The 144179-nt window shown below is 39.1% G+C and overlaps 1 protein-coding gene across 1 annotated transcript; it reads left to right on the plus strand.

Moving 5' to 3' along the window:
- The first annotated feature begins 43831 nt into the window (after positions 1-43831).
- Positions 43832-116671, plus strand: LOC124594900 (signal recognition particle subunit SRP68). Its single transcript, XM_047133375.1, has 11 exons — positions 43832-43983; positions 51906-51972; positions 61138-61251; positions 73886-74042; positions 81514-81635; positions 87871-88054; positions 90487-90726; positions 91145-91294; positions 100234-100397; positions 110323-110587; positions 116317-116671. Exons 1-11 carry the CDS (start codon positions 43869-43871, stop codon positions 116569-116571), a joined length of 1833 nt encoding a protein of 610 aa, XP_046989331.1. The 5' UTR covers positions 43832-43868; the 3' UTR covers positions 116572-116671.
- Positions 116672-144179: the final 27508 nt, after the last annotated feature.

The following is a 144179-nucleotide window of genomic DNA, read 5'->3' on the forward strand; positions in this document are numbered from 1 at the left end:
GGGAGTAAGAACAGCAAACTCCGAGCATCGAAACATTGGTTGCAAAACCTAGCTGTGAAATTGTGTATATGGACAATAATAATTGTGACGAATTTGTTCAAACAGAAACAGGAGAGCTGGGATTAATCCGATTTTAGAAATAAATATTTTTTAACAATTCTTTAATATCCATTTTAATTTGCTTAAAAATGTCAATAAAACATTACTTAAATGAAATCAGTATTGAATGTTGCGTGCTTACCTGTGGGACTGAATGTAAAAAGCTTACCTATAAATCCCCATGCAAGAGAAAATATCACAAACTGCATTACCACACCATTCAGTCTCACTGTCTTTTCACGCTGTACTGGTTGAAGAATGCAGTTCAGACGTGGTAGTGCTTCATTGACAGGATTTCTGCTGCGCCTATTCAGATGACGTTCTCAGTTTTCAGCTACGCATGAAGACCACAACTGGGACCTCGAATAAATTCTCACTGCTCTAAAAGCTGAGGTCTGGTGCTCAATGAGAACAAATCTCAGTACAAAAACAGAAGGTATCTGCCTCAGGCTCATAGTTAATGCTGCAGAGAACAGACTGACCCCAGATCAGGCTGACACCATACATTAGCTTTCCCTCGCCCAGAATTATCATGAGCATCCTTAGGAATTTTGATCTTTTGCTGGCGTCACCTGCCACAAGTAGTGGCCTTACAAGAACCCGACATTGACGGACTGACAGGATCTAACAAGCAAGGGAGAAGTAAGACTGAGTGAACTGCAAAGATGAAGGACTCATTTGAACTTGCTAAGGATTGCTCTGCACATCCAATCACACTGACCCACCTCATTCTGGACACTCCGCTCACATCCACCGCTGGTAAAAATGAACTTCAACTGGTACTTATCACAACAGCTACTGACTGGGTAGGTGCAGCCTTGCAATTCTAAAGAGACATGATTCATATCCCGGATGAGAAAATCTCGACTGTGACACTATCTAATGGTATTTCCCGATGAGTAATTGCTCGCTAAACAACATCTCACAGGAGTAAACCAGCTGCACCTTTACCTCATGATGCTCGCACCTTAAGTGACTTGCAATATACAGCTCTGCTAAAAAACGAGTAACTCAGTGCAGTCATAGGGTTGAGCTGCAGCACAGATCTACCTTTGTGGCCAGCAGCTAACTCTCTGTAAATAATAATCTGTAGCGGTGATCGTGTGCATTGGCTAGTATTGCGAATTAACAAAATACACATAATTATAAAATGAAAGATAAATGGATAAATTAATAAAAAGGGTTGTATTTATCGTCTGTAACTCATGTAAATGACAGAGAGTTATGCTGCAAAATGTTTATTCAAGAAAGCACATCTATAATAAACGGAAAGTGATCCCACGACATCCAGTTAAAATATGGATAGAAACTAATCTTATGAAATACAGTAGAGTAGTGTTGAGTGCGTTTCGAAGATGGTAGCGGAATCCTCAAGCTAAATATTCATCCAAGGTTCACTAAAATTACGTTTATTTCGTGAACACAATGCACGAAATACTCACCACTTCAAAATAATTCAGAGTTCAACTGACAAATCACAAATTAACACACGTGAGATAATGGGCAGAAAACCATACCCTGTCTATTCTTAATTCGATAATGCAAGCGGAAGAAAGTAAAGAGCGTTTTAGCAGCCATTCACCACCCAGAATTAATCACCTACAATACTAAAAAAAACTCGTGTCACCACGGGCAAGTATGTCTTCTTCCAGAACAAACATAAAAATTTCAGAATCTTTTCCTTGAGCCCTTCATTCGAAAAACGTCTGTCTCCCCTTGACTTCAGTGATCTTCCGCCACTGCCTGCTTTTCCAGTGTCTGAAGACCGTCCCCACCAAAAACACGTCGTTCTGCAGTTCTGAAGACACAATTTGACTCAACTTGACCACTTCCAACACTAAGCTTATATATTAGGACAATAGTTGAATGGGAAATGTTATAAACATGCGGTCACACTCAGATCATGTACAATAAAAGTAAATTATAGTTTGTTCACAAATAAATAAGACAGCGTTCTTGCACCAACGCACTCACATTAAGTGACATCAGATTGTCACTAAATTTTGTTTAAATAATTATTTATATGTGCTTGAGAGAAGAGTCTTTTGGTTCTCTCTGCGACTAACCACTTCTTAAATTACCATGTCTATCCTGCTTCCAAGATTACCATGATAAATATCTGGCAAAAATAGTAACATCTTCATGAAACAAATACTCAAATATGACAAGAAGACTATATTTTACACTCGAAATTTTGGAGAACATTTTCACATTCGCATAAATAAAGAGAGTTGGAGAATATACTTCACCCGTGAATGTTCTGAACATGAATAAATGGGTGGGGAAAGTTGCTCAAAATAAATATCATTCTTCAATTTCGTAAAACTAGAGGACCTTCTCACAAGTAGAGAACATTCTTCATTTTTTTTAAAAAAAGTGGTCTCTGTAACAGATTTCGATCTGAGTAAATTCTGTTGAGGATAAAATTGATTAACTTTTTAGTACTCTTGGCAGAATTTATGTTGTTTGGAAGGTTAAAGAAAGATATGTAACCTGAAGTAATACTGAAGACAGAAACTGTAGAAATTTATATGGATTTAACAATAAAAATATTATTTATTAATTAAACCTTCTGGGGTGAATTGCCATGGTCCATATATAAAACTGCTTCTCCTTCCTGACGTTTCGTTGCCTACCGCGGGCAACATCTTCTGAGGTGAGTTGGCAACTGGCTGTTAGGCGCTGGAGGTCCCGCTTATATAGAACTCCTAGATGGCGCCACCACTCATCACGTGCTATCGACTTTAAAACTATCTCTGGCTATTGTTGTTGATAATTTTTCCGGGTTATATGGCCATCGTCCATGGAATTCTTCTATCCCTAGCGTTTCGTCCAATACTACGTTAGACATCCTCAGAGGTATGGCTGGTCCTGCTGAGTCCTGAGTACTTTTCACATTAATCTTTGGTATGAGACTCGAATAACTATCTATGTATTTAACAATAAGAAAAAATTATAAAGTTCCTCTACATCGCCCCCTTGGGCGAATTGTCCGAAGAAATGTCAAATTTCGGGCAATGAGCCCAACCACTTCACACACTGGTTGTCCTTGACACCTTAACACACATACTTCAATTGCACTGTTCATCTCTTTAAGGGATTTCTCTTCACCACTCTGCTTATATAGTTCCGGTGCCAGCCCTGGCACTTAGCAATGAAAACAAAACGTATACATTAGATCACACAAAATATACATTTACTTACATAACAAACACAAAACTTACTACATCGTCCTTTACATCAAATATTTGGATATTACATTAAATTTTATTCAAGTCCATAGTTCAGTTCTTTATGATGGTTTGCAGCGTCATTGTTTCTACGTACATATAACATTTTCAGTCGCACGTTGACAATAAAATTATATTTCACAAGTCTTTTCTATGATTCTACAATTACATTTTTGCTGAAAATAAGAAAGTTTCACAAGTACGTTGTATATTTTGATGTATCGATCTAGGCTGTAGGGTTAGCAAGGGTATCTGGAGTAGTAAGTGGGATAAATTCTTCCTTATAGTTGCTTGTGCTCTACACTGACTCCCTCTTTCATACCAGGATCTATTTGATAATGTCCTTTCTGGGTGTTATAGTTGTCTCATCATGGGTAAGATAAACATGTAACAAATGAAATTCACAGAGATTAGTACTTAGTCTGACTTAACACTGTTGTTGTTGTTGTGGTCTTCGGTCCTGAGACTGGTTTGATGCAGCTCTCCATGCTACCCTATCCTGTGCAAGCTTCTTCATCTCCCAGTACCTACTGCAACCTACATCCTTCTGAATCTGTTTAATGTATTCATCTCTTGGTCCCCCTCTACGATTGTTACCCTCCACACTGCCCTCCAATGCTAAATTGGTGATCCCTTGATGCCTCAGAACATGTCCTACCAACCGGTCCCTTCTTCTTGTCAAGTTGTGCCACAAACTCCTCCCCAATTCTATTCAATACCTCCTCATTAGTTATGTGATCTACCCATCTAATCTTCAGTGTTCTTCTGTAGCACCACATTTCGAAAGATTGTATTCTCTTCTTGTCCGAACTAGTTATCGTACATGTTTCACTTCCATACATGGCTATGCTCCATACAAATACTTTCAGAAACGACTTCCTGACACTTAAATCTATACTCGATGTTAACAAATTTCTCTTCTTCAGAAACGCTTTCCTTGCCATTGCCAGTCTACATTTTATATCCTCTCTACTTCGACCATCATCAGTTATTTTGCTCCCCAAATAGCAAAACTCCTTTACTACTTTAAGGGTCTCATTTCCTAATCTAATTCCCTCAGCATCACCCGACTTAATTCGACTACATTCCATTATTCTCGTTTTGCTTTTGTTGATGTTCATCTTATATCCTCCTTTCAAGACACTGTCCATTCCGTTCAACTGCTCTTCCAGGTCCTTTGCTGTTTCTGACAGAATTACAATGTCATCAGTGAACCTCAAAGTTTTTATTTCTTCTCCATGGATTTTAATACCTACTCCGAATTTTTCTTTTGCTTCCTTCACTGCTTGCTCAATATACAGATTGAATAACATCGGGGAGAGGCAACACTAACATATACATAAACATAGGTGCTGTTCTATGAACATGGGTGTCGTTTTTATTTTCTAACGTAGGACGTAGATCCTGAGCTGTAGTGGTAAGACTTTATTTAGTGGGTCAGGAAATCGTGTCTCTACACCTCTTTGCACTATGGTGAGTGTCCATTTGAACGTAGATTTCGCTTCCCATTCAAATTGTCAGTTACAAGTAACGGCACACGAAACAATTAGTCTGGTAGCATGCTACGCGCCATTTGGAGACCAGTTGCCGTGCACATACCGACGGATAGTGATCCCGCGCGCGCCGTTCAATACATCTCTATGAAGTGTTTTCTACAGCTTTCGCAGCGTTTACGAAACTACTGCACCTGCTTCAACTCGTCGTACACCTTGACCGTGAGAAGGGACCACAGGGCACCTCCTACGTTCACTGCACGAAGATAAGTACTCATCATCAGTTATCTGCTATACTAGCAGGTCCTTTGCCTCTCCATTTTCTGCGATCCATTGCTTCCTTCTTAAGGCTGCTGTATGTTGTACCGTCCATCATGTCATCCAGTATCTGGAATCTCTTCCTTCCTCGCTTCCTTTTCCCTTCTACATAACCTTCTAAAACTGTTTTTATCAGTCCGTCATTCTTTCTTAATATGTGCCCAATCCAATTTCTTTTTCTTCTCTTTATTACATCTAGTAACTGCCTTTTCTCTCCCACTCTTCTCAGTACCTCTTCATTTTTTACTCTGTCCATCCAACTTATTCTTTCCATCTTCCGTCATGTCCAGATCTCAAAAGCCTCCAGCCTTTCTCTGTCTTATTTCCTCATAGTCCATGTTTCAGCGCCATATAGAAGAACACTCCATACAAGACATTTTATGAGTCTCTTTCTGAGTTCTCTGTCCATACCGCTGCAGAAGATTCTCCTTTTCTTATAAAACGCCTCTTTTGCCATTGCTATCCTTGTTTTAATTTCTGTGGTGCACTTCCAGTCGGTGTCTATCCTGCTTCCAAGATGCTTAAAATTTTGCACCTGTTCTAGTGTTTCTCCATTCAGCACAATTTTTATTTCCTTATTTCCTCCTATTGCCAATACTTTTGTTTTATTTGTGTTAATTTTCATTCCATATTTTTTTCCGTTAGTTGCAATGGTGTCCACCAAATCCTGTAATTCTTTTTCCCCTGTGGCTAGAAGGAGCATGTCATCAGCAAATCTCAAGCACCCTACTCTTTTTCCTCCAATTTCTACTCCTTTGTCATCTAATGAGCATTGGTCAATCATATTTTCCAAGTACAGGTTGAAAAGAGTAGGTGATAAACAGCATCCTTGTCTTACTCCTTTCCCTAGTCTGATCCAGTTTGTACTTTCTCCTCTCACTTTAACTGAAACTTTTTGATTAAGGTACAATGAGTTTATAAGTCTTCTGGTTTTCCAGTCCACTCTGTTTTCCCTCATAATAGTCGCCAGCTTGTCCCAAACCACATTGTCAAATGCCTTTTCTAAATCGATAAAGCACATATATAGGTCTCTTCGTTTTTCAATAAACCTTTCTCCCAAGATTCGTAGGAGCCCTATTGCATCTCTGGTGCCCGTATTCCGTCTAAAGCCAAACTGCTCCTCGCCGAGATTCTACTCTATTACTTTTTCAAGTCTTTTATTAATTATTCTTAGCATCACTTTGGCTGCATGTGAAATGAGGCTGATTGTCCTGCGCTCGCTGCATTTCTTGGTTCCTTGTTTTTCGGTAATGGAATCATTACTGTTGTCAAAAAGTCCTCAGGCCATTCACCACTGTCATATATTTTATTACATAACCTCAATATTTCTCTTATTCCATTGTGGTTCAAGCATTTTAGTATTTCTCCCGGTATTGTATCTGTACCTACTGCTTTGCCATTTTTCATTGCAGCAATGGCAGACTTTACTTCTTCCATTATGATGGTCGGTCCTTTCTCTTCATCACTTACACTGTTGTGTGATTCAAGTTCCAGAGTTTCTGGTTTGCTATTTGTGTCATTTAGCTCTTTTATATATTCTTCCCATCTCTGGAGGACATCGTCACGATCTTTATACACTACCTCTTCGTCTTTACTCAAAATTTCCATAGTAGCACTTCCTGCTCTGTTTTGTTCCCATGTCATAGTCTTTACTCTGTTGTATAGTAAGTCGTATCTTCCTTTCCTGTCCAGTTCTTCAATTTCATCACATTCCTCTTTTAGCCATTTTTTCCTAGCCTGCTCTGTTTCTCTTCGCAGTTCGTTATTTAACCTTCGGTATATCTTTCTTGCATCTTCAGTGTTCTTGTTTTTCAATTTTCTTCTCTCCTTCATCTTGGAAATCATTTCTTGTGTGACCAATGGTTTTTTTGACCTTTTCCCTTTTACATATCCTATATTTTGCTGTCCTGCTTTAATGATTCCTTCTTTCAGCATATTCCAGTACTCATTGGCATTATCAGGTGCTTCTTTGTCTCATAATGTGTTTAGAAAGTCCCGAGACAGCATTTCTGTAATTTGTTCTTTGTTGGACCTTATCTTCTCTAGATCCCATTTCTTCACCATTGTCGCCTTTTTCAGTTTTTTCATTCTTATTTCTATTTCTGCCATAAGTAAGTTTTGGTCACTATTAATATCTGCACCTGGTAATGTGTGCACCTTCTTGATTCCATTCCTGTATCTTTCTTCTACCAGTATAAAATCGATTTGGTTTCTATATTTATCCCCTGGTGATTTGCAAGTGTAGAGCCTCCTCTTACGGTTCTGGAACCATGTGTTTGCCACTATCAGCTGCCTTTCCCTGCAGAAGTCAATTAACCATTCACCTCTGTCATTTCTCTTTCCAGGACCATGACTGCCTACTATGTTTCCCTCTTTCCCTTCTCCCACAATGGCGTTCCAGTCTCCCATTACTATTTTGCAGCATTTTTTATTTTCGTCCATTATTCTCGCTATTACATTGTACGTTTCCTCTACAATTTGGTCATCATATTCTGATGTTGGCATATACACCTGGACAATCAGTAAATCTTTTTGTGCTCCTTTCAGCCTTACACCAATAACCCGGTCATTTGCATAGTCTACATATTCCACACATTTAGCCAATTCCTTTGTCATAATCATTCCTACTCCATTAATTCCTTTTACTTCTCCTCCTGAGTAGTAGAATACATATTCATCTGACTGCAACTCTCCATGTCCATTCCATCTTACCTCAGCAACTCCTACGAGGTCCATATGATTCTTTTCCATCTCTCTTTTAAGGTTTTCTAGTTTAAACTGCACTTTATTATTTAGCATGCCAACGGCACACTGTCCTATAATTTGCACAGACACCTGTAACGTAGCAGGCTTTCTCGATTTACCAAGTCTCCTTTATTTCGAAGTAGACGGCTTGTGGTATAAAACGTATTCTCACTTGCCTCTATGCGTATAACTCACATGTCACTGACACTGAATAACTCGAATGACTCATTGTCGTTGGGTAACTATACACTGTCCCATTCATTTTCTACCCGTTCAAAAAAAAATACCTGTAGCTCATGAGACTATTGGATAGTTTTTAGTATTTTAGTAGTTTACGCCCACGTTCGTTATTTGCCCATGTATTCTCTGTCAAAACATATTGCTCAAAATGATTCATTACACAAGTTGGTAGGTGAATGTGTTCACAGAAAATAGTGCCTCTAGTATTACAGTTCGCGATCGCGATTCTATCTTACATCTCACAGGACATAAGAGAACACGTTTTCGAGAACAGCATCACTTCCCCTAATTTAGGATCGTGCTACAGATGCACTTATACATTGAAACGACAATACAAAAAAATGAATGCACTAAAAGTGCTTATAGAAATTGTCTCCAAATGAGGCAAAATCTGTTCATTAACTACCCGCGAGTTACTGGGGGGGGGGGGGGGGGGGAGAATTTCATCTTTAAGTCACCCAGACTTGTAACGACTCCTGGTACACACATCAAAAACAAGTAGAAAGAAATAAAAACACATGAATAAGTAAATCACTATACTTAAATTCACTTATAAATAGAAAATTAAAATGATAAGTAACACGAACAACCAATTGATAATGAAGTTTGGCTGCTGTAAGCTGTACTGCTTTCTAAGTGTGTTTCTGTGTTTGTTCATGGTTTCTTGTGTGCATCATTGTATCATTGGTATGTGCACATTTTTTTTTCTTTAATCGAACGTTACGTTAGTCATTCCTTACTCTACTTCTTCCACAAAACATCTTCAACTCAGATTTGATAAAATATTATAAACATAAGAGAAAATCAGTGTATGCTTTCCACTTGCCCGCGAAAGGCAAAGGTCCCGAGTTCGAGTCTCGGTCCGGCACACAGTTTTAATCTGCCAGGAAGTTTCATATCAGCGCACACTCCGCTGCAGAGTGAAAATCTCATTCTGGTCAGCATAGATTCTTGGTACTTTCAAACCGAAGAAAAGACAAATTATTAAAATTCTCTGTTATTACTGAGTGTCAAGTAGTGTACTTCTCAGTGATCTTGGTAATATTTTATAACGTAGATCGTAAATCGTAGTGTCATAAGAGTAACTTAGTTGCTTCTCTTCGCCGATTGGAGTCGCGTAGCATCTCGATGAACGCCGCCTGTAAAGAGTTATGTTTGTTTCGGTATTACATAATTTCTCTGCCGGTCAGTTTCCTGTGTCTTACCTCGTACGTATTTCTTTCTTTTTACTTTATTTTATAAGAGATGGTATTAAGTTTGCTTCAGATAACTTTAACGAATCGTACCTCAGCAGTGAACTTGCACTCAAACGTGTGTATAAAGTTGAAAAATTATTTGTATTTCAGTAAGATCACAGTAGTTTTTATTCATAAGTTCTAGCTTTAGATGAACTTTACTTACATTAGGTTGTCGTGCGTATGGTATATAACACGCTAAACTTTCATTAGCAGCCAGAAATCATATCATCATCGCAGCATACAAAAAATTAATACCGTTTTGCTCGATGTATTCATAGATAAAGCCTAGTGGTGTGGATACGTCAAAAAAAAAAAAAAATTCTCTCTGCAACATTACATGTACTTGGCGCGACCGTATACTTATGTACCTTAGGGAGTCCAATATTTTCTGTAACTTACCCTGTACCTTATAATCTTGATGCACAAGTGGCATAAAAAAAACTTTAGCTACTTTGTTCTGAGGTATGTGCTAATTGTTCGCTCCAGAATCCGTAGTACGTAAATTTAAAACTAAAATACCACTGTGATCATGAACTATTCAGTCAAGCCTTGCAAGTACATCCTGTGCTAACATTGCTTGTCATCAATTAACGTGTATGTCCTAGCTTGGTTGTGTGTTGTGTCCACAGATACTGACAAATGTAAACAGAAATAGTGAAATGCTCTGATGCACGTAGCTGTATAAGATATACTTACATTACCCTAATCGTATTTTCTCAAGTCTGTGTGCATAGAGTCCTTTGATTTTACCATTGTGGAGTACAATAATGTACAGACCAGTATACCTTATTTGCCAATTAGCGTTTTTCTTGGTTAACAGAGAAGATTTCACATGGGTCATAAGTAATACTTATTCTCTAACCACAAATCTGGTAACACCAGGTAGCTGTCTGTCAAAATGTTTCCTACGGCGTTGAGCTTGTTCTGTAATAGAGATCAATATCTGTCGTATCTTGGATCGCCCCCCCCCCCCCCCCCCCCGACTACCCATGGTCAACATTGGGGAGCATAATGAGGCCTCGTTTAGTTTAACGTCCCAGTATTACTGTTTATAGGTGTTTCGTTTGTCACTTATGTCATATTCACTCCCGACGTGTTGTTCCTCTGTTGCGCATTCCGATCATGATTCTGCCCTGAGTTTATAGGCGTAATGTTACTTTGAGCTTGGGACTGATAGGGTTGATTACTAATAAGGTACTGCAACTGCACATTTCGTGGGTCAGCCGTGTTGTTGTTGCTAAATTGAGGCTGAAAATCACTGTAAGCGTTACCCCACTGATTCCCGTTATCGTTTATATTCCAGTTTCGTTTCCAGTTACCGGGGTAGCCAGAGTAGTTTCTGTCACCATTTTTTCTTTTCCTTTTATACCCTGAGTTAGAATTTTGGTTATAGTTATTACTAAAATTGCCCCCCGAACTCGGGCGTGGCATACGCGCTGCTGCGGCGGAATCGACAAAAGCCGGTCGTGACTCCGCCGCGCACGCAACATTGTTGACGCCGTACTGTGGCTGGCTGTGCGTAGTAGGCTGGTTGCCACCACTGCTACGGAAATTATTTTTGTTCGTGTGGCTCTATCTCGCATTTTCATTAATTAAGTCAATAGACTCTAAGAGAGATAGAAAATACTCCAAATTGCTTTCGGGTACTTGTGCTAGGTTTTCCCGAATATTAAGCGGTAGTTTAGCTTTCAGAATGCGTAAGACGTCAGTGTGTGTCACTGGCTCATCTCAGAACCTCGTCTTATTTAAATATTTTTCAAAATACTTTCGCCATGATCCAAATTTTGGATTATATTGTTCAGGGTTGAATAGGGCTTTTCTTAATCTCTCTTGAACGCCATGTGACCAGTACCTTGAAAGAAGCGCGCTTTCAAACTGTTCTAATGTCTGACAAGTTTCTGACATTTCCATCGCCCTTAACGCTCCATCGCCTTGGACATAACCGTAACGTATATTAGCTGTTCCGACCACGTTTTAGGCAGTGCATTTTTGAATGACTTAATAAAAATTACTGGATGCACAGATTTTTTTTCAGGGATAAACCTGATGGCAAAGTGGGTTCAGCTATCTCATAATTTGGTGAATACACATGTACCGGGTGATCAAAAAGTCAGTATAAATTTGAAAACTGAATAAATCACGGAATAATGTAGATAGAGAGGTACAAATTGACACACATGCTTGGAATAACATAGGGTTTTATTAGAACCAAAAAATACAAACGTTCAAAAAATGTCCGACAGATGGCGCTTCATCTGATCAGAATAGCAATAATTACCATAACAAAGTAAAACAAAGCAAAGATGATGTTCTTTACAGGAAATGCTCAATGTGTCCACCATCATTCCATCATTCCTCCACAATAACCGTAGTCGAGGAATAATGTTGCGAACAGCACTGTAAAACATGTCCGGAGTTATGGTGAGGCATTGGCGTCGGATGTTGTCTTTCAGCATCCCTAGAGATGTCGGTCGATCACGATACACTTGCGACTTCAGGTAACCCCAAAGCCAATAATCGCACGGACTGAGGTCTGGGGACCTGGGAGGCCAAGCATGACGAAAGTGGCGGCTGAGCACACGATCATCACCAAACGACTCGCGCAAGAGATTCCGTCGTTTATTAAGTTTTCAAATTTATACTGACTTTTTGATCACCCGGTACATTCGCGGTAGGATAGTCACTAACTGCACTATCGCTCTGCCTGAGGGTATGTTATCAAGCTCTTCTGCGTGTTGGTCTCGTTCTTTAATTGTAGTAAGTTTCGTGTTTAGTTGCTCGACTATTTGATTCTGCCAGCCTGGTAAGTCCTGTGTCAAAGTTTTCTGTATCTGGTCTATGTCAGTTTGCAGTTCAACTACAGATGTACTTATTGCTTTTTGTAACTCTGTTTCTAGAGCACAGTTTATGTGTGTGTCTTTTTCTTTTAAAAAATCCTCAAATTCCTGTTTTGTCATGTCTTCAACTTTATTTACAGCTTCCTGCATTTTTGTATTGAGCTCTGTTTGCTGTACACTCATAGCATTGAAATTTTCAGTTAACTTACGTATCTGATGTGGCACATCCTTAACTGTGGTTTTCAAATGATCAATATCCTGATTCATGGAATTTTAATCTTCACGCACCACTTCTATTACCTGATCCGCTACCACTCTTTAGTCGTGTCGTCAGGTTATTGTGCATATCAGTAAGGTTTTTTACATCACTGTCTAGCTTGTTCATTTGAGCTGTTACGTTCCCAATCTGTGTTGTGACATTGTCTCCCTGCGTAGTGACATTGCTTATTTGTGCTGTAACATTTTCTGTCTGTGTGTTCATTTGGGCTGTTTCATTCCCTACCATTGTTGTGACGATTTCTGTCTGTGCATTCGTTTGGGCTGTTATCTGAGTTACAAATTGTGACATCAAATATATCTGCGTTACTCCAAACATTTGCATAATGACTGGCTCTAACGCACCTTGTACATTTGCGGAATCCGGAACAGTTTCCAAAGTTGACACATTACCGTCTGTCGCTTGCGACGGAGTACCACCAGTCGCTGCGACTGCGTTATCAGTATCTGCAATTTTTTCTGCCTCTGTGTTAGGTATAGGTTGAGCAATTGACTCCTCGTCGGATGAATTATCCATCGTTTTGGTTTGTGATCTTAATTTCACCATGGCTGTATATAACTCTAAACCAACAAGCAGCCGATCTTCACTACTATTGCGGCTCGTACTACACGTAAACAAACCACAGATGAGGTCGCGCTCGTTCGTGAAATTCAACGTAGTAAAACATGTCTCTGGTGAAACAGTAGACTAATAAGTGACTTATACGCGCGCAATCAATGAAAATAATCCGCCATCTTTTTATACATTCGCGTATGATATATTTACACAATCTACAAAACTACCAAAAAAAGAAATTTTGAAAAAATGTGTGCTTCGCAGTGGGTGTCGGAAAAATGCTATTCAGTCCCTCATTTACGATCAACCAAAAGCGTAGTAGTGCTGTTGCTCTTACCTTACGTATTTTCTTTTGCCGGTCGATTTTCTTGGTAGTCGGTTTAAAGTTTAACGTTCCAGAAGTGCCTTCTTTTCCAAATTTTTTTAAATAAATATTTGTAAATTGTATGGACTGATTTCGGTAATAATTTTTTAATCTGGTACGCAGCTGGCGTAACATGTAACAGAAACAATTAATTGTAGTCGCAATAATGGATGGAAAAAATGTTTAAATATTTCAACGTAAAATTTGTACTAATTTTTTCTGAAACAAAGGTCATGGAACTCGGTTGCCATTGTAACCGCCCTGTTAAATTGTTGGAAGTTTAGTCAGTCGGTGTCGTAATTTTGAAATAAGAGTTGTTATCGTGGTCGTGTAGTAAGTATTTCGCGTGAAGCGCCGTTGCGACACAGGCAAAGGTCAACTGTGGAAACTAAGCCACTGGATATTAGAAGTAACGTTATTATAGAATACGCCCGACTGACTCCACAAAGGCGGCTGGAGTGGCCAAGCGGTTCTAGGCGCTACAGTCTGGAACCGCGAGACCGCTACGACCGCAGGTTCGAATCCTGCCTCGGGCATGGTTGTGTGTGATGTCCTTAGGTTAGTTAGGTTTAAGTAGTTCTAAGTTCTATGGGACTGATGACCTCAAAAGTTAAGTCCCATAGTGCTCGGAGCCATTTGAACCATTTTTTTGACTCCACAAAATAAGAGAGCACGTACATTCGTGAGTGAGTGGGTCAAAATAAGAATTAATACCGTAAGGGAAATGGGCCATAAATATAGTTCCGCCGGTACACACTCAGTTGTATGCGAACGTACGATCGGGATAGAGGCACGTACGTTCTAAGTACTATCATTCCCCGTGGCCTAGATAAAAAGAATTGTCATTAAATTGCATTTATTCCTCTAAGAAGGATAATAATCGGACTTCCAAATTAAATGAAAAGAAAGACTGCATGTTCTGAATGTCATTTCATTTCATTTCCTTTCATTTTATTATCTTCCTGTATATCATTTACATGATGTAGGAATTGTCACAACAAAGTTATCATACTAGTACAAGTACTACAGACATAATAATGGAATATCACTTTCAAGGCATTTTTTAAAAGTACAAGTTTAGACATACAAATTAAAATTTTTGGCAATAAATTTACACACAATCAAAGTACTCATCTACGTCATAGAAAGTTTTGCTTAAAAGGTAATTTTTAAGTTCAGTCTTAAATTTTACTTCATCTATTGTTGCCTTCATATACACTGGCAGAGCATTGTAGAGTTTTATTCCAAAATAACTTACATGCTTTTGGGTTTGTGTTGTCCTTACCCTTTCTACATACAAATTCTTACGCGTTCTAGTATTATAATTATGGCAGTCCTCATTTGTACGTAGATTTTTCATATGTGCTCTTGTACACAGAATGCTTTTAAAAATATACAGTGATGGTATTGTGAGTATTTGCAGTTCTTTGAAAAGGGGCCTACAATGAGTTCTTGGAGAGTTATGTGTTATGATTCGTACAGCTCTTTTCTGAAATTTGAAGATATCTGTTAAGCTTGATTTAGTTTTACCCCAGAACACTATGCCATAAGACACGATGGACTGAAATTAATCAAAATACACTAGTCTAGTATAGTCTGTGCTGCATACTCTAGATAATATCCTCAATGCAAAACATGCCGTTTTGAGCCTGTGGGATAAGTACTTCAGATGGTCTTTCCAGCTTAAGTTTTGATCAATGTGCATGCCCAAAAACTTTGTGGATTGTACACTCTCTACCTTCTTATCCATTAGTTTTAACTGGAGGTCCATACCTTGAGTTGCTTTGCCATACTGTAAATAATTTGTTTTACTTAGATTAAGTGTTAACTCATTAGCATTAATCCAATGTTGAATATATTTCAGGACTATATCAGTCGTGGTGGTTAATGATTATTTATCGCCACTTATAATTATGCTAGTGTCGTCTGCAAACAACATTATTTTGGTAGAAATATTAGGATTTTTTATGTCATTTATATAAAGGAAGAATAATAAGGGACCAAGTACACTGCCCTGTGGGACACCTATTTCCAATTTCTTTGCATCTGAGACCCACTTGATTTTCTGATTTTTATGCTCTGCGATGATTTCTACCACCTGAGTTCTATCTTGAAGGTAAGATTCAAACCACTGCTTCACAACTCCCCTTACACCTATTGCCTCCATCTTGTTTAACAGAATTTTGTGATTTACTGTATCAAAAGCTTTAGATAAATCTAAGTTAATTCCCACTACACATTTTTTAGTGTCGAGACTCCTGACAATCTCTTTGGTATAGGCATGGATAGCTGATTCTGTGCTGTGGCCTGAGCAAAAGCCATGTTGATTGCAGTTTAGAAGTTTGTGAGCATCTAAGTAATTTATGAGTCTGATTTTCATTAATTTCTCTAAAATTTTTGAAAATGATTGGAGAAGGGATATTGGTCTATAATTTTCTACCTTGTATGGATCACCTTTTTTAAACAGAGGTCTAACCTTAGAGATTTTCAACCTCTCAGGAAACACACCTTCGCTGAAAGACAAATTGACAATATGTACCAGGGGCTTTATAATTTGTTGGGCAACTTTTTTTATTATTGACACAGGCACTTCATCCACACCTGCAGACATTTTTGATTTTAGACTCTTTATCACCTTTAATATTTCATTATCATTTGTGGGAGTTAACAACATACTACTGTCTACTTTTGGCGCTGTTAATTTCTCATGTTTAGTAAAGTTTTTGCTTAATGACACTGATACACTTAAAAAGTAATTATTAATGTAATTTGCCAGAGTTTCATCTTTTAATTCAATATTTTCACTATTTTTGAGTACTATTTCCTGATCCTTGAGGCCCTTACCTGTTTCCCTTTTCACAATTTCCCAAATAGTTTTTGATTTATTGCCTGATTTTCTTATTAATTTATCATTACTTAGTAATTTTGCTTTTGTAATTACTTTTCTATATATTTTTTTGTAATTTGTTACATATTCTTTAAACTTGGGGTCAGTCCAACTTTTCAGTCTATAGTTAAGCATTTTCATGGTCCTGGAGGAATTTCTAATACCTGTTGTGATCCAGGAGTTAGCATGTGTATGCCCATATGTGTTTGTTTTGACAGGTTTCTTAGGAAAACACATTTCAAAATTCAACATAAACAGGGAAGAAAAAACATTATATGCAGTGTTTGTGTTAGTTTGTAACAGTACTTCTGCCCATGATTGGTTAGTCAGTGTATTTATGAAGTGACTGCAACTATTTGTGGAGAAAGTTCTTTTGTACATTTGGTATGAACTATTTTTGGTCACAGGGGCTATGGGAAATTTAAGGATATGTGCATTGTGATCAGATATTCCTAGGTCAACATTTATTACATCTATATCTATGGCATCTATATTTGTGAAGATATTATCTATGAGACTTTTTGAAGAGTTTGTTATTCTCGTAGTGTTAGTTATATGTGGATACAAATTGAAGCTATGTAAAACATTCAGGAACTGATCTTTGGATGCACCTTCAGTCAATAAGTTGACATTAAAATCTCCACTTATAATTATTTTTGATTTTCTATGATGTAATATTTTGAGCAATGCCTCTAACTTATTTCTAAAAATTTCAGGATCACCACATGGTGATCTGTACACTGACATTATTATTAATTTACTCTTTTGCATATTCAACTGTATTGCTGCAACCTCAAAATGTTTTTCTTCATTCAAGGATTCAGTTATAGTCATATTTTTAACCTTTACTCCAGGTTTTACATAAATGCAAACACCGCCATGTCTTGTTTCCTTCCTGCAAAAATGGCTTACTAATTTGTATGTGGAAATGCAAATATTTTCTAGTTCATAACTCATACACCAATGTTCTTGAATGCAAATACAATCTATACTAGCTTCACTGGCTGCAATCTCAAGTTCTAATATTTTATTTTTAATGCATTGTATGTTAAGGCTCTTTATTTTTAAATTATTGAAATTAGATTGAGAGGAGTTTGTACTCATGTTTCCCAATGTTACCGGCTGTTCCTTGCTGAGGCTGGGTACCAAAAATCCTTAAGAATTACATGTTTCCTGCTCCTTGTATTTCTTACCCCTGGACGTGCCACCATACTTCATGTATCTGTAGTTGTAGCTGCTGTTTCAGTGGATGCTGGAGGTGTTTCTGAAGCTGATGATTCAGTGGATGTTGGAGATGCTGCCAGTTTTGATGCTGAGTCTGGTTTTGTAAGTGATGTTCCAATTGATACTGGAACTTTTGCTGAAACTGTATTTTCGTTTAAATCTTGAACTACAGTTGGCACTGACGTTACTGTGGACGTTGAAGCTGCGTATGAAGCTGATAAATGAAGCTCCAATGGTGTTGATTTTTCTTCTGTTGATGATATCTGAGTGGCATTTGTACCACTGTTCTTGCCTCTGTTCTTCTGATTGATGGACTAGTCACAGATTCTGGACTTGATTTTGAACCTGCTGGGGAGGGTGGTACATCTACTGCTGATGATAATGTTCAGCTGTTTTTGATGATTTCGACACTACTGACAATTTGGCTGATGTGGCTGCTGTACTGGACGACACTTCAGATTTTTTTACTTCTTCTAATGCCAAAGAATCTTCTGTTGCTACCAATGATTGTGGGACATCAGCTCTTCCTATTTCCGCTAATGTTGATACTTTAATAAGGCCGTTTTCAGACAGTGTAATAGTGTTTCATTCTACTTTATAGTCTTTAATAGCATTCGATATTTCAGCACTCATGGCTTCTTTCCCTTTCATGTTTCTGTGAAGTCCATGCTCTGTAAAATGCTCTCTGCAATCACTATTTATCCCAACATATGTAGCATTAAGATAACCTCGACATATCTTAGCGAAAAGTCTGTTGGCGGTAATAATCTCAGTATTCACGCAAGAGTTTTCCATGAGATCATACCTATGAGGGATACTGACAACAAAAAATTTCACTTCAGGCATTTTACAAATTACTTGCTTTAAAACTGTTGTAGCACGTCTAGTTTCATTGTGGTATACATCGTTGGCGCCTCCAATTATCACACATGTGCTGCCATTCGTCATAGATTGATTACAGCTATTTAAAACTTCACATAGTGGCGCTCCTGGTTTGATTACGCCAGTTACCTTGAATCCTGTTTTATTAGAACTCATAATTTCGGCTACAGCTCTTCCATGGCTGACTGCTAGAATAAGGATTTCATGTCTATTTTCCAACGTGTGTTTCTTGTTTTGTTTACAAATAGCAGGCCGATTTGTTTTGCTTTGTGAGCGCAATTTAGCGTTGATCACTGAACTGTCCGTGTGGATGATGGTACAATTTGATTGTTCTTTCTCCTCTATGCTATTTTCAAGCACACTAAACCTATTACTTAGTTTTAAAGTAAGTTCCGCTGTTTTTGTTTTTGGTCGTGTGCTGCTTATTTGACTGGTATTTGAGAACTCTTGTAGGCTAGATTTTGAGGAATTTCTCACACTTATTACCAAGTTTTCAAGCGTTTTTGCGTATTTTATAATATAATCGAGTTCTTTCCTAAGTTAGTTCTCTACATTCACTTGCAAACCTGCCCTGTGCATTTCACTGGCATTGTCCCGCCCGTTGCATTCTATACCGCAGTCGCACTTATTTAGAACTTCCGATCGTGAGAAACAATGGGAATGGCACCACTTATGATTGAACGCGCAAATTCTTAATCCATTTAACACAATTTTATGGCATATGGTACACTTCACTGACGAAATACGATCACAAATTACCGAGCGATCTGAAACTACGTGTATACTCGCCGCCATCTTGTTCACCAACCAATGTCGCGGCAAATATATCGAAACTGACATTGGCGGCCACGAAGGGAGAGAGATGAACACATTCTCGTACCTCTATTGTTGAACAACGCCGTCGTGAATATCGTAGCCTCCATCTAAATTCTCCATATAAAATTAAAATAATTATAATCATCTCCCAGAGTCACAGGTGCTGGGATCCGTGGTATCGTAAATCAGAAAATCATATTGACCATGAATTGCTTTCATTGTATAACACAATTTCACTTTAAAATTACACAACACGTCGTATCACCAGGACAGGAAAACAACCATAGAGTGAATATCTCTGGAGTGAGCACTCACATGCGCAGAACAGATTTTGTGTTGTCAACATACATTGCCGGCCTGGTCACGTGATCTCGGGACGTCGTGTGTTTGTTCGTATAGCGCCCTGTATATTTAGAATGTCACTACATCCCTAGTACAGACGGATTCGTTTCGTACGTGTAGTGGATTATTTATATATGTTGCGCAGACATTTTAACAGTATCCATTTGATACCGGGAATAAACCAGCTACGTAACTTTTAAGGGCAAGTGATATTATATTCAGCTTCTTTGCGATAGGTGTCATAGTTCAGATGCACTCGATTTTTGGTAGTTTTTGGTATGATACCGCACTTTATAGTATTACAGAGCCTGAAGTACATTTTTGCAGTGATAGTCCTGCAAAACGACTTGACAGTACGTTAGTACTTTCGCAAGTGTCCGAAAAACACCGAATTTACTACACATTAGCGATTATATCCCTGCTAATTCGTCCTTTTTTCTTGTATTTCTGCGTATTTATTTTCTCGCTTTTGCGACCTAAAGCACAGTTTTTCTTACTGGTGGCACTTTGAGGTATTTATTTAACACATTTTAAGTACTTGCTCCCAGTTCATTAAATAAATAGTAGACGGAGTAATCTATATACATAATTGACAAGTCACTGATAAATGCATGGAGGATAGTATTTACTGAAACAACTAACCTTTCTTTTTCCTGTTCCACTAGCAAATTTACGAAAGGAAGCGATTGTTTGTAAGCTTTTGTACGACCCGTAATATCTATTATATAGTCATAAAATCGTAGAAAAATAGGTCTACAGAACCAAGTCTTAATTATAATGCGTCTCGAAATTTTTAAACGTATACAGTGTCTCTTACTAAAATGAAAACTATAATTAGAGGTATATGGAATGTACCCATGAAAAGTTACTATCCCTCCTTTCACATATTTTTCTTTGCATCCGTAGCAACAACGTAATTCACCATCGCTATTACACTATCAACAAATGGTGAAACACAACAAAAACTCTTGGTATTATAAACTTCAAACGCTGCAGAAAGCACACAGGCACAGCGAAGTCCCGAGATCACGTGACAATCCTGGTCTAATGTTGACAACATGCGCAGAACGCAATGCTCACTCCAGAGATATTTACTCTATGAAAACAACGAAAGGTAACTAATACTAAAACTAATAAACGAAGAGCGTAAACCTGCTTTTGTCGATCATTAATCTTTGGTATGAGAGTCGAATAACTATCTATCTATTCATCAATAAGAACAAATTAGTAAGTTCCTTTACAAAGTGATGCAGGTTGTCGATTCTCATAACTCGGTGATATCAGAAGTCTGTCTGAGCTGGTGATGAGGTGACAGTTGTGAGGTACGTTTGGTAGTTCCACGCACTGTGTTTTGTGAAACGCCAATGTTCTCTAAATTGGTATTCGGCTAAAGTTGGATCCATCATCATCATCATCAGTGTTCTGCCTAAAGGCAGGTTTTCACATGGTAGTTCTCCAGGCTGTCCGGTCTTCTGCCATCCTCTTCAGGTCTGCATAATTTCCTCTTCCCTTTATATCGTCTATCACCTTGTATCTCCTTCTTCCTCTCAGTCTTCTCCCACAAACTAATCCTTCCAAAGCATGTACTATCAAGCACTCCCTTCTCAATGAATGTCCCAATCAGTTCTTTTTCCTTTCTCTTACATCCTTCAGCAGACATCTTCTCTCACCAACCCTTTCCAATACTCTTTCATTACTCACTCTTTCCATCCAGCTTATTCTCTCCACTCTCCTCCACATCCACATCTCAAATGCTTCTAACCTTTTTTCATCCGCTCGTCTCAGTGTCCATGTTTCTGCCCCATATAGTGCCACACTCCAGACAAAACATTTGCCAAGCCCTTTCCTTAGTCCTTTATCTAATTTGCCACATAAGAGTCTCCTCTTTCTGTTGAATATCTCCTTCGCTATGGCAATTCAGGTTTTCACCTCCTGGTGACAACTCAAGTCTTCAGTTATTGTGCTTCCGAGATATTTAAATTGACTTACTTGGCTGATGGTAGATTGTCCTATTTTAATATTGGACAGTCTGCGTCTTGTACTGATGACCATACTCTTTGTTTTTGCTGTGTTTATTTGCATCCCATATTCCACACAGGTTTCATTCAGATCTTTGAGCATGTTATTCACTGTCCACTCACTTTCTGCCACTAATACCATGTCATCTGCAAATCTTATACATTCTATTCTCTTTCCACCAATACATATTCCTCTTTTCCCATCTAAACTTTTCGCAATAATCTCTTCAAGGTATACATTAAACAGCAGTGGGAAAAGGCAACAACCTTGTCCAACACCTCGTCCAATGATGCTTCCTTCTGACATTTCATTTCCAATCCTTATCCTTACTTTCTGGTGTAAAAATAAATTCTGTGTCAGTCGTCTCTCTTTCCAACCTACTCCTTTCCTCTTCATCATATCCTTCAGCTTGTTCCACTGAACTCTGTCAAAAGCCTTTTCTAAATCTATAAAAACAGCAAAGATTTGGATCCAGTGTCCACCAAATATTGCTTTCTTGAATTAAGGTTGGAGATGTACAATTGGCAACACAGGTGTGTGGTCAAGGGAGTGTGTGCTTGAGTCACCTATAGTGACTGTTGGCCATTTGACAATATGACACTAGCTGGTGTGCCCATTGCAGCCCATGTGTGGAGTTTGGGAACTCCCACAGTATCTGACGGCTATGTATGGTCATGGCAAACTGACAATGGTACCAGCACAGCTGCTAACTTGAGCTATCCACTGTGCCTGTGGCCTTGTTCCCATTGTGGCCAGGTAACGCTGATGTGGTGTGTTGACTACTTGTTGCCCCAAAGGCGAAACAGCATTCTATCAGTCAGTTGTTTGTCGTAGATAGCTTGTTCAAAAATGGTTCAAATGGCTCTGAGCACTATGGGACTTAACTTCTGAGGTCATCAGTCGCCTAGAACTTAGAACTACTTAAACCTAACTAACCTAAGGACTGTAGCGCCTAGAACCACTCGTACACTGAGGCCAGCGGTGCCGTTAACGGTTCTTGCAATTCGGCTACATGTGGCAAGTGTCAGCGATAGAAATTAAGCACATCGACGAAACGACGCAGTTCTTCAAAGGTTCTTGATGGTGGGATTTGCGAGATGGCTTCAACTTTCTCACATTAAGGTAGTGGACCTGACGACGAGATCTGAAGGCCCAGGAAGTTAATCTGTGTCTGACCGAAAACACATTTCGCGATGTTTAAAATTATGCTGAAGTCGTGTAACCATTGAAACACTTACTTAGATGGTGCCTATGTTGTTCTCACATGGGCGAGAAAACCAGGCTATCCTCCAGATACGCAAGGCGAAACGGGAAACCCTGTAATACCGATTTTATAAAACTTTGCTATGTCTGCGCATCGTTTCAGGGGTCAAATATCATGAAATATCTCTCAAACAAACCAAATGGGGTGATTATGGGCATCATTGGTATGTCTGCCTTTGGTTCAGGAATCTGAGTGTGCAGCTCGGCACAGTCTAGGACACTGCACAAGGTTGCACCACTTAACACAGAATAATAGTATTGTAGTAAGGGTACAGGATATTGATCCGGCACAATCCTGGCATTAAGGACTCGATAATCCCTACATGGACGACATGCACCATATTACTTATGCATTAAGTGGAGGTGACCAACGACTGGCTGAATGATCACATAATGTCTTCCTGAAGCATGCTGTCAAACTCAGCTTTACTATGGCGAGACGGACTGTGGCCAAACGTGGGGGTTAACAGGATACTGGTGGGCCATAGGTAGTTTTAATATAATGCATAGTGTCGTGACATACCTCTCTCAGCTATCCAGCAGTAGCATCAGTGCTGTGAATTTCTGTTGTAAGGCCATGTACTCGCCGCTTGTGGCTGGTATGAGCTTGAGCTTGGTGTTGCGTGTTGCTGCATTTCATTGGAAACGCAAGGCTGTTAAGCAGGTAGTACTGTCAACTAGCCGAGTGTCCGCCATGTCTTGCAACAGTTGGTAAGAGCCTAGAAAATCCGCCCCTATTATGGGTTCCAACACGTCTGCAATTGTGAAGGCCAACGCCAGGTCAAGCTGCAATCCAAGGTCCAGCTTTATCCGCAGTGTACTATACATCAGTATGGTAGAATTATCAGCCTTAGTCAGGCAGAAGGTGGCTGGTTGTCGCTTGCTGTGTAATTGCGCCTCAGTGTACACTAGAAATTTTTGCCTGGACTAGTAATCGCTTATGAACAGGCCCAGGGATATAGGCCGGCAATCGACTTATGTGCCGACTGCCGGGGCATCTGAGGGACGCAAGGCATACTACATTTATGCACCTGTCTCCAAAACTTTTGTGGTACCAAGAGATGAAGGTTTGATTTGTGCCAGATGATGAGGAGATAATTGATGAGCAAATTCTCAGTCTCTTGCGATAACAAGTCTCCGTCCTTGTTGTGATCCTGTTGAGTCAACAGTTTACCAATCTGTTTGGTCAACAAATTAACCTTGGCCACTAGAAAGTCATAATCAATGCATCTAACCGTGAGTGTCGACAAGTTGTTGTGTGATACTGTCACTCCACTTATCAGTGTGGGTGTTATTGAATCAAATATTTTGTCAGCCAGTTCAGCCACTGCATCTGAGGCCATTTTCGTTTGAGAAGTTATTATAATCTTCGCTTGAGGTAACAGATAACTACTCCACAATGTACACAGAAGACTATCAGGCGCAGTACTGGCCTCAAACTTCCTCTTTGAGTGTCTCAAATATAGTGACCTTCTCCTGTTACCAATGTCTTCTGGTGTTAAAACTTGCCTTATTCATTCTTCTTGCGATGCAGCCCCCCTACAGATCTGTTCTGTCTACAGTTTCTCGTAAGCGTCCATCACAGCTGGAGCGGTGATCACATTTTCAATCTCCACGGCGTATTTATGGCCCAGCTGGTTTACCACGATTGCGAATATGGTGGAACCCACTGTAACGCCCGTATAGAGAAAACTTGTTTCCACATGCAGAAATCACAACACCGAGTCATGTGACCAGAAGGGTGATAAACTCATAGCGAGCCGAGACACCAATGGTAAGGTTCAGTCGATGATTCCGTCATGTTATAATCTTGACCTTCCAGTGCTTTTGCATGTTCAGTCTCGTCAGTGTCACCAGAGTCGCATTAGCTGCGAAGAAGACGTCATCCAAACGATTAATGTGCTTGATGTAATCAAGGCTCGTGACATATGGAATGTGACATTCTTGTAGAATAACAGTTCTTATACTTTATTCATACAGAAATGACGAGCTCGTCAATGGAGAATACAATTTCGATAAATGCCACTTTATAGTAGTATTATCCCTAGAGTAATTAGCTAGACTTCAGCCTGTAGCTCAGTACATATTTTTCACGAGGAAGGTACAGCATTCAGTCAAAGAATAGGCATAACGTCGTTGCAAAACACAACACCTCTGGCGGCTGGCGGGAAAATATTTGACAGTTCCATGCAAAGACGTACTCGCGACACCACACGACAGTGCACTACACTGAGAAGTGGCGATCTTGGCCGCTTCTAGATGACTGCGCATTTTTTCTGCCCCAGCACACTTTTATGGAGCATGCCTGAAGTTACTTCCACGTCTGTCAGTATCTTGCCATCCAAGATAACAGGCATCGTCCTGGTCTTCAATAGATCGTCAACGCAGTGACAAATTTAGTTTGATATTGTATATGATTAATTGATTATACGGTCGTTAATAAGTGTTGGTGTGGCGCTGAGACAAATGCTTTTCAGCAATAAAGAAATTCTGCAGTTACCTGACTGCATTGATCCATTTTTCGCAGAATGTCATGAGAGGAGTGGGCGACCTGGAGTTTGCAAGACTGGTATTCGTAAATATAAGGTTACTATGGGCCAATTCCCGTTTAAATGAGGTATTATACCTTGCAATAGAGATGAGCCAAACGGCTATTTTGGAGTATCAATTATTAAGCTTACAGCTGTCGTTTTACATCAATTATTTTAAATTGTTATAAATCAGTCAGTTATTCTTTACCACCGAATTATTCAGACGAAGTTACATTTAAATGAGTAGACGTAATCCATCAGTTTAGTTTGTCAGTAGAACTGCGAGTAGTGTGAAGTGGTAGGAATGTTGCATGAATTGTGCTATAGCCTTATCATATTAACTGTTCAGTACATTTCAGTTGGTGTTTGAACAGTTATTGGTGTTTCATATTATGTGTATATAGGTTACCCTGTCGCTTTTAGAAATATTATCATCGCAGCTGCAACAGAAAGTGCATGGAACTTAGCTACAGTACTGTTAAAATGAAATGTAAGCTGAATACTGTGGAATTCGAAGCTTAATTTCTGATACTGTTCACGTAGTGGAATAAGTTTTGGGCCCTTAATACAACACAAAAATATATGCAATTGATAAATATGTTTACTTCTGTACAAGATAATCCATTTGAGGGTTGTTTTATGAGAGATCTGGAAAACGGCTTGAGTCCTTCAGCTACTGCTCAATTTTTTGGTGGGAGAATGGCTAATTACATCTCTCCAAATATTCAATTTGTTACATATCTCTTACATTTGGCATTATTGTATGCAGAATTCCAGTGAATGGTTGATTGTGTGAATCTCATATGAGTAACATACACTCCTGGAAATGGAAAAAAGAACACATTGACACCGGTGTGTCAGACCCACCATACTTGCTCCGGACACTGCGAGAGGGCTGTACAAGCAATGATCACACGCACGGCACAGCGGACACACCAGGAACCGCGGTGTTGGCCGTCGAATGGCGCTAGCTGCGCAGCATTTGTGCACCGCCGCCGTCAGTGTCAGCCAGTTTGCCGTGGCATACGGAGCTCCATCGCAGTCTTTAACACTGGTAGCATGCCGCGACAGCGTGGACGTGAACCGTATGTGCAGTTGACGGACTTTGAGCGAGGGCGTATAGTGGGCATGCAGGAGGCCGGGTGGACGTACCGCCGAATTGCTCAACACGTGGGGCGTGAGGTCTCCACAGTACATCGATGTTGTCGCCAGTGGTCGGCGGAAGGTGCACGTGCCCGTCGACCTGGGACCGGATCGCAGCGACGCACGGATGCACGCCAAGACCGTAGGATCCTACGCAGTGCCGTAGGAGACCGCACCGCCACTTCCCAGCAAATTAGGGACACTGTTGCTCCTGGGGTATCGGCGAGGACCATTCGCAACCGTCTCCATGAAGCTGGACTACGGTCCCGCACACCATTAGGCCGTCTTCCGCTCACGCCCCAACATCGTGCAGCCCGCCTCCAGTGGTGTCGCGACAGGCGTGAATGGAGGGACGAATGGAGACGTGTCGTCTTCAGCGATGAGAGTCGCTTCTGCCTTGGTGCCAATGATGGTCGTATGCGTGTTTGGCGTCGTGCAGGTGAGCGCCACAATCAGGACTGCATACGACCGAGGCACACAGGGCCAATACCCGGCATCATGGTGTGGGGAGCGATCTCCTACACTGGCCGTACACCACTGGTGATCGTCGAGGGGACACTGAATAGTGCACGGTACATCCAAACCGTCATCGAACCCATCGTTCTACCATTCCTAGACCGGCAAGGGAACTTGCTGTTCCAACAGGACAATGCACGTCCGCATGTATCCCGTGCCACCCAACGTGCTCTAGAAGGTGTACGTCAACTACCCTGGCCAGCAAGATCTCCGGATCTGTCCCCCATTGAGCATGTTTGGAACTGGATGAAGCGTCGTCTCACGCGGTCTGCACGTCCAGCACGAACGCTAGTCCAACTGAGGCGCCAGGTGGAAATGGCATGGCAAGCCGTTCCACAGGACTACATCCAGCATCTCTACGATCGTCTCCATGGGAGAATAGCAGCCTGCATTGCTGCGAAAGGTGGATATACACTGTATTAGTGCCGACATTGTGCATGCTCTGTTGCCTGTGTCTACGTGCCTGTGGTTCTGTCAGTGTGATCATGTGATGTATCTGACCCCAGGAATGTGTCAATAAAGTTTCCCCTTCCTGGGACAATTAATTCACGGTGTTCTTATTTCAATTTCCAGGAGTGTATTTAAACGCCTCAAATGCCATTACTCTAACTTTTTACTCTTGTTGATCTAATTTTTCTTTGGGCACACAGATTGTGAGATTTTGAATTAATGGTATAGATGTATGGAATACGAATTTGCAGCATGTTTTCAGAAATTTCTCAATAACAAAATTTCCTGTCCTGAGAAATACTTCTTTTGTCGATTCCATGTTTTGCCTTTTTATACTTAAATATGATGATAGCATACACATTTTGTTAAATATATGAGGCAATAATATGCACCTTGCCAATATACTTCATCTGCCAGTGTCACATGCATGCTTTTTACTTTTTTCTTTCTTTTTACAATTTAATGTCATCACAGTTAAGACTGCTGCAGTCGCAGGTTCGAAACCTACCTCAGGCATGGATGTGTGTGATGTCCTTAGGTTAGTTAGGTTTAAGTAGTTCTAAGTTCTAGGGGACTGATGACCTTAGTCGTTAAGTCCCATAGTGCTCAGAGCCATTCGAACCATCACAGTTAACTGTCTAAATATATAGCAGGCTACTTCATGAATGAAACAGATGACCACTCAAAATGTATGTAACAAGACCTCAACGTGGTAATGAGTGCATCTGGCAGAAAGTTTTTCAGTGTTACTTAACATAATAGAAAATGAAATGACTTGAGCTCTTTGAAAACAAAAAAGTATGTGTTCTTGAAATATGTTCATGTAGTATGCACAAGTGCTAGTAGGCCCTAATGTAAGTAAATCTATACTTTTATTTAAATACCACTAGCATGTATTTGACCTGTATAATATTGTAAACACCTGTATTCATTCCAAATACAACTCTATGAAATACGTAATTTGCCATACATGTGTCTGCAGTGCAAATATGTCATTGCACAATTTTCCTGTATGAAACTCATTTACTTAATAGTTTGTAGAAAATTTTTCGAAGGCAATGGCCAAATACTAAATAAATAAAAAAGCCTTTGTGTAATAGATCTGTGTAAATTGAGAAAACTTGTTTACACTTAGTAAAGCCACAAAGTTAAGTATCGCCAAATTACACAAGTTTTTTGGATTCATAAGTTGAAAAGACACACTTTAATGAGATTAATCTGTGATACAATGCTGGCTCTTTTTCATCCTAATGATACCATCAAGCATTAGGGATATCGTACACTTTGAGAAGATAGTCAACTATTTTCCATTTCACACCACCTACAATATTAAAATGCCTCAGTAAACACAAAATCTATAAAAAAAATATTAGCATGTTGTATACTGTATATACTGCATAGTTTTCTGTACTATGTATGAGATAAAACTCAGTGAATGTTTTTCCTCACCGTAGTGCCAAATTTATTAAGTATATTGTTTGAGAAGGTTCGAGATGTGTTACATCTGCTGATATGAGTTTCCTATACTACCCAAAATTGCTATGCAGCTGTGTGAATTCTGGCCAGCATTACCAACTGCTATGTTACCTGTAGTGGTAGCTCATTAACTCCCACAGAACAAGAACTGTGTGCAAATACAATAACTGCCACAAGGAAATACCGACATCTGATGGTTATTTCCATAGTTGTGCGAATTCCGTATGGTACTCCATTTGCACCATCTGCCCAAACTAAGTTGAAACTTGGCGCATTAGTTCGTCTGGATAGTAGTGAGAATGTACGAAAACGTTGTGCATAATTTTAGAAACAGACGCCACGCAGCCTTACAGTTATTTCCATGAGCTATGGAACACATTCCAGAGGTCCATCCCTCTCCTTTGTGGCCAGATTTCAGATGACACAGAAGTACTGTACGACCTTCAATCAACAAATAGAGCGATGCACCGTTGGCAGTCACTAAAGAAACTGTGTGTGTGTGTGTGTGTGTGTGTGCAGAAACTGTGTCTGCACATGTATTGTTTGCACGCTATGTGTGCTTGTAAAAATATTGTATACATGTATCTGTGCGTGTGTGTGCATGTGTATGTGTATGTTTGTGTGTGTGTGTCAGGGGGGCTTTCCTTCACCTTCTGCTGATAGTCCTCGTTTCCTACACATATATTGTACATAGTGAATCAAATAATCAGAAAGAGGTGATCGATTAATTAGAATAATCAGAATGAAAAACTTAATTATCAAAATTTGACAAAACCAATCTGAGTAAAATGTAAGTATTGCAAAAAGATTTTATAGAAACATAATCGGAAATGTAGTAATAAGTAATTCTAGTTTCAGTATCTCAGATTATTAATCTTAAAGAAGAAATTCATAATACAAATACTGGAAATAGAAAAGGAATGATTAATACACTCCTGGAAATTGAAATAAGAAAACCGTGAATTCATTGTCCCAGGAAGGGGAAACTTTATTGACACATTCCTGGGGTCAGATACATCACATGATCACACTGACAGAACCACAGGCACATAGACACAGGCAACAGAGCATGCACAATGTCGGCACTAGTACAGTGTATATCCACCATTCGCAGCAATGCAGGCTGCTATTCTCCCATGGAGACGATCGTAGAGATGCTGGATGTAGTCCTGTGGAACGGCTTGCCATGCCATTTCCACCTGGCGCCTCAGTTGGACCAGCGTTCGTGCTGGACGTGCAGACCGCGTGAGACGACGCTTCATCCAGTCCCAAACATGCTCAATGGGGGACAGATCCGGAGATCTTGCTGGCCAGGGTAGTTGACTTACACCTTCTAGAGCACGTTGGGTGGCACGGGATACATGCGGACGTGCATTGTCCTGTTGGAACAGCAAGTTCCCTTGCCGGTCTAGGAATGGTAGAACGATGGGTTCGATGACGGTTTGGATGTACCGTGCACTATTCAGTGTCCCCTCGACGATCACCAGTGGTGTACGGCCAGTGTAGGAGATCGCTCCCCACACCATGATGCCGGGTATTGGCCCTGTGTGCCTCGGTCGTATGCAGTCCTGATTGTGGCGCTCACCTGCACGGCGCCAAACACGCATACGACCATCATTGGCACCAAGGCAGAAGCGACTCTCATCGCTGAAGACGACACGTCTCCATTCGTCCCTCCATTCACGCCTGTCGCGACACCACTGGAGGCGGGCTGCACGATGTTGGGGCGTGAGGGGAAGACGGCCTAACGGTGTGCGGGACTGTAGCCCAGCTTCATGGAGACGGTTGCGAATGGTCCTCGCCGATACCCCAGGAGCAACAGTGTCCCTAATTTGCTGGGAAGTGGCGGTGCGGTCCCCTATGGCACTACGTAGGATCCTACGGTCTTGGCGTGCATCCGTGCGTCGCTGCGGTCCGGTCCCAGGTCGACGGGCACGTGCACCTTCCGCCGACCACTGGCGACAACATCGATGTACTGTGGAGACCTCACGCCCCACGTGTTGAGCAATTCGGCGGTACGTCCACCCGGCCTCCCGCATGCCCACTATACGCCCTCGCTCAAAGTCCGTCAACTGCACATACGGTTCACGTCCACGCTGTCGCGGCATGCTACCAGTGTTAAAGACTGCGATGGAGCTCCGTATGCCACGGCAAACTGGCTGACACTGACGGCGGCGGTGCACAAATGCTGCGCAGCTAGCGCCATTCGACGGCCAACACCGCGGTTCCTGGTGTGTCCGCTGTGCCGTGCGTGTGATCATTGCTTGTACAGCCCTCTCGCAGTGTCCGGAGCAAGTATGGTGGGTCTGACACACCGGTGTCAATGTGTTCTTTTTTCCATTTCCAGGAGTGTATAAATAAAGTGAAAGAAATATAAATATTGAAGGAGATCATTGGAATGATTATATTTGAATCGTTGTATTTATAAGTTCATTTTGTTTTTGTAAATAGTACATGACATTATTAGTTTAAAAGAAAAACGTATGTAAGCAAATTACAAGAAAAAACCATTTACTTTAAAATAGCCGTGTAAATAAATCAGAAAATATTATTGTTAATAGGTGTTCAAAAGATTGTTAACTAAAAAATTATTGTCAATGAAACATAATTTATTTTTATATCATTGTTAATATTTACAACCCTTTCACTATAGATTACAATTGATTAGCCTCATGCAATAATTGAATCATACATAGAGAGAGAAAATTGCTGTCAATAATTTGCTATTGTTTATAACATACCTGCACCTCTCCCTTATGATGCTGAGACCTCAAATGAAGAGGTCCACACACAGTTGAGCTTGTTATGAAAGATGATGATGGTGAGGAGCAGGAGAGCTCAAATCGTATTGTTCCATTGTGTTTCCCACCATGTTTTTGTGTTCCCACTGGCTATGAGGGATTTCCCACCAATTTTACATCACATAATTCGTATTTAGTCCACCTGCATAATTTATGGGTAGGACCATGTGATCACTATCGAGCTATGTCACAACCTTGAATATAACTCAGACAATTGTTTACGAAATGTGGAGGAGTGGGTTCCCCTCAGTGACCTTCATCAGTTCCTGATGGCTCCGAGCCCAAGTCTGCGAATTGTATCTCGATGTGTAACATGACACTGGGCATGATAAGATCATTATCTGGGCCAAAAAGGACCCTGATATTCTACTACTTATCAGTTGCAGTGAAATCATATCACAAGTCCTTACTGATAACATGACTCTGGATACTGAAATTCGCAGACTTTCCTCAGTACCTGTCAATGTGTTTTGGAAAGCCTTCTCACTGGAATTGATGCACGGCTGAATGTTTACCTGCCCCAAAATGCCAACTGCTATCCTACCAGCGTCTTCCTCTCAACATAGACGAAGCTACTTGACAGAGAACACTTAGCGTATGGAAGTATACACTTGTTCTCCCCTCGCTAAAGTATTACTACTTGATGGCTAAGACCTTCAGTCAGACCACTGAGTATATATTCAGATTAAAATTTTTGCTGTTGAATCCGATGTATGCACAAAAGACGACAATGCAGGACTCACAACGCACATTAGATGAAAATTTAACACTATCCGGCAATGCTTTAATCTATATGTTGAAGTGAAATCGGCGGGAGTGCACTACACAAAGCTTAGCAGAAGCAATGTGAAAGTCTTTAGTTGGGAATAATACAATGTACGATATGTTAAACTTCAATCATCCCTCCCATAAACAGAATGCGATCTAGTATTCAGGTTAGCTTGTCTCACACAAATTATAAGTTTTTATGTTGTACATATTATATCCAACATCTCCAACGGATTGCTAATGGTACTTCTAAAGTTTAACATCAGGTGGACCTGTGAGCCAGAAGGTACAATATCATCATAAGGAGGGTGAACACAGGTACTTTACAGCAGACCTTGTCATATTAGATTTATGGCACTCTCTTGCTTAGGACAATGGAAGCTGTGAGGTGGAATGTGCTGTTTTTTTTTATTTCGGTCTCTCCATATTTCTAAGATCACAGTTTGTAGGTGAACAAAACCAGCAAGTACGTCTTGTATACATCAGCACTGCAAACAGCTCTTGCCGTTGTAAGAGAGATTTACATGGAATGAACACTTACAAATGTTAACTGTTTTTTTTTTTTCAATAGACTCAGATCAAAAGGAATTAGGATTAAAGTTCGCAATTTGATATGTATGAGGAACATTTTTGGGAATAAAACCAGAGCCACATAGATTATATGTTATTAAACTTTGTCCAGAATCTTCAAACAGAAGACAACTGAAGTCATATAGGAATGATAGGATTTTATAGAAAATTTCTTCCACAAGCAATACTGAATGTGCACACTTATTGAAATTATTGAAAGTAAACACATCTTAGAGTTGGGATGGACATTGTACAGAGGAGTTTAACGATATAAATTGTGTGGCAAATTCATCTATACTGTTTCACCGAGACTCCACATTACCATTCCACCAATCAGCAGATACATCCCACTATGGTCTGGGATGCTGCACATTTCAGGAACATGTTGTGCAGCAGACAGTAGAGCATAGGCCAATAGTTTTCCCCAATAGAATGGTTACAAACCATGAAAGGAATTATACCATCACAGGAAAAGAGACATTATCTGTAGTGTGGCCTTTCAGAAAGTTTAAATACTTATTGACAGGCAATGAAACTATAATACATAGTTAAATTTATAAATTCAATTTAAAATTTTCTTTAGCCACATAACAGGAAAAGACAACTTAGTATCAGCTGTCTTATGAAGATTACCTCTTTGGCTTACAATCAAACAGGATGTAAAGGACAGAGGAACACTTGCTATATATTTCTTGAAAATTAGTAAGTACAAACAAGGTATTCAAACGCTCAGTTATGTATTAACCACTCTACAACTGTAAGATAGTAGTTTAAATAGACGAATTCAAAGCATACAACAACAGAATTCATATCAGAATAAAAAATGGAAGATACAGGAAGTAATGTTGTTTCATAAGAACAATAAAACAGTTTAATGGTTGCTATGCATCCATGAAGACAGCACAGAATTACATAATTGGCATATACACTTAGGGTATTTTGGACCAAAGATATGTATCATGCATATGAAAAAGTACTAGTACTTTAAAAACATGAATCTTGGTTAAGAAAATATTACACTCCTATCAGATTTGCCAAAAGGTAAAAATAAATACTTTAGGAGTACATGCATTGCTGTATCCTATTATTCCATAAGAAATTTGGGAGTCAAGTGGAATTGGATTTCTTTCACTCAATGCCTAGAGATCGGGGAGGAATGGGATACGTCCTGGTCATTTTAGAATGTTGGTCACAGTTGGTAAAGTTGTGCCCTCTAAGAAAAGCTGCAACCAATAGTGTAGTAAATAAACAACGAGATCACTATTTTAAGCAAGTCAGTAAACCTGAGAACCTGTTAATGGACAATAGAAGCTAGTTTACATCAAAGAACTTCAAAGAGTTTTTGGTATGGCAGAAAGTAAACCACATTTTGATTGATAGCAATGTGATCCATCAGAAAAGGTTATGCATACACTGGGACAATTGTTATGGCCTTACTATGCGACTAAAATTGAACAGAATTAGTAAGTGAATTGGAATTAGAGTTGACTGAATTGCCACCCACAGACACCAAGGTGTCACCAGTAGAGGTAATAGGTCAAGGGGGAACCCTACATGAAATGGGTTAAGTGGCCAGAAGAAAACTCAGCCCTCCAGTCGATGTCAATAAGGAATATTAGAGAGAAGATGGCCACAGAAGCTGAAAAGCGTGAAAAAGCACCCCTATATCGTACAGAGTAGATGATACAGTCTTGGTTAAAAGTCACAAGGAAAGTGACAAGTGTGGAAAGACAATGGGCAAGTTTTACCCACTGTGTGAGGACCCATTCATGATAACCAGGATACCACATGCATTGACCGACCCAACAACCAGCAAAGAGAAGGGCATGTATAATACCCAGGATTTACGACCATTCATAAGAAATTAAAGAGCTATTTTTCCAAAATTGTATTGTATAACAAGCTTATTCGGCAGATTCTAACAAATTAAATATTTCAGAAATAGTATGTAGTTAGTGCTCAGCAGGGTTTATATAATAATGGTAACCCATCGTTTAGAACAATGGGGTAGGGGTAAGGCTAACACTATTATGGTATTAATAAAATTATGTATCTTGTTTTATATGCACTCACTGAGTGGCGTCAAGAGGAAGGTGATTACGTTATATGAATATGAAATGCGGTATTAAGTTGGGTAATGAACCCATCAAGAAAAACAAAATTAATTTTTTTGTTCTCTGTCAGGGTTTCCAAACCAATAAAGGTATCTGATGCTGCTGCATGTATAGAGTGAGTTAAGTATACCAAAGGTGTACATTATAATGAAATATATTTATAATGTCTATACTAGTATTGATACTGCTAGCATTATGACTGAGCAGAAATAAAACCTTTCTTCAGTTCCTCCACTTATAATCATGTTACAACTCACTAAATGTTATTTCTGACTTAGAGGAGTTTTATCAGGAATGGATTTTGATAAATTAACATTCACATGACACAAATTGTGTATGACATGTTATTCCCTTTTGTATACGACATTTTATTTGGTTTTTGGTGTCATTATAGTGGATTTTATAATGGAAACTAAGCTTCACAATGACACCCCCAAAAGTGTTGTATGAGTCTTTGCATGCAAATACAAACTCAGACACTTGGGTTCTAATATTTGTTTAATGGGTTTATTACAAATGCTGTACTATGTAACTGAAGTAGTTTAAGTGAGACATTGACTGATCATCTTAGACTGTAAAGGTACAAACGTGTCATACCACAACTACAGTGCTTTGTAACTCCTATAAGGTACAAAAAACTAAAATAAATAAATTTAAGGATGACATATCGCCTTAGAAGACCAAATGAAAACAGATAAATGAGTCGTCCATGGTGTTTGTGACTTCATTTATTGTTTCACAATATTGCAAAAGTATTTCTATTTTATGTGTGTATGTTTGTTTGTTTTTCTTTTTTACTTCTTTCCTGCTTGTTCATTTGTAAGGGGCGGCATATGTAGGGATATAAAGTGTTCCTTACATATGTTAATTTCATATCCAAATTGCATAGGTTCAGACAAATGAACAACTGGAACGAGTTGAGCATTAGAGTGTTTCTTTTTAAGGAGATTATCATCTTGTCATATTATTGTTGAGGTATTCCTTTCGAGATACGTAAGGCGCCGAGAGCAGTCCAGCTGCCTGTGATGTCATCCCAAGTAGCAGCAAAGAGACTTCAGGCCGTGTGCAGCTCCCACGGAATACTGAAGACTGTAGCGTAGGGCTGAGAAGAAGTCAAGGGGAAATTCAATTGTTTCTGGTATCAGTCCTGTTTGTCAGAATTCGTCCATGTTTGAGGAAAGTTGCCAGTCCTTTAGTAGAAGAGTGTGATACGAAACAAAGAAGGATTTGGTCGAGAATCAGTCAACGTTTGCTCCACTGAAGACGAAAAATAGTCGAAGACCCTTGCACCATGGAAGGATACCGCCTCTGATTGGTGAAAGTCACATCTTGTTTCATACTAAATGAATGGTAGGAAGTGTCACAGGTTTGCGAGTGAAGTTAGATGGTAGAGCTAAACATCCATTCGAAGTGTCACAGGTGTGCAATGAGTTAACTTTCCTACCTATATATCAAATGTTTCCACAGGAGTTTAAATCATCTCTGACGAATACATGTGTGACTCCTTCAACCACATACTTGGGTTTTTTGCTGCCCAAGGTTGTGAAGCATACCAGATGTGACAGAAAATTTTTGCTGCCCAAGGTTGTGAAGCATACCAGATGTGACAGAGAAGTTTTTATTTCGGTTTGATGCTTTTTTTACACAATCTATATATGTTTTCGGAACCCTACACCCAATAACACCCTGTTAATGTAACAGGTAGCAGGAGTGTCATGACCACATATATTTGACAGTGAACAGAGAATGTTACACATCTCAATGTTCATAATCGCCAGACATAGAAATCAAACATTTCCTTGGGATTTCTAAATCATTTCTGATGAATGCAGATATTATTCCCTCAACAACATGCCTGAGTTGGAAATCTTTCGCTGACCAAGGTTGAGAATGGCCATGATAGAGAGGTCTGCTGTTAAGATACAGACAAGATTCTAGATGCAGGCTTTTGGTTACCAGAAGATCGAGCATGCTGAAGACTCAGTTTTACAGCTATTTCCCCCTGAGGTATCTGGGATCATATATTTATGCACAACAACTGTAAATCACAGATGTAAACGTGACATACAGTAATTGTTCCAGGTGCAATCAGATCAGACGAATTTGATGGCTAAGACGTCAACATGAGTTCTTGGCAAACCACAGTAATTCGATTTAAGCCTTGTACCATAGGCAGTTATAAGGGCACTTGTTCCAACTAGGTATAGCAGTAGTAGATTCATAACTACAGATTCTCAGCTACCTGTATCGCAATGACCACACACTCTTCTGATGGATCACTATTATGCTTTAACTAACATTGGTTTTCCAGTTCAGTCCAAATTCAATTCAGTTTGTTTCAAATTCAGTTCATTCTCAACTATCTGTATCACACTGATCACACACTCTTTGATGGGTGGCAATATTATTCTTTAACTAACACTGATTTTCTTACCCCGAAACTGTAAACATGATGACTGGTCTTTGCCACAATAGGATGACATGTCTACAACATGTTTATTCCCACTTGCACTCCGTTTGTATGCTGTAGTGAATAACAAGATATCCTTCCTCGATTCACTATACTATACTGGTGACTCAATGACTGGTGCAGACATTGTACGAGGGGCGCCGGAAAAATCCACGCAAAAATAAAAACTGCTTACGTGTTTGGGGTAAACCTTTTTTTATTTTCTGACATAGTCTCCCTTTAGACTTATACATTTCGTCCAAACCTGTTCTAATTTGTTGATCCCTTCTGAATAATAGGAATTGTCCAAGTCTGCAAAATAGCTATTAGTTGCTGCAATCACCTCCGCGTTTGAATAAAATCTTTGTCCCACCTGACATTTCTTCAAATTAGGGGAACAAATAGTAGTCCGAGGGAGCCAACTGTGGAAAATAGGGGGATGTGAAACAAGTTGGAAACCTATTTCCAATAATTTTGTGACCACAACTGCTGAGGTGTGTGCTGGTGTATTGTTGTGATGGAAAAGGACTTTTTTGCGGTCCAATTGCTGGCGTTTTTCTTGCAGCTCGGTTTTCAAACGGTCCAATAACGATGAATAATATGCACCTGTAATAGTTTTAACCTTTTCCATATAGTCTATGAGGAATATCCCTTGCGAATCCCAAAGGACACTCGCCATAGCCTTTCTGGCCGAAGTAATGGTCTTCGCCTTTTTTGGTGCAGATTCTCCCTTGGTAACCCATTGTTTAAATTCTTGTTTGGTCTCAGGAGTATAGTAATGTATCCATGGTTCATCCATAGTGAGAAAACGACACTTGAAGTCGTGCGGATTCTTCCTGAACAGTGGCAAACCATCCTTGCAACACTTCACATGATTCCGGTTTTGGTCAAGCATGAGCAATCATGGAACCCATCTTGCGGATAGCTTTCTCATGTCCAAATGTTTCTGCAAAATATGATGTACCTGTTCATTCGAGATGCCCACAGCGCTAGCAATCTCACACATCTTAACTCTTCTGTCATCCATCACCATATCATGGATTTTATCAATGATTTCTAGAATCGTAACCTCCACAGGGCATCTAGAACGTTCAGCATCACTTGTGCCCATATGACCACTCCGAAAATTTTGAAACCACACATAAACTGTTCTAATCGAAGGTGCAGAGTCACCGTAATATTTATCAAGCTTCTCTTTAGTCTCCCGAGGCGTTTTGCCTTTCATAAAGTAATGTTTAATCACCACACGAAATTCTTTATCGTCATTTTCTGACAATTACTCGACTTCCTTGATTCACACGAATGCCAAACGCAAAGAAATAGACCAATGTGGCTGAAACTTGGTGTGCGTTCTTTCCAAAGATGCTACTAACTAAACATGACCTCAGGACGCGCTGGTGGTACCAACTCTCGGACTTTGCACGAACTTTTCAAACGCCCCTCATATAGAATGGAAACTCGAAGTTTGGAAACAGTACTTCATGCTGACTTGATTTCCACTTCAGCATGTTGGGAGCTTCAAGGGTTCATGTCCATGTGCCCACTTGATTTCTGCTGCTGCTGCTACTCAAATGTATCAGACACTGCATAATGTGTCTGTCAGCTGATGAAGTGAAGGAAAAATAAAAGAAAACCACATGCAGATAGATACATAATAAATTATAGTAATTATAATCATTGAGACAGAGAGAGGAATGAGTTAGTATTTACATCTAAGTATGTGTGTAAGTTTTTATTCTTTCTGGAGGTGGTAGATTTATGATGATGCTTCATGACTATGATTGACCTTTCACTATGGTGCACAGAGCACATGTGGCAATAGCTAATGAAGTTGGACACTAAGGATGAGTGGTGGGAGGTAGATGATTGCAACGCTATGGACACTGGAACAAATTTTTTGGACTGGAAACGCAGGAGTTGCACTCGTATCCCCATCCTGGATCGCCTTCTTGGATTCTGAAGTTATTTATAATGTCATGGATCACCATCTCCGATAGCCAACTTAAATTCTAAATTTAACAACGCTGCACACTGCACCAGAACCCTCAGGATCATTGTCTTTGATTGCGCACCATGCAGACTTCTCTAAGACCAGTCATCATAAGGCTGTCAGTGATCATAAGGCCGTGACAGCATCTATGATGACGTGCCCTTCAAGGAATGTTAAGAAAGGCATGAAGATATATTTGGTCAGCAAGGGTGACATATTCTGTTTAAAGAATTTGGTGGGAAATCGATTATAGTGTATGGAATATTATTTAAACAATTTAGACAACATTTGGCATATTGTTTATTTAAGCACTTTATGGGATATGAGACTGTATATTTATGTATGTAAAGAATTCGGCAGTTGGCAGGAAATCGACTGCAGTGTATGGAATATTGGTTGAACAATTTAGACACTGTGTGGAATAGTGTGTATTTAAACACTTCATGGGATAGAAGATGATATATGGAATACGCGGGTCAGAACTTAAATAGTGGCAACTATTTATACACAACCGATACAAAAGAGTTACAAGATACAAAAGAGTTACAAGTTTACAACTGTTACAGTCCTTGAAAGCAGTCACCAGCGTTGTGTAGAACTCGTTGCCAGCGATGTGGAAGCCGTAGTACACCTTTCGCAGAGCCTGTTCTGTTGATGGTGTGATGGAACAGTCTAAAGTTATGGTGATTCTCGTGTGCGACTGTGATGGTGTTATCCTAACGCATCACGTTCCTCCACAGCAGATCATCAATGCACAATATTACTGTTCGTTTTCAGAGCATCACCTGCGACCAGCTTTACGAAAGAAGTGGCGACACTTTCTGCACAACCCACTCATCATTCTGCACGACAATGTACAGGTGCATAAAGCACAAGCTGTGCCTGCTCTGTTCGGTCGATGGGACTGGGTAGTACTGTACCATCCACCATACTCGCTGGATTGAGGTCCTTGTGACTTTGATTTGATTCCGAAGATGAAGAAACCACTTCATGGCATTCGCTTCGGAACTGTTCCAGAGATTCGACAGGCAGTATACTGCTCCATTCGCACCATCAACAGAACAGGGTCTGCTAACAGTATACTATGCCTTCCACATCTCTGGCAACGGGTTCTACATAATGCTGGTGACTACTTTGAAGGACAGTAACAGGTGCAAACATAACTCTTTTGAATCGGTTGTGACTGAATAGTTGCCACTATTTAAGCTCCAACCCTCGTACTTAAACAAATGTGATGCTTTTTCTTTCCGATTGAGCAAGGAATACTTTCATGAAGCACCCATCAAACATAATTACGCTGTTAAAAATCGTTCGACTGTGAAGCAAGCACTGTCTGTCATTCCGCCCGTGCAGGTTGCCCCAGCTGCACACCCCAAGGGCTTGTATCACCTGCCGGGTCGCGCCACACCGGCGAGAGTCTGAGAAGCTAATCCCCAAAGAAAAGTACCTAAGAAATTCCTGTCGAAACACGTGCTCCTTCTCTATTTCTCCTTCTGTAATGTGCCACTGCCGGGCCTGCACCCGCCATCCATCGCAGTTGGACCGAACCGCAGACAGAGCAGAGTTAACCCTGTAAATCCCTGCAGAATACCGACACACACGAGAACTCCTTCCAGGGCAAATGTCTGAGTATGGATTCCGCCATGGGCACTAAGCTGTCGTTTGCGTTGGAGAGAAAGGATCATACAACAAGAAATTACCCTTATCTAACGTACCTGCTTCAGCTTGACTAATGATATCACTCAGATTTTCATTGGTTTTCCCTCTCTCCTTCTTAGCACATGCTGAGTCAACTTCTAATGTTGCTACCCTTACAGTAAGCTCGTCGACAGATAGAGGTACACCTTCATAGTCTTTATTTAGTTTGTTAACAACAGTGGTTACCTTTTTTACTGTCGAAATCAACTGGTTTTGTATGACTTTTGTATTTGTATATGCATCTGTGATTTTCTTTATCTGTTGCTCTACTGGATCACTGTGGTCGTTAAATGAATCTACCTTCTGTTTCAGCTCTGTAATATTACTGTTAACTTCAGAAAGTACTTCATGCTTTACTTGTTTTCTCATATCATTCAATTTTTCGTCCAGTTCAGTTCGAAAATTTTTGTCTAAGACATCGAACTTCTGCGAAACCGTGTCTTGTAAGTCCTTGAATAATTGTTTTTGTTCTTGTTTCCTTGTATTTAGTGTGACAGTGTTCTGATTGTGTGTCAAATTATCAATTTTGGTATTCGTATGTTGTTTTATATCACTGAAAACTGAAATGATCATATGGCATTTATTGGCCAGGATATCCCCTTCAGGGTTTGGCCGCAGTATTGCAAGTCTTTTTAGTTGACGCCACTTCGGCGATTTGCTTGTCAATGATGATGAAAAACACACAACACCCAGTCCCCTGACAGGAATCGAAACGAGGCCCCCTTGTGTGGTAGGTGATAACGCTACCACTGTGCTACAGAGGCGGACTATGTCACGGAAATTGGTGTTCATATTGTGTTTCATATAGTCAAATATCATGTTTATGTAGATAATAACTGCCATAGCAATGCTTCAGTTGTATACTGTGGTTGCTGTCAGCTGTACTTTCCAAGTTAATGTTTGTGCTGACACCAAGTGGTGTTTGTAACATGTTGTTTCGTATTGGAATCGCTCTCTAGTATTTCATTCATGAGCGGTATGTCGCTTTGGGAGATACGTGACATTGTCTTGTTAAATGTAAACATTATTTTGTTAAGGTTATTGTACTGTGGAATGTCGCTATCATTTGTCACGCCTGTGACACTCATATCTGACCCATTTAAACTTTCTGCAGTAGGCATGCATGGCGCCTGAACTCCAATTGTTCGACCGCGCAATTCTACGCCATCTTGGCCGATTGCGTTTTCGCCGTTGCTATCAATAATGGACATATATTTTTCTGCCATGTTGTATGAATATGCAAAAATAAAAATTTCACAAAATGTTAAAATTTCGTATGCTAATTATTACACTTGATAATTGTAGTTTACGTGTTGTCAAAGCCTGTGTAACATCTACTCCTGTCCTACCTTTGATACGCAAAGAAAGCAGCTTACTATATACAATTTTACGTGGCCTGGATCCAATTCTTATTCCTTTCCATTATTTTCTCCTCAATTTTTGCTTTTTTGCGTCACTTGCTCCCAGTTGCAAACAGAAAATCCCGACAATTAGTTTTTATGACTAATAACAATGTCATAGAAATTTCTTACTATAAAAATAGTTAGCAAACCCTACTCCCAACTAGTGCCCTGAAGTCCTGACACTCAGGTCGCCAATTGTATCATAATAAAAATATATATGAATGGAAAAAATTAATTTAAAGTATATTACAATTGCATTATTTGAAATGTGATGCTTGTGTGATCTTTGGCTAATCGGACTTCTTTTCTTACATTTCAATTGTAGATGCAGGCAGCAGACTTCAAGGACACCCGTGTGTGTCAAAAATAAGGAAGTCCTCCTTACTTGGTATCACTTCACTTCAATAAAAAAAACTTCATACTGATATCAAATCTTTTCTCTTATTTCGCAACATACACGACACAAAACATTCGTAACACGTCTTAATCCGAGCCGCACATCTTAACAGAAACTTCTACATGGAAGGGAATGAGAAACGAAATCATGTATAAAGAAAAATGAATAACTTTTTTTTTCATTTATCTGCGCCTTACTGCGCATTCATAATTACCGGCTTTGCCAACGCTTATGGACGATCGGTGTTTCCTTTTTTGTTTTTAATAAATTTTAACTTTACGATATCCTAGGGGTCTTTTGCCATGAAGACACAAGACCAATGACGAATTCCCGCTATTACGAGTTAATGTCCTGAATTTACACTGAAATATTCTTTTGGAGGCGAACCCACTTCTTGCTGAAATTTCTTATCTAGACCTACAGACTAGTAGTAGATTGAAACTGTGTCATTAGGACGCATGAGATATTCAGCAATGTATTCACAGTCATCTGCCCGTTAGTACTAATATTTATCCGATCCTAATAGACACTGGAACAACTACATTAGTTTAAGGTGGACCTCGTAAATATATATATATATATATATATATATATATATATATATATTGTAACTTTCTAGAGCATAGTGACGAAAATTAATGTCGCTGATTATTTCTACATGAGAATAGCGCCAAAGAGCTTCAGTAATGACTGGGAGCGAGAAGTAGTATTATGGTATGGGAAGAACTTTGACATGGTGACGACGATGGTGGCTCAAGAAGAGGAAGTATCTGAAAATAAAACAGATTTGCCAGATGAAATTGTTGAGAGTAATATTGATGGAGACGGCAAGTTATTTACCCTGGAAAGTATCCTTAAAAATGTCGTCATGTAGATGGTTTTCCTTTGTTTATGTTTACGTATGCCATATGGATCCATAACCTCTTCTGCCCCATGTAAACATGTAAGTGTCAACGTTAATAACTGCATGCATTGGAGAACAGAAAACAGATACGTTCATGTACTTGTGTTGTTACGTATTTCTATCGGGCATTGTCGATTTTTTTTAAAGTATATCCTGATATGAGTGCTTAACACTGAACATATATTTGGCTAGTGTAGTGGAATATGAAACGCCCTAAACAATCAAACGCTATTAACAGATATTAATACAAGTAACTGTTTCTGCCTCCCAGAGTGGAAAATCCACGTCTTGTATGTCTGGTGGTGTTTGTCATTCGGATTGTTATCAAGGATTCATGAGTTTTGACACTGTGAATGAGGTCGGAAATAGCAAACAAGGAAGAACGAAGGCAAGATTTATATTCTCATTTTATGTTCACGACCCCTTCATCCAGTGTGTACAGAATTTGTTCCTGGAGTTACAGAACATACGATCCAATCAGTCAGATAAGTTTCTCTCTGTCAGCTGGGCATTTGCGAAAAAGGAAACCACCAATAGACACTCAAAGACTAAAAGAAGTAAACTTGAAGATGCTGAACCTTCTGTCACAAAATTTGTGCTCTGACCTATTATATCGTCATGATGATGTACGAACCTGACTCATCAACATACAATGTTACCGAGTGAAGTCGCACAGTGGTTATCACACTGGACTCGCATTTGGGAGGACAGTGATTCAAACCCGCATCCGACCATCCTGATTTAGGTTTTCCCTGAGTTCCATAAATCACTTCAGGCAAATGCTGGGATGGTTCCCTTGAAAGGGCACAGGCCGCTTTGTTCCCCATCCTTCCCTAATCTGATGGGGCCAATGACCATGCTGTTTGCTCCCTTCCCTCCAACAAACCAATCAACCATACAATGTTTGCATATGGTACCATGTTAAAGTGTATGTATATCACATTCATTGATTTATCCAACTTCCAACCAGCCTATCATATGTCAGCTTACTCTATTCCTCAGGCTACAATGCAGATCAGCATGTCATCACAACTAAATTTCATATTAACATTTGTTGGCCTCACCACGCATAACTAATTTGTCACAAACTTACGTAAAAACGTGGGGGGGCGGGGGGGGGGGGGGAGAAGAGAGAGAGAGAGAGAGAGAAGTTTGGACGTGTATGATAACAACATTAGAATGTCATTGGTCAAAGCAGAGTACTAGTATTGGTACATTCAACACACTCAAAGTGTATTATGATTAGTCTCTCTCCATATTGTTACAGGAAAGTCTTTGTGTATGAGCAAATTATAAAAACAATGTTTCCAATAGTAGACACTAGTGGTAGATGTGGAGGCACAAATGTGTGATAGATATTTACATCAGACAAAGTACAAAAACCAGCTTTACATGGTGACTCTGGGAATATATTACCACCCTCTGCCTATCACATGAGTAAGAATTGTGAGGACAAGATTAGTTTAATTACAACACCCACAGAAGTATTAAAACAATCATTATTTGTGTATAAACGGAACAAGATAAAACTCTTATAACTGGCACAAAGGGATGTGCCCTCTGCCATGCACTTTACAGTGGTTTACCGATTATAGATGTAGATGCCCCCTATTAAGTCTACCATTGTCTCCTATTATAAAGTGGTAAAAATTTCATGTGAGTGTGTTTGTTGGTCTACAGCACCTTGCTGTTGAGGTGTACTTTCAGATGACAATGCCCCATGATGCCACTTTCAGATTAAGCTGATGTTTTGAGGAGGATGTGAGGTTGTTTATGTGGTTGTCCTAGCCATTTTATCCCAGTTAAGTAAGATGTGCATTGTTGCTTATTGTCTTCTGTCAGTGTAAAGTGCTTAGTTAGCAAGGTGGACAGGAACATGGCTATCATTGTACAAAAGCATGGGTACTATTTGGCCAGGATAAGTTTTCCCTTTTTACTGTTCTGCCAGTAGTGGAGAAAATCGGCACTAGATGGAAAATATTCACTGCCAACATTTCCTTTGCTTTAATACAAGCACAGAATATGGATAATTGTGCTAGCATTGCGGGAAGGAGTTGGCGCTGCCTTCCCATCACTGCTCCTCTCCCCTTGCAGTCCTAATGTGGGGGCAATGCGCTCTTCCTGCCTCTCCTGACAGCCACCATGCAGAGGGTCAACTTATCGTGGCCAAACAGGTGTGGACTAGGAATTTACTCTCCAGTGAGCATGCCAGTGTAATTGTTCTACATTTTCCCAGTAAATAAATAACTGTGTTGTATTCCACTGCGATTGGTGATTGATTCATATTTTATTTCTTTTCTGGTTGTGTGAGATTATATGAGCCAAAACTGCTTGGTCATAAAATGAGTGGATGGAGCAATTCACTCTATACATTATGTACAGATTGCTGGTAAAGGATAGACACCCCCCCCCCCCCCCCCCCCCCCCCATAAAAAGCAATTGGTGGTAGTTTGGTTGTAGTTTACACAAATATGCAACTCCATACAGTGAAAGGCTCTAAAGTACTCTGATAAATTCCTGTGCCGTATGGGAAGAGTATGTTACAAAAAAGCCTTTAAAATTGTATATGACACTCTATAGTTTCATTAAGAGCTTCTGTTGTGTTAGTGTCTTGGAAAAGGAACCTGTGCAATTTCTTCCTGTTCCATTTAGTTATGGTGCAAGGGGGGAATAATTGTTTGGATGCCTCTGTACGTGCAGTAATTATTCTAACCTTATCCTCACAATCCCTGTGTGAACAATATGTAGGGGGGGGGGGGGGGGTTGTGCAGTATATCCCAAGAGTAATCATTTAAAGCTGGTTCTTGAAACTTCATTAATAAGATTGTCTTAGGATAGTTTACATCTGTCTTCAAGAGTCTGCCATTTCAGTTCCTTCAATATCTTCTGCCACGGATTAAACAAACCTATGACGATTTGTGCTGCCCTTCTCTTTAGACTAGTGCTCACTTCGATAATTATGCAGTTCCCTATTGTGTGAGTGTACAATATTGTTAAACACAGATCTCATGAAAGAGTGTACACGGCAAGTATCTCCATTATTGAAAAATGTGCCAATGCCTTAACATAACCCCTCCTGTGATCTGCCTTCTGTGAAATGTTAGTGTATGATTCATTCTAACGGCAAAGACCTGAATTGTGGTCTTCACAAAGTTCCTGAGCCAGCTGAACATCATTCTAATCATCCTATCATGACCTAATAATATTTTGTAAGTGTGCAACAATGGCCATAATAGAGTGAAAATAAGCAAAGTAAACAAGCTTCTGTGATCTCATTGTTACTGGAGATTTTTCATCTATTGAAGACAGCAGAACTCAGTTTCTCCAAGTGTTAACAAAATGATACATACAGAAAAAGTTCTTTCATCTTCAGTACTGTTAATGTTATATGATCTTCTTCATTGTGTACCAGATGATCTTGAGAGAACAACATTTTGAGTTTCTTTTTGTACCATGTTTTGAAGCAGTCGTGATTCGATGTGCCATTCCACCGAAAGTGAAATCATACCAATGGAGAAATATTTTTTACTCCTTGATTGTTATATGCAAATTTTTTGCAGTAGAGTCAAAGTTGCCAACTGTGTATAAAATGCATAATGTCTTTGTAACTGTGGATGCAAACCTAGACATCTGCTAATAATAAACCAAGCTGTTTAACAGCAGTTTTAGAAGACAGGTTTTCAGTGGTGTCTGGCTTGATAGCCAAGTGGTCAGTCTGGCAGAATGTCATGCAAGGGGCCCGGGTTCAGTTCCTGGCTGGGTCAGAGATGTTAAGTCAGAGACAGGCTCTACCAAAAAGCTGCTAAACAAGTGACCTTTTGGCCAAAAGGCCTTCTCGTGAAGTAAACAGCATACACATGCAGTCTCACAAGTACATCTCACACACACATGACCACTGTCCGAGAAGTAAAGAAGTACAAAGACTGTGGGTGCATTGTGGAATAGAAGGCTGTGTAGCATTGAGCGGGAACAGGGAAAGGGGTAGGTGGGGGAAGGACAGTGACTAATGAAGGTTGAGGCCATGGGGGCTATGTGAAGTTAGGATGTATTGCAGGGAGAGTTACCTCCTGTGCAATTCAGAAAAGCTGGTGGTGGTAGGAAGGATCCAGATGATAGGCTGTGACTTGGGGTGGGTGGAATATGCTAGTGCTGCCTGTGGATGCATGCAAGGGCTTGGTGGGGACAGGATAGTCACCTGCCAGGTGCAGCATCAGTAGGCTGTGCCAATTGAGGGGGGGGGGGGGGGATCAAAGGTGAGAGCAGAGAATTAGAGATGGGGGAAGGACTACAGGTGTGGTGGTGAGATAGAAAGCATATTTGGGGTTGGAGTGGGAGCAGAGAAGGGGAAAGACAGGTCAAGAACAGAGGTTGGTGAAGTTTGAGGCCAGGGATGTTATGGGAATGAAACATACGTTGCAGGGAGAGTTCTCATCTCCACAAATCAAAAATCCAGTGTTGTTGGGAATAATATAGAAGGCACAGGGTGTGAAACTGTCACAAGCACATTTTCTTGCGTGACATGTGCAGTAGCTGGGTGGTCTAGCAGTCTCTTGGCCACAGTTATTCCATCCCGTATTTTCTATGGGTTAAAATGAAATAGTTTTGTACTAGGCCCATTCAGTCACAATGATTGTCCCAGTCCATCAATTGAAGAAATAACAGATGGAAATGAAGAAATTAGTTATACAGTTTGAACTACTGACTCTGCTTCTGACACACAGAACAATTTCAGAATCTAATTGGGTGTAATTTTAAAAGAATTTTTGTAATGCATTACGATTGCTGGATTGTGTACGTCCCATTCTGTCCCACATCTACTTTTATATGTTTACCCAATACCAAATAATATTTCTATTACTTCATTTTACTGAAATTTTATTTACGCTTAAACCATTTTATGGCCTCTGAAAGAGAGTTCCTCCTTCAATTAAAATTAAATTGAAGTGAAACCTTTTAAAATACTATGGAGGTGTCCCATTTGATCACATGCAATGACTGCAGTCTTATTTCTTGTAAGCCATGGGCTTGCCTATTATCCTTCATGCTAAATCATTTTTCTAACATTACACATCTTTCACAGTGACACTTAAATCATCTGGAAATAATTTTTTTAATGAGCATACAAAATAGAATATTTTTAGTGATAAAAGTTCTTAGCAAGTTTCACTGATTTGATATAATCAAATCAGACTTTCAGATGTTACCAGTTTGAGCAACACTTAAGAAAAGTGAGAGAAATTTTGTTGGATTATGTGTGTAGTTAAAACTACATTATTGGTGATGTAGTAGAAAAGACCCATTTCGTACAATTCTTGATATATATAAACAGGTTTTCAAATTTTCATTTGTTCTACTTAAATTATAATCCCTGTTCAAAATTTCCCCTCAGCTTCCTTTAGTGCATGCTCTATCTACAGATTAACATGGGGGGGGGGGAGGGGGGGTGGATGCTGCAGCTGTCCTACTCCCATCTTAATTACTGGTTCCTGTTCATGTTCTTCAACTCTTAGAATTACTGTCTGTTTTTTGTACAAGTTGTAAATAACCTATCACTCACTGTATTTTACCTTTGATAACTTCAGAGGTGCAAAGAATGTTTTTCATTCAACATTGCCAGAAGTTTTTTCTGAATCAGCAAATTCTAAATGTGTGTTTGACAATCACATAAGTGTGAACAGAGAAAGAAGGAACTAAGCCTTTCGATGCTGTGACAGTGACAACATTTCAACTTGTGGTATTGTAATCAGTCAATATCACACAGGAGGCAATCATTCGAGGCTCAGGAGTTGGTACTAGAGCTTCCCTGATTGTGTGAAAGTGGCAGTGGTAGCGACTGATTCCACCCAATCATTAGCGGCACAAGTTCCATGCAATCTGAGCAGAAACGTCACTGGTGCCATGGATCACAAGGATAAAGTGACCTACTGGTGATAGCTCAGCCAGTTCGACACCAGACGAATTCATGTGAATTCTTACCCAGTGCTTACGGAGTTCTAATTGAGTAGTTTAGCTACGGCATAGAGTAGTCTAGTATCGTCTTAGTGCAAACGTAAACTTTCTCCATGGAATTCGTACCTCGAAACTAACCTCAAGACTTATTTTTATTGTGAATGGTTAAAGTGTTTAATGAGGAGTCAGTGTACACAAGTTGGGTATAATAACAACAACAACAATAATACAAGATGTACAACTTTGCTTCTGCCATTTACTGATAGGTGGTGACAACGGTAAGTAGCGGTCGAAAGAAACAGATCGCTGACGTCAGGCAGTTAGCTTGGACCTCAGTCAGCATAACCTCATTTAAACATTAGTCGATTTGTGTCTGCATCATAAAGTTGTTCTTGATAGGAAATGTCAGTTTACAAGCATAATTCTCGTCATTTGCAGGAGGTGTTATTGTTTTGTTTCAATATGAAGAAAACAGCGGCTGATTCTCATCTAGTGCTCTCAAGTATGTATGGTAAGGATGCTGTTAGTGAAAGAAAGTGGTTTAGATGCTTCAAGAAGTAATGTCGTAGACTGGCTTAGTGGCGGAAGAGAGAATGTTTTCTAAGATTGGAGACATTGCTGAGTGAAGACTCAGAGAAGAATTGGCACGATTAGTGGGAGTGACACAGCAAGCCATTTCAAAACGTCTCAAGGCTATGGGCATGATTCAGAAATAGGAAGTTGGGTCCCGTGTGAGCTGAAACCAAGAGACATTGAACAGCGTTTGTGTGTTTGTGAACAGTTGATTCAGAGGCAAAAATGGAAGGGATTTCTGCATTGCATTGTGACTGGGGAGGAAAAATGGGTTTATTACGATAACCCTAAACGCAAAAAATCATGAGGATATCCCGGCCATGCTTCCACATCGACGACGAAACTGAATATTCACAGCTCCAAGATCGTGCTCTGCATTTGGTGGGACCAGCTCGGCGTCACATGCTATGAGGTGTTAAAACCAAGTGAAACAATCACAGGTGCTCATTATCAAATGCAATTAATGCGTTTGATCAGAGTATTAAAAGGCAAATGGCCGCAATACAGCGAGAGGCATGATAAAGTGATTTTGCAGCATGACAACGCTCGATCCCACATTGCAAAAGAGGTCAAAACGTATTTGGAAACGTTAAAATGGGAAGTCCTACAGCTCCCGCCGTATTCTCCAGACATTGCTCCCTCTGACTATCACCTGTTTGATCAATGGTGCATGGCCTGGCTGACCAACAGTTCCGATCTCATGAAGAAGTCACAAATTGGATCGATTTGTGGATTGTTTCAAAAGATGAACAATTTTTGTGACACATGATTCGTACACTGCCCGAAAGATGGGAGAAAGTAGTGGCCAGCGATGGAAAATACTTTGAATGATACATGTGTAACCAATATGTTTCATTAAAGCCTCAAATGTTGGGGAAAAATGGCGGAAGCAAAGTTGTACACCTTGTAATAATAATAATAATTATTATTATTTTTCTACTCTCACTTGTGTTCTCTCAGTTCTTTTGATTTGTGTCTCAGAACCCATGCACCGTGTGGGTGGGACATTGTACTTTTGGCAGTGAGACCTCACAATTGGTAACTGTTTACACAATCATTATAAAAACCAAGACGTTAGCAGATTCGTTACAAAATTCCAAATACCCAACAATACAAAGCTACACAAAGAAGAACTATTCTCTTTGCTGGTTAGAGTGTAGTCATTTGGCAGATAAGTATGCTACTTGCTCTTAATTGTACCTCACAGAGTTATGGTATCAGATGATTACATTATTTGAACTTTTTTTATCTTTTTAATGGGAATAGTTTTAAGGAAAAATATGTAGAATTGTTCAACTACAATTTTTATCTGAAATTGTTAGTAAAAATCTTAACTCAACACAGTACTGAAAATCATCAAAGATTCTCAGCAGCAACATGGTTTACGTCATGGTGATTATCAAAGATATAGGTAAGTGTTGTATCCATTTACCTTTCACTTCCTCATTCTCAATATTGTGTCAGTATAATGCGAAAGTGCAATGCCAAGATCAGCATTATATTATTGTGCAATATTTATGCCCTGACATGCAAATTAGAACATTGCCTTCTTGGGAACATGTCAGTGATCAGTCTTGTGCAACAGTGATTGAGTTGCTTGTTGGTTGAATATAAGCAGGAGGAGCAAAAACGACTGAGAGGCCTTCTGCGATTATTTCAGTGCATGGGGGCCCCTTCCTTGGAATTTATTATGTACATGTGCTGTTTTCTATCTATTTCAGCACTGTGTCTCTGCAGTAAAACAATTATGCTGACTGAAAACTTACAAGACACTGTTTATGAACTGTGACAACTTTTGGTATTGACAGACTGCATAGTCTATTGAAGACTGCACAGCTTTAAACACATTGATGTTCATTCATTATATTGCACAGTATATTGTGCTATATAAGAGTAGTATTGCACAGTACAAGTCAGTTCCTGCTGAGACCAAGAGAAATTCAACTAGCTCCAAATTAATTATTTTGAATAACTGAAAATGATAAATGCCAAAAGATCAGAAAATGGGCTGGAAGATGTATATCTTAGCACCATGTGTAACATAAAATAAATGAAATTGATGATGGATCAGGATATGTCATATACATTGTTGTCCACAATAACAGAGGAAACTGAAGATCACAGTGTCATGACAGTAAGCAGTAATGTTTATTTTTCTTGTAACAGTTCTCAGGATTGATAAATAAGATCATATCAGATGCCCAGTGATCATACATACTAATTTTTGTGCAGAAGTTGTCTCAGTACACATGTAACTTCGTGGAAGGTTTCACTCACCAAAATTGCTTTCTTTCATTTGCAACAAAACTTACTGTAGAGAAATACTTAGAACAGCACATTTACAAGACAAATTATGCAATTTTCTTGTTATAGATTTGTAATTAGATGTTGTTCTTTGCCAGCCGCGGTGGCTGAGCGGTTCTAGGCGCTTCAGTCCAGAACTGCGCAACTGCTATGGTCGCAGGTTTGAATCCTGCCTCAAGCATGGATGTGTGTGATGTCCTTAGGTTAGTTAGGTTTAAGGGGACCACACCCTGCCCGTCTAACCCATGTTAATTTAGGCAAGTATTTGACTCATTTCCGAAAAAAAACTATTTGATGCAGGACCTTAATATTTTTACTGTATGTTACATGATGCTAATAGAGTCAACTGTACTAAAATCTACTTTATCCATTTTATAGTTTTTAAGAAATACTTTTTTTAATTTATTAACAAAAAATATTAAGTGTTTTCTGCAGAAAATATTTTTTTGTGAAATTCCTAATGGAGGAATATTAATGAATGTAGTACCAGAGGTGGCTTTTTGTGTTATGCAGGGTCTCTGAAAATTTCATTCATTTTTCTGTGATAGTTTCTGATATAATGGGGCATATGTACTGAAAATTTTAGTTTGCGGGAAATTGACTTTAAAGGAAAACTTTTGAAATTTGTTACTTACAGTTAATTAAAATGGTCCTGCTGCATGTGTTGGCCCTTCTTTGGCCTCTAGCAGGTCTTCTAGCTCCTTTTTCACCTTCCTGGATGTTTGTCTTGCTTTCTAGGCCATTTAAATGTATACCTGTTTGCATCGGCTATCCTCATTTTATCACAATGTTGCAGCCCAGTGATCATATTTTCAACAGGATTAATTCCCAGCTTTTTCAGTACCCAATACTTACCAATGTTACCACAACTGAATGTAATAACAGCATCATGAACTCCTAGTTTCATTGTATACATGCCTACAAATACAGTTTTAGGATTATGGTTCCAAATTATGCTGTTGAAACATTCATTTGGGTTCTGTGTCTGCCCATGCAGACATTTCCTTACAATGTCAGGATGAGCCAAGTCTCTGAAAATAGGTTTAATTGCTGTAATAACAGCAGCAGGAAGAGAATGCTGGTGAGAATAAGATTCTCCAGTTGCTTGAGCCCTATTGTATTTGCACCACAAATTTTCTCCTGATGGAACCAATCCATGGCATGGCTTATCATCAGTAGAGGACTGCTCATAGCATACCTGCAAGTTTTCTATAACAACTACTCGCATATCACACTTTAACAAAACTAACCACATGTTTGAAAGCATGTTGTTTACAAACAGCAGAAACAAAAGAATACTGACCGTTACATTATAAGGATAGCCAACACACTCAGGAGTAAAAAAAAAAAAAAGTCCCTAACGTGCAATGTAGGGGATATAAAGATCTAAAATATATGCAGAAAAGTGGGTGCGGCACATAAACACACATGGTAGGAAAATGCTCTTTAAATGCTAAAAAAAAATTTTTTTTTTTTTTTTTTTTTTCAGAAAAATCCTTTTCAGAGTACTTAATTAGAACCTTAATCTATTGAAATTTGAGGAAAACTGAAAATCGATTTTTTTCAACCTGAACCACAGCGTGATCCCCTTAAGTAGTTCTAAGTTCTAGGGGACTGATGACCTCAGATGTTAAGTCCCATAGTGCTCAGAGTCATTTGAACCATTTGTTGTTCTTGACTAACAAATGCTGCAATGAAAAACCTCTAATCCACTGAAATGCTCACAGAAAGCTTCTCGGACTTGTTTCACCCATTCTGCATAATTTGTTCTTGTGTTTTGCAAGGCAAGCATCTCACTCACAGTACATATGAGTTCCACATTGGCAAGTACCAATTGACACAATAGTGTAATGTGGAGCATGTGAGGACCACATAAGACAAAATAGATTGTAAGTCAATCACGTAGTACAGGAGTAATTATTGATATGGTTACTACTGTGAAAAACCTGTACTTTTTCATCAGTAGCTCATTTATAGAAGAATTTATATTGGTAATTGGGCTTAGGCTCTTTAAGACTGTAGTAGTTATGAGTGATATAAATAAACCTAACTACAGAAATAACATGAAGACGGAGAATTATAGGAAGTGTGTCTCCAAGAAAGGATTTCATTTCCAGAGGTTTGCGCAAAATCGCAGAATACTGGGAGAAAACTGAAGGAGTGGAAACGGTAAAAGTTGAACTGATCACTAAAAATTGTTCCATTCAGTTGTGGCAGGGTGCTACAGCAACCAGTCTCAAATTATTTCAGGATAAAAAGGGTTTGGTTGTGAAATCATTTAATATCATTGACATGATTCTCCCTTTTGGGGTGTCATCAGATTGTGTGAAAGTAGCTAGATATGAAACAAATCCATCATAAAGCCATATAAAATGGAAAATAGATGCAACAGTAACTGAATATGTACTCCATCCTTCATAAAAACATATAAAATGCAAGGAGGGCCTTGAAAACTCCAGCTGACTCTGCCGTAGCAGTACAAAATAGGGCAACGCTTACAAAATAAACTCAGTATGAGCTGCACACAAATACTACTGTACTACCGCATTTACTTGTAAACATGTCCCTATTTTGTACTACTGTGGCAGAGTCAGCTGGTGTGTTGGAGGTCCACCTTGCAATTTACAGTTTTTCCAACAGTTGGATTACATATCTAGTTACTGCTGCATCTATTTTCCATTTTATATGGCTTTTGGACATATGAGTTTTATATCCAGGTACTTTTACACAATCTGATGATGCCCCAAGAGGGTGAAGTGTGTCATTGCTATTAACTAATTTCGCAACCAAAACTGTTTTTATTCTGAAATGAATTGTCCATTGTTTATCTCAGTACCTTTGGAAGCAAGTAGGGCGAAATATCACACAGTAGTACACAAATTAATTAGGACACGATGATAAACTTGAACTATGTACATGTGAATGTAAGTGACTCGTTCCACATCATTACAATCTGTCATGCAAAATGATCCATGGAACATGAAACTAACTGACTAACTCTATTACTATATGTATAATATATTTAGTAGCTTAGTGAATATTAATAACTAATACGTCCTCCTTTTGCTTTAATGAGCTTCTGAACACATTGTGGCATAGATTCGATCAGGTTAGAGCAAATGTTTCGTAGATGTTCATCGCCATGAAACCACACTTTTACCACATGTACTAATGTGTGTTCTTTATTGATCAGTCCACTTTACCAAGACACGTTTTGACAATAATCCCCAAATTCTCAGTGGTATTTAAGTCGGGTGATTTACGAGGCCACTGAAGCACATTAATGTTTTCTTCCATGAACGTCTTGACTGCTTTAGGAGTGTGACACTGGGCCAGATCATGTTGAAATTTTCGTTGACCATCTGCAAAGATCTGTAGGAATGGTACAATCCTGTGCCAAAGGATTTTCATGTATTTGCTTGAATTCATCGTGCCGTGAACTGTAACTAGTGCCTCAGGGCCACTTGCAGTGAAGAAACCCCAAAACATTTTTTGTGAGTGTATTTTAGAGTCTGTTCAAGATGATCAGATCTTGTGCCTCATGGGTGCTTCACCTGACAACCCTTGCTCTGTATTCTTGAGCAATAAAATGTGGCTCATCACTGATGATTACACATTTCCAATCAGTGGAAGTACAAGGTGTAGATATTTCAGCCAATGCCAAACAGTTTTCCTTCATGGCAGGGGTTAACAGCTGCTTCTTTTGGCTTTTGTGCCTTCCACCTACAATCGAGAGATCTGCACATACTGCTGAAGGGTCAGTTTCAATCCAAGTAGCCAATAAATCTCTCTGAAGGTCCTTACTTGTCTTATGAGGATGAAATCTTCTGTTTCTAAGTAGAGTTTTGTGAGTTCTTGGGGTGATTTTTTGTTTTCATCCAAATCTGCCTTTTCGTTATGGAGACAATGAAACAGTCTCACTATATGTCCCAGTAAGTCTTGAAACACTAGACTTTCCTAGACCAACAACAGAGGCAGTGTCTCTTATAGTCATAGATGTTTGTTCATGAAGAGCAACTATTTTTTGTCTGCTTCTTAGGTGAATGTGGTCATTTTAATGGAAACACAAAGTTTTCTTGTTAACACACAGATAACAATACACACTGTTGCTACATGTACATGCACTCAACTAAACTGAAGGGGACCTACAGTTGTTCATAGCCAAGGCAACAATAATCCGCCGAGAGCCCAATAATTGGATGGATGAAAGTGGTTACAGCTAAACAGCTTCAGTTCCCCTTAAAAATGCGAACTTGTCTCAAGTAATTTGCAAACGACTGTATACATATAGAGCATAAAATGTACCAAATTGGCTTTTTTGGCCTAATATAATTCACATTTTGAGAAGGTGGTTGATAAATCAGAGAAAATGGTTCTTAATGAGAGAACAAAATTTAGTAAAAAGAAATGAGAGTTTTTGAGTGATTGAGTCAGTAGAGGATGGGCACAGACACTTACATTGTCTGTGAGTGATAGGCAACCTATGAATGTAATTCAACACAGTCAGTAAAAATAGAAATGACTTACCCTAGCAAAATACAACAGAAGTACCAGCTTTCAGAATCGGAGGTACCATTATCTGGCAAGGAAGAATGGGAAATGGTTTTGTGGAAAATAAAAGAATTGAAGGGTGAAGTATAAATTGTTCATCCTTAGAAGACCCTCAGTCTGGTGACTGGTCGGAATAGCTGTTTTAACTGAAGTCGGAAGACTGTGTAACTTCGGGCTGATATCACATGTTTCTGTTCACTACCAATGGTAGCTTTGTATTGTGCGCTGACATTGTTGTAGCCATCTTGTTTCCAAGTTAATGTTGTCATATGATTGTGATTATGTACGAGGGCAGTTCAATAAGTAATGCAACTTTTTTTTTTTTCTGAAACAGGGGTTATTTTATTCAGCATTGAAATACACCAGGTTATTCCCCAATCTTTTAGCTACACAACACTGTTTTTCAACGTAATCTCCATTCAATGCTACGGCCTTACGCCACCTTGAAATGAGGGTCTGTATGCCTGCACGGTACCATTCCACTGGTCGATGTCGGAGCCAACGTCGTATTGCATCAATAACTTCTTCATCATCCGCGTAGTGCCTCCCACGGATTGCGTCCTTCATTGGGTCAAACATATGGAAATCCGACGGTGCGAGATCGGGGCTGTAGGGTGCATGAGGAAGAACAGTCCACTGAATTTTTGTGAGCTCCTCTCGGGTGCGAAGACTTGTGTGAGGTCTTGCGTTGTCATGAAGAAGGAGAAGTTCGTTCAGATTTTTGTGCCTACGAACACGCTGAAGTCGTTTCTTCAATTTCTGAAGAGTAGCACAATACACTTCAGAGTTGATCGTTTGACCATGGGGAAGGACATCGAACAGAATAACCCCTTCAGCGTCCCAGAGGACTGTAACCATGACTTTACCGGCTGAGGGTATGGCTTTAAACTTTTTCTTGGTAGGGGAGTGGGTGTGGCGCCACTCCATTGATTGCCGTTTTGTTTCAGGTTCGAAGTGATGAACCCATGTTTCATCGCCTGTAACAATCTTTGACAATAAATTGTCACCCTCAGCCACATGACGAGCAAGCAATTCCGCACAGATGGTTCTCCTTTGCTCTTTATGATGTTCGGTTAGACAACGAGGGACCCAGCGGGAACAAACCTTTGAATATCCCAACTGGTGAACAATTGTGACAGCACTACCAACAGATATGTCAAGTTGAGCACTGAGTTGTTCGCACGCTCCGCCATTGCAGGAGTCACAGCTGTGCACGGCCGGCCCGCACGCGGGAGATCAGACAGTCTTGCTTGACCTTGCGGCGATGATGACACACACTTTGCCCAACGACTCACCGTGCTTTTGTCCACTGCCAGATCACCGTAGACATTCTGCAAGCGCCTATGAATATCTGAGATGCTCTGGTTTTCCGCCAAAAGAAACTCGATCACTGCCCGTTGTTTGCAACGCATATCCATTACAGACGCCATTTTAACAGCTCCGTACAGCGCTGCCACCTGTCGGAAGTCAATGAAACTATACGAGACGAAGCGGGAATGTTTGAAAATATTCCACAAGAAATTTCCGGTTTTTTCAACCAAAATTGGCCGAGAAAAAAAATGTGTTGCATTACTTATTGAACTGCCCTCGTACAACAGACATACTTCCTAGTATTTGAAACTAATAATTCTGTTTATGAGTGTAGGTGCACTGAGTACAGTGTCACCTTCTAGCCAAGACTGTCTAGGATTGCTTCGCTGAGAAAGCTGTTGATAATGTCAGACACCATTCGACTTTAATTGAAGCAGCTATTCCTGTGACTGCACAGCAGGAAGTGTTATTGGAGTGACCATTTTGTAGGAACCATGCTGAAACAAAAATCAATGAAGATAATTAGGACAGTATGATATAGAAATTGACAATGAAAATGTAGCAGCCAATGAGATTTAGAAAACCTGATAAGTTACTAATGTCCAAGAGGATGTTTAAAGACTTTAGGCCTCGTCAGATGTAGCCACTTAGTGGTGCTTTGTAGCAGTGCTACCGCTGGTGAATGCTGCAGTTATAAGAGTGGTTTCATATGTAGCCACAGCCACTGAACAGTTGTGCTGCTGGCCGTCTTGGCGGTCTGCTTTACCGTGAGTGGCACCTGCAAAAGGTGGCTCACTTATAACTATGCAAGGATGATTACGGTATCCGTAGCATTCAGACTGCATCACAACGCCATCACTATTTCAAACACACAAGCGCAGCACTGCCAGCACACGAGTTGTGGAACTCTTCGTTCCTAGCACAGTAGCTGCTGGAAAGTGGAAGTGGTTGGTTGTGCACTGTCCTAGACAATGGTGTTGGATGTGGGAGGATACATCAATACAGAAGATTTTGTCATTGAGATTGAAAAGTGGTCTGCCATATGGACTCTGAAACATGACAAGTGCAGCAAAAAGACTGCAAAGAAGAATGCGTGGTAGTCCAACAGAGAGACATTCCAAACAAATTTCACTGACGCAGTCACAACAGAAAAAAAGTAAGTTGTTAAGAAAAGTAACATTTATTTCCACCAAATAAGTCATATAGAAAGTACTGTAGTAACTAAAATACCTCACAAATTCAGCTCATGCAAAGTTGTAGTTCAAGCAAACATCTTAGCTGCACATTACTCCTGCATTTCGTAGCGTTTACAGGAAGAGAGTGCAGTAACAGAAAGTGTGTCCTCAAACATAGATCCATCTCTTTACCTGTTGAAGTTATGCAGAAGGCAGCAAGTTTCTACTGAAGTTTCTGCCAAATCTTGTTGAAAATTTAATGAAATATCCTCCACTTATTGTTTAGTATTTTACACAAAGTGAGCAGAGCTTGCAGTGCCACTAATGTGTCTTTGCAATGCCACTAATGTGTGATAGCAGCGCCACAGAGATCAGCGGAAGAGCTGATTGCAAACCACTTAGGATCGCTGCAAAGTGGCCCTGTGGGAAGCCACTCTTAGATATAAGGGGAGGACAAACTAAAACAAGAAACATTTAGAGGTACAAATATGAGCAACAAAAGAGAAAATGTAATTAAGAAGCAATTAGTGGAGGGGGAAAATCAGACAATGAAAGAAATCACAAAGTTGAAAAGGTAGTGGATAATTAAAGATGGAAATCTGGAAAGGTAATAATGGAAACATTTGGTAGGAAGGAACAAATGGAAATTATAGATGAAATCAGGGGAAATTAGAATAAGTTATGACATGTACATTGTTAGGTCCACACACATACAAGGGATGGTCTGAAAGTAAGTTGTATTATTGTTTTTGAAAGAGATGATTGTAGACGAGGTGACACAAATGCCATATGAAAACACATCCATTGCTGTTTCAATGAGGGAGGATGCATGCACAGAGCACCGAGGAAGAGAGAGTAGCAGCAGACTGGGTGCCCAATATTATTCGAATACCCATCACAGATGCTGAAGTATTGACATGCTAGTTGCTGAACAGACTCTAAAGCAAAAGACATTCTTAGTAATAACAGCCAAACAACCTTTTGTTGAAACCTGTGAAAAGATATTATTGGCAAGTGCTGGAGTGTGTTGATTTCCCATGAGTTCATAATTATTATTATTATTATTTTTTTTTTTTTTTTTTTTTTTTTTAAAGTTGGAAATGTAATTTTCTGGAAAAACAGGCAACAGAAATATTAATTTTAGATGCCTTTGTCTTTTGCCATTAGTGCGTAAATAACTCTTACTGGTAATTCATCTGTATGTCTGCAGTAATTCTCATTCTCTGTACCCACAGGTGCTACTGTTCTCGTCGCATCAGGCGGTTGAGGAAAGTACTCAAGGTTACACAAGGAGATAAGCGCCACTTCAAGAGAAAAGATGTTACAGAAACAATGGTGAAAGATGAGAAGTAGGTACTACCGAAGAATTGTATTTGAGATAGTTTTTAAACTGAGTTAGATTTGTTATTTCACAGTAGCTGTATTATGTTTCAATCACTTCCATCAGTTCTCAAAACTACTGCTGCTGAAGCACAGACCAGTGGTTCTGTGAATTGTACATTTTTACAACTTCATGCAGCCTTAAATTGTTTTAGATGTAGGAATGAACATGTGAGCTTGAAAACTTTGTAGAAGAAAATGCCAATAGAGATGGAGCTAAAGGGTCCAGACAAGATTGAAGAATGATGAGAGCCATGCTTTGCTTATTAATTATATCACAATTGAATCATCTAACAAGAAATCTAGTTTTTGATAAATCTAGCCACTATCTATAAGAATCAGCCTGCTTTCCTACCAACATAGTGAATTTCTCTTGTCCACCTAACATTGAAGTATTGCATTATGTTGTACCCATGTGGAATCTATCATGAATGGGTTATTTTAATGCCAGTGCCCTCTTGTAACATCCCCTGTACATCTCCTCTCCTTTCACTTCACTCAGCTGCAACTATCACCTATCTCATAAAGGGAGGTCCTTATTTGAAACTGGCATTTCATTTGCCAACCATTCTAAAATCACTATTTGCTTGTCTCTCATGGGTTCAGCAGACTCTTCTGCTAATTGCAAATTACAACTGCAACTTCCAAGGAGCAATTGGACAGTGTAGCAATTTAGCAAACTGTTAGTATTAACAGCTCTGGTAACTACATTGGTGTTAAAAGCATTTGAGCTGCCATTTTCAAATTGATTCCTTTGAACTGGATGATGTCTCTGTAGCTTACTCATTCATCCCTGTATGTGCCATCATGAAGGAGAACCTTCAGGGATATGGAAAGAATCAAGGTATACATTAACATGAGACAAAGGTATTGGGTATTATTTAATTAATATCTTAATATTTACTCAACTAAAATTGTATTTTCCAAAGGAAATATTTCTTTGTATATTGGTACCGAGCCCTATTTATAATATGTTGTTACTTATTTTCTAGCAGTATGGCGAACACTGATCTTACCATTTATCTAACAGAATGTTTCAAGCCTGGAATCTAAATATTTGGATTATTTGTAGAAGGGTGGTTAATGAGGTTTTTTTTTCTGTTGAATAGGTAAGGGTTTCCATTCTCTTCCTTTATTTTAGATGGAAGCTTGTTGAATATCTTCCCACCAGAGTACATAACTTCATTCTGAACCTTAATCGAGGAGGTAAAGTCTGCATGAAAAGTATTGTGTGTCTTGTATTATGGTTTTATAAATCACAGTGAAGCAGAAGCTGGTTTTTATTGTCAGCAACATAAACCATTAACCCTTTGAATTCCATCAATATGAAAAAACATGATTTTAAAATTTTTCACAAAATTAACGTTGATTATCATAGCAAGCAACAAATTCTGAAAAAAACTGATGAAAGAGGCAGGTTCATTTTGGAACCACTGGATTATAAAATTTTCAACCACCCATCATTTTGTGTGATATATTTGAAAGCAATTTCCCATTTTTCATAGATGCAATCCCACATCTCAAAACTGACATGAACTCATAATGCCTAAAACAAATTATAGTCCTACTTAACAAGCAAAAATGGACCTAACATTTAAAATTTTTTTATCAATAGTACGTACTATCCCAGTGGTTTCATTTTGAAACTAGTCACAAAAGCAGTACTACGAACTCAAATTTACATTGCAGTAGCTTTACATACACTTATTTTCACAGTCATTGAGGCACTCAGTATGATCACCAAAAATTAAAAAAAAGTACACGTGACAGTTTCCTACAGTCATGTTGCACAATCTCTACACTAATTGTTACTTTGAATGTGTAAATGACCACTCCAATGTACTACATTTATAGAGGTACCTCATTGTACCACTAGATGTCTGTCTTGCAATAGCATCAGCGGTTTCATGCGAACGACACTGATACGTCAAAACAAAATTAATAAAATTGTGGTTTGAGGCAGAAACCACTGCTACTCAAAGCATTAAGGAGGAAATGTATTGACAAGTGAGTGTACGTATTCTGCAAGATGTTTGGTTATGTACTTTAGTGTTCATATAGCATGTTGCTGCTGAACAAACAGCTTTTTTACTTTAGTTGCACTACCTCACAAGATAATTTCATAATTCAAAAGAGATGCAAATGAACACAATGAGAGATACTTCTAAAACCGTTGGCACATGGGATAAGTTAGTTACAGTAGATGTGGCACTCTGCGAGTTTTCTGATGTCACTTTCTGCTATTTCTCTTTGAGTAGCCATTTTTTCACGTGAAACACAAAATAAGTTCTGGCTCCAGCTGCCAGAGACAGTGGTCGTGTGTGTTTGAGTTGCATTTGCAAGAGTGGTGTTGTCCAATTTTGACAAAGGCCTTGTTGGCTGAAAGCTAATTGTGTGACAGTCTTTTTGTTGTGCCTTTCTGCGACTCAGCATCTCCACTATGTAGTGAGTAGCAACTATCCTTTTCATTATATTGTTATATTCCATCCTGAATTTTCCATTGTTTGACAAAATAAGTTCTGTGATGTTTTGATAAAAAAGTAGAACCAACAGGAAGCAAGAATGCTCCCTACGTCACAGCCAGAAAGCAAGACTGTATGTGTCATTTTCAGTAGAAGCTTATATTCGGTGGGTTTTATGTTATATGTTAGACCCTATGAATAGATGCTATTTCTGAGCACCAGCACATTGAATGGCTTGAGAACAAATTGGTATTGGTACGATTTGTTGTAATAAAATGACTGAAAATGTCATATTGATGGTTAAAGAATTTTCATATTAAAGTATTTTTGTGTTATAGCTCACATGTTATAAGAGTAAGCTGTTTTAAGACAACAATCCATGAAAAGGTGTCACTCTTGTTACATTTGTTATAATTACCTTTCAGCAAGTAAAGCCTTTAGTAAAATAAGAGGCCAATAGCAGCTGAGTTTCAGCATAGCGTAGTTGATTGAGGTGTCATGATCCAGAAACGAGGTGGATTGAAAGGGGTTCACATCCCACTTTATCCCAACTTTTTTTCCCACCCATGCATTTTCTAAAATGTTGTGACTGTTTCCTATGAAATTAATAGAAGTAATTTCTGTAATATATGATGTTATAAACGCACCCTAAGTCAGGAGTAAGTTTGTTCGATTTGGTGAACTTCTATAAGCTAATGTCCTTCCTGATTGGACATGTAGTGGACATGCATCTTTGATTTTTGTGTTATTATGTTTTTATGTATATTGAAGTTTTTATTTATGTATAGCACAGGCAGAACAACATGACTAGGATACAGTCAAGAAAGTAAATGTACATTTTAATAGAGCTGTCGTAGGAATTCTACACATTTTCATGAACAGACTGTGTAGTTGGCAAGCCATATAAAGCAAACAGCTGCCACTGGAGAGTGCTGAGAGCACAAAATCACATTAACCAGCTTGTCTCTTGTGCCAATGGCACTGTCTCGTGATGTGGGATATTCTGAGGTGTCAATGTTAGCTGCCTTGTCCTGTATGATGATGATGATGTTGTAAGGGTATAATGCACTGAACTGAGCTTCTTGATTAATTAACCTATGTGTTGAATCCATTTTAATTTGTTATCCAGCTGTAACCCAAGGGATTTTACACACTGTGCTTCATTCTGTGAAGGACAATTGATATCTACTTCTGGTGCTAATGGATCACTATTGCCTGTTTGCAATTGCATAACATGATTCTTTGTGAGTTTAAGACTTAAACAGTCAACTTTGAATCACTTGTAGGTCTGTTCAGTTGTTATCTTAGCTGTGTCTGCTTGGAACAAATTTGAACCCTCAATTAGTATGCTTGTGTAATCAGCAAGATCATTTATGTAGGTTAGAAACATGAGTGGGTCCAGTGCTAATCCCTGCAGCACTCCACATGTCATGTCATTCTCATGTTATTTTTGTGCCTGAGATAGTCTGTTAATGAGACTCCCTGCTTTTTTTTTTTTTTTTTTTTTTTTTTTTTTTTTTTTTTTTTTACGGAGGTAGGATCCCATCCATACAAGAAGGATGCCATTAATGCCATAATAATTTAGTTTGTAAGTAGAAATTTGTGATCCACACAATCAAAGGCTTTATAAATGTCACAGAATATACCAACTGAATAATTTTTTCTTGTATAGCTCTACTAGCACTTCACATGTGAAGTAGTGTATAGCTTTTTCTGCAGAGGATTGTTTACAAAAGCTCAACTGAGAGGTGAATAACAAGTTCTGCTCTGTTAAATGAGGCAGTATTATGTCATAGGACAATTTCCCAAACACTTTTGCATGATATAAATTTGTAATTAGAGTTGGTTTTATTATTTCTAGTGTTGTAGATGGGTGTTACTACTGAGTATTTTAAGTGTGTCAGCAAATATGCCCAGAGTCATTGTCTGATTTTGAAGGTAGCTGGAGGGGAGTCTTAATAAGTCAGCACAAAATTTTAATATTTTGCTAGAAACACCATTATACACAGCAGGTTTAATACTTTTTAGTTTTATTTATTTATTTATTTATTTACACCGTAGTTCTATAGGACCAAATTGTGAAGCCAGTCTCCATGGTCATGATACGAGTAAGCACAGGAAATTTATAATTTTTGTATTATAACGTATTAAGGCTTAGGAAGCAAAATGGATGCCTCTGAATCATTTATCACAGGATGTTGTTACAGAACACCAGAAATCAGTAGATAACATTAATCATTTAAATCAGAAGGCTATACCGTAACATCATCTTACTGCAGAACACACATTAAAGGTGGTGGTGTTGCGATTTATGTGAGAAAAAGTAATTTCATAATTTCCTTTCCAGTTGGCATATGGCTTGCATAAGTTCAAATTATGCAAATCGTGTCACTGTGAGTAAATAAATACATAGTACAGCACTTGTACATGTACTTTTACTTGAAATAAGTTCATAACGATCACAGAAAGAGTGCTTTGGGTGTACAAGTTTCGTTATAAATAGTTCAAAATTGCAATTCTCAGATTCGTATTTCACACTGTTCCTTTCTTTGTTATAAGAATATATAGATTCCCCTCTAGAAATTTTGATGTTTTCATGAAGTCGCTTATGGAGTTTTCAGTAAACTGTCAGGTTGTAAAAGTGTAAATCTCATCGTACTTGCAAATCTGAACATAAACACTTTACATGACTGTCAAGAAAGCAACTGTTTCACAGATTGTATTCTATCCTATGTGGTAAGATCTACTTGGACTAGTAGTCACTAGAATAGTTAGCACTTAAAGCAGTTCAGTAGCTCATGTTATAACAAATTATGACCACATCATCTATTGGACATCATAAACGGTCACCTCTCAGATGAGTACATAAAATAAGGGAAAGGCAACCACTCACCTAAAGCAGATCATCAATATGTGGAGCACAGAAACTACAACAGAAAACAGGATTCACACTAGCTTTTCGGTACTAGCTCTGTTTCTAACTGAAGTACACATATTCACACACACAACCACACAGACACCCAAACATACACTCCTTTGGCCACAGGAACAGTCTCTTGGTTGTGGCATCAGGAGTATGCATTTGGGTGTCTGTGTGTGTTTAGTTCAGCTAGAAAAGGAGCTAGTGCTCCAAAGCTAGTGTGAATGTTGTTTCTGTTATGTGTTTCTGTGTTCCGTGCATTTACCTGCTGCAGATTAGTGGTTGCCTTCCTCTTATTTTACATACTCCTCCATCCAGGAATTTCCATTATTATACACTGACCTCACAACTCAGATGATACAGTTGCTGTAGGGTTCAAAGATAACTTGTTTTGATTTCAAACATATACCCAACTCATACAATCATAGTTGGTGGTGACTTTGTTTTACCCTCAATATGTTGACAAAAATACATGTTTAAATCTGGAGGCACACATAAAATATCATCTGAAATTATGCTAAATGCATTCTGTGAAAATTATTTCAAGCAGTTAGTTCATGAGCCCACTTGAATGTTAAGTGGTTATGAAAACATACTTGACCTCTTAGCAACAAATAGCCCTGAGCTAATAACGAGCATCAAAATGGATACAGGGATTAGTGAACACAGGGTTGCTGTAGTGAGACTGAATATTGTAACCCCCAAAGCCTCCAAAAATAAACGAAAAATATACCTATTCAAAAAAACAGAAAAAAATTCACTTGATGCCTTCCTGAGAGACAATCTCCACTTCTTCCATATTAACAGTGTAAGTGTAGACCAGGTGTGGCTTGAATTCAAAGAAATAGTATGGGCAGCAGTCAAGAGATTTATACCAAATCAATTAACAAACGACGGAGATGATTCTCCTTGGTATACAAAACGGGTCAGAACACTGTTACAGAAACAACAAAAAAAGCACGTAAAATTTAAACAAACGCGAAACCACCAAGATCGATGATCTTTTACAGAAGCTCGAATTTTAGTGTGGGTTTCAGTGTGAGATGCTTATAGTAGTTTCCACAACAAAAGTTTTTCTCGAAACCTGGGATAGAAAATCCAAAGAGATTCTGGTCATATATATAGTATTCTAGTGGCAGGACACAATCAGTGCCTACAGGCCCATATCATTAATGTCGATACGCAGCAGGATTTTGGAACATATATTGTGTTCGAACATTATGAATTACCTCGAAATGAATGGTCCATTGAAAAACAGTCAACACGGAATTAGAAAACATCATTCTTGTGAAACACAATTAGCTTTTTACTCACACAAAGTGTTGAGTGCTATTGACAAGTGATTTAAAATTGATTCCATATTTCTAGATTTCCAGAAGGCTTCTGACACTGTGCCCCATAAGCAGCTTATAGTGAAATTGTGTGCTTGTGGAATATCGTCTTAGTTATGTTAGTGGATTTGTGATTTCCTGTCAGAGAGGCCACAGTTCGCAGTCATCCGCCAAGGTAGTGTTATAGGTCCTCAGCTGTTCCTCATCTATATAAATGATTTTGGAGACAATCTGAGCAGCCATCTTAGGTTGTTTGCAGATGATGCTATCATTTATCATCTGGTAAAGTCATCCGAAGATCAAAACAAATTCCAAAATGATTTAGAAAAGATATCTGGATGGTGCGAAAATCAGCAATTGACCCTAAATAACAAAAAGTGTGAGGTCATCTACATGAGTGCTAAAAGGAATCTGTTAAACTTCAGTTACACGATAAATAAGTCAAATCCAAAGGCCATAAAGTCAACTAAATACCTATAAATTACAGTTACAAACAAATTAAATTGGAAAGAACACACAGAAACTTTTGTGGGGAAGGTATACCAAAGACTGCGTTTTGTTGTAACAGATCTACTAAAGAGACTGCGTATGCTATGCTTGTCCATCCTCTTTTTGGAGAACTGCTGCACGGTGTGGGATCCTAACCAGACAGGATTAACAGAGTACATCAAGGAAGTTTAAAGACGATCAGCATGTTTTGTATTATCGAGAAATAGGGGAGAGTGTGTCAAGGACATCATGCAGAATTTTGGGTGGACATTATAAATAGTCAGTTTTTGTTGCGGCGGGATCTTCTCACAAAATTTCAAACACCAACTTTCTCCTCCAAATGCGAAAATATTTTGTTGATGCCGACCTACATAGGGAGATACAATCATCATAATAAAATAAGTGAAATCAGAGCCTGCATGGAAAGATAAAGGTGCTTGTTTTTTCCGCGCGCTGTTCGAGATTGGAATAATAGAGAATGATTGTAAAGGTGGTTCGATGAACCTCTGCCAGGCTCTTAAGTGTGATTTGCAGAGTATCCATGTAGACGTAGACACAAAAATCCACCTTTAATACCAAAAGCTGTACCATTAGATGTTAAAACAAAAGTTCTGAAAGGAGAAACACAAAACATTCATAGCATGCACAGGGTGACTAACACATAGTTATATAAGGAGCTCTCCAAGCGGTGCAAGTATCAGTTCCACAAAGAAGACATACAAGCAGAAAGAATTATCCAGCCTTGCTTGTCAGTTGTAAATAAAATTAGAAAAAAATGGAACAGAAAGTAAAATTACTAATGTATAATTAACTGTGAATAACATTTCTGCTGCCCTTCTAGTTATTAGTATTTTTAATGATTACTTTATAAATACTATTGAAAGTGATGTCTGCATAAGGTGGATGCATGACATACATTTGAGTCCATTAATGAACAGAACTGCAGTACACTACCTTCAGTAGGCACTAATGACATACTGCAGCTCATTGATAGCCTTAGATACAAAAACTCTGTAGGATTAGACGGAATTTCTCCATTCGTATTGAAGAAATGTAAATATGAGCTAGTGAAACCGTTGGTTCATCTAATAAACTGTGTTCTTGAAGACAGTGTAATCCCTGACAAGTTGAAATTGGCTATACTCAGACCTTTACACAGAAAATGAGAAATAAAACATGTTCAGAACCACAGATCTATTGATCTAATCTCAACATCCAGAAGACTAATTGAAAAAATAACACTGTTACAACAAAAAACTTTTTTTCCTGTACAGAGATAAAACATGGTGGACGTAACTAATTTGGACTTGCTGAATCTGAAAATGCAGTTAGATTTTTGCCATCACCCTCCAATTTTTTTTGTTACAGAGGTTTTTCAAATGCCTATATCTAAAAACAGAGACCAGGGTGGTCTACATTAAATTTAGACAATATATAACAAACTTAATGCCATAAAACTGTGTGCTCTAGTGTTCTGGCCCTGATGTACAGTTTTACAAGAAAAATTGCAACATTCATTTGCTCAGTGATGATGTTGATGGTGGAAAGTTGAGTCTTTTTGATGAAAACTTCCTTCTGTGGGATATATATCCTTCATGCTTCAAAAACCAACAGTAGTCACTTAACATTGAAGGGTTCCATCCAACTTTATAGTGGCTTTCCATTCGCAAAATGTCCTGATGGAACATTTCTCCATGTTCATCACCAACCACTTCCAAATTGACAGGGAAGAAATCTAAATGCGAATGAAGGAAGTGCATTTTTGGTGACATTCTGAATCCAAGATTTTTATAGTTCTCCTAAAGAGTTCCCATTAATATGTCACTGTTTTCTGCTCTTGTATTTCCTAGGAAACCTTCAACGACATCCTTTAAAGAATACCAGACTGCAAGTTCTAACTGACTTAATTTTTCTTCGAAGTTCTTATCACACATTAAGTTCCTGATTTGTGGCCCAATAAAAATCCTCTCTTTCAATTGGTGTCACTTAATTCAGGGAACACTTCACATAGATACATGAAACCATTAGCATTTTTGTCCACTCTTGTGACAAAATTCTTCATAAGGCCAAGCTTAATATGCAGTGGGGGAAGGAAAACATTTTGAGAATCCACCAAAGGTACATATTTCACATTCTCTCTCTCTGGAGCCAATTTCTCTCATGGTGGCCACTGTTTAACTGTATGGTGTTTATCAGTTGCATGGCTGTCCCAAAGACAAAGGAAACAGCAGTACTTTGTGAAACTAATTTGGAGACCAGTTAGTAAACCAATCACCTTAAGATCACATATTTTCCATTTTTTTTCCTTATACATAATAGCTTCAAGTATCTCTGACAAATTTACATAGTTCTCTTTCATAGTCACAGAGTACCCTACTGGTACAGGTGGAAATGTATTACCATTATGCAATAGCGGAGCCTTCAGACTTGTCTTGGAAGCGTCAATAAACAAGTGCCACTCAGCAGCATCATATGGTATGTTTAACTGTTTCATTAATCCTACTACATCACTACAAGCACAAATGTTGCCCACCATATGGTAATATGTCATCAGATCTTTATTACGTTGCCTAAAGTGAGTAATTCTTGTTTCTTCATCAAGTAAGCTCCATTCCTTAAGACGTAAAGATAAAATTTCTGCATGCTCCTGGATAAGTATAAATCATGAACTAGGTCATTCAAGTCTGCTTGTGTTATTAAATATGGTCTTTGTTCTGGAAAGTGCTCCTCTTCACTTGATTGACATTGTGCTCCCACAACATTTGTAGATTCATAATCAGAATTAGGAACTTCTTCCCACACTAGTGGAGGAGTTGGAACTGGCAGGTATTCACCGTGGGGAACAGGTCTAATTGCTGAGGGCTGGTTAGGGTACTTAATAATCTTCTTATTCTTTGATGAAAAGCCAGTTACATTAGTCGAACAGAAGTAGCAATCATCAACATGATTTTGAGGCACTCGCCAAATCAATGGTATGCCAAGTGGTAAGTGTTTTTTTTTTCCTTTCAGGCATTGTGTTAGTTTAGAATTGCACCTAGTGCAAGTTATGTGAGGTGCCCAATCTTTATCCTGATCTCCCAGTTGGCATTTGAAGAATAAATGATACGACATCTTCAGTAAGTTAGAAATTATTTGTCTTTGTTTCCTTGTCATGAATTCACCACATATACAACAAAATGAATTGGGATGGTTTGTACATCCACATTTTGATTTCTTCATGTTGTATTTTCAATGCCTACAAAACACTTTTCTGTTGAATGAACTTAGCCAGATCAATTCCTGAAAAAGAAAAGAAAAATTCGAAGACTTGAGATAATGTAGAAGGAAGAGTAAGCAAATGTATGTGACTGGAGGTTTTAAATACACAATGTAAAATACACTCATGTTTCATATTACATTTAAAAAGTAGTTCACATTAAAGTTAAGAACAAAAAAGGTCACTGCACTAATTTTTATCACACTCCTTTCAAACACAAAGACTTAAAAATTGTACAGTAAATTCAGCTATGTTGTACAACTTGCAGGTCATAACTTTTACCCTTGACATGATGGACACTTTCTGATTCCACATTTTATGTCACATTACAATATAGAATTAAGTTTTTTATGTACTTTGTCTGTACCAAAACCACTGGTGACCCCCTAGTGTAATGCTAAAAAGCATCTTGGAACATTACAGTAATGCTACATATTAAGTGACTTCCAGCCCGGTATCAAAAGAGGTCAAAGTACCATGTCAGCAATAGTACAGTTTGTCCATCATGTACGTGGGAAAATAAATGAAAAGTTCCAAACAGTAGGAGTATTCCTGTACCTTTCCAAAGGTTTTGATACAATACATCATGATACACTCTTATCAAAAATTGTGATGGATGGTGTCACTGGAAAATCCACACAATTGCTAGAAACATATTTAAAAGGCAGACAATAGCATGCAGAAGTTATATATGATGGTGGAGAAGTACTGAAAAGAGAAATATGCATTTTGGAATTCCTCAGGGCTCCATTTTTTCATATATTATCTAAATGATTTCCCAAGTTCTCTAGATAATTAGCACATGATCATACATATGCCGGTGACATGCATGGCATCTGTTATGCAGACAATGAGCCCAGTCGTATTGAAGAGATTCAGAACTTTATTGAAAAGGCAACAGCAAGAGCTAGCAAATGTTCTACAATGGATGTGCAGTTACACAGGAATGTAAAATACCAAATTATGAAGGCCAGAATCAGTGAGATTTCAATTGCCAATCATGTCTCCGAAAAAAGGAATGCTGATTCCAGTTAGCGAGACAGTTGTTGACGGGGATCCCAAACAATATGTGCAAATTGCTCAACAGTTTGTCATTTTGTGTGAGACTCCACTTTGAAGAACGTAGTTCCAGCTGAGTGGAAGAATGTAACACAGTTGGATAGTTGAAGTTTCAGTATAAAGTATTGGACTGTCCTGTGGCAGGATGCTTGTTTTACTCCAGAAAGACTAAACAACCTCCTGACATCTGTGAAGTATTAAATCTTTAGCAGAGAAGCCCCGCATTGCCCAGGTATTTATCTATAGCTATGTCCAAAACTTCGTACCTGTGGAATTTATTTTTTTCCTTATAAAGCTTTGTAGTATATCCAGTAGCATTCAAAATGAAAGCAACAAACCACTGTTTCTCTGTCCTGTGTGTCATTCATGACATAATCATACAAACTCTCAACAGATGTCTGTACAATCATGTTATGTGAAGAAGATGGCATTCCAGACAATGGACAATCTCACTAACTATGATGTTAGGGCACCTACCAAATGGGGTAGTGTTTGCCGGGTAGTCCCACATCCCCATCGCTCTGTACACGGTCACAGATGATGCAGCATGGCATAGGGAAGGTGTCTGCCAGACTCTCTGTGGTGGAAGGCTGTAGAAAGAATGGAAGCAAAACAGTTGGAAACCGATGTAGCCCAGTGGCTTAATGTGAATCGTTCTTTTGTTTCTCAAATGTGGCGACAGTTTATAGAGACCAAAACTGTATCCCAAAAACCGGGGCCAACTACGTGTGACATCAGAAAAGAGGAATGTTATTTGGCTGTAAGGGCATGATGGTACTGCCTTAGTATCACGTGGCAACTGGCATCTGACCTCGCAGCATCCACTGAACGTGTTGTATCGAGGCAAATGGTGTATAGATAAAAAATCATGTTTTTTTTGTATTTAATACATATATTGATTCAATCGTTCTTGTACTCACTCTTGACGACAACAAGGTTTGTTTTGGAGGCAAGATGTATTTGCAAATTATAAAATGGGCATTAATTTTTAATAAATTAGGGCTTGTAGAATTATATATACTTTGTATAATTTTTTAATAGTTTGAAAATTTTTACACATTAATACGTGTGTTGTTATTGTTGCAGGTACTTATGTATTCCACTGATGATGGCTGAAAGAGCATGGGGCTATGCAATGCAGCTGCGCCAAGAATCAAACACAGAACCAAGGAAAAAGTTTCACCTTGTTTCTAGATTACGAAAGGCTGCAACATACGCACTGCAGCTTCAAAAACTTTGCGAGGTGAGTATGATCTTATTTCTGTGTTGTCTATATTGTTCATTGTTGAGGTTTCATTTGCAGCTATTATTTATAAGTTTCCATTTTCTAATTTTTTGTTGTTGGTAATTGCGGTTTGGTTTGACGAAACATTATCAAAAAAATACATGTGAGTAATGCATTAAAATTCAGAGGGGTCCAGTCAGTTTGTCATTTGCATTTTGTGCTGTATATTGGTAATGAATAATGTACTAGACAAGGCTGTTCCAATGCACCTGCAAGTGTTGCTCTGCTCATCCACGGGCAGGTGCAGGTAGTATAGCCCACTCACTAGATGGCCCTGTAGCAAGTGTTCTGCACATGTGTGACCACTTGACCACCCCTGCCCACAAGTGCTCAGCTGAGGCATACAGTCGCATAGACTGCAGCCAAGCTGCCTGACTGCATGTAGGCTATTTACCCATCGCACCCACCTGTGCCCAAGGACACCTGGCTGCCTGCAGGCACTCAAGTTGGAATAGCGTGTTCTAGACAGAGCAAAAGAAGTGCATGCCTTGAACAAACATTTGTACTAAGCGCATTGGGCCCTATGGCAGACACAGTCGGTAGTACTGGACAATTAGATCTGTGTTCACACAACAAACTGAGTGAAGTAATGGTAGTTGTGATGATAACTTCACAATAAGATAAGGCACTCAGTGGGCATGCGACATGAACTGATCTCGGTGTGGTAACTATTTGTGACAGGAAGAAGCTAGCAGTGTCCGTACACTTTTCTACAAAGCTAGTGAATGTTCTGCATTGTGTGTACAGTTACATGCCATGTTCAGTTGAAAAGTAATGAGAGTCCAGAACATGCCAGACACAACAAAAAAAAAAATGCTAATTTCAGTTAAAAACAAAATTATTTGTAGAGTGAGCCCAAATTATAGGTATATACTGCTCAACAATTTGATGAGTACAGAGGGCCACAGAAAGTTAGCATTGTTTCAGCTTCCACTGTGTTTTCAATACATTTCATGCCCAGTATTATTCGTGACCTACAAGCAGAACTGCTTAACTTACCACAGAAAATTATCCTTAACCTAGACACAGTGTCAAGAGTAAATACATTAAGAACTGTTTCCAGTGTCAGTAATAATAAGCACGCAGATGATGTGGTTTCCAGTGAAACGACTGTGCCCCAGAATAGAGCAGACAGATTGTAGGCAATGAGAAGTGCACTTTGACATACTAGATAATTTGTTCTCTTAAAAAGGAAGAAATGACAATGATAGCCTTAATGAAGGAGACTGGAATGATTGTAAACTGCGGAAATTGGGATGCGAGAGGTGATGGCAGCGTCCATAGAAGAGTCACTGTACCAAACCGCCTCTACTGAGAGGAATGTGACAGTGCTAGAGAAAAAATTTCCTGAATTAAAATATGTGGAAGAATTAGAAAAGAAAGGTGGCAGTGAAAGACCAAATCATTCGATGTTCTTTGCAGGTAAATTGTGGTTCCCTTAATTTTTTGTCACCACACCTTCTGCATTTTTTATTATTAATTTGGAATGAAGGTTGCATTGCTAGATTGGTTTATAGCAGTCCAGCCAGCTACATTAACCAACCATTTCAAATACTTATTCAGAAGATAGTCTGTGAACACAGGTCACATACATCTCACATACTTTGCATTGTCATTTCGCTTGTATTATTATAAAAAACACATATATTTATATTACAAAGTTAATTATATTGCTATAATTTGTGATATGATCACTGTTCCCTCTTTAATGCACAGCATATGTGCTCTTCGTGTCACCGTTAGGATTTGAGCAAGTACTTTTTGATTCCACTCATTGTTGCAAACACATTCTTTGCTCACTGGACTCTCATTGGCTACTTTTCTACTACCTGAGGACAGTCCTCTTACCTTCCTTTTGCACCTCATAGCAAATGCTGCCAACATTGCTTTGCGAAGCACTCTCAATGATATTGACTATTACGAGAACATTAGATTGGCAGTGTTTGTACAGAACTGAAGTATAGATAAAAATATCTAATTAAAGTGGAAGATTGTGTTCAGGAACTGAAATATCTGTGGAAGTGCCAAAAAGAGCACTATGAGACACACTTACTGAAATTTTAGCAAAAAAAATCTTCATAATGATTTCGCTGTGTACTGTACCTAGGACAGACTATTTTTAAGAAATGAGGTTGTTTTCCCTCTTCCAGAAATATCAATTTAAAAAATATAGACTTTACACTGGTCAGACACTTTCCTGGTGGTTGTGAGAACAGCTCAGCATAATGTGCGTTGTATTGAGTGAACCCATAAACAAAGCAAGAATTGGCCAACTTTTCAACGGTGTATCTATACTGCTATGTTGATACAACTAACACTACAGGAAAAACAAAAGTCGAGACAGAATCAAGCAGTACTGAATGCATGAGGGCAAAGAGTGAAGTGGACATTACTATTGTCGACAGCATGTACAATGAGTGAATGGAACAAGTTTGTTTCCAAGAGGCTGCAAATGGGGGGAACACAGTGACATAAGCAACTTTGACACAGGGGAGATTGTTATGGCCTCTCACCTTTGAATCTTGGTAATACGGAAGCTTGTTGTCTGTTAGGATGCTACTGTCAAGAGCATCTGCACAATGTGTTTGAGGGATTATGAATACCTGAATAGGTGACAATGTGTTGGACATTCACACTACATCACAGAACATAGAAGTCGGATTTCCACTCTGTAATGCATGATAGTTGACAATCTGTGTCAGATCTAGTGGCAGAGTACATTACTTTTGCAAGCATAGGTGCTTTGTAGCAAACTGTTCAGTGCATATTATTGAACATTGGGCTCTGCAGCAGACAACCTAATTGTGTTCCCATGTTGACCCAATGACATAACCAAATGTGACTGAAGTGAGCACAGGCTCATGGAGATTGGACCATGGAGCAATGAAATCACATTTCTTGCTACACCATTTGGTGGCTGTGACCAGATACTCTGTCATGCAGGCAAACAGTTGCTCGAAATGTGTACCTCTCCATGAGTGCAGGCTGGTGGGAACAGTATTATAGTGTGAGGTACGTTGACTTAGGCTTCCTTGGGACCTATGGTAGTAATTGAAGGCACCTTGACCACTGTGGATTGTGTGAACATTATTATGGACCACCAGCATTCCTTTATGGTTTATTTCTTTCTCAATGGTGATGGCATCTTCCAGCAGGATAACTGTCCATGTCACAAGGTTGGAGTGGTGCTACAGTGGTTTGAGGAGCATTGCAGTGAATTCTCGTTGAAATTTGTTCAATCTAAAACCGATGGAGCACATCTGGGATACTATCGGAAGCTCCACTCCCACAAACCGCTGGAATTGCATGATGTATTGTGTTTCAAAGATGGACCAACACACTGTTAAGCTGGTGGTCATAATGTTTGGTCTCATCAGTGTGTTTTAATGCAGTACAGATACAGAGTTAAATGAATGGTAAGAAATCTAGGAAACTCCTATTACTCTATGATGTGCTAGCTGCCCTTATACCTCGGTGTAGTTTGGTTCACGCTGTAGGTACCTACAGATTAGATTAGATTAAATTTGCTTTCATTCCAATTGATCCATAGTGAGGAGGTCCTCCAGGATGTGGAACATGTCAGAAAAACAACAATACATGACAAATATTTGCAACTAAAACAAATAAGCTAATGTACCATTCCACAGGTCCCAAGTGGAATGATCGTCATTTTTTAATGAACACTATATGAAAGTCATTTTACAAATACTAATGCACTGAATTTAAAATAAAAAAGTTTTTTATTTATTTATAAGGTAATAAACGTAATACAACTACTATAATACTTATTTACAATGAACACATTACTGCACTGAAATGGTGCAGAAGTTAGATTGTACTTACACACACACACACACACACACACACACACACACACACACACACACACATTTACAACGAACACTGAAATTGCGCAGAAGTTATATTGTACTTATATATATACACACAAATCAGTTGGTTTTACTGACCTCAAAGGTTGCTACGTGCTAACATGTTGGATGCTTGATGAGTTGAAACTGTCAGCAACAGACGACTTCTAGATGCCCCTTCTAAACCACTGTTGTATTAAGTGTTCCAAATAGTATTGGACACGCGCGCGCGCCCACACACACACACACGCACACACACACACACACACACACACACACACACACGGGAATAATTGCATGTCCTGTGTTAATGAATGAAAGGGTAAGCAGTACCTTGTATACTTGTCATTACTTTGAAACACTTAAAAAATAATAATTAGATAAATACAAAACAGAAAAGTTGTGCATATTATTCAGTAGATCTTATTTATTGTTTAATTGCTGTGAATATGTAAATCTTTATCTGAATACTGAATAGTACTGTCATTTTAAATCTCCTATGAAGTCTCAGAACAGTGAGTGGAAACATGAGCAGCAGCTCTTTCTTAGTCTTGTATTACACTGTCAAAATTCTTTGGCAAATCTTTTACAAAAGCTAGGGCCACATTCTAACTGTGATAAAAGCACCACAGTACAATTTCAGAGATTCTGTATTTGACAGGTCTTCTACAGTGTAATACTGGACTTAGGGCTGGGAGACACAGTGTTTCCAGTGTCTGCCACAGCTCTTCAAGTGCTTGAGGATTATATTCATATGTGTGACCAGACTACTTGCTCCTGAGGAAAAATATCACAAATAGAGAGCTCAGATGATCTTCAGTGCCATATTTTACTACATTTGCTGACTCAACAAAAATTTCATACTGTGCCATGGTTTCATGAAAATTGAATGGTGCTGCCCCAAGTTTCAAAAAACTTACTGAGTTATTTATATTTTGGTTACACTGTATAATAATTGCTCATGTTTATTTTAGATCTGTTATTCAGTGGTCATAGATGTTGTCAGTGGCATATTAATGCAACAGTAGGCTTTTCACAATCTCACCTTACGCATCTCCACCCGTCCAATCCAATGATTTGGGAGCTGTCTCTGCAATTCATTTCTAGCCAACAGCGAAAAATGTGCCAGACACCCATTGTGTTGGTATCGAACTCTGTTCCTTGTTCCTAAAGGTATTTCTTCCAATAACAGACGTAATGTTTCTTGCAGGAATGTGGTGTACTTCCTAGCATTAAGACTTCTTTCGATGAAATAGGTACCTATAATTCTGTTCTCCAGAATCCCACACCATACATTCACCGACCACGGTTTTTGGTGTGCAACTTGCTGCAGCCGACATGGATTTTCAGATGCCCAATAATGTATGTTATGCAAATTAAAATTTCCATGGTTCATGAATGTAGCTTTGTCAGTACATAAAATCAAATTAATGAATGTGTCACCCCTCTGAATCTGAAGTTGAGCCCATTGGCAGAATTCAATGCAACACGTACAAGCCGTACCAGTTAATTCTTGGTGGAGCCTGATATGGTAAGGCTGATATTTATGGCAATGCAGAACATGAACAACACTACCCTGGCTCATGTCAGATTCCCCTGCGATTTTATGCGACCTAACACTAGGATCTCGAACCACAGTGGCAAGAGTACCAATTTCCGTTTCCGTGTTAGTAACTTTCCTTTGCCTGATATGTTTCCAATGCATTAAAGATCCAGTTGTTCTCAATTTATCGTACATATATTTAAATGTATGACGTTTAGGGTCAGTATGTTGAGTATATCTTTCAGCGTATAAGTCTCTAGCTCTCACTGAATTTCGTTGGCCTCTCCATAAATGAGAAGCATATCAACTTGTTCTTTGAAGCAATGCATCATTCACATTTGCTTGATTCGATGTCACTAGTCTTACCATTCCTGTTAGTGTTGTATTACAAAATTGTCGAATGGTGTTTACATGTCAGTGGCAAATTAGGTGGATATGCCGTACTCGACGAATATTTACTATTTGCACGATATACGAGAGAGGCATGTGCTTCGATAGGTGCCGAAGTGATAAGGAATACCATTCAATCCGAGGTAAGAAGATTGCAGCACTGCATTGATACCAATTGTCATCACTTCAAACACATTCTGTAAATGATATTAATATAATAGAGGGAAACATTCCACGTGGGAAAAATTTATCAAAAAACAAAGATGATGTGACTTACCAAACGAAAGCGCTGGCAGGTCGAAAGACACACAAACAAACACAAACATACACACAAATTTCAAGCTTTCGCAACAAACTGTTGCCCCATCAGGAAAGAGGGAAGGAGAGGGAAAGACGAAAGGATGTGGGTTTTAAGGGAGAGGGTAAGGAGTCATTCCAATCCCGGGAGCGGAAAGACTTACCTTAGGGGGAAAAAAGGACGGGTATACACTCACACACACACACATATCCATCCACACATATACAGACACAAGCAGACATATTTAAAGACAAAGAGTTTGGGCAGAGATCTCTGCCCAAACTCTTTGTCTTTAAATATGTCTGCTTGTGTCTGTGTATGTGTGGATGGATATGTGTGTGTGTGTGTGTGTGTGTGTGTGTGTGTGTGTGTGTGTGTGTGTGAGTGTGTACCCGTCCTTTTTTCCCCCTAAGGTAAGTCTTTCCGCTCCCGGGATTGGAATGACTCCTTACCCTCTCCCTTAAAACCCACATCCTTTCGTCTTTCCCTCTCCTTCCCTCTTTCCTGATGAGGCAACAGTTTGTTGCGAAAGCTTGAATTTTGTGTGTATGTTTGTGTTTGTTTGTGTGTCTTTCGACCTGCCAGCGCTTTCGTTTGGTAAGTCACATCATCTTTGTTTTTTGATAAACATTCTGTAAATGGATGTTCATGCCACCTTCGTTGACCTTCAAAGACCTTACTATTACAAATCATTGGATTCATCTTGATAGCCGCTATCAGAAAATAAGTACAAAACTATAGCATCCCATTTAAAAAAACAGAGTTGACCTTCATAGCTCTGAAGCAGCTCCACTTAGCGACAAAAAACCAACCTCATATTATGGCCCCCGTTGTCCCAAGCAACTTTTGTCCCACAAACTGTTCAGCTACTATCATATGTTCAGAGTTATTCTAGGTGGCAATAGTTAGTAACTCACCCTGTATATTGTGAAAATGTAAGTCAGGTGTCAACTTTATCTGTGAAATATTTTTATTTTGTATCATTTTTTAAAAGAGCTTTGTTTGGTGTTCCCCATTCACGTGGATAACTGACATTTTAGTTATTTCTGATTTGTTTAGGCTTTACTATTTTTGGGGGAGGACTTTAAAGAATACTATATTTCTGATTTAAAATACTGTGGAACACGTAAATATATTGTGAACAGCATTGCAGTCGTTTGGCAGGAATCTAAATTTTATTACTGAGTGAAATAATCGCTATTTAGTTTCTGTGTTAGACATTTACTGTACATAATAAGAGAATCGTGATATTGCTTCACTTTACTTTATCATCAGATACAGTTAATTTATGTGATACAAAAGTTGTTATTTCTCTTTCAATTTATGCAGAATACCAGATGCGATGCACGTACTAAACTTGAAGCTCAGGCATATGTAGCATGGATACATGGCAGTTTGCATTTTGAACTGCAACTGTGGAAGTCTGCAATGGAAAATCTTAAGAAAGCACAGTAAGTTATCATGGAATGAAAATTGTTTGGATTACCACTTGAAAAATGTAATTTTTTGTGGACAATTAGAGCACTGAGTATGCAGAAAATCCAATTTTAGCATTTGATATTGAGACTGAATAATTGCATTGAACATTATATTGATGTGTAAACTACTTTTCCTTAGTAAGTATTACATTCAATGCCCACCACTTACTTTTCTTCATTTATTTGCTGAACTGTTTAATTTGTTAATAAAAGTAATTATAAAATTTGGTGTGTGTGAAAATAAAATATGCATATAAAATGTTACTATCACATTGGTTTCATAGTATTTGGTGGTGTCATTTGTTCTGTGCTTAAATCATATCATGACAGGCTAAAAAAGAAGTTAATGTGTGCTTATTTCTTTCAATTTTCCGATTTATCTTTCAACAACTATGTGTTATCAATGAACTTGATTTTCTATTTCATTCATATTTCGTCACTTACACAATTCTAGCTTGTGTTCTGTTTGTTAGAATCATGTTTTCAACAGTGTTGCTGATTGGAAACCTGAGACTTAATATGTATAGGACACTCTAAAAGTGCTCTCTCTCTCTCTCTCTCTCTCTCTCTCTCTCTCTCTCTCTCTCTCTCTCTCTCTCTCTCTGTGTGTGTGTGTGTGTGTGTGTGTGTGTGTGTGTGTGTGTGTGTGTGTGTGTGTGTGTGCGCGCGCTCATGAATGATAATAAAAATGTAGGTAAATCTAATTGTGGATACAAATAATGCAAAGTTTAGCATAGAATGAAAATGATGTGAAGAGGGTGGATTGCTACGCAAAGCTTCAGACTTTAGCAGTCTTTTCATCATGCCTGACTGCAGTTCAGTGCATCCTGTATGTGCTGAGTAGCAATATATCCTTGTCACACTATTGTTAATTGTGAATATGGTTGAAGAGACTGTCACATCTCTTAAATTGTATTTAGGGTAATAAGAACAGGCTTCAGCGTGTTTTATTTAAGAGGAATTACAAGTATTTTGTGGTTCTTTGTGTCCTCTGGTGCATTTAGGATGAAAAATTTATAAATAAAAAGAACTGATACACCTGCTACACAAAAAAGGAAACAAAGGACATGCCAATAGCTACATAAGCAACTCCCTGCTATAAAGATAATGCCTATTGCACTGTTAGTGCTGTAAAAGCAGCAAGGCGAATAATTTTTTTTTTTTTTTATGAAAAGCAAAGTGGTTTCTGGAAAAATTTATGTTACAACAAATAAATCTGCAACTTTGAACTTATCAGCTGAAGGACTAATATATGCAAGAAAAATTTAATAGTACAGGTTGTACGTAAAGTCCGGGAACACTTTCAATTATTTATTGCACAAGAACCAAACATTGTGCAGATATCATACATATGTCATTTTGAAGAGAAACCCTGAAAGTTTTTTTTCACGTATACCGCCACAGTGTAGTTTGGTAATTTGCCGATAGTCAGTGCTAGTCGCAAACATGGCGACTTCAGGTGCAGAGGGAGCTTTCTGTGTGTTGGCGTTTGACAAAAACAAATGTGCTACAGCTGTTAACGGATGTTTGGAACCAAGTATGGTAGGAAGCCACTGACAAGGAAGGCCATTTACCACTGGCACAACAAATTCGTTATGACAGATTGCTTGCACCCGGCAAAGAGAAGCGGATGTCCCAGCATGAGTGAAGTGAATGTGGGGCACATATGAGAGACATTCATAAGGAGTCCAAAGAAATCGGTGCGTCATGCATCCCGTGAACTCGAAATGGCTCCAATGACAGCGTGAAAAGTCCTGCAACAGAAGCTGTCTATGAAACCATTCAAATTGGCGCTAGTAAATACCTGAACATGGAACTGCCACATCGATGGATCAGCTGTGCTACAGAAGGCGGGGTTTGTTTCATGAAATGGCCTCCCCAATCACCAGATCTCACTCTACGTGACTTTTTTCTGTGGGGATACATTAAAGATCTGGTGTATGTCCGCCTCTACCATGTGATGTAGCAGAGCTCCAGGAGAGAATACGGGAAGTGACCGCCACAATCGACGATGCCATGCTGGGATGGGTATGGCAAGAATTCAATTACTGTATTGACGTCTGGTGGGTCACTCATGGTTTGCATGTCAAATGTTTGTAAAACAAAAAATCAGAGTTTCTTTTCAAAATGCAATATGTATGACATCTGTACAATATTTACTTCTTGTGCAATGAATAATTGAAAGTGTTTCCGGACTTTATGTTCATCCTGTACTTGCAAGAAAAATTTAATAGTACTTACAGATTTCAGTTTCCATAAAGCATACCACACAGTTGATATGAACATAGTATGACATTGTAAAAGATCAAATCTATCAGCTGGTAAAGAATTTAGGAGTAGAGATAACAGCACATCAAATAGAGAAGCATTGAGTTTTTGACAGGCACACAAATAACATTTATAACTACATCAGCCTTTGGACGAATCCTTTTTTGACCTAGAGTACATATACGGTACCACCCCACCCACCCACTCACCTACCCACACACACACACAAACCAGTAGAGCTATGGTGTACTAGCTGAGTACACAATGCCTGAACTGCAGTTCGGCAAGTAGACTGGGGTGAGGGTTTGTTGGATGAAGTGTGTGAGGGAAGAGAAAAGGTGGGGGGCAAGAGGAAGGTTGGGTGAAGGTGATTGAAGGCTTGGAGGGAGACAGTAGATGTACAAAATTGTGCACAAACTCACTGGCTCTGGCACCCATGTATCACATTCCTATCTCATATCCTTTCTGGCACTCTCTGATCCATCTGCTGTCCTCCCCAGATCCTCCTCCTCTGCTCCTCCCTGCTCCCCTCACCCATTCCACCCGACACGACCTTTCACTGCATTCTACCTGCTGAACTGCAGTTCTAGCGTCATGCTTTCAGTTGCCACACAGTGTAGCTCTCTCTCTCTCTCTCTCTCTCTCTCTCTCTCTGTGTGTGTGTGTGTGTGTGTGTGTGTGTGTGTGTGTGTGGGGGCGCGCGCGCGCGCGTCCATTTATTTTGTGACTAACATCAAAGAAGTTCTAGAAGTCCTAAAATTCGATTGTGATTCAGTTTCCTTTGTGATTTCATACTGTGCCTGCCTGGCTGATGACAATGCAACGCTTCTACTATTCTGCGAGTTGTCACTGCTACTCCTAAATTATTTACAGTCTGCCAGAACTTTACATACCAAATCTATCAACTCCTTGCATTTTTGTAGATCTTATTCTGTTATTGAAAAACATTGCATTGGCAGTTGTATATATCAACACCTAGTCACTCATACAGGGTGTTTCAAAAATGACCAGTATATTTGAAACGACAATAAAAACTAAACGAGCAGCGATAGAACTACACCGTTTGTTGCAATATGCTTGGGACAACCGTACATTTTCAGGCAGACAAACTTTCGAAATTACAGTAGTTACAATTTTCAACAACAGATGGTGCTGCGGTCTGGGAAACTCTATAGTACAATATTTTCCACATATCCACCATGCGTAGCAATAATATGGCATAGTCTCTGAATGAAATTACCCGAAACCTTTGACAACGTGTCTGGCGGAATGGCTTCACATGCAGATGAGATGTACTGCTTCAGCTGTTCAATTGTTTCTGGATTCTGGCGGTACACCTGGTCTTTCAAGTGTCCCCACAGAAAGAAGTCGCAGGGGTTCATGTCTGGCGAATAGGGAGGCCAATCCACGCCACCTCCTGTATGTTTCGGATAGCCCAAAGCAATCACACGATCATCGAAATATTCATTCAGGAAATTAAAGACGTCGGCCGTGCGATGTGGCCGGGCACCATCTTGCATAAACCACGAGGTGTTCGCAGTGTCGTCTAAGGCAGTTTGTACCGCCACAAATTCACGAAGAATGTCCAGATAGCGTGATGCAGTAATCGTTTCGGATCTGAAAAATGGGCCAATGATTCCTTTGGAAGAAATAGCGGCCCAGACCAGTACTTTTTTAGGATGCAGGGATGATGGGACTGCAACATGGGGCTTTTCGGTTCCCCATATGCACCAGTTCTGTTTATTGACGAAGCCATCCAGGTAAAAATAAGCTTCGTCAGTAAACCAAATGCTGCTCACATGCATATCGCCGTCATCAATCCTGTGCACTATATCGTTAGCGAATGTCTCTCGTGCAGCAATGGTAACGGCGCTGAGGGGTTGCCGCGTTTGAATTTTGTATGGATAGAGGTGTAAACTAGTGGCGCATGAGACGATACGTGGACGTTGGCGTCATTTGGACCGCAGCTGCAACACGGCGAACGGAAACCCGAGGCCGCTGTTGGATCACTAGCTGCGCGTTGCCCTCTGTGGTTGCCGTACGCGCTCGCCCTACCTTTCCAGCACGTTCATCCGTCACGTTCCCAGTCCGTTGAAATTTTTCAAACAGATCCTTTATTGTATCGCTTTTCGGTCCTTTGGTTACATTAAACCTCCGTTGAAAACTTCGTCTTGTTGCAACAACACTGTGTTCTAGGCGGTGGAATTCCAACACCAGAAAAATCCTCTGTTCTAAGGAATAAACCATGTTGTCTACAGCACACTTGCACGTTGTGAACAGCACACGCTTACAGCAGAAAGACGACGTACAGAATGGCGCACCCACAGACTGCGTTGTCTTCTATATCTTTCACATCACTTGCAGCGCCATCTGTTGTTGAAAATTGTAACTACTGTAATTTCGAAAGTTTGTCTGCCTGAAAATGTACTGTTGTCCCAAGCATATTGCAACAAACGGTGTATTTCTATCGCTGCTCGTTTAGTTTTTATTGCCGTTTCAAATATACCGGTCATTTTTGAAACACCCTGTAGTTTCTCTTAAATGAAACCAATAAAATAAGTTGAAGCCTGTTCTGAGTACAATTTAGTAGATGTCTTACGTTAACATTGGTCTATGAGGACATTTATGGAGATATTTCATGACTAACATCAAAGAAGTCCTAAAATTCGGTTGAGATTGTTTTCTTTGTGATTTCGTGTAGTGCAGTGTATTAAAAGTTTCAGATTCTGAAAGAATCAAGAGAATGGAGATCCTTGCAATCACTCAGTAAAAAATGACACTCTAGTTAAAACTGCATTCAGACACTACTTGACAGTAGTGGATTAATCATGGAAAGGAAGAAGGAAAAAAAGACAGATAAATCCTCAGATACGCAGCCCTTGCTGCCAGTGCAACTACTTTGAACTTAACAAAATGTGATTTCATACAGAAACTGAGGATTAAAATGGTTTGTCTCGTCTCAAGTGTCAACAACACTAGATTCCAGTTGCAACGGAAAATGTAGTTCCTCTGAAAAATTGTTTGTAAACAAACATTAAGAAGATCTGTGGAATAAATGAATATCACAGAAAAAAATTAAAAGATTTAACCACATTTGAAAGGTTCTGTCAAAGAGAAACAGTGACCAAGGGCAGACAACATTGGATTGATAAAAATGAAGAGGAAATCAACAGGGTAATGATGAAATATATGCCAGAGACGACCGATATCTTGAAAGGTTACTTATAGTCTTTAGTAAACCAAAATTAGTCCAAATCAAAAAGAAAAATGTAATATTTCATTTTTATAAAGCAAGAAATATGAAATTGGAGATGATTGAAGCAGTAGTGTGGAAGTTAAGCTTTTGTGAGATTTCAGTCTTTCATAAAAAAGAAAAGTGTTGAAAGTGGTATTCTCAAATTGTGTAACTTGCTTAAGTGTTGAAAAGACAGCATTTTTTACACTGATCCTTTTGGTAGAAAGACTGGCACTCTCTGCAATTGTTCCATGCTACATAACTAATTTTGGACCACATCAGATTGGTTATGGACTGAAAGACGATGTTGTGAAATAATGTCATTGCTTCGGAAGAGACATATTTTATATCTACATTGTCATTTTGCAGTATTTATTTAATAAAGCCCAGTTATCCAAAACTGAATAATTAGTGCTGTCATCTTAATTTGTGTGCATGTAAAATTTGAAGTAGTTTAAATAAAATTATTGACCTTGAAAAAGTGCCATGTAATCATAACCACCAGGAATAACTTTTCTCACTTAATTTTAAAGTAAGAGTATTACTAAAGATCACTAGTAAGTAAAAATGTTTTGAGGTTTGTAATTATACTATCTGCTATTCATCAAACTAGTAAATTACACTGTAAGATACATTCACATTCTATGTCGAACAATAATATGGCTTTGTGGTAAACATATGTGTTAAAGAAAGTTGTTTTTCTAGAATGGTGTATGAAAAGCTGTCTCTTGCACTTCCTGAAGATGACCAACTGTTGTACAAGCAGAGAGTCGATGAAATTGCTCCAAGTTTACGTTATTGTGCTTATAACATCGGTGATGAAAGTGCGATTAATGATCTTCTGGAAATGAGAAGTCATGGTCATGGAGAATTGCTGGATACATTAGATGTGAGTGGTCATGAGCCTCATAATATATCAATGCAGCTTTTTTTAATAGAAAAGTGTAGTATGGGGGAAGGCACACTGTATCTTTTGCAACAAACTATGTGAACAATCTAGAATATACTATTGTTATAAATGTTGTGTATTGTGATAACAATACTATAAGATTCTCTGTGAATCCAAGATACGTAATGGGTAAAGATAACCAGTGACCCTGTAATGAAGGTGCTGACTTGTGGATTGGTTCATGAAAAAGAATGTGACTGTAGTTTGCTCGAAGTTTTCGTTTGTATGTGTATCTACTGCTCAGCACCTCCACCATTTAGTTAGTGATTATTTTTGCCAATTCATGTGGAGTCGTTAGTTATATTTGTGTCCAGCATTCAGTTATAGCTTTTATAGCTTTATTTATGTTGCACTTCAACAACCTGGTCCTTTGTGTATATCATTCTGCCAACTGAACATGTTGCTAAGCAAACTTATTCTGCTAATACTTCTTTCCTATGTTTCCATATTCTGTGGACTTCAACAGTAGAACACCAATCACAAAGACACAAAACTGTGTGTTCAAATCCTAGTCTTACATAGTTTTGTTTATCAGTAATTTTCATTAATGTGTCAAGAAGACTCATTTTGGTACTCTCTTTTACTACATAATGAGGTGTTTCATTCAGATGTAGCATGTGAGAAATTAAACTACAAGGGGCTGTGGAATACAGAATAGTAATGAAGGGTATTTTATCTTTTGGGTTAATGCATTGGTACAGGAGAAGAGAGAACACGATTTCAAGAGTGTATGTGAAAGATACTATCACTCATCCTCTCCATTTCTGAGGAAGATTTGTGTAGCCTGAAGTTAAACCCCTCTTCCATTTGCTTCAGTATGAGTTATTCATTACTCTTGGTTCCATCTTTTCTTCAGTCATAAATTTATAACCTCAGTGTGTGTCCATAGTTTGGTTCTATGTTTGTGATGGAACCGAAATGCATTATAAGAATTGGCCAGGCTAAGTCATGTTTGCATGCAGTTATATCTCTTAGATTATTGGACTGAGTAAGGACCTTCCCTCTGGAGTTATTTACACAATGTGATGTGACTCACCTGTGGTGTGTTATGTGTCCTTGGTAATTCGTCGCCGAGTATCCGTCATCTAGTTGTTGGTTCTAATTTTCTACCAATTTTTGAAGTGATGTATCCAATACAGCATTAGTTAAAATGATACATTTTCGGATTTATTGTAACTTATAATCACTTGATGATCACTTTGTAAAAAGTCTCATATTGAATAATAAACACGGTTAAGCGTATTTATTGAACTACGAACTATTTACACAATGGCAGTCTTTAATTAGTGTTCCTTCTCAAGCAAGTTCAGAGTCTACCAACACAAATATAATACAGTAACTATGCAATGTTTCCAAAGTGAGTCATTCCCACAAACTCAAAGAGCTTTCCAAAGACATTTGCACTGATATATAGATGTTAACATACTGGTGGCAGACTGTGGATTCTGATGTAGATGTTCACACTTTGATTGCCAGATGCTGACTGACTAAACAATGGATTCTCACAACTATGTATTGGCATGTGTAGGGATAACATTATAAAGGAACAAGCAACAAATTGGTTTATGTGTGTGAATTACTGAAAAAAAAAAACAGCTAGGTGGATTATTTAGTTAAATTGTGTATACCTCCATTGGGATGTACTGATTGTCATACAATATTCTTACATTTGTAATTTACTCAGTTTTTTAATTAAAACCTTATACTGTTAAACAAATGTGCTTTTCAGTTTAAAAAATGGAGGGCAGCAAAATTCAGTTCTCAGAATTACACAGTTTTAAAGAACAAAATAGCAAAAGTATATTATGGGAAGTAGAATTATAATTACAAATTTCTTTTTAAATTGTAGAATTTTTGGAAAACATGAAATGCTTACCAAAATGAACAACTGAAGGGCTTTTGAGCGAGGTACATTATTTTACAAACAATTAACTATTTGCTCAGACGAAGTATTAACTCCACTTGTTTTGTAGTAACGTAATATGTTTAATTAACTGTTGTAGTTAAACTAATTATTCCTTTGCAATGAAATACAACTAGGGCACTTGGTGAAGTATAATGTTTTATGAATAAGTCATGGATCAAGAAATTAATTACTCTACATACCTGTAGTGTATGTATTATGTACATAACGAAAAAAAAATTGTATTCAAGTAGTTGAATTGTATTAAATGGATTCACCCTCCACCCCCACCTTGCTACGTTTCAGCAGGAAGAGAAACTTTGCTTCTCTAGTTTAACCATTTAACTCTGTCTGTCTCGCCTTCACAGTCTTCACATAAATATGCATTGATAAAATGTATATTTTCAGTCTTTCAGCACACCAATTTTCCTAAATAATCCATTTTACTTCCTTTCTGTTTTTTTTACAGCTGTTGATTGTACAGACCCGTGAACGGAAAGCTGAAACTCTATGTGAAGTTGAATGGAGAGGACGTTCTGTGACAGCCAGACCAGAACGAGTGCGTTTATTCTTCATTTCTGAACAGGAATTGGACAAAAGCTTAGTGCGTGCCGAAGACAATGCATCCAAAATTGAACTTATTGAGAAGTTACTTTTGGACTGTAAAGATGCTATAGCAGCAGTAAAGGATGAACTGAAAGCAGATCAGGTATGAAGCTGTCTCTGGGACCTTCTGTTGATTTGTATTCTATGAAAGTTTTGTGTAATGTTGTTGATGTCCTCTGTCCAATTAAACTGATGTAATTGTGTCTAAGAGCTGGACTGTAATACTGTGCACACATTTTGATTTGAATGAAAGGACTTATATCCAAAATTTAATTTTAAAAAAAATTCATTCCTAAGGGATGATTTAATACATAACTTTATGATTACACTACAGCTAAAGTTTTATTGACAAGTGGTTCAGAACCCTTATAAAAACAACAGTATTCAAAGAGGCTTTACTATTCAGGGTAGAGACAGTAATGTGAATCAGGCACTTATTCAGATACAGTAATGACTTGGTCTTTTAAAACTATAAATTGTTCTCATGGAATTAAAGTAAAAAGAAGTATTAATTTTTTCAGTCTGCTAAGACCCGTTCTGGACCTGGAGTACCTCTGTCTTCAGCACAGTACTTACTGTCATATTTGACATACATTCGCCTTACACGGACTATACAAAGAAATCTACTGATGGTTGATGCAGCAAAGGCATCCCTGGCTGAAAAAACAGAGGTAATATATTTTATTGTTGTTGATTTTATTGCTGCATGTTTCATGTCCACTATGATCACGAACCATGCCAATTCAGACAATAGGCTTAACTATGGGCCACATCCAGAAATTAAAATTATTGCATTGTTTAAAAATTTGAAATGAAATATATTTATGAACAATTTACAAATTCACAGATGTACATCAAACACTATTTTTAAAGTAGTCACCTTCGTTCTCAGTGCATTTTGCCAGTCAAATTATAAGCTTTCTCATATTTTTGTCAAAAAAGTTACCTGCTGTTTCATTGGTCCATTGGTCAACAGCACTCTGGATCTCACCGTCGTCAGAAAATCTTTAATCCTTGACCCCTCCTCAAAAAAAAAAAAAAAAAAAACTTCAGATGGATGAAAAAAGCTCTAGGTCAGGTTTATTAGTGGGATGGTTGATGATGTCCTAACCGAATTAATCCAAGAGTCTTGTTGTGATATTAGATGTTTGGAAACTTTCCCCTTGTTCTGTTCTGTATCAGCCTCCACAGTTTTTTAGGCTTTTACTGAGCTGCACAGCATTAATTGTTTCCCCATGAGGTAGAAATTCAATGCGAAGAATCCAAATAAAGTCCCAAAAGGCTGAAACCAAAACTTTTCAGGCTGAAACAACAGACTTGAATTTTTTCACTGATGTTGAGGAGTGATGTCACCACGACATTGTATTTTCATCTCTGGGGTACAGTGGGCCAACCATATTTCATTACCAATTACAATAGGATCAAGAAATTGTTCATCTTTTGGTTCTAAGCGCTCAAGAAATTCACTGGATTGGCCAGTTCTGTTGATTTCATGTTGATCTGTGAGTAATGATTTCATACCAAAGAAATCTGGAGATGCCTGGAAACATTGGATTCATCTCGCCAAAAGTCTGTCAATGGTCGCTGTGAACCTTTCTTTGCTCTTGTTCACCATCTCATCCGTCACATTTGAGGGACACCCCTCCTTTCTTTATTGTGTACGTTTGTTCTGCCAGTTTTAAACTTATGACACCACTTACACACATTAGTGTAATTCATCGCACGATATCAGTTATGGACATTTCACGTAGTAATTTGAAGTGTGTAAGCTTATGACGAATTTGTGAACAGTGAATAGGACGAGAGAGAGGGAAGGAGCATGTTAAACTAGTACCTGACACAAAGTTAAGACTAAAAGTGCAAAAAAGAAAAATACCAAGAAACTGAATTTAACAGTGTTAGAAGATTGAGTATTTAAGAAGTGAGGAAATTATATGCTATATGTAATGTCAAACATTAATGTAGTGCAATTGGATAGACTGAAAATCTGTTCAAGTGGTGGTAGGACACGTGCATAAAGAAGATTACACTTATGCAAGCTTTTGGAGCCAGTGGCTTATTCTTCCGGCAGAAGGGGAAAGAAGAGGTGTGACAAAGTAAAAGGGCAGGAGAGGTTTAGGAAGAGTGGTAGATTTTGGAAAAATCACCCAGAACAGTGGGTCAGGGGAAACTGACTGGACGGGATGAGAAGGAAAGACTGATTGTTGACTGCAGCAGACGAGATATGAAAACCTGAGAGCTTAAAGGTGGAAGACAGGGTAGTATGCAAGTCAGAGATTACTGCTAAAACATCGTGGATGGGTTAATAAGAGTGAAAAGCCAAGTGTATTTGTACATAACAGAGGTGGGAGGGGCACGACGAAGAATAGACAGGTCAGAAAATGAAAGATGTAGAAAAGTAAATCGAATTGAAGAAAGGAGTAGTTATTGTGAAATGTGCATCAAGAAAAAAGTCACTTTTGTTTTAAACCTTCCACACGTTTGTGTCCCAGATGAGTGCTAGCTCATTTGCTGTGACCAGATGGTTTTGATCCCTCAGGTAACAATTTTATAGTTGTATAGTTATAAATTCCTCTTTCTCTGTTACTGAGTAATAACTTCACCATTGGCTATTGACTGAGAAAGTATCAAACAAAAAAGTGTGTTGCACCATTTATTAAGTACACTGCTAATGTAAAGTGCACAAATCTTCACTGTTGTACTCTGTATTGAATTATATCAAAGGCAGATTCAATTTATCCACCATCCTGGAGTCCGAGTCAGGTGCCCTTCATTGTTAACCTTCCCCAACCTATTCCTCTCTCACCATGGAAGGGGGAACTAATGTATCCAAAAGCTAGGATAGTGTTATCACTTTTATATGTGTCTGTTGGCAGTACTATAAGCTATTAAAGATATGAAAGGCCCGAAACTTCGTCATGTAATTTTTTGCTATCTAATCGTAATGATCTAAATCTTCACACTCCGGAGAATGAATTATTATTCAAATTATACTTTTATTGGTTGTCAGTTTCATCTCTCTTGTGCTTTAAGAAATGTATGTAATTAATGTTGTGCAGTAAGTTTCGATTCCATTTATCCACAATACATAATAGCAAAGATTTATAGCAGATTTCAGCTATGTTGGTAACATTTTTAGTCTCTTTTTTGTTTGTATTGATGGCAGCATTTCTGATCCTTCCCTCATGTGGTCGTCACTATATGGCATAATATCATGATTTTGACCCAAACCATCATGGTTTGATAAAATGTTAGTAATTTTACTGCATTCTTATTGGGATAGTCGAAGTTGAAAGTAAATTACATGAAAATACTCATAATGCAAATATTGAAGTCTCAGCATAATATTCTTTGTGTGATTTTCTTGTAAGTAAAAGCCTCAAAGTTTAATGTTTGCTTTTAAATATTTTGAAGTTGTGTCTGATGATGTATAAATCATGATTACCAAACCTCATCAAACATTTTGATAATCCCCCTCCCCAATGTGACTAGGAATGGAACTAGAATACATGAAGCTGTGAGTGTTTTAGATGCTTTTCTCCAGAACTGTGATGATTGCCAGAAAGACGTTTTCATGTGCTTTATAGATAATGGAAAGGCTTTTGATTATGAATGTCATTCAGAATTGCTACAAGTCATATTTGACCACTAGCATTGCCAGATGATTTTCGCTGTATGTCCCGATTTGTAGGACTGTCACAACCCATCCCACTTCAGGTGGGTTGCCAAATGTTCATGACTCTTGAACACTGCTGACAATTCCAAATTTAATTTGTATTCATTTCAGAAGTTGTTCATTACATTAAAGTTACTAAATGAGTTTCTGAAAGTGCTGGTGGTGGTAACCAAGAAAGATAGAATACAGTGCACCAGGAGGTTGTGATTAGTGTTGTGAATTGAAAGTTCTGAAAACAATCGGCTGTATGGCTTTCACTATTGTATTATTATCACCACACCAGTGCTTTCTTAACAATGTTTCAGCCTCTTTCTCTCACTCATCGACTGACCGTGATTTCACTTGTTGCGCTAATTAGTTATATGTCAGTAGCACAGGTGGCTATAATAGACAATAAAACATCTACAGAAAGGTAACACATTAACAAGTTTATTTTACACTGTGTACATTTAATACTTGAGGTAAACATAACTTTGTAAAGCTGTAGGTTTTTCTGTGGTGGTTAGTTACATACAATGAAAGTAATGTTCTTAATAGAAACATATTGTCTTGAATGCTGATGATACCCTAGTCTCTGAATATTAGTAATGTGTAGTAGTGTTGTGCTATGTTGATGTATTGACTTCACTGCAGTCTCCTGTACTAATGTTGTTAAGTCTATTGATGCACTGAATCTGAGGCGAAACTCGTGAGTGTGGCTGCCTAAAATGACGTGCTTGCCAATCAGAGTCATGAGCAATGAGATCATGTCAATTTACTGTCCTCTAGAGGTTACTGAGCATGGTGCCACCCCTCAGAGAACGGTGAGTGCTGGAAGAGCGAGCTCACTTGGTAGCATGCCTGGTTTAAAAGTGCCATCTCTTAAGTAGCTGTGAGCAGCATGCCATCAATACCACAGTTAGCACCTTGTTGACTAATTCTGAAATGTGCTGAACATTTTTTTTTTTTTTTTTTTTTTTTTTTAGTCAGCCTAAAGTTGTTGGTTGGTTGATTTAGTGGAAGAGACCAAACAGTGAGGTCATCGGTCTCATCGGATTAGGGAAGGATAAGGAAGGAAGTTGGCTGTGCCCTTTCAAAGGAACCATCCCGGCATTTGCCGGAACTGATTTAGGGAAATTAGGGTAAACCTAAATCAGGATGGCCGTATGCTGGATTGAACTGTCGTCCTCCCAAATGCGAGACCAGCATCCCAACCACTGCGCACCTCGCTTGGTCCTTAAGTTGTTACTTTTGATGAACAGAGTGGTACTTTTGAACACAGCCGTACCAACTGAGCACTCATAAGCCCCAACCAGTGTACCAACATAGTTCATTGTAAGGAAATATGCATCTAATGATTGTAAATTTATGTTGTAGTTTCTTTATCTGCCACTGCCCCCCCCCCCCCCCTCCCCCAGTTACCACCAGCACCATGACCATTACTACCACTACTTTTGTGCTCACATCCCACTGATTTTTTTTTAACCACCGGATTCTGCCTTCATTGCCTTGTTTGAGTATGATTAATTCACTAAAAGCTTTGTCAAGATATTTAACAATTACCATTGTTGTTGTTGTTGTTGTTGTTGTTGTGGTCTTCAGTCCTGAGACTGGTTTGATGCAGCTATCCATGCTACTCTATCCTGTGCAAGGTTCTTCATCTCCCAGTACCTACTGCAACCTACATCCTTCTGAATCTGTTTAGTGTATTCATCTCTTTGCCTCCCTCTACGATTTTTACCCTCCACGCTGCCCTCCAATGCTAAGTTTGTAATCCCTTGATGCCTCAGAACATGTCCTACCAACCGGTCCCTTCTTCTTGTCAAGTTGTGCCACAAACTCCTCTTCTCCCCAATTCTATTCAATACCTCCTCATTAGTTATATGATCTACCCATCTAATCTTCAGCATTCTTCTGTAGCACCACATTTCGAAAGCTTCTATTTTCTTCTTGTCCAAACTATTTATTGTCCAGTTTCACTTCCATACATGGCTACACTCCATACAAATACTTTCAGAAACGACTTTCTGACACTTAAATTTATACTCGATGTTAACAAATTTCTCTTCTTCAGAAACGCTTTCCTTGCCATTGCCAGTCTACATTTTATATCCTCTCTACTTCGACCATCATCAGTTGTTTTGCTCCCCAAATAGCAAAACTCCTTTACTACTTTAAGTGTCTCATTTCCTAATCTAATTCACTCAGCATCACCTGACTTAATTCGACTACATTCCATTATCCTCGTTTTGCTTTTGTTGATGTTCATCTTATATCCTCCTTTCAAGACACTTTCCATTCCGTTCAGCTGCTCTTCCAAGTCCTTTGCGGTCTCTGATAGAATTACAATGTCATCAGTGAACCTCGAAGTTTTTATTTCTTCTCCATGGATTTTAATACCTACTCCAAATTTTTCTTTTGTTTCCTTTACTGCTTGCTCAATATACAGATTGAATAACATCGGGGAGAGGCTACAACCCTGTCTCACTCCCTTCCCAACCACTGCTTCCCTTTCATATCCTTCGACTCTTATATCTGCCATCTGGTTTCTGTACAAATTGTAAATAGCCTTTCTCTCCCTGTATTTTACCCCTGCCACTTTTAGAATTTGAAAGAGAGTATACCAGTCAACATTGTCAAAAGATTTCTCTAAGTCTACAAATGCTAGAAATGTAGGTTTGCCTTTCCTTAATCTTTCTTCTAAGGTGAGTCATAAGGTCAGTATTGCCTCACGTGTTCCAATATTTCTACGGAATCCAAACTGATCTTCCCCGAGGTCGGCTTCTACCAGTTTTTCCATTTGTCTGTAAAGAATTCGCATTAGTATTTAGCGGCTGTGACTAATTAAACTAATAGTTCGGTAATTTTCACATCTGTCAACACCTGCTTTCTTTGGGATTGGCATTATTATATTCTTCTTGAAGTCTGAGGGTATTTCGCCTGTCTCATATATCTTGCTCACCAGATGGTAGAGTTTTGTCAGGACTGGCTCTCCCAAGGCCATCAGTAGTTCTAATGGAATGTTGTCTACTCGCGGGGCCTTTTTTTCGACTCATGTCTTTCAGTGCTCTGTCAAACTCTTCACGCAGTATCCTATCTCCCATTTCATCTTCATCTACATCCTGTTCCATTTCCATAATATTGTCCTCAAGTGCATCGCCCTTGTATAGACCTTTTATATACTCCTTCCACCTTTCTGCTTTCCCTTCTTTGCTTAGAACTGAGTTTCCATCCGAGCTCTTGATATTCATACAAGTGGTTCTCTTTTTTCCAAAGGTCTCTTTAATTTTCCTGTAGGCAGTATCTATCTTACCCCTAGTGAGATACGCCTCTACATGCTTACATTTGTCCTCTAGCCATCCCTGCTTAGCCATTTTACACTTCCTGTCGATCTCATTTTTGAGACGTTTGTATTCCTTGTTGCCTGCTTCATTTACTGCATTTATATATTTTCTCCTTTCATCAATTAAGTTCAATATTTCTTCTGTTACCCAAGGATTTCTACTACCCCTCGTCTTTTTACCTACTTGATCCTCTACTGCCTTCGCTACTTCATCCCTCAGAGCTACCCATTCTTCTTCTACTGTATTTCTTTCCCCCATTCGTGTCAATTGTTCCCTTATGCTCTCCCTGAAACTCTATCCAACCTCTGTTTTAGTCAGTATACCCAGGTCCCATCTCCATTAGTATTCTGAATATCATCAGGTACTATAATATATGTCAATATACACCATATCATCACATATTAAAAGAGACTCTTTTAATATGTGACAATATGGTGTATTCAATGACATATTTTATAAAACCTCATGATGTTCAGATTGCTTATTTGGAACTGGTCTATATCATGGTGAAGCTATTAGTGGATTAATCACACCTGAAGATGATAATCAAGTGCTGAAGCTGGTAATGTGATTGCTGTAATTTTTAAGTGATCTTGGATGTAACAAATCATTATATAATCACTATAAAAGGTAGCATACTTCCTTTTTCCAATACGGTGAAACCTTCTTTCACACTTTTCAAGGGACTTTTAAAAAGCTTGTGTAAAATGCGGGAAAATTTAAAAGGTGGGAAATAATAGTTTTAGGTGGTAAAATTTATGTATTGGTTTCCCCCTTACATTTTCACGCTATATGTATGATATATGTACATAACAGGCAGAAGATACTCCATGGACTTGTTTATTATCTAATACAGGTTTATTACCTAACAAAAAAACACTGATGTAACTGTAACTGCTAACTGCCTGGGAAGTGAAAAAGTTCGGCTTAATTTCATAAATCATAATTGATGTTTTTGGAAAGCCTGCAGGTCTCATTCATTATTTAAATAATGAATCACTGCACCAGTTACATATTTTTTCATGCTTAGCATGATATGTTTCGAGAATTTATTCTCGTTGTCAAGTGCAAATATTTATATAATTATTTTGTGTGATGTTTGCGTATTTGTTGTTCTGCACACTTTGCACTGTAGTCATCTTTTTGAGATTATCAGGTACTGTGCCTCCTCAATTACACACGCAAACTATCACTCCCGCTGTTAGCGAAACATAACAAAAAATACTAATGTAAAAATTGCACTTGACAAAGAGAATAAATTCTCAAAACACATCTTGCTAAGCACGAAAAATTACGTACTTAATGCTGTGTTTAAACCAAGAGTCATTGAGGTTTTGAGCAATGTAAAGTGAGCAAAGGTGTTAACTAGCGCTACAAGTGTCCACATGGAGAAATACGCTACATATGGTTCAGCAAAAGTGTTACAGCGATCCAACAATCACAAAGCTGCTCGTGAGCAGACAGTTTCTAAATCGTTGTGATACCTGTATTCGAACGAACCTTGTTACTCCCATCAGCCAACACGCCGAGTAGTGCTTGACTGTGCAAGGAGATACTGCATGAATTGTTACCCCTTTATGGTTCAGATGTGCTGTGCAGAGCCCACTGGTGTCAAGAAAAGTAACTATGTAAAGTCTGTAAACCTGTTTGGTGGCCAACACGATGCTAGCGTCATTGTACTTCAGTTATTTCAGTTTTTTTCTGCAAGAACATTTTTTCACAAAATGTAAATCATGGGAAAATTATAAATATGTTAATGCAAAATTGGATGCAAATTAACATTGTGAACATAGGAAATGTGATGGGCACGATAAAAAATGTAGTGAACGACGAGAAAACATTCATTCTGGAGTGTAAAAGCAGGGTTATACTGTATGTCAATTTTTAATAAAACTAAAACAAAATATGAATAACTGACAATTAGTACTGGGATCAGATGGCTGAAATCACAGTAGAAGCATTGGCATTGTTAAGTATCTAGAGTGAGAGAGCTGCTCAACAAGTTTACCTTCTCAACCCTACAGTTTATTATCTGCTCACTCATGAAAGAGTCCTCTGCCGATAGCAAACCTGCAAAGCTTATCAACTGCATTCTTTAAATACTGTAAAGATCTGTTAGACAATATCTGTTCAACAGCAATAGAATTTAGTCTCTAAACAACCATATTGAAGTAGTAAGATACAACTTAAAAAAATAAAATAAACTGGAGGCATTGTTGTGTACAAGTTAAAATTTCAGTAAAACAAATGTGTCCAGCACAGTATGGAAGCATAGACCTTAAACATGAATGCACTGAAATTCCTGAAGGCATTCGAAATGTTTGTGCATCACAAAGTCTTATGTATTCTTTGCACTGATTGGCTCTAATGATGAAGTCTTTTTTTTTCCCAAGGAAAAACAGAAAAGAGATCTTATTTCAGTAATGAAATGCAGTGGAATTATATATGTTGGTCACACAATTTGCAGACACAAGTAAATACTTTCTACTGTTTATTTTAAAACGAAAGATGACCGCAAATGGGCCAAAAGTTGATAACAATTATGATGAATTGCTAATCAAGACGTGCACAAGGAATTATTCAGTTCATTTATTTTTCAATTATTTTGCAGGCTGGATCAGGTGAAGGAAAGAAAACTCGCCCTCAGGATATAACGAGACTTTATGAAATCATTCTTCAGAACTGCACTGAATTGCAGCAGTTGCCAGGCTTTGAAGACGACCCTCAGTATCAGCAAGAGGTGGAAGCAAAAACGAAAGCTTACAAGGCCTTCAGGTAAGAATAATAATTTATAATTTGAACACTTGTCATATGATAATGTGGCACTACATTTTCATTATTACATGAGATAATAAAAATTTGTTACTTGATGAGAGAAGTTTGCATTTTGTCTCTGGAAACTGTGCTTATGGGATTTTGGTTTCCCCAGTTCATTGTACAGAAAATGTTCAAAATATTCTGTAAGTTAATCCCTAGTGATTTGCCAGTGGCTGTAAAATTGATTTACAGTGGTTTTTCAGTTCCAGTATAAAAGTAGGCTGATATAAATATTATATAAATTGAAGCATGGGGACAACAATCTAGCTGAAATAAAATGTAAGTAGGAGTAAAATCTTTCTCCTCACATGGCACATTTATTGAGATCAGAAACCAAAGAAGTGCGGCTGCTGTTAATAATGTAATGGTGGACTAGTGAGGTCCACATTGATGTATAATTCAAAATAATCTCCCAAAAACCAAATATGTGTCAAAAGTCATTATGTTATCAATTAATTATCTTGAATATAGAGTTTGAGAGCCATCTGTACTGGTAACATCTTAGATTCGTGCACATGCCAGCAGACCTCACCTCTGTGTTTTAGTTCAAATTGGTCACAAGCTTTATAACTCAGTGACTGAAAAAATTACAAAAGATGAAAAGGTCTTCTTTTCATTGAATTGGAAACTGTCAGTAGGCATTTTCAATCAGTCACACTATAACAAAGAGAGCTATTTAACCTACACCATTTTGCATGTCAACCTCCACCAATTTGTGGCAGACTGTGACTTCTTCAGTGACAATACAGTTTCATTCATTGTTTTCTGTTGCAACTCCACATAAGGATTTGCTTCGTAGATGATGTCCCAACCACACTGCTATGAGGGTGAGTCTAATAAAAAATCTTAAATTTGTAATAATGAATCGAAATTTCACGCCATTATCCTATAAGTTGATAAGCGTGCTACAAACAGCATGCAGAATGGCCTTTAGGTGGCAGCATAGTGCAGATGCACACATACCGTCGCAGTATCAGTATAAAGATGGCCGCCCTACTTGCGACTTACACCAGGGAAGAACAGCATTCTGTTATTCGGTTTTTGCGTAGTGAAGGTGTGAAACCTATTGAAATTTATTGACGAATTCAGGTTCAGTACAGTGATGCGTGTTTGTCACAACAGCAAGTCTATGAATGGAGTAGGAAGTTCGCAAATGGTGTGACTTCAGTGGAAGATGATCCTCGTCCAGGTCAGGCACAATGAGTTGTGACTCCACAGAACATTGCAGCAGTTGAAGCCATAGTGAAGGAAAACTGCAAAGTGACACTGAATGATATTGCAGCATGTTTACAGATTAGTCATGGGTCAGCACACCACATTGTACATGATGTGCTCCAGTTTCACAAAGTGTCTGCAAGATGGGTGCCATGGCAGCTGACTCCTGAAATGAGAGAACGATGTGTTGATGCTTGTGAAAAATTTCTTCTGTGCTTTGAACGAGAAGGTGATGGCTTCCTTGCAAGAATCGTTACTGGGGACGAAACCTGGGTTCACTTCCACCAACCGACGTGGATTGTTGTCAGCAGGTGCCCTTTTGCAACATGACAATGCAAGGCCCCACACTGCCCGTATAACAGTTGCAACAATCACAGACTGCATTTTGAGTGTCTTCCTCATCCACCATACTCACCAAACCTTGCCTCAAGTGATTTCCATGTTTGGACCACTCAAAGACGCAATGAGAGGAAATAAGTTCCATTCTGATGAAGAAGTACGCCACGCAGTGCATGAGTGGTCGCGCGAACTACCAAAAGAATTTTATTCTAAAGAATTTATGCACTTTGTAAGTGCAGGAGGACTTGCATTGAGCATGGGGGAGATTATGTTGAAAAGTCGTACAGCTTTGTACCACTTCTGCACGATAAATAATATTTAAAAAAATATTTAAGGTTTTCATTTGAATCACCCTCGTATGTATAAGCAGAATTGGTCATAAGCTTTATAGATCAGTGATGACTGGAAAAATTAAGAAAGATTGAAAGGCCTTCTTTTCATCAAATCAGACAAAAAGCGGACTGTAAATTGCCAGGTCAAGCATTTTCAAGCACTCACTCCCCAGCAAAGAGAGGATATTTTTGACAATATTATGAAAAAGATAAATTCCTGCTCACCATATTGAGGAGATGTTGAATCAAAGATATGCCGAACAAAAAGACTGTTAACAACTAGCTTTCAGTTAAAAGGCCTTCTTCCGAATTAGACCCCCCCCCCCCTCCCCCCCCACACACACACATATTCATGCAAATGCAACTCACAGACACATGACCACTGTCTCTGGCTGATTATTTCTTTTTGTTGTGCCTGTATGTGGCTGAACATCTCTGCTATATGGTGAATAGCACTCTTATCTTTTTCATAATATTGTCTTTATTCCATCCTGGATTTTCCAGAGGATAGTTTTGGTTTAAATTAAATCCTTTTGCCAAAGAGAGCCTAATTAAGAGCCAGAAGAACTCATATCATCAAGAAAGTTAAATTAGATAAGGAGAACATAAAGGATATAAAAATTGAAATACTAGCAAAAAAGTGTTTAAAATCGAGACCTTTCCTCACACAGTCTTATAAAAAGTCAGGAAATTTCATAACAATATACACTCCATTAGGAAATTTCATAACAGTATACGCTCCATTGCAGAATGAAATGAATACATAGTTAGTTAGGTGTACCTGGTTAGCTCATTTGGTATAACAATGCCCTGAAAAGGAAAGGATGCCACTTCATTTGGGCATTTTTATATTTTCTTCTTTCATCGACTGAATTCACTGTCAGGTGTGTTATCTGAGAAGTTAAACTAGGCCTTGTATTTTTGCACATTTGATGTGCTGCCCTCCCTATTTTATCTTGTAAAGCTACTCATTTGTCTTCTGTTGTACTCCTTTCCCCAGTTTCTGTCAATTGTTGCCTAAAGCTCCCTTCAAAACTTTCAACAACCACTGGTTCTTTCAGTTTATCCAAGTTACATGTTGTTATTTTCTGCAGTTTCTTCAGTTTTAATTTGCTGTTCAGTCAGTAAATTATGAGAATCTCTGCCTGTAGAAGAGTTTTGCAGTTTAAAATCTGGATTCAGAATCCCTTTTCCACCATTAAGTAATCTGCAATCTGTCTGAAACCGTTCAATGTATCCAGGGCTCTTTGTTGTATTCAGCCATCTTTCATGATTCTTAAACCAAGTGTTAGCAATGATTAAAGCGTAGTCTGTACAGAATTGTCAGGTAGCTTTCCTTGTCATTCTTCCTCTTTCATCACACATTCTTTCTGTCAGTCTTCTGCAGAACTAGTAGACATATGTACTTTTACTACTGTGGTGGATGTAGTCTTATTGTGCTGTTTATAGTAGCTGTTTTCGTATTCATTAGTAGACCTATTCCTCCTCCATTCTGTATATTTGATTTTATGTTGATAACTCTGTACTCTTCTGACGAGAAATCCTGTTCGTTTTTTCTACCACCCCGTTTTACTAATTCTAATTTTGCAAAATATAGCTTCAGCTTATCCACTTTTCTTTTTAAATTCTCTAACCTATCTATCCAATTATGGGATCTAGCACTCCACACTCCAGTTCATAGAATGCAAATTTCGTTATTTTGATTTCAACATCCTTCTGAGTAGTCCACATCTGGGGATCTGAACGGGTGACTATTTTACCCCTGGAATATTTTATACAAGAGGATGTGATCATTATTAAGCCATACAGTAGAGCTGAATGTCCTCCATAAAAATAATGGCTGTAGTTTTCTGTCACTTTCAGCCATTTGCAGTACCAGCATAGCAAGGCCTTGTTGGCTAATGTTGTAAGACCATGTCAGTCAATCATCCAGTCTAATTCAGGTGCTGCAAATTTCTCTGTTACGGTGAGATATCATCTCAACTAGACTGTTGCCCCCATTTGGCCTCACCAAAAACACCCTTCTCATGTGATTACTCCTACAGTATGGCTATCTGTATCATTGAGCCCACCATGGGAAGATCAGTGATTGATGAAGGAGCTTATACACTCAAAAAACTATATAGAATTTCCATACTAATTTGTACATTAAATAAATGTATGCTGTTAAATGTTATGAGTGTTAGCGTTCTGGGGCTGGCATAGAACAATTAAAATGTGTTAATTTTGGAAGTAAGCAGTTTGACTAAGCAACAATATGCCTGCATGCAATTCTGAAACAGCAGAAACTTAGCAAGATAGTAATTACATCATTATAAGTTACTTATTAATATCCATTTCCAAGGTGTATCTTGATGGTTTTGCTTGAAGAGACAGGTGTTTTCGAATTGATTATCTTGTAAGAATCAGCTGCATTTCATTGCTGTGGTTGGAAGCAGTGAGAGTAATGTTGTCTAAATTGCACAGTATTTCTAAGGTGCAGGTATGACATGGCTTGCTATAGTTGCGTGCCAATTTATACTCTGCTTTGATAGAAAGGTGCAGGTGCCAAGGCAGGACAGTAACACCATGGCAGGGGATGTTGATATCCAGAGTCCACTTCAAGCTACAGACTCTGCAAGCACGGGTCAGGAAAGCCCAACCAAAAGGCATTCTAAGTTTACTGAGCTGTCTAAATGTTGCCTCGTAAGTTGTCTTCATCCAAAGACCAATTGTTGATTGCTGGGAGCTTTAAGCAATTTTAAATAACTTTACACAATGCCACTGATGTAGATATTCATTCACCCCATCCCCGTTTTCTGTCTAAAAGATGGTACAGTAAATTTCATAGTTGTAACACAACTAATCAGTAAACCGTATAGACTTCGAGGAGTCTAACAAATTGTAACAGGTGGCAATAATGCGTCACCCGTACTCAGTAAATGTTCAGCTAGGAATGTACACTAGTGATTGTATACAGAGTGTAAAAAAATACATCACCCATACTCAGTAAATGTTCAATTAGAAATCTACGTAAGTGACTGTATACAGGGTGTAATAGAACGATGTTTTAAAAATTTGGGAGTGTGTGGAAGATGAAATTCAGAACATTTTGATGTAAGGAATCTATGTAGCCTGAAATGTGAAATAGTTTCTACATCCATCACTGGGCTGTTGAAAATACGCATACCTGTACAAGAAGATACCAGGTGAGATTCTCAGTCAACATGCGGGTTGTGATTTGTGGAGATCAGCTTATTGGATCACTTATTTTACAAGATCCTTTGAATGGTGCATGGTATTTTAACTTTCTGGGCAATGCCTTTCTTGAACTTCCTGCGGACATTCCCTTGCAACTGCATACTGGTTTGTGGTTGTAGAATAATGGGGCACCAGTGCACTTTGATCTTCAGGCTGGGGCTTGTTTGACAGACAACTGCAAGTCGAGAAAACTGTAAGGGGATGCCCAGTCCCATGGCCTCTGCATTCTCAACCTCACCCTCCGATGTTTTCGTCTAGAGTTATGTAATGTCCCTTGTGTACTGAGTACCATTAGGAAAAATACGTGTGATTACTGAGTGCATCTTTGCAGCATTTTATATCATCAGAGGGAAGCATGGAATCTTTCAGAGACTCAGACAAAACATGGTTCACGATTGCACATTGTGTAATGAAGTTGGTGGTTGTCACATTGATCAGTTTCTCTAAAGTGGTGAAGCCATTGACTTGATTTACAGTACTTGAATACATTCAAGTTTTATTTAAAAAAAAAAAAAAAAAAAGTATCCCAGACTACAGTATCCTGATGTTTCATTTAGCCTAACAAGTGCATAGAAAGTGCAGAGTGCTGTAAAAACTTTTTCACATTTTTTTCTTAGGATCCTTACATGAAAACATTCCAGATTTCATCCTCTACAATGTCCCAAATTTTTAAAATATCATTCTGTTGTACCCTGTACAATGCTGTCACGAAACATTACCTAATGACTACAGTTTTCTGGCAACTGAATGTATGATCTTTACATAGTGATTGGTTAATGTGAACTGTGACGGTGTGCACAGTGTCTATTTAAGGACACTTGTAAGAACTTTGATACATTTTTTTTAGAATAAACGCTAATGACATAATCAATAATAAAATAAAAGGCAGAAAAAAATAGAAAATACATAACACTTTAGGGACAGAAGGTATTTTGACTGTGCACTTATATTCTTGTGATTCAGCAAAGCCTCAGAGGATTTTATGGAAACTCAAGTTTTCTAATGGAATTATTTCAGTAACTTAGTAAAAGCACACATTTTTAGAAACAGAAAAGTTATGGCTTATGTACCATGACATGAGATTATCAAAATGATTACATTTTAAGAGTCAAACATCCTAGAATTCTTATGATGACAGTAATACTGAATAAATACATTAATTACATTACACAAAAGAAAATGAGCGCTTTCAAATAAAGTGTGGCACTCCTAAAATGAACAGTTCTTAGGAGGACTGAGTTCTCTAGTGCACGTGGCTCCATGAATTGTAAATTTCAATTATTTCATACAGAAAATGTTTCTGCCCAAACTATTTCTACTCAGAACTGCCACAAGTTCTTGAAATCAGGGAATATCAGGGAATTTCAAATGTGTCAGAGAAATATCAGGGAAATTTGAAAACGACACTGGAAAATCTCGTTTTTGTCTCAGAAGATAAAATGGTTTGTTTACTGAGGAGATGTCATGCATTGTTGCTGGCTGGGCACAGCACCTCTTCCCTACTCCCTCATTCTTACTTCTTCCCCCATATCCACCACTCCCATCAGCTTGCAGTCAGTGCTGCCACTAGCCTGGCAGCTGGCAATGAGGGACAGGGAGGCATGAGGAATGGTTTGTTTGGATCTGATTCTCAGACACTGTTGACGCAGCGGCTGGAGAAGCAGTCACGTGTGCACGAGTAGTGTCTGAGTGATTGTGTGAATGTGTGTGTGCACTCTCATTTTCTGACAAAGGCTACGCAAAAAATTTAGTTGTGAGAGTGTGTTAGTCTTTTCTATGTGCCTGTCTGCGGCTCAGCGATCATCTTTATGGTGAGTTGCTACCTATCCTCATTAGTATTGATTCTCAGAGTATATGTGCAAGTTATCTGTTGCTTGGATCGATCACTGTGGCCTCATTTCATCGACATGGTGTCTGTGACACGTGAATAGCTGGCCACTTGAGTGGACTTCCATAATGGGCCAAAACTGCAGGCCATTTCTATGGGCTTCTCTAACAGGTCAGGCCTGTCGATCTGAAGCCCATTGTTCTCCAATAATGTGCAGGCCGTGCCTGTCAGATATAGTCTCACCAACATGCATGCAGGCCAGATCTGTTTGTGTGTGGCGTAATGGGGCAGATTTTCAGGGTTTACTCACGGGCTCAGGACTGCAGTGCTCCTCAGCTGGCCAGAGGCCACGGGTGATGGATCTCAGAAATTTCGACTGTCTCACTGCAAGTACATTGTACAGTGCAGCATTTTATAGACATTTTATTTATTCTAGTACATTTTGGCACTTCAAAAGTAGTTTATATATTAGAAAGTATGGACGATAAGAAGAAGAAAATTGTGACAGTCACTGGCAGTTTGTACACTACGTACTCAAGTATTTCTTGAAAGAAAAATCACACAGTACCTGTAAAATAATAGACATAACACAATGGGTAGTAACCAACAATAATGAGCATAGTAGAACCAACATTTTATTAGTAGTCACCTATAGTGTTGGTTTACACAACTCTTATACACTTCTTTCGAGAGGCCTACTTTTTTCTGGGGTTATTTCTGAAATTAGTGAAGGTATTTTAAATCTGTCTTGCGACTCCAACAAAATGTGTATTTTTGTCATCAAATGTGTTTTGTTTTATTGAAATAAAATAACAATAGTAGTCTTAATGAAACATACATACTATTTGGCTTGTTTTCTCCATCTAAAAAAAGTTCATTACAAAAGATATTGATGTTAGTACTTAAGGTTTTCACCCACATGTTTAGAAATACAGAAGTCACTTTTTTTTTTTTTTTTTTTCCAACTTATGTCCTCAGTTACCCTTTAGATGTCAAAATTTGTCAGGGAAAAATGTTAAAACTTATCTGGAAATAGGCGAAATATCAGGGAGTTTCACTTGGGGAAACTTGTGTCAGCCCTAATACCTTTTGTTATCAGCAAATTGTAAACTATACCTGAATAATAAGGTTTCAGAATGTACTACTTGGAAAAGAATTTAAAGACTTCATATGTACATGGTATATGTGTTGTGTGGCTAAAGTGCACTTAATGATGTCGGCAGCTCTTGTGTTGTGTGCTGATGTCAATATGTTGATTTTGGTTTTAGTACACAGTAGGCAGTGAGAATTGCTGATTCTAATGACTTATTTTGGCAGAATATACGAACTAATTACAGTTGCCTTCGATATGGAGAGCAGCAGCATAACTTTCAGTGATCTGGTTGTTATGTACTTTAAGGTTGCTCATTGATTTTCAGATTTCTTTGGTGACGGTGAAAAAAGTAGATATAGCTCAAGGTTAGGTTAGAATGTGGTAATTCGCTTGTTCATTGGTGAAGCCAACAAGCCTCAACACAAGCATGTGATTGCCATATTGGATTAATTGAGATATATGAGGGTCATTTGATACATGTGGTAAATTTCCATGAAAGAATGGAACATTTTTGTGGTGCCTTCATGGTTGGTAAGCTTTACTCTTCCAAGGATTGTATAAAGAATTTCAGTGATGTACAGTGTACACAGTCCATTGTTGACAGTCATCCGCATTGGCCAATGTGTTGACTGTGACGGTACATGAAGAAAACAGTCACTCATGCTTTAATTAAAAAATTTTCATTTGAAGAGTTGAACTGCTGCCAATTTGAAAAAGAATTGGTTGAAGTTCACGTAAACTTTGCACCATCATTGAAGATCATTTACTTTTGGATTAATGAATTTAAACATGGTCAGACAAGCACCAAAGATGAAGTGCACTCATGTTGTCCAATTGAGGTCATCATAAAAGAAACCATTCACAAAATCCATGATATGGGTAAGCAAGATTGCCGAATAAAAATTTGTGAGATTGCTGAGACTGTAGGGCTCTCAGTGGAGTGAGTGCATAAATATCCTGTATGAAGAATTGGCTGTGAAGAAGCCGTGTGTGAGGTGGGTACTGCTTTTGCTCAAAAAAATAAAAAGCACATTTGGCACAACATTTCAATACAATTTCTCATGATGTTCAGTTGCAGTCTGCAAGACTTTTTGTGCCGATTTCTGACTGTTGGTGAAACCTGGATCTGTCATTACATACCAGAGTCAAAATGGCAGTCAGAACAATGGACAAAAGCTGGTAAACGTGCACCAAAGAAGGAAAAGCTCATTTTGCCAGCTGGTGTGTGAAGGCCACTATTTCTTGGAATTCTCAAGGAATAATACTCATAGATGAATTTGTCATTACTATAACCTACTAGTACGTCTAATGTACGATTTTGCCAAATATTCTGATGGTATAGTTAAAATCTAACATAATAGAACAAAATATCAGATAACTTTATTTACAAACCATAGAATATTACAAAGGAGAACTCATTGGCTACCTATGTATGACTCATGATTTATCATGTTGTCTTCTCATGACTCATCACGCAAACTGTTGTGAACAGCAACACGCAATGGAAAAGCTGCCAACATTGTAACTGCACTTGAACAGTATTGTGTATGGAAAAAAGATGAGAAAAGAAAAAAATATTCATGTTAGGAGTGTTACTATAGCAAATGGAATTACTGTTCTTTCCTACATTTCAGAATGAAGTTGTTACTGAAACTGCAAATATAGAATGCAGAAAATTTATAAGCTTGTAAATACACCATACACGACCCAGTCCCATGTTTACTTGCTGTAAAAAGAACCTATATCCACTTCTCTATTAATTTTTGTGAAACGTGTCAACTTTAAAGATTTATTAATTTTTTGATGACTATAAATTCCATCATATGTTTGGTTTAGGTGCTTCTATATAGCCCAGAGCTTAGTGAGCTTGCGTCGTTGGCATGAAGCGATGGCACTTTACCAACGTTCTCGACAATATGCTGGTGAGGCTCTTGCTAGTAGTAATGCCATAGGAGGTGATCTCGCAGATGACTTACAGGCTCTTCTACATGACGTGGGTGGACAGGAGTTCTCTGCTCATGCCCACAGTGTTCTTGAAGGCGAGGCACAAGATGATGAGGGATCAACTGTGCATATCAAGCCAGCTACACGTTCTAAAAAGGTACAGTATTTATTTAACTTATTTTCTTTTTCTTTTGTAATGATTCCATAAGGACCTTTCTGAATATTACCACAAAATTCATACAAAAACCAAAGCAGATGCTTTTACACAAAAGCAAACAACGGAAAACTGGGATGGAGTCATAGCAAGCACATGAAAAGTATAGATTGTTACTCACCCCATTTGATGAGTGACCGCTTATCATTCTCATATTATTCAAACACATGCTTTGTGTTTTGTTTGCAAAAATTAACGTTGGTGTATCAGACTGAGGCCTGTAGATTTGCTGTCAGTACTTTTTAAATTAATATGTATAAGCACATTTTGACAGCAGATTTGCACAGCATCGTGACCAGTACTGCATTATCTAATAGAATGTTGTGTGTGAATCAAGCCAAAGAACAATTGTACGTGGTTCAACTGGTTCATCCAGTATGCTAGACACTCCTCACAACAGTCCTACACTGCCAACAGTTTCGTCTAGCTGGAATGTCATTTGACTTAAGTTCTACTGGACATTGTTGAAGGTCAGTTTTACCGCAACATTGATACAGTGAGTCTAACCCCAAAATTAGGCTTAACCCTCATTCAAATGCGCTACTGCCTCTACACACTGCTAAAATCAAACCGTCCGTATACAAAGATCTACATCCACCGACGTCAATGATCTCGTATCATTATCCCTGATCCAAGTAAACTTTAGTGTGTCGGTTTCCATTGCCTTTGACCTACTAAGTCTCTACTGGCAACTGCCATGGGCACCAGTGTGTGCAATAATGTTCTTTACTTCCAGCAACACCGCTTACTGCACACTCCACCTCTACATATGTATTTGTTGCATTTAATCTTAATAGGAACATCTTTAAATGTACTTTTGGTTCTCTCTTGCATTTAACGGCAGCATAATACCTCTTCATCCAATCCTGTGTCCATTACCCAAGTTCTGCTGCTGATATGTTGCATTTCCTCTACTTCACTGTGGCTGGCAACACTGCCTATGCAAGTGCTCTTTCTGCCCACAACTGTAACACTCACCACTTGCAGAAAATACCCCACATCCACCTCATACCCTTGCTGACATATGAGTTTCTTTGCACTCCATTGCTAAACTAATACCAGAATACAGATCCTTTGGTGCACCTGTGTGCACCCTCCGTGACATGTCTGATGGCAGTCATCTCAGAAAAGCATCGAGTGCCCTTTGTTCAGCTTCTTGCAATAAAACTGCACTTGCTGCATCACTCTGTCCTAACTCATACATGTGTTTATTACATTTCCTTATCCTATCCACAAAATTTTTCTGCAGTTTCCCCATGCGTCTTTAACTGTTCCCAAAAATACCTTTTACTATTCTGCCTATACCTTTACAAAAGCCCTACACCCCACATACATTTTTTGCTTCTCCCACTAATCAAAGGTTTGCTGCCTGCAACAATTGACAGTCCGTCCAACTACCCATGTCTACCGATGTTAAGACCCTCTAAGAAAAATCATACATCCACAGATGATATTCCAGAAAAGGGAACAGTCAACCCTGCAGCAGCTGGATCCATCTCATGCTGTGGTAGCTGAAGCACTGCTAACTGTTTTGTCTTCAACTGCCAACTGTCCATGTAGCTACGTATTATCTGCTGTTAGCTGTGCCACCTTTTTTAGCAAACCTTTAGTCTCTGACTTCCATTGTGATACTCGTACTCCCCAGTATACATGATAATACAACAACAAAATAAAATTAATTAGGATTCCAGAAGATCACTAAAAAGTAGTCTTTATGTCATATCATGAACCATCTAGACTTACTACACTGTCTTGCAATATAACCATATCAGCGACATGTGTAACAGGTTAAGGGCACAGACTCTGTGCATCGTGTAGTACGCCCAAGTAAGTTACACTGTATACACCTTGCAAGCACCAAATCCTGCTCTCTGCCATTACCTTTAAACACAGATTAGCAGTTGGCTCCTGCGGCCTAAACAAGGTAACCTTAAAGTTAAAATGAAAGTCATGCCTCGCTTCCATGTCTATTACTACTCCAAAATGTAAACAAATAGTTCATCGCTCAGCGCAGCATGTTGACACTGTAGGTTGTTGTCCAGATGCCATACTGCACAAAGGCAGTGCCCAAATTCTGACACCCAACTGTAATGGCCCCTGGTGCAGGGTGGAACGGCTACAAGCCAGGATTGTGTGAGAAGCAGTTGGAGGCGAGGTGGGAGCCCAGGTGGCTCCAGAGAAAGACGGTGGCACGTTCTTTTATTGTGCATCTGTGCTGCAGGGTACAGTGAGTTAGTGGTGGGCTGGCTGCTGAATTCTTGCTACCTGCACACCCTGCGTTGCTGACACAGTTCTACACCACACTGGCAGTCCCATTACGTAAACCGTCTGCGTGGAACCCGCACCAGCAGTGTGTGAACGTGACACTGCTGTAGGCCACTATGACTCCTGGTGGCATCATGGAGGAGGATGTCCACCGCATTGAGCCATCTGTCTGGCAGTGGCAGATGGTGGCTGGTGTGCATGGGAAGTGACCCACTGCCCCCAGGGCAGGAGTAGGCTGTGCTGCTGAAGATGACCTCGTGTGGCTAGCTGTGGCATGGCACTAAGCCCACGGAGAGACTTAGTGTGCAGTGCTGTTGCATTGTTATACCCTCAAACCAGTGACCTCTGCTGACAGGTGCATGTGATGATCTTAGCCGGCACAGCTCTGTCATCCTGTTTGGGCTGTGAGACTCAGAATAATTCTATTACAAAAATGACCAGTACTTATAGTCAGCAGTAGTGGAATCGTTATGAATATGCACCACTACCAGTTATGTATTTAATACACTACTGCCACTGTCAGTGTTGAAATTTGTCTTGCCCCTTGCTGCACTAGTCAGTGCAGTACCACCAAGTTCGCTGTTTCGGCTAGCTAACGTGCCTTGAAATATTGCACTGGCCTTGTTGAATAATTACAGTGACAACGTTCCACACTCAACCGCCGTCAGTGCTGCTGCAATACACTACTCAGGCTCACGCCAGTACCTAATAGAAAGGTGATGACTGCTGTCAGCTGTAGCAGGACATTAAGCAGAATCAGCAGCAATAAGCGAAAATGCGTACCAGACCGGGATTCGAACCTGGACCTCCTGCTCACAAGGCAGGTGTGGTATCCACTGCACCATCCGGGACACAGCGTTACCACAACTGAACGGACTATCTTGGCATGCCTCACGGCCAATCCACACGCCCACTGAGCAGCACCTATCCTCAGTCCCTGTCCATTATACTCCTGTTCACTACTTTGAGATTTCCACAGGAGGGAATGCACAAATATGTCTGACCTCCTGTGGGAATCTCTAAGTAGTGAATGTGGATAGCTGGCACTCCATGGGAGTGTGGATTGGCCGTGAGGCATGCTGAGATAGTCCACGCAGTTGCGATAATGCTGTGTCCCGGGTGGTACAGTGGTTACCACACCTGCCTAGTAAGCAGGAGATCCTGGGTTCAAATCCCAGTCAGGTACGCATTTTTGCTTGTCGCTGCTGATTCCACTTAATGTCCTGCTGCAGCTGACAGCAGTGTTCCCCCTTCAATTTACATATAATGTTTCACAGCTGCGAGTCTACATGGTGTCATTCTTTCAGACATGTTGGAAAGAACAGACACCACGCATTCATATAGTTCACACCAAAATGCCCATGTATGATTGTTAAACTAAATAATGAATCTGCTTGCAATCACTTCATTGCATTGCTACTGAAATTTCTGTGTGTTTAAAGTAGTGGAAACGTATTTTTATAAGTGAAAAATGACTGGTATCATTCTGAATTGGAGATCCACATTACTCTTTAATCATTCTATCAAAAACATTCTGCTCACTGCACTAACTACTTTTATGCTATCTCATAATTCAGTGACTTTGGTATAAATCCCCACACAACTAAGATTAATTTACTGCATTGTGAATGACATAGGTGTCTACATAAAAATGTCCCTAGGTCACTTTTATTCAAAATAAGCTCGTGTTTGTATTAATAAACTGAATCTCTTTGGCCAAGCACACTTTGCAGTTGTATTCTAGTTCATTGAACATTGGCAGTGTTTGGCATTCATTGTAACTGATCATTGATTCAGTTGCTTCTTGACACATCATCGTTGTGTTGTTACATACACTATCTGATCAAAAGGATTTACACACTTGTTAGTGAACATTAATATGAGGTGTGTCCACCCTTCCCCTTCATGACAGTTTGAACTTTGCTGGGGTCACTTTCAGTGAGGTGTTTTGAATGTCTGTGGAGGAATAGTAACCCATTCTTTCTCAAAACCCGAGAAGGTAGTGATGTAGGATGCTGGGGTCTAGAGTGTAATACATGTTCTGACTCATCCCAGAGGCATTTTGTTGGGTTCAGGTCAGGACTCTTAGAAGGCCAGTCCATTTCGGGAATGTTATCGTCCACAAACCATTGCCTCACAGATACTGGTTTATGACAGGGTGCATCGTCATTCTGATACTACCAGTCATCATCTACGAACTGTTCTTTTACTGTTTGGAGTACACAGCGCTGTAAAATGTGTTCATATCCTTCCTCATTTAGTGTTTCCTTAAGCACAGTAAGAGGGCCTCACCGTAACCGTGGAAAATGCCCCCTTACCATAACACCACCACCTCCTCTGTTCTTCACTGTCAGCACTACACATAATTCTTCAGGTATTCATGAAACCCAAGCCCATCCATCAGATTGCCACAAATGTGAATCATCACATCAAATCGCTCATTTCGTCATCCGCTATCCAATGGTGTCACTCTTTGCCACTTCAGGCATCGTTTAGCATTGATTAAGGAAATGTGTAGCTTATGAGGAGGTGCTTGACTGTCACTCTTTTTAACTCTGTTCGCACAGTCATTGTGCTAGCTGGACCGCTGGTTGCACTTTTCGATCTCAAGAGTGGTTGCTTTTGCGGATGTCATGTGATTTTTTACGAACATCACCTGCGGTTTATGGTCCCTGTCTGCTAATATGTCAGGTCTGCCTGGTCTTGGTTTAACTGTTGTTGTTCCTCAGCTTTTCCACTCCACATTCACATTACCAGTGGTCAGTTTGGGCACCTTTAGAATGATTGAAATGACCCTGATAGATTTTTTGCTCAGGTGACATCCAATGACTAGTCCATGATCGAAGTCACAGAGCTGTCCCGGCCGACCCATTCTGTTGCTATGTCTTCTCTATTGACAACACAATATTTTTTGCCTCTTTTTATACTGGTTATTGAATCATGGTGTCATCTTCTCACCCTTCATTACTCTGCATGCCACTGTTCTTCGCCAGCAGTGATATGTAGCTATGTACATTATTTTAAAAATTACTTCACATTTGGGGGGAAAATTCAACACAGTTTTCATACTAAGTGAAAGAATTTTTAAAAATACAAAACCTATTTTGAGGTAACTGACAGCAGCCAATAAGATCTAAAAGGATTAGGATGAATGTTGATGGGCAGCCAGTTTTCAGTGTACCGTACAGAGATAAGATTGTATTTAAGAGCCACTTTTAATGTAGGTAAGATGACCCTTTACTACGTAAAAGCTCTTTAAATAAGGAGGGAAAATGGAAGTGGTAATAGACTGTCAGTAGCTCTTTATTTGTGCTTTCAAGAATAATTTTATGAGCCATTTTCGTAATTTAATGTTATTTTATACTGGGTAAGACCAGATTTAGTAATTATTATTCTCCTTATTTCAGCCGCTTTATGAACGCCTGGGAGAATATCGTGAAGAACCATCTCTTACATCACGTAATCCAAATGTGTATAAGCTGCCACCTGAAATGCACCCCATACCATGTAAGCCTCTGTTTTTTGACTTGGCGCTATATTCTGCCGAGTTCCCATCACTGGATGACAAGATTGAAGCTGGCCCAGGAAGGAGAGCACCTTCTGCTGGTTTGACAGGTTTTGTGAAAGGCCTTTGGGGTTGGGGTGGATCTGGGAAGAAATAATGTCTCTAGATTTTGTCAGCAGGACTTGGCCCTATTGTATTAAGCAAAATGTTGAAATGGAAAATATATGTGGAGGGAATTAAAAAATTAATTTTTACAACTCAGATTAATTAAAACAAATAAAGCATATACAGTGTTTAAAATAAAATGTTTTCATTTAGTGATGAAACACATTAACTTTTAGTGCCTGATGTATGAAATGAAATCAGCAGTCTGGCAGCTTGTGACTCTACTGCGGAACTGGGACCACTGTCCACCAGGTATTTTATGTTCTGAAGTGTTATCAGCTGCTTTTACTGTGCTGTATGTATGTGAAAATGCAGGTGAGTTTTTGTAAGAACAGAGTAACTAGATGACTGTAACTACATATGTATTGGTACAGCCTGTACTGAAATAATATCAAGATGAAATGTTAAGAGGAGATCTCATTTAGTGTTTAGGAGTCCCAGTCATGTATTTCTGTTTGAAAAGATATTTTCTTAAAGACAGGCAGATTATTAACTGTAGTAGTATCACTTTCCACCTTGAAATGATATTCACATTATATGCAGAATTAGAATTTGTGAGTTGTTTATAGTTTGTAATGGCTAGGGACCTGAAAAATTTGTATTTGTGATATATGCAAATACAGATACAAAGCCTGCCTCAAAATGTGAAACCATGAAATTTCCCAATAGACCCTAAATGCTACTTCACAGTGAATTGGATCTAGATGAACTGTTTACTCAGAGATAGTTTGAATAGCTTTATGTTCTTTATATAAATATTGAAAATATCTAGATGAACTGTTTCATCAGAGATAGTTTCAAATAGCTTTATTTTCTGTATATAAATATTGAAAATGTAAGCAGTTTCTTTGTTACTGCTATTGCACAACATCTGGCAAAGCTCCGTCTGGAAAGATGATGTGCAACCATGACGCATGAAGTAGATCCGAATGGTAAGCTTTGCTACCTTCAATGTGTAAGGATCCGAGTTTGATTCCCGGTACCTCCCCATATTTTTTTCTGAGGTAGGGAAGTCTGGAACGGGATCCACTCAGCCCTTGTGAGGCCAGATGAGGACTTGCTTAAATAAAGAGGCAATGGTGCACTATGTGATCAAAAGTATCCGGACACCTGGCTGAAAATGACTTAAAAGTTCCTGGCACCCTCCATTGCTACTGCTGAAAGTCAGTATGGTGCTGGCCCACCCTTAGCCTTGATGACAGCTTCCATTCTTGCAGGCATACATTCAATCAGGTGCTGGAAGGTTTCTTGGGGAATGGCAGCCCATTCTTCACAGATTGCTGCACTGAGGAGAGGTATCAATGTGAGTGAGGCCTGGCACGAAATCGGCATTCCAAAACATCCCAAAGGTGTTCTGTAGGGTTCAGGTCAGGACTCTGTGCAGGCCAGTCCATTAGAGGGATGTCATTGCCATGTAACCACTCTGCCACAGGCCATGCATTATGAACAGGTACTCTATCGTGTTGAAAGATGCGGTCGCCATCCCTGAATTGCTCTTCAACAGTGGGAAGCAAGACGATGCTTAAAACCTCAATGTAGGCCTGTGCTGTGATACTGCTATGCAAACCAAGGGGTGCAAGCTCCCTCCATGAGAAACACAACCACACCATAGCACCACCACCTCCGAATTTTACTGTTGGCACAACACATGCTGGCAGATGAATTCACTGGGTATTCGCCATATCCACACCCTGCCATCAGATCACCACATTGTGTACCGTGATTTGTCACTCGACATGTTTTTCCACTGTTTAATCGTCCAATGTTTATGCTCCTTACACCAAGCGAGGTGTCATTTGGCATTTGCCAGCGTGATATGTGGCTTATGAGCAGCCGCTCGACCGTGAAATCCAAGTTTTCTCATCTCCCGCCTAACTGTCATAGTACTTGCAGTGGATCTTGATGCGGTTTGGAATTCCTGTGTGATGGTTTGGATAGATGTCTGCCTACTACACATTACAACCCTCTTCAACTGTCGGCAGTCTCTGTCAGTCAACAGATGAGGTCGGCCTTTACACTTTTGTGCTGTACGTGTCCCTTCCCATTTCCACCTCACTATCACATTGGAAACAATGGACCTAGGGATGTTTAGGAGTGTGGAAATCTCACATACAGATGTATGGCACAAATGACACCCAATCACCTGACCATGTTCGAAGTCTGTGAGTTCTGTGGAGTGCCCCATTCTGCCCTCTCACGATGTCTAATGACTACTGAGATCACTGATATGGAGTACCTGACAGTAGGTGGCAGCATAATGCACCTAATATGAAAAATGTATTTTTTGGGGTGTCTGGATACTTTTTATCACATAGTGTATCATCAAGGTTTAAATGACCCATGATCATTGATCAGTTTTCATACTGCCTTGTAGGTACAGTCGCCTAGTCGGAACAGACCCAAGGCCTAATCTGTGAATTGTTTACATTACATTTAATGTGCAAAAGAATGAGCTTGTAAAATAAAAACTAAATAAGCATTACAATGTACCAGTGCGCTCAGTGCTCTCGTGCCACACCAATTGTGGGCAGTGGAATGATCTGTATAAAGAGGTCCCTGTAAACGATCTAAGTTGTTTGTCAAATTCGCTGATTCCTATCCACAGTTTTGCCGAACAAGCACATAGACCAGTGAAGTTGAAATATTTACCAACAAAGTTTGTCAAATTTAGCCTCAGTTTTGGAACAGCTGTCACGAAATAGTGGGAATAATTGCCATTGGGAATGGAGACCAATGCAAAAAGAAAACCAAGTTGCTGGTCCAGAAAATTGTTGAAATTGAGAGATAAATATATCCATGTAAATCTAATGTCAGTTCATTAAAATAGCTCAACATGCTAACATGTACATCGTCCATGGAAGAATCAGTGGGCTTACATTTTTTATATTGTTTTACTGTACTCCCACTTGTATACTGTGCATAGAACACTGATTTTCTTATCACCTTCCTGCATAATATATAGCTGCAAAAGATGCTACCATTTTGGTAGTTGCCAGTTCTCTGTTTTTATCTACATACTTTTTTGATAGTAATTACCACAATTGTGAAAACTCAAGATATTGAGAGAAAAACTCTTTTCTCGCTAAACATGCGTAACACATCAATACAAGCAACATCTGATATCATGTCAAGTTAGTCATCAGTCAAAATTTTTCTCAAAAAACACCAAACACATTATGATTGACAAACTAGTGAAGTTTAAAAAGTTGTTTGATCATTTACAGAGGCTTAAGGTACACTCCATGTAATGCACATAGCTCAGCAATGAGACCTAGCATCTTTTTACAACAAAGAAACACATAGGTTTGTCTGCTAGATAAAGTTCAAAAGTTGGTGTAACATGCCAGTTTTTGGTGGCAGTTGTTTTAAACGGTAAATGTATCAAATACCAGGAGAGATTGGATCTGAACTACCTCATTTATGACACTGCATACCTCAGCAAGCAATTGTGTGGTAGCTGTTACTGAATGCATTCAATTGTGTGTTGCTGGTTGTTTTCTTTTTGTGTTTTGAAATGAGTGAATAGACTAATCCTGGTCCATCAAGGGGTTTGATTACGACATTCACACCAGAAGGGACTGACAATCCCTATGGCCATGTGCCAGTCTTTGTTTCACAGAACACTGGTGTAGGCTCACTGCTCTGTGAGGAGGAGGCAGGACTTGTTTCCGAGCACTGTTCCTTTCCTTTCTGGTGGTCATAATTCTGGTTTCTTTAACCCTTTAACTTTAGTTACAGAAAACTTGAAGTCTGTTCATCTGTTCATGCAGAGTACCTTATTGTGAATTTTGAGTTTTTATCCTCAAGTGTTTGAAAGATATTGCAGTACATTTCAAGTACTTATAATGTTATACCCATATATAAATACATGAAAAATTCTGAAAAGATGTATATGCAAATGTGTATGAAACAACAGACCCACTGAAACAACAGAAATAACAGCAGGTTGCCTCTAATAATTTGAAGCCCTTGCATCCTATTCAACCATAGTTAATTGGGGCTTGCAAATGAAATCTCAAGAAAACTCTGTGTCTGGAAATTCCACTCTGTGACCATTACTAATTTTGTGTTTATCTCATAGTTGGTATCCTTTTGTTGACCCCTCACCCTCATTGTGTATCACCCTCTGCCAGTGCACCCAGTCATTCTTTCCCCCTCCCCTGCTCTTCTCCATTTCTGCTCTCTGCCCCCCCTCCCTCCCCCAACCTTCCAATGTTGCACCTGGCAGTCTTGTCAGGCCACCATCTAGTCCCTGCACATCCCACTAGGCAGCACTCTTCTCTCCCCCCACTCGCACCCTGCTAACTGTCCCCCTTCTCTGCTCCACTCCAGATGCAGCAATACTCCAGGAGAGAGCAGACAAGCATAATGTAGGCAGTTTCTTTAGATTTGTTGCATCTCTCAAGTGTTGCCAATAAAACACAGTCTTTGGTTCTCCTTCCCTAGAGCATCAACATCATTATTATTATTATTATTATTATTATGATTATTAATATGGCTCCACTGAGCAAGGTGGTGCTGTGGTTAGCACACTGGACTCTCATTCGGGAGGACAACGGTTCAACCCTGCATCCGGCCATCCTGATTTAGGTTTTCTGTGATTTCCCTAAATTGCTTCAGCAAATGCCTGGATGGTCCCTTTGAAAGGGTACGGCCTGCCTCCTTCCCTAATCTGATGGGACTGATGACCTCACTGGTTGGTCCCTCCCCCAAGCCAACCAACCTGTATGGTTCCAGTTGAAGTAGTCCCTAATTGTAATCTCTAGGTATTTAGTTGAATTGATAACTTTGTGTGATGATTTGTATAAACGGAATTTAACGTATTGTTTTCACTATGCATGTGGATAACCTTTTTTTTTCTGGGTCAGATTGCCACTTCGCGTACCATACAGACCACCGAGCGAGGTGGCGCAGTGCTTAGACACTGGACTCGCATTCGGAAGGACGGCGGTTCAATCCCGCGTCCGGCCATCCTGATTTAGGTTTTCCGTGATTTCCCTAAATCAGTCCAGGCAAATGCCGGGATGGTTCCTCTGAAAGGGCACGGCCGACTTCCTTTCCCATCCTTCCCTAATCCGATGAGACCGATGACCACGCTGTCTGGTCTCCTTCCCCAAACCAACCAACCACCATACAGACGTCTTGCTAAAATTGTTTTGCAATTTGATCTGATCTTCTGATGAGTTTACTAGATTGTAAATGATAGCCTCATCTGCAAAGAATCTAAGACAACTGGTCAGATCATCTCTTAAATCTTTTATACAAACTGTAATTGATAATTGTTTACAACATTCCACCGTGGTGTAGAGGTAGTCTAGACAAATAGCTTGTGGCCTATCAAATCAGGGAATGACCTCAAATAGGCCTACGAAAACCTCTTAAGGTGCAGTGCATGCACATTACGGGTGATCCTCTATTCGCTAGCTCCCTGTATGCAAACAGTTAGTCCTAGAGAAAATGGATGAGACCTTTTTTAGGAATAATTTTGTACTGGGACGTGTTTTCGTCACAAGGTTCCAGTTTTCTAGTTATCCAAGAATAACATAGAAAAGTGACATTCAAATACCACACCACCACCACATTCACCCCCCGCCTCCTGGTGGTCAGGATTGTTAGTATGTTGTACATGACACTCCCTCCTGCTGCTGTATAAGTATTTGTGAATCCTTCAATTATTTCCCATATTTGACCTTCTTTCAGTCTTATTGACTGGCCAGTTACACCACTTACACCACCAGCTCTGTCGTGCACTAACAAATTGCAAAGTTGACATTTCTGTAAATTTTACCCCAAAATTTTGGGAATTTTAACAGCATAAAATTGACAATTAAATAGTTTTGTTTGTCTAGCTTTCTCACTGTGAAATTGTTGTGCTTGTAGGGTCAAGTTTAGATCTTTGTAAATGTAATTAGTTTTTGCCATAACATTTACAACTTTTTTTCTCTCACTACCCACAAAAATTTCTTTTTATTTCACTCCCGTCACAAGAAAGTTTAAATTATTAAAGTTAATGAAATACTGGAGTAAACTGTTGACAAAATACCAGGGTAAGCCAGTGGCTGGTTACTCGATCTACCCACCTGATCTTCGGCACCACAATTCAAAAGCTTCTGTTTGTTTTATGTCGGCATGTTTTATTGTCAACATTTCTGTTCCATACAAAGCTACATTCCAGACAAATATTTTCAGTAAAGACTTCGCAATATTTACATTTATATTAAGCGTTAACAAATTCCTCTTTTTCAGAAATGCTTTTCATGATATAGCTAGTCTCACGTCCTAGTATAATTCCCTCAGCATCTCCTGCTTTAATTAAACTACATTCCATTACCCTTGTTTTACTTTCATTGATGTTCAGTTTATAATGTCTTTTCAAGACACTACCCACTTCATTCAAATCCATTCCATTAAACTGCTATTCCAAGTACTTTGCTGTCTCTGACAGAATTACAATGGCATTAGCAAATCTCAAAGATTAAATTTCTTCTCCCAGAACTTTTAATTCGCTCTCAAAGTTTCTCCTTGGTTTCCTTTACTGATTGCTCAATGTAGAAATGGATTAACATTTGGAATAGTTAACAACCTCATCTCACTTCCTTCTCTCAACCACTGCTTCCCCTTCATGTTCTCAGACTCTTATAACTGCTGTGTGGTTTCTGTACAAGTTGTAAATAACCTTTCACTCCCTGTATTTTATCCTTGCTACCTTCAAAATTTCAAACAGTGTAATCCACACAATATTTTCAAAAGCTTCCTCTAAATCCACAAATGCTATAAATGTATGTTTGCTTCTCTAACCTATCTTTTAAGGTAGGTCATTGGGTCTGCATTGCCTTGTGTATTCATACATTTTCCCAGAACCAAAGCTGATCTTCCCTGAGGCTGTCTTATACCAGTTATTCCATTCTTCGTGTAACTGTCCTGCAAGTATGACTTATTAAACTGATAGTTTGGTAATAGCCAGGGATTTCTACTGAGCTTTGTCTTTTTTCTGTTTCATACACTCTACCCATTTGTCTTCTGTTGTGTCTCTAAGCTGTTTCAATCAATCATTGGCCAATGTCCTCTTTGAAATTCTCAACAATCCCAGATTCTTTCAACTTATCCAGATCCCAGTCTCTTACTTGTCCTGCCTTTCTGCAGTTCACAACCAGTAATTTGTCAGAGCCCACATCTACTCTTGGACATGTTTTGCAGTTTAAACTCTGGTTTCAAGCTCTTTTTCGTACTATTATGTAACCTGTCTGGAACCTTTCTGTGTTTCCAAGTGTCCCACATAGGTACAGCCTTTCTTCATGATTTTGTAAACCAAGTATCAGCAGTGATTAAGCTATGCACTGTGCTTAATTCTACCTGATGGCTTCCTCTTTCATTCTTTTCCCACAGTCCACGTTCTCATACTATTTCTCTTTTATTACTGTAAAAAGAAAAAAAAATGTAACTAGTATGGTGATTGGAGCTGAACTATCTTAAGTCCATATTTTTCCCAGAATTTTAAATGAAAATGGTGTGGAGGATGCAGAGCATATAGAAAATTATTTAAAAATCTTGAATTCAGAAGAAATTGGAACAGCCTACTGAGTGCTTAATTTTATTGAAACATTTAAAAGTGTCTTCATAGTTAGGCAGAATGTTCATTACTATCTCCCATTACAAAAGCATAAAGGTAAGCTGAAGTAAAGAAATTGAGGAAGAAGTGTGTGATTCAAAGCCTCTTTGATGGTGAGGTCATAAGAGGGGGGGAGGGGGGGGGGGTAATTCAGTAGCCTGATACTGGAAAACGTCATTGAAGATTATGTTCATATCAACTAATTAAACATTTTTTAAAAATATTTATCAAACTAAGATTCTAAAAATCAAGGCATTCCTCTATACTCTTTATTTTGTGTGTGTCACTCTATTTCACTTGGTTCCTTTTCAGCACAAGGTAAGTGGATGTTTCCGTCACAGATACTGTTTTAATGAAGTAGAGCTAGATGACATGTGTCTGCCACATCATCAGAACAGTGTCGTTTAAGGGGAGAGATGTGGATACTGCATAATACCTGCACTTGATTGATGATTTAAACTCATTTTACTATTGTAGGTACCATCAAAGAGAAAATTAACTAACTGAAGCCACATCTTTGGTCAGAAACAGAACAGGTGATAAGACACTACACTTGTACTTGAAAGGAATGTGGTTCAAATCCCTGTTTTATCGTACTGATTTAGATTGTTAGAGATTTTCCTAAAAGTTTTAAGGCAAATTTCAGGACTTTTCTTCAATATGGGTGTGGATAGTTCCTTAGAACAGACATTGTCTCATTTCTTTCCCTATCTTTTTCCAGCCTTGGTGAGTGCTGTACGTCTGATATAAGCCTCAATGGGTGGAGAAAGTGTTTAGTAGGCGCTTATTTTTTATTCAAAAGATTTTCTCCAAACATGATAATCCATCTTGCAACCTTTCAACTCTATAGTTCAACCTCCAACCGAACAGAACTAATGCTAAAATTTCAGGTTCTTTTGACCATTAAATAATTACCCATTATTTCAACTCCAATCTCCTATATTCACCATAAGAAAATGTGAAAAACAGCCAAATCAGTTGCAATAGCAAGGTTTAGTAAGAACTCTTTGACTTAGGTTTCAATGTCTTTATGCTTTCTTCAGAAGAATCAATGATTAACACTGGTTACATGATGTGGAGGTTTCTTAAATGTGTAGCCATCAGGCACAAATGAAGATCAAATTCGCCTACTCGATAACATCACCAAAAAATTTCTTGCTATCATTAGAAAGCGCTTCATGAATGCAACTAGTGTGTTCATTAGCCTAAGCAATTTTGTGAAATCATGGGGAACCTACATCTGGGTTTCTGGATGCATTGTAGAGTGAAGATAGACCTCTCCAGATTGTACCAATGGAGCACATCTACCATGAGCCATCACAGTGTAGTGGACATGCAGTACTGTCTGCAGGTTGTGGTCTTGTGGCTAGCTTTGCTGCCTCTGGATCACAGGGTCCGGGGTTCAATCCCCAGCCAGTTCAGGATTTTTCTCCACCCAGGGACTGGGTGTTTGTGTTGTCTCAGTCAGGAAGTGCTGAGACTGGAAATCGAAAGAATTCGAACTTGTAAGGGCACTGATGATCACAGTGTTGAGTGCCCCACAAACCATCATCATCATCATCATGCAGTACTCTTCATATACATGCCTCTTAACCTCTGACTTATTTTGGAATAGTTGCTGCAAGCGTCAGGCAGTTGCATCCTTGCCTTTAAGATTAATGGAACTACTGCTGCTGCTGCTGGCTGATATTTGAACTACAGCTATCATATTATTGGATTTGGCATTGGTATTGATATTGCACCAACTTGACATTACACAGATTCTGACTTGTCCTTTTCTTTATCATGGCATTTTCTGTTTTGTGTTGTTAATAAACAGCCATGTTCCAGGTTACCACAGAATGGGGATTTGAACCACCACCCTTCTAAATAAAAGTCCAATGACACTGCTGCACCTCCTTTCTTAGTAATGTTGTAAGGGGGAAGAGAACTACCAAACTTAACTCTTTCTGAAAACATTCAGAAGAGGATTTATGTTGCTACATAGCACTTCAACCATGTCTGAGTGGTTCTTCAATAATTATAGATACTTCTTTTTAAAATCATAATTTGTATGTGTGAAGTAAAGCTCTTTCAAAGTCATTTAAAAGCTATAAATCAGTGACTCCCTGAAGTAATAATTTTGAATGTTTGAAATAAGCATGGATTTTCATTATGTTAAAGAGTTGCGAAAATTGTGTGTGCTGCACAGTTCTTGGCAGAAAGGTCATCTCACACAGAGATGGTAGTGAAACTTGGGGAACCATGTGGCTGTTATCCATGTAGGGCCAATGACAGTATTTAGTTATAAGGAAATAGGCTTACAATAGTAGCTTTCGTAAATGAAATAAACTTGAAAGTAGAAGAATTAATCTTAAATCTTATAGCTTTGTTCGCTTTATATGCTGAAGGAAGAAAAGGATCGTAGATCTCATAAGGAATATGAACAATGTATCAAGTTACAGGTGTGGCTAATAGTATCTAAAATCTTAAGTATAGTCAGTTTGTGGTTCCTTACATGTTTTTAACAAGTTTGTGTTTCTGTGGGGTGCAAAAATCAACTTCGTAAGTGTACACAGCGTGCCACATTCACTGCTTGTTGTGCTTGTGGTCAGTGGTCACCGGTGTGTTTGTGCACTTGCCATGTTTCAGAATGTGCATTCAGTGTTACATAAGACAGTTAGATTTTGTGGATTACGTTACTGGCACAATTCTGTGTAATTTTCTATGAACACTGTTAGCAGTGTCAGCTGATGATGTTCACAAACCGAAACTGGTTGTGACGTAATAAATCTACCTCACTATAGCTGTAGTGGTTATTATTAACATTAAAATAATTTTTTTTTCACAGAACAACCTCAGCATAAAGTCTGGCAACTGAGTTGTTCCTCTAGGTGCCCTGTGGCCAGCTTAATAATCTCTTGGCGGAAAGTGTCAATGATACTAATCTGCAGGGTGTTATTGTTTTGAAATGAAGAGATTTAACAGATTGTTTATTTCTGCAGATTCGTAAAAGGCCTTAAAAATGATGTACAACAAAAGTTTTTTTCCGACAAACCCTGAAATTATGAAATGAAATAAAAATTGCTCTGCTGCATGTGGGGATGAAAATAATGTGTTAACAAATATATAAATACAAATATGTGTTTTAAACCAAACATACATAAGATTTACCATGGGGCTCATCTTGAAACTTCTTATATTAGCTTTAGTGTATCTCCAGACACTCTCTCTTCAATACGCAACAACAGTCTGTCAGCGTATGAAAAAACGCAAAGTGTGTCAGTGGTTTCCAGTCAGATGTTATATTAAAAAAAAAACAGAGATTATTGTGCCTTTTCATGTAACAAAGAGCAGTTTAGTTTTATTTCATGAATGAGATACCATGTCAAACTAGAAACATTTTCAGCCAGATTTTCACTAACAATGCATCGGTGTTATATTGCGGCTAAGCAGATTTTACCAATAGCCTAATCAGTAAGCAGATGAGTAGGTTACATACACCCCGGATTCACAGTAAATATAAGGAATGTTTTTCATCCCTGGTATAGCAAAAAATAGTCTGGGTGAAAAAGCCATTTATTCATGCCAGGTTAAAGGGTTAATGTAGAGAACAACAGAAAGTACACTCAGTCGTGCACATTTTAGTGAGTTGAAGGATATATGGGGGCTATTTAGAAAGTGTGTTACGTTTAAAAAAAAGAAAGAAACATTTTAATTACATTTGAAAGGCACTTTGTTCAGCTGTTTTTCAACTTAAGCTCCGTATAAATTAAGACACTAAGCATGGCCGTCTACCAGCTGTTGCATGCAGTTGCTCGTCATCGTCGAAGTGCTGGGCTGTGAGCCACGTCTTCATGTGTGGAAACATGTGAAAATGGCTTGGAGCACGGTCTGAACTATACCGCGGATGACCAAAATGCTCCCATCCGAAACCATCGAAGATCCACCGGTTCGAGCGGTGTCATAAATGAAAAAAAAAAAAACAACCTTGGAATGCAACTTTCCTCGACGCTTGTTTTGTATCGCTCTTCGTAGTTCCTTTAAAGCTTCACAGGCTCTCTCGCTGGGAAAAAAAGAAAAAAAAAAGCCGCCACCGAGCGCTTCCTCGTATAAGCGCGGCCACTGTTACCTGATGCACTATTATCACACTCCCGCTGCACCAATTACATCGTTTCGTACACCGTGCAAAGTTCGCGATACATTTCATTTGGCATCGCACATCGAAAATCATCACAATAAAGCAGTGGCTACGCGCGCTACGAATTTATTTTACGATAATGCTATGTCGCATTTTCGCCGAGTGTTGTAGTGTCGGCAGAAACAAATTACAACAGATAGCTTCCTGGTAAAAAAGAATTAGTTATGTATCGTGAATAATAAAGTACGTAATACTGTAATATAATTTTCTTTGAATAAATGACATGAATACGATAAAACTTTTAGTACTTTTTTTGCATGGAACGCATTATCATATTTTACACTAGTTTATATAGGATAAATTGTCTCGTTTAACGAGTGTTTCGCACTACGAGTAAGATTCTGGAATGAATTATTGGAGGTTCCACTGTAGGTAGTTCACGATGAGCAGTCTAGGAGACTCCAACATGTGTCAATACCACATGTCAACTGCAGATGAAGAAGGTGATAATGAAATCGACAGCAAAACAATGTAGGGTTGGTGCCGGAACTGACCTTGGAGAGCGGGCTCTGAAATAGTGCTACAACGCTCAATGTTTGATCGGTCACGGCTCGCCTGTTGACAGGGGGACCGAGCCGCTCGTGTCCGGCCACATACGACTCGGCTCGGTCACGTACTCGACCCGTGTGTGTTGTCCGGATTCCGGACACGCGGATAACCGAGCATGACCGGTCACCGCTGACGTCTCACCTCGCCTCGTCCCGGCTCGCTGCACTGTACTCTACAAATCCGACGCTCTCTCTCTCTCTCTCTCTCTCTCTCTCTCTCTGACACACACACACACACACACAATGTATTTATCTCTATCTCTCTCTCTTCTAATACAAAAGTAACGTTTTGAAGAACGGGTACGTGACACAGCAAAATTCATAAAGCACTTTGAAAGTAAAATGATATTTCAATGCAATCGCGGATAGAAGACGAATCTCATTTCCAAACAGAAGATATATTTTTCCTTTCATTAATATGAAACATTAAAATAAGTGCTGTCCCTGTAATCTAGAAGACAACCGTCTTCATAAATAAAGCATACAAAGAACATTAAACATTTACAGACGTAACTTGTCATACTTTTCACTTGTATGCAACAGAAACAAAATTATCGTTATTATTGATCAGCAGTAAATCACTAACGCGTTCCGGATTTAATTGGCTGCGGCGATTTGTTAGTAACATGCCGGCTTTGCTAAAGCATCTTTCACTTGGTGCGCTTGTTGCTGGGATACATAAAATACGTCTTGCAACTGCTGCCAGGCCTGGCGGATCTGTTTCATGTCCGCTCCACCACTTTAAGATGTCATCATCATATCCGGGGTGCATTAAAATGTAGAGATCTACTTCATCTGCTGCGGATGACCTGTTGTTTCTCCATTCCTTGAAACGATCTCTCTTTCTGGGTGGTGATGACACAGTACTTGAAGCATCTATGATAATAAACAAAAGAGACAACTAATACAGAACTGATGTGGAAACGCTCCCGTAAAAACGAGGTGTTTTCGTTAATTAATTAGTATACGAATTATAACATTCGCGTTTCTCTATAATACACTATCCACTAACTATGCAAAAATGATTATGTTGATGGTTGCATGTTGTACCTGCGTAAGTAACACACATTTGTCGCACATTGCTAAGAATGTCCTGTTTTTCATTTAATTCAAACATATTAATATCACGGAAAGACGGCCAAAGAAACGTAGCAATTTTATGTCCGGAAGTGATCACAATCTCACAAACGAAAGTCAAGGCTCGATTTTTAATCCTTGTAACTCCTGTTAAAAAATACATATCTGTTAGTACACATCAATTACGCTAGTTAATTAAAAATCTATTGCATGTAATAATGCAACAGTGCTTTTAACTGCAGTAATTACTCGCCTGACAGTCAGTGTCATTGACACTGCAAATTTATTGCAGTTTGTGAAACCAAAGAAAAACTAAGTGAATTGTCGGTTCTTTTTCGCCTTATAATTCGTCTGTGGCCTCTTTAAATGGTCTAAGGAAATGCGCAAATTTTCCTGCAAGATCCTATCATATCCTTGCAATCTGTAAGCGGAGTCCTTTTACGTCAGCAAAGCAGCAACTTCGTTATGCTACGTGTGTAAGAATTCCAGCATAGTGTACGAGCAGTTCCAGCGTGTGCAGACCAACGATGATTTCAAAGACGAGCAGAGGTCACTTTTCTTAATGAACGTATCTTATAATGCATTTTGCAGTATTTATTGTTGATGCGATGTTCAAATGGCTCTGAGCACTATGGGACTTAGCATCTATGGTCATCAGTCCCCTAGAACTTAGAACTACTTAAACCTAACTAACCTAAGGACATTACACAACACCCAGTCATCACGAGGCAGAGAAAATCCCTGACCCCGCCGGGAATCGAACCCGGGAACATGCGATGTTCGGGACATGATTTAACAAAGAAGTTATCTTCATCGAAAGTATGGCTAAGTGCTGTGTTTATACAATAAGCATCACAAGGAATCCTTTCGTGATTTTTCAAAGCCTTTATTACTTTGGCACCCTGGTCGGAGACGAAAAAAAAAAAAAAACTGTGCAGTATGTCCGGTGAAATGTCCCAATCAGCCATTCTCTCTTCAATTTCTTTCATAATATTTACTCCCGTCTTGTTAACGTCAAGGAATTTTGTTATAAATAAAACATTGTTCACAAGAGACCAATCTGTGTTAATGTAACGTGTTGTGTCAAATAGTGCACCTGACTATGCGAATAAGTCCACATATCAACTGTCGCAGCACATGTTTTATTAATAACTTCCGCAATAACAGAAGGCATTATGCTGTTTCGTATTGCATCAGCTTGTTCTTTGACATGTCTGCTTATAGTAGAGGGATGTGGCATGACATCTGCCATTTTAACTTCTCCATAATGCCCACCTAGATGTATTAATTCTTGGCCTAGTTCTCTGAAATCTTCACTGCAACACACTTTGGTGTAGTACTATTTCTTATTACTGCCGGAATCCCTGAAGGAGCTGCATCTTTGTGAGGTTTCTTGCAACTGTGTTTCTTTAAATGAGTGTTTCCCGACTGGAAACACAATAATGTGGAGCAGTTTATGCACGATACGTACCCAGTAGACGCACTGTTTTCGTCTATAACTTGGCTTTTTAGACCTTCCCGTTTCTTCAATGTGTAAACATTGGTTTCAATCTTACTTCTTACTGCACTGGCTTCCGTGCGCTGTGTGGTTACAGAAAGAGAGACACTACAAATGAGAAGCCCGTACTGGCTGCACTCTCACACGGATAATGACACGTGTAATGTGTTTGAAGTTACGTGCTACGTATTCGGTCACGGCATCTATGCTCGATCACTAATACTAGTGCGGGCAGCCTATCTAGTAAGGGTGTGCTCGCCCCATCTCGTATTTTGTGCTCGCTTACTCGGTCATGCAGCACTCTACTCTGAAATTTTCGCGCGGCCAGAAAGACCACACATACTGAGTTAAGGACGAGTCCTTGAGCTGTGAATCTTCTTAGAGAGTACATATAATTATTAGATATGCATTATTACATTATACTAGTGATACAAACACAGCAAATACAATTTTAAAAAGCATTTAGATCCTGCACCATATTGTATAGTATGATTTAGTGGGATACAGTAGCCTAGGATGATTTTATTACATCCAACAAAGTTCAGTTTGTCAAAGAAGGCAAAAATGAGAATAGACATGTCTCTCCTTCCTTCATTGGACGCTACAGTAACGAGCTCAGAAGCATGGAAGGGAGAACAAAACACGAAGTAGCGGAAACTACGCTCTATAATCGAAGGTCTTATTTTCCCGTTTCTCACTGCCTTCTAACAAAATACAAACTTCTATCAATGAAATTCTCATTTCTCATATTTAGGCTTTTAAAAATAAGTCTAATAAATGCATGATGGCCAGGCATCTTGGAGCAGCCCGAACCTTCTTTCTGCGAGTCTTATAAAATTTAGTTTCTTTGGTGTGACACATATCCAAACTCAGCGAGTCAAATTATATAGAGCGCCCCACCCCCAGTTAAATTTCTGCAGAGACTATGACCCCAAGGCAAATATATACGTATCATGACCAAGTGAAGCAACATGTTAAGACTTTCGGAATTTTACACTCGTGTCATTTATCTGTGCGAAATGACTAGGTCAAATGGATGGTTACGAATTATGTTCCTGAGAGTAAGGGATTTCGCTACATGAAAATCCAAGGGAGTAACAAAATACAAGGTGTCTAGCATGCAAGCAGTGAAGTAAACAAAACGAGGTGGTGGAGCAGCAGCAATTGCTGCTTATGTGTAACATATTTTGTACAAGCCTGCCCACGAAATCTTATACTACACTTGAAAACCATTTCTTTGGTAGTTGTGCTATCTGAAACATTTGTTTTATCACATGACCAATAAAGATTCATTTTTGAAAACAAACGCTAAATTCCTGCTTTACATGGTCAAGATCTTCTTTAATAAGTTGTTTGCCCCAAAGAGTTAACACTTCAGCGTTGCTTCGTTGGCAACTTGACATAATAACGGATTCTTTAATGACATTTGGTGTGCAATCCATGGAATTCGCAAGCTGCATAATGTACCCTCTTCATTTCCTGGATTTTATAAATTACGCTTTTATTATTTACAAATTCTATCTTGATACAAACCAAAGCTCATAAACTTGAACATGTGTGGTTCAAATGAATGTAAAAGCTCGGTGATCCTTAATATCATGGATTGATTTCATGATATCTCTTTAATAAAACATGTTAATGGTGGCAATGTTTTAAATTTTTAAATGCATGTTTCATAGAAACAACGTAAGCACACTTTCTTAGGGTGTGTGGAACAAACTGACCTATTATGAATTGGTGAAGAAGTCATTCATTTCTTAAGTTCTTGCAACCGCAGCAGAAGAAGTTACCGTACCTTATGTTTGTTTGATTTATCATGTCGAACAAAATCCGCGTGCCAACCCTGGTGCAATCGAAAATGTTCCTTTGCAAATTTTTCTGTGAACTTCATAACTAAGCTGTTTCTCTTCGAGGAAATGATATTTTTTCTTTAAGTTGGAAGAAAAATTGGTTTTTAATTTAGGCATAATAGCTTAGTTCACGTGGATAACACCACAACTCCGACACTATACTGATCAATGACAACAAGTGAGATAAGCGCCAATCCATAATTTCTCAAAAAAAGAAATGGCAAAAATAGTTCTGTTTCTTTTTTAATTTAGGAAGACGGTGTCAAGAAAATATGGGACGTATTCGCATCCCAATAAAAATGAGGGGAAGCGGGACACACAAGCAAAGAAAGGGGACTGTTCCACATTTTACGGGATGAATGGCAGGCTTGTGTTATCACCCCCAACAGAATTCAATTCCATGCAATACATGAGCCACTTTTTCTGCCTCCATATGGTGACAAAAAAAGATTTAGGGGGTAACATTGAATAACACAGTCTACGTTCAGATATTACGAGACAAAGACGATACTATCAGTGCAGATGCGAGAGTTGACCGTGTCTACACGAGCGATTAACTCCTGTTTGTTGTTCTAGAAGTCAAAAGATGTAAGCAGCCTATTGCATTCACTCCAGAGGGAAAAATACATTGTTCTGATTATTATGAGTAGTACTAAAGAAAATGCTGAAAAAATATCGCAGTGACCATCCGCATCGATGTGACCAATGTTTACAGTTTTGAATTAATTACGATTTTTGTACATGACAACATAAGACAAGGTTTTCCGTATGCTTTCCTTATTTCAAACATAACATATCAAGAGATGCCATACCGTAATTTCTTTTTGATGAAATAAGGACTGAAGCAGGAAATATTTTCCTCAAGTTTGTACATCCAATCTAGATTAATCATTTTACAATGCTTGGCTTTCCTAAATGGAAGAAGCTGTGAAAAGACTGCATTGCTCATGGCACAAGGGCAAGATATAGAACAAAAATACAAATAAAATTAAATCGTATGAAAGAGATGCTGTAGTTTGTGACATAGGGAGAATTTTTATGTAAGAGGGATAAGTTATTTCTTTCCAGTAACTTGAATTTATGGTTTGGTCTCTGCAGCACAGTACTGTTTTTTATGTCCCTTGAAAATATTCTTCTACATAATTAAAACAGTAAAAAATGATCTCAAGTGGATTGAGTGCCAGTGACGTGTAAAGTTGCGCATAATGTGGTAGATCTGTGGTTGTCAACCTTGGGATAATTACCCCCTAAGTGTACAATGTAATTTTCTGAGGGGTGAAAACAAAAGGGTTCAATTGCATTTCAGTCAAAAAATTGAATTACTTTTAAAAGATAATTGCTATTACCACTATTTCGTAAGGCGGTAATACAGATTACGCATATTACCAATAATTAGATTTCTCTCCAAATGCTTGCATTAGCCCATAGCATAGGGTGGCCAAATTATTTTCGGTGAAAACCGGGACACATTCACCCGAGTGCCAATGGACACCTCATTCCACATGTACCCAGGTTTCTTAATTTCAAATATTAGTGTTTTGTTGATACATTTTGTTAACCTGATAATTATAACTAATAATAGGATACAAAAGACTGATATAATCTAGATTATCTGTATAATTAATGACATTTAATAAACGTTTACAGTAATAAAGAAATGTATTAGGATTTTACTAAATTTTACAGCCATTCAACTTTTAATCTATTAATATTAACATGAGCTTTAATATTACTGAGCACTTGACGATGGAATTGACTGTCCTTGGAGAAAAGGGTATTTTTCACTGCCTCCATCCTACTTGATCATGTCTTTGTTCTTTGAGACACAGTGATAAAACTCGGCACAATCCATTTTGTAGTTGTACAGGATCTGCAGGATTGCTTCAAGAGAGTCCACCTCCATTCTGTTTCTTTCATCAGTCCACTGGATATTCATGAACGAAAATATTCTTTCCACATTGGCATTATGGGCTGGGATTGCAAATAAATACCTTGCAATTACTACCAACTCAGAGTAATGCTGAAGACAGTCACAGCTTTTAAAAAAACTCACTCACTTATGACATTCCAATGGTGTTTTTTTTTTTTTAATCATTCCACTTGTGAAGACTTTCTTCAACAAAATTTGTCAGTATGCCGAACTGATCAAAGAGAATGGAATCTTCGATTTCAATCTCTTTACTCTTCACATAAGAAACTGTCTCTTCAACACTTTACCATTTTGGCACTCTCTTCAGTAACATCCAATCAAACACCGGCGATTAGCGTAAATATGAAGCGCTCCAGTTGCTTTGATATTCTACACAAGTGTCATAAAACTTGTTAACTTCTTCTCTAAAACTCCTTTCCGCTGCTTCTGATACTTCTGCTCTTTTAAGGACAGATTTAACATTAAAAGAAATGAGCTCCCGTTCTCTCCTCTTAGTAACAGTTTCCAGAGTATTTTTCAAAACATCATTTACCTCTATTACACTTTTCGTGCTTCCCCTGACTGTGAATGAACCATAAGTAGGCTTCACTTAAAGGGTTACTGAAAAACTGAACCAATATTTTGGGAGCTTTGTCTTCATTTAGGAAAAAATCTTTTAACGGTTCAAACAGGCGGATTACTCTTTCAACTGCTGGAAACAGTGATAACCAGCGAGTTTTCGAGTGACACATTCCATTCATATATTCAGTTCCCACATAATCACAGAACTCCTTAAGCCTCTCTGTTCTAACAGTATATATGTAAAAGTGTGAGTATACCTTCATGACGATAGTTTCAACATGACAGCTTAAACTGTCAGCAGATGTTTGCACGCTATTGTGTAAAACATGTGCAGGGCACCCTATGCCTTCAATGTTTTCATGCAATGTTGCCTTTAATTTTGTAAATACGTTGCATTTGCCTTGTCTTTTTAAACCACCAAAGTTTGTGTTGGTGTTGTCTCCACAAAATGCCACACATTTATTTTTCTCAAGCTCAAACATTTCGATAGTATTCATACAAAATCTTGAAATTTCGTCAGATGTTTCATTAGGTAGGGAACTCACCTTCAAAAGTTTGGTCTGAATTCCCTGATTAATATCGAAAAACTGAACAACAAACGGAAATACACTCCTGGAAATTGAAATAAGAACACCGTGAATTCATTGTCCCAGGAAGGGGAAACTTTATTGACACATTCCTGGGGTCAGATACATCACATGATCACACTGACAGAACCACAGGCACATAGACACAGGCAACAGAGCATGCACAATGTCGGCACTAGTACAGTGTATATCCACCTTTCGCAGCAATGCAGGCTGCTATTCTCCCATGGAGACGATCGTAGAGATGCTGGATGTAGTCCTGTGGAACGGCTTGCCATGCCATTTCCACCTGGCGCCTCAGTTGGACCAGCGTTCGTGCTGGACGTGCAGACCGCGTGAGACGACGCTTCATCCAGTCCCAAACATGCTCAATGGGGGACAGATACGGAGATCTTGCTGGCCAGGGTAGTTGACTTACACCTTCTAGAGCACGTTGGGTGGCACGGGATACATGCGGACGTGCATTGTCCTGTTGGAACAGCAAGTTCCCTTGCCGGTCTAGGAATGGTAGAACGATGGGTTCGATGACGGTTTGGATGTACCGTGCACTATTCAGTGTCCCCTCGACGATCACCAGTGGTGTACGGCCAGTGTAGGAGATCGCTCCCCACACCATGATGCCGGGTGTTGGCCCTGTGTGCCTCGGTCGTATGCAGTCCTGAATGTGGCGCTCACCTGCACGGCGCCAAACACGCATACGACCATCATTGGCACCAAGGCAGAAGCGACTCTCATCGCTGAAGACGACACGTCTCCATTCGTCCCTCCATTCACGCCTGTCGCGACACCACTGGAGGCGGGCTGCACGATGTTGGGGCGTGAGCGGAAGACGGCCTAACGGTGTGCGGGACCGTAGCCCAGCTTCATGGAGACGGTTGCGAATGGTCCTCGCCGATACCCCAGGAGCAACAGTGTCCCTAATTTGCTGGGAAGTGGCGGTGCGGTCCCCTACGGCACTGCGTAGGATCCTACGGTCTTGGCGTGCATCCGTGCGTCGCTGCGGTCCGGTCCCAGGTCGACGGGCACGTGCACCTTCCGCCGACCACTGGCGACAACATCGATGTGCTGTGGAGACCTCACGCCCCACGTGTTGAGCAATTCGGCTGTACGTCCACCCGGCCTCCCGCATGCCCACTATACGCCCTCGCTCAAAGTCCGTCAACTGCACATACGGTTCACGTTCACGCTGTCGCGGCATGCTACCAGTGTTAAAGACTGCGATGGAGCTCCGTATGCTACGGCAAACTGGCTGACACTGACGGCGGCGGTGCACAAATGCTGCGCAGCTAGCGCCATTCGACGGCCAACACCGCGGTTCCTGGTGTGTCCGCTGTGCCGTGCGTGTGATCATTGCTTGTACAGCCCTCTCGCAGTGTCCGGAGCAAGTATGGTGGGTCTGACACACCGGTGTCAATGTGTTCTTTTTTCCATTTCCAGGAGTGTATTTTAGTGACCTTATGATTGCTGGCATCAGTGGATATACCGTATGAAGAGGACTTTTTTGACGTATTCAAGGCTTTCCTTTGCACTCTGGGGAGCATTAACTCTTTTCACTAAGGCTGACACTTTAGTTCTTGCTGAACTAAACTTTTTTGCAATGGAAGAATCATCAAACATAATGCTGTTAAGCTTATTAGTACAATCACTAGATCTATAAGTTTGGTGATGTTTTACCGTGTGGTAGGCTAGTGTAAGCTCGGCTGCTCGAACTTTCGTCTCTTCACTTGACTGATGTTCCACAAAATAATTTTGTAGAGTTTTACTGCAGCTCGGTGCACTGTATCAGTTAATGTGTTTCTTTGACCTGATGTGATCAACTATGTCGGAACGTCCATCATGACTTATACTAATAAAACAGTTACATACGGAACACTCTGCTTGCTGATCAAAACGACCTTTCTTAATGAAATTCCATTCCTTGGAATAACAGTCACTGAACTTGCAGGCACGTTTCGGCATTGCGTTTCACAGTACTGCAGCAATAATACCACTAATATGAGGAAAAAGCTATTTCTGACAATGAGTGTGTGAGTAAGTGGCGCGACAATCGGACAGTTTCATAGCTCTGTTACAATAATACAACTTACTACTTGTTGGCCAATTTACCGCTCAATGTAAATTATTGCCTGAGTGTATCAATACTGATACTCTGTTACTAGTATGGGACAATGGAGGTTTTAGACAAATAAGCCAAAATATATTAATTTCTTGTGTTGTATTTCCTTTAATATAGCGAAATCCCAAAAATTTGAGAAAGTTTCACGAAATGTATTTAAAAACTGAATTCCGGGACTTTTGAGCGTCCCAAAACAAATTTTTGGGACACCGGAACACAGGGATGAAAACCGGGACAATCCCGGTTTTCCGGGACGTTTGGTCACCCTACTGTAACACAACATGATGGAGGTTACAGCTTGTGAAACGAATTTATGAACAATATCTTCCTCATATAGTCCATGCACTACACACATACTTTGTGCCATGCATCTCTGACAGTGAAACAGAGACTTACATATCGCATCGAGTATGCTTAAATAACTCATGTTGTTGAATTTGCTTCATTATTCACTTCAAAAAAATAAACTGACAGCACAACACAACACAGACCACCATACTACACTGCTGTGGGGCCTACACTGTATTATTATTATTATTATTATTATTATTATTGTTATTAGCGGTGTTGGTGAGACACAAAACATTGCCAACATGAAGTTTTCCGATTTCCACCAGCCAAGTGATTCCCAAACAGTAGGTCAAAGTATAGTAGACACCTTTTAATTTGGTTCCATTAACTGGGTGGGATACGGGGCGTAGGTGAAGCAAATGTCCTAAGGAGAGGACGTGAACAGAGGAAGCATGTTATGTAACATCAGTCTGGATGGTTAGCTTTCTTTTCTCAGATTTCATCGTTCTATAAAAAAGTTGTTAGAAATAAACAATAATAATTATCTCATTCATTCATCAGTTCCAGGTTTAATAAAACATCTACAAAAACTAAATACATAGCTTTGGTAATTTTAAAAATGAATATGTACAAAGAGATTTCTTATTGATTTTTAAGGTTAAGTTAGGTGTTAATGTTAAGAGTTGGGGGAAAAGCTGGGAGGGGGGGTAATGTACTAGCTAATACCTGATTGCGCTGAGTGGTAAAGATCTCAAAAGGGTTGGGGACGACTGAAGTGTTCGTAGGAGCACAGAAATGGTCCAGTGTGTGGGTGTGCTCACGCATCAATAAAAGTGGAAGACAAATCTGACAATTGCTTTCACAGTCATTTATCATAAGGTGAAATGGGGAATGGGGGGGTTGGTGATACCTGAGCTGAAAAGTTGGAAGATATCTGCGGAAAATAAGCCTTTTATGTGGTTTATGTATTGGTAGTGGTTGGCTGGACATAAGATTAGCTGATGACATTGCTGCTGTCAATGCCAGTGAGAAAGACTTATAGGACACTGAAATGAATGAATAGTCTATTGGCCACAGATTATGGATCGAGAGAAAAGAATAGAAACACAAAAGTAATGAGGAGTAGCAGAAATAAGACTAGTGATAAACTTACCATCACAACTGGGGACCACGAAGTAGATGAACTCAAGGAATTCTATTATTGGTAGCAAAATAACACACCACAGTAGAAGCAAGGAGGTAATATAAAGAAAAAAGAAAAAGAAACCACACAGACTATCACAGGCAAGGAAGGCATTCCTGTGAAAAGGAGACTACTGGTATAAAACATTGTCTGAGTGATGATTTCTGTCTGCAATACAGCATCGTGTGGAGGTGAATCGCGGACTATAGGGAAACGATAAACGAATGTAATCTAAGCGTTTGAGACGTGGTGCTATAGCAGGGTATTGAAAATTAGGTGAATGAGAAGGCACGAGGAGATTCTCTGCAGAATTGGCGAGGAGAGAAAAGTGGAAAACACTAACAATAAGAATTGACAGGATAGTAAGACATGTATTCATACTTCAGGGAATAACATTCGTGGTAGCTAATGGAGCGGTGAAGGATCAAAACTGTGGGGTAGGCAGAGACTGGAATATATTAGACAATTAAATAAGGACTCTGGGAGCAAGGGTTGCATTGAGATGAAGAAGAGGTTAGCACAGGAGTGCAATTCGTGGCAGGCACAACAAACCAGTCAGAAGTCAGATTGAGAAAAAATGATAAGGAAAGTTGAACAAAGGTCAGAAGATCTCTAACATTTGGGTACGTTTGAGTGCACCAGTAATAAGGAAACAAAACAATAGTTATAGGAATGCAGTACGGTCTAAAGATAGAATTGCAATAACCCTGTGTTTCTTGGATTCGTTAACATGATGTATTTCTTTAAAGTATCCAAACAAAGCATCTCAATGATTGCTTCTGATATGTGCAGGGCTCTTTAATGACAAACTGAAAAATATATATTCTTTAATTGAAATTTATTTTACTACTACTTAGGAGATAAAAATTTTAACAGATTCCTGCACAGAGTCATAATACTGATGGGGAAGCATATGATATCCTTGAAGGGGTGACTGGACTACCTGAAGTCGAGAATATGAAGGTGAAGGGGTAAGAAGTGACTGGTGGGTGGTTGAAAACTGTGTTGAAAAGGATTGCACTCAGGAGTACGATCTGTACCACGGTTCTTTATTTTTTTCCCCGGTAATCATATTTCAGATTCTACAGTTCTTGTTGTTCCCATTATAGATCTGTTACATTTTCTATTTCCTCATGATTCCACGCAGAACTCGTGTAATAGAGTGTAAAGTAAGTAACACGCCTCCTGTCGTCTCAAACCCCGCCCAAACTGAACACAAACGATACCGCCCGGAACTTGTTCGTTGTTGCCGCCCACAATGAGCGCGTATTACGAAGAAGCAACTTCGTGGAACCAACTCCTGTCAGCTGCAGGCAACGAGTATGTAAAATACTATACGTATAATAGAAGACGATCCATTTGCAAATGCATTTAGTTTCAATATGTTGATATATTCTTACAAAGTATATTGTAGTTGTCAGCTATAAAGCTCAATCTGGCTTCATGTTGCACACAATATAGAAATCGTCAATTTTGTCTCTCCCGCCTAAGCTCTGCTCGTTTCCATGTCTGGAGACGTAGTCGTGCGTCAGAGGCTATATCATAGACGCAAGTATCGTTCAGGGTACCTAAGTTTGCTGAGCCGTGGCGCCAATTGCTCATTTGAGTAAATATTGTCTTACTCGTGAAGGTCGTACGTTGGTGCTTCTTTCGCCGAATAACACAATATGTATCAGTCGCATCTGCATCAAGAGCACGGTCTGAACTATATCGCAGATGACTAAAATGCTCCCATCCGAAACCATCGAAGATCCGCCGATTCGAGCGGTGTCATAAATGAAAAAAAAAAAAAGACACCTTGGAATGCAACTTTCCTCGACGCTTGTTTTGTATCGCTCTTCGTAAATTTCGAATAACATACTGTTTGTCTACATACTCCACTGCATTTACGAGAGCTACTCAGAAAGTAACTTACGTTTCGCGGCTGATTGCGCTAGTGACTCACCTCTTTATGTCGGAGCGTGTACTGGATCATTAAGCGTCGTCATGCGATAATTTGCGGTGCCATTTGCCTCTGCTTTGTTCACTGGAATGTTTATAATATGTGCTGCAATAGAAAATCCAGCGAGTTGTGAAGTGCGACCAATGATTAGGTTTTTGTTCGCCAAAAAATATGACCGCGCAAGCGATTCCTATGCTTTCAGCATTTCTCTTATTGCACCAGAAGATTGCGGCTTTGCTGCTACCGTCTCCTCCTCCTCTGAACTCCTGGCCATCTTAGTCCCATGCTCTTGACCAAAGACACGATCTCGTTGACTACAGGCTCCACAGGTAGTGACAAATGCCTCAACAACGCACTCCAGCCAAAGCTTCTTGCAAGCAGAAGTGAGAGTTCTCTTTGTAAACCCTTCCCACACCTTTTCGATCATCTTGATGCAGGCACCGATGTTGGAGTGATATATCCAAAACTCTGTGAGAGTGAGATTGCTAGCTTAAGTCAGCTCAAAGCAATGCTCAAAGAGAGGTTTAGTATAGAGCTTGTTAAAGTTAGAAATAATCTGCTGGTCCCTAGACTGGAGTAATGGGGTGGTGTTGAGATGCAGAAATTGGATCCTGATTAATTGAAATTCGTCAAGGAATAACGAGCAAGACATAGAGTGGCAGATTCATCTCAAGCAAATATATTTTCACCGAAGGACCAAACACTTCATTGATCCAATCACAAAAGAGGTCACGTTTCACTCAAGCTTTGTTGTTGGACTTCCACATCATATTGAACCTGCTCTTCTGGACTTTCACTTCTTGAAACCTCTTGGACCTTCTGAACGGTAAACAAGCAGCGGTTTAATTTTCAAATCGCCGCTTGCACTCGCACAGAATAGCAGCGTGAGATGTTCTTTCATTGGCTTATGATCAGGCAATGCATTTTCCTTTGCTTTTATTAAGGTACGCTTCGGCATCTTTTTCAGGAATAGACCCGTCTCGCCACAATTAACCCTCAGAATCTACGAGCGTCTTGGAGTTGTTAATGACTTTCTCTGCTGCCTTTGTGCCGGAACTGCCTGCTTCGCCGTGCCTTACGGATGCTGGTTCTTTTCTTAAACTTCTCGAACTACCCACGGCTTCCCTCAATCACTTCTTCGGCCGCTGACGATCCTGGCATCTTCTTAACAAGGTCGGCGAAAATCATCTCGCCTTCTCACAAATGATATTCTCGTTAATAGTGTCGCCTTGCAGTTGCTTTTCATTTATCCATATAAGGGGTAACCGTTCGACATCGTCCAGAATACGAAACCGATGTTTCGATAGTCTTTTCACTCCCTTTAAAGCATGTGTTATCTCCTTAATGTTGTCCTTGTTCTTCAGGATAGCGCAAATAGTCGATGTAGGCCAATTGCATATGCGTGCTAAATCAGCAACGCGCACACCACGTTCGCATTTTTCAGTGATTTTACGTTTCATTTTTATGGTCATTTTCTTTCTCTTATGGTCGTCTTTTTGCGGCCTTGTCTTCGGGGACATTTCTAAGAAGGTTATTGAAATTTGCACACAAAAAACTCTGTTTGAACACGAGCTTAGAAAAATGTGTGATCACAAGCAGAAGGAGCTCTAAACCCGGACTCAAGGTAGCTAGACATATAGCCAAGACTGCAGTACGCACTAAAGACATTGTTCATATGCCGCTGCCGACAACGAAAGGTCTTCATATTGTTGAACGTTTCCACTGCCGTGCGCAAACGGCTGGTGACGTCACACTGAATCGTTGTCACTCGTTATGTGAAACATCGCTCGTCATGCTGAACATAGCTCTTTAAGCGAGTCATTTTTTTCATAATTTGTTTTGCTTGTCATGCGAATTGCGCGCTATGGGAGGTGCTCGTTAAGCGAGGTTCCACTGCATTTGTTTTATTCAGTATAATGCAAAACGGATAGGCAGGAACGTGTCAGTTTTAACGACTGTTCGTCAGTGGATGAAGAAAGATGTCAGTGATATAGATCAAGGGCACCCATATGATAGTTTGTGGGTGAGGGTGAGACTAGACTTGACGCCATGGAATATTTTTAATATTTGGAAGACGAATGGCGACTTGTATACTGCCATAAAGAGGTGGGACGTTTAGTTAACGATCGCTGAAATGTGACTGATTTATTGACATGTGAGACCCATTAAACACAGTGCTGTCTGCTGTCCAAAGTTGCTAGTGATTGGAGTCAGTATCGATACCAGCA

This window comes from Schistocerca americana, chromosome 2 (genome assembly GCF_021461395.2).
Source record: "Schistocerca americana isolate TAMUIC-IGC-003095 chromosome 2, iqSchAmer2.1, whole genome shotgun sequence".
Taxonomy (NCBI): domain Eukaryota; kingdom Metazoa; phylum Arthropoda; class Insecta; order Orthoptera; family Acrididae; genus Schistocerca; species Schistocerca americana.

Bases quoted from the DNA above. Each gene is read 5' to 3' on its own strand.
- LOC124594900 (XM_047133375.1), top strand. From the start codon at position 43,869: ATGGTGACGACGATGGTGGCTCAAGAAGAGGAAGTATCTGAAAATAAA. The intron at 43,984-51,905 runs GTATCCTTAAAA...AACTCAACACAG, and splicing joins CAAGTTATTTACCCTGGAAA to TACTGAAAATCATCAAAGAT. The intron at 51,973-61,137 runs GTAAGTGTTGTA...CTGTACCCACAG, and splicing joins GGTGATTATCAAAGATATAG to GTGCTACTGTTCTCGTCGCA.